At 45.9% G+C, this 144,179-nt stretch overlaps 1 protein-coding gene across 3 annotated transcripts; it reads right to left on the minus strand.

Annotated features, from left to right (window-relative positions):
- Nucleotides 1–7,908: 7,908 nt before the first annotated feature.
- LOC119394369 (keratin-associated protein 19-2) lies at nt 7,909–106,974 on the minus strand. Of its 3 annotated transcripts, none has more exons than XR_005184125.2 (3): nt 106,869–106,974; nt 8,958–9,395; nt 7,909–8,049 (listed from the first exon to the last, which is right to left on the minus strand). XR_005184125.2 is itself a non-coding variant. In XM_037661674.2 (3 exons), the coding sequence occupies exons 1-2, from the start codon at nt 10,345–10,347 to the stop codon at nt 8,979–8,981; spliced, it is 432 nt and encodes a 143-aa protein (XP_037517602.1). In that variant the 5' UTR covers nt 10,348–10,559; the 3' UTR covers nt 7,909–8,049; nt 8,958–8,978. The 3 variants fall into 3 exon arrangements, 2 of the variants coding, with proteins under 2 accessions (XP_037517602.1, XP_049271333.1); XM_037661674.2 differs by lacking the exon at nt 106,869–106,974 and adding an exon at nt 10,333–10,559; XM_049415376.1 differs by lacking the exons at nt 7,909–8,049; nt 106,869–106,974 and adding an exon at nt 10,333–10,592 and having other exon boundaries at nt 8,957–9,395.
- Nucleotides 106,975–144,179: the final 37,205 nt, after the last annotated feature.

Raw genomic sequence — 144,179 nt, forward strand, 5'->3', positions numbered from 1 at the left:
TTCACAGTGCGGTATGCCGACTTGCTTTGCGCCGGGCTGCAAGAGCGGCTACCGCAACGACGACACCGCTTCACGACACTTCTTCGGACCTGCAAAAGACCCTACGCCATTCAAGCTTTGCATCGCAAAGATAGAAAGCTTACTGCGAAATGCAAGGTCTGTGACGTTCATTTTGAGAGTGACGACATTGTAAAGCACTATCGTCGTGTCGTTGCGGAACAAGAAGTTTTGATCCCACGTGGAAAGTGGGAACTCGTGCCAGGTGCCGTGCCACGCTTGTTCCCAGCACTTCCACCCCACATTTGAAAGGCAAAATGTTCGGGGTTTAGGCGCAAATCCCCTCCAAAACGCACGGCGTCCCGCGAAAGCCCAGTGCCCAATTTGGAGGAGCCGCCAGAAATAGAACAGCAAAATGAAAGGCAGGCGATTACCTATATACGCTACCGAGACTGAGAGTTGCATCACACTATAACATTCGATCAGTTGTCAGCTGTCGCTATGCCTTCAAGGCAGTGGATTTTCGAGAGATTTTATGACGAGGTACTGAACAAGATGTGCGGAATATTTTACGCTCGCTGGCTCGGGAACGGGCTGCTCAGCGCAAAAATATGACACGGTACACATAGAAAAGACGAGGACCAGCGCTGGTCCTCGTCTTTTCTATGTGTACCGTGTCAAATTTCTTGCGCAGAGCAGTTTAATAATGGAATACCAACTAGCCCAATCCCACGCTTTGCTTTGGGAACGGAGACTTACTTGTGCAAAAAATAATTGTAGTTGACGAGCAGTTTAACGGCGCAGTGAACGGCTACAGCACGAAACGCAAACGGCTGTCGTACAGTGTAAGAAGCGCTGCGGGCATGGAACATCTGCTCGGTGAAGTTGAAAAACTGAAGTTGAATACTGACGACTCTTCTAGCGACAGAGTAGGCGCGAATAACTGCTCGGTGCTCACATCACGGCCGATCTGTTCGAATTGTTTAAGGCACCGTAGCAGGATGCGACGTAGAAAGATGAGACACCGAAAATACAACTGTCCGCTGAAAAAATTGCTCAGAGACGACATCTATTCGATGTAATCGCACACTGAGATTTCATTTACCGAGTTCTCGTAAAATTTTCCGATTTTGGGTCAGTATCCGTTTAACCGTCGCGAAAACGTGTCTTGTAAACATTGCACAGCATTGGTGATGTTTTTCGAGAAAGTTTTTTTCAATAAATTGTAGAAACATGAATACTGTTTTTTCTAGAACGTTTTTGTATCTCGAGTAAGTACGCTTCTTTGTGCACTATAAAGGCTTTTACAAAAGTGTTGGGTTGTTCTTGGTCTGGATAAGACGGCAGCGGCTAAAATTGTAGTGGTAGTTATAAAAATTACTCTGAAAACCGTCATTCGCTTAGAAACTCCTATGCTTGGAAGTTAAGCGCAATGTAGACAGCTCAAATATCGCCACAGCGTCGTGACGTCGACGAAGGCAGCAGTCAGCAGGTCCGAGATGAAACTCTTTATTTGGCCGAACTTGTGGCCGGGAAACTGAAAGTCAAACTACAGCAATATACTGATAGCGGCGAACAGAGCGTCGACCGTCGATCAACTGACAAGCGGTCAAGCGCGTCGGCTTTTATACAAGCGCTATCGAACTTTCCAGCGATATCGCTGGTGGCGGCGGTATCTCTCGACAAAGCTGGAACATTCGCGTGCGGCGCGCAGTCTTAACAAAACGATCTACTACAACAGCGAAGCTTCTCGAACACTGCTTCGCGGACAGCGTCGAGCGTTGATAACCGTCCTTGCTGGTCAAACCCGAATACATCAAAATAAAACAAGAAGTGGGCGTGGCAATATAGACCGAACATCGATTCTTAGCCAATCAATGAACAACACACGCGGGCCAATGCATACAGACGCCCTTATGCATATCCACCTAAGTATCCACCTAACTAGTACAATAAGAAAGTTGCCGCGCAGTTGCCGCGAGCAACTGCGCGGCGGACCGCAGCGTTATGCCGTGGCAGCAGACGACGCGCCGATAGTGGCGCAAGACGGAACTGCAGCGCCGCTAGTTCTCGCGACCGCCGTTCGGACCACCCTCCTCCGCTGGCGGAGATACGGAGCTTTGAAACTGAGTTTGTTCTAGTAACGTTGCTTCCGTGTGTCTCGTGTTGTTTGTATACGCTTGCGCACGATCTGCTTGTCATAAATACAGTAAGTCCCGCTTCACAAAACAGTCTTGTTTTAATGAACACCTTCGACGGTACACCAATAATTCAACTTTTTTCGGCGTTAACATACTTGGCTAGAGCACGCGTTTTTAGTTTTACACAGCACTTATAGCACTTATCAATGCAACAAGCAATATAAAGAAGCATGAAGGTTAATTTTTACAACATTTTAGCAAACGTGATACCACTGGACAGTGCATGCGTGAAAGTACGATAACATATAATCGCTGGAGTTTGACGTGTCGAAACCACCGTATGATTATGAGGCACGCCGTAGTGTGGGACTACGGATTAATTTCGATCAACTGGGGTTCTTTAACGTGCACCCGAACATAAGCACATGGGTGTTCTTTGCCTTTCGCCCCCATTGAAATGTGGCCGCCGTGGCTGCATTTTAACGTTAACCTGCATCATAATTGCACATATCTGAAAAATAAGTCAATGACTTCTGTCAATTAAGCCAAAATTCTCAATCCCATGCGTTTTGGAATACGCATGCCATCACTGAGAATTAGGACCGACTTATGCACGCGTGCAGTATGTATCTCTCGTTCTCAGGATTTTGCTTTGGCGTGCGAAACTCAACACAAAATGCGCTTCTAATGACAGCTGTGCACAGTGGGTAATCGCTAACACTCTCACTCACCTTTGTGAAAAGAGTATTCCAAATCTAACGCAAGACAAACCACCGCCACAACAACTACACAGTTGTCGCACAATGACCACAATTTCACACGCCAGGCGAATACCGTGACGTAACAGTAGCAGAGCAGCATGTAGGTACAGCGTACTGAAATATTACAGAACACGTAGTGTGGGTAGCGTTCTTTTCCATAATTCGCGCGGTGTAGCGCCAGTTTCTCTACTCAAGTAATCGAGCTGCCGCGACGCCAAGAGCCACTGACATCGCTCTCGAAAGACCACCGTCCGGTGCGAGGCCATCTTGTCTTGTTTCTTCGCACGACCCGCGTTGTAACGTACGTATACACAAATGAGACGGCCGTACCGCATCAGAAGCATTGTCACTGAAGGGCTAGCAGTTGAAAGAATCCATGGCCCATCGTCATACTTGTGGTCAACGCATGAACAGAATGTGAACAGATGTTAACGCCAAACCACTCAACGAAGTCGACGCGACGAAGGCGACGGAATCTGAACTATGTTGCCGATGTTGCGCCCTCACACAGTAACTATTGAAAATAAAGAAATAAGAAGAGAAATTTCATCTGTGGCCGCTGTCGGAAGATGGCGCTACTTCAAAATGTCGCCGGAATGGTATGAACGGTTCACAATATGGTCGTTTTCGCACTAACTAATCAACTCACTGTAATTATATTGTTCATTATCATGCGGCTTTAGATTAACTGGTGCGCTTGGCTAAGCCATAGCTAACATTTAATAATGTCGCCGTATATTGTGACGCAGCCATGAAATCGTAAAGAGTTGAAGAAAAATGACGCATCTTTGTGCCACTATGGTCCACGGTAATTCAGTGACTATATAAGGGCCAGCGCTTCTTAGAGGGGTATGTGTAAACGTCTGTACGTATGCGTCTGTAGTGAATTGTTTGTGTTGTAGGTTTTATACATGCGAATGAATTGTGTATGTATTGAATTGAATGTGCGTACTGTGTCTGCCTAGTGAACATGTGCGTATCAACTTTCCGGTGTCCTTGAGTAATCCATGAATGGGCCCACCTCCCCGAAATCCCGTGTGCAGTATCGACGTACGCCGCCTCAGTCAGAAACTTTTTTTTAGTATTGTTTAATCCCTCTAGATGGCGCCAGCTACCACCTACTTCGCGGCCGAGGCGCTCTCATAGCTCCACCTACTTATATGAAGTTGAACATCTATCTATCGAAACTATGCTCTGCTGCGCCGGGATTGTTTTGATGCGACAGAATGTACATTTTGGAGGCACAAACGCGTGGATAACGTCGCTACACCGTGTGACGCTTCGACAAATAAAGACAGCAAGCGTAACGTACAGTCTCCGGGTGAGAGCCCCTTTGCAGTATCCGTCTCTTTTAAAGTGAACGCCGTCTCGCTGGCCGAGCGAAACGTACGAGTTCGGTCGTTCCGTTTCGCGAGGTTTTCATCACTACAGGTTTGTCTGCTTGATTTTATTGTCATAGCGTTCGATATTAAGCTCAGCGGGACCGTTTTTTGTGACTGCCAGTGCCACATACTCTTTATCAGTCGAGAATCGATGCGCTCGCTAGGCCTAAATCTATTGCTCGCTTCACTGGCTTGGGGTCAGCCATCTTGATTTTGACGGTTTCTCCATTGAAAAGGGAGGAACGGTTTCTCCATTTGAAGACGAACATTGGGGACATCGCCGTTTCTCCCTTAAAGGAGAGAGGGTCACTCCATTTTTTTTAAGAGTGTTGGTTTTGATATCGAGAGAGAAAAATAATGAAGAGATAAGGGTAATGTTAGAGGGCGGTAGATTTAGTAAAGGTGTCTATTTACTGCAAATCGTCTAGAGGGATATCATTAAAATTCTCGTCCTCATCTTTGAGCGACGTCCACAGGGTGCCTCTATAGTACAAGATCTGAAACCTTATAAATCGTATTAGGAGTCATATATGTACATATAATAACGAAATGCGCCTCATTGCCATATATGACGCTGCATAAGTGATTGGGAATATCTGAATTGCCATGCACCTTCATATATCTTCTCATATGCGTCAGGTTTGACATGTTCAGATATGGCCGCATATGCGAAACAGATGTGGATAAGACGGGGCGCTTATTCAAAATTTACGCAAGGAATCGACGTATAAGAGCGTCTCGCAGGTTATGATGTTTATTTCTACTTCTGCGCGTTTACCGAAACTTCCACTGCCCTCGCTATGACAGCGTCTGCCATAGCTTGTTATCGTCGGGACAACACTGACCGTATGAACAGCGGCATCTGCCGACAAGGGCAGCGATTCGTATGGTGCTCTCACATAATTGAAGTTCTGCAAATAGGTGCTCAGATCAAATCTGTGGCAACGAACTCAAGGGGCAGGCTGGAAGTGGTTGGAGCCACATTTTACGCAGATGGCAGCCTCTTTGGTTCAACCGTGTGTGGTCGGCTGGTTTGATTATGTGGAAAACTCAGCAAACTTAGGTCATTGTGGTTCATTACAGCCGATTCTTTATTTGGTGCGCAACCACTTCTATTTTATGCGTTTTTCTTTCTGCACAAATAGAGGAGGGCACGCGCATCTCGCCTTTATATAGTGTTACCGAAAGAGCGAGAGATACAAAAGGGAAAGGCAAGGAGGTTAACCGGAACAGAAACATCTGGTTTGCTACCCTACACTAGGGGGAAGAAAGATGGAAAGGAGAACGCAGAGAAGAAGTAGGCGTGCACGTAAACACACACACACACAAACACACACGCACGCACGCACGCACACAAACACGCGCGCACGCACACTGGGTCGAACTTTCGACAAAAACGTATTGTTGAAGCTACAGCGCTGTGTCTGTCTTCCTGCCTCGCTTGACCTTCGTTAGATTGCCACCCCCTTCCTTCCCATGCGATGAATAACCAAGCCCTACTAGATGCGCTGCGCAACTTCGAAAGTTCTGTCAGGCGCTGTTTTAAATATTTAACTCATGATATATTTACGGTATGTAAAGTTTCCCCGGTTTCGTTGTGTTGCCTTGCGAAACAATTAGCTGTGTTGTCAAATGGAGTGTAAGGAATCCGGATTCTTAGCCCCATAACTGTGGTTAACTTCGAATTTCGATCACGCTTTAAATTACAGTGAAACCTCGGTGATACGATCACAGCTCATACGAATTTCGGGTTGATACGAATTTTTCGTTGGTCCCGGCCAAGGCCCATTGGCCTGCAACGTAATGGAGTACGGTTGTTGCGAACCGATTTTCACCCAGCGACGTTTGATACGAACGTGCGCTACCGCCCAGGTACGAAGAGGTGCTGTCCGCGCTATCGCGGAAGACGCGCCAAGCACGTGCGAGTGCGGGAACGCAAGCATGGGCATGCGCGCCGCACGTCCAAATCTTCAGAATCACGGTTTAAGAAAAACACTTCTCTTACGGTCAGAATAAACTTTCCGAGACGCGTCACGGCCTCCGAGATTGTGTGCGCGAACCTTTGAGGCTCTTAAGTGCCTTCGTGTGCCTTCGCGTTTAGATTACAGAGGACATTAGCGCCATGCTTTTTCTTTTCTAACGCGTCGACGCGGGCTGCTGTCGCTGTACTGCGTTTACACGTGCCTGCCTCGTGCATGAGACATCCTATGAAAGGTGGACGAGGACCAAAAAAAGGCGAGGACGGACTTAGCGAAGGAATCAGGCCTCACAACATCAACATGCAAGACGTTGAGGTCGTACTTGTGCGGGCACGACCGTAAATCTTCCAAAAAACATCCCCAACACCTCCGCGATCACAAAATCATACACAGGACCGTGGTTCTGTGATTTTGGGGCCTTGATCCATCGCGTCAAAGTGATTCTTAGGTTACTTTCGCTGCATAGCTCCGGTGTCATGCAAAAAAAAGCATACTAAAATTTTGAAGGGGCTCCTGCTGTCGCGGGTCACAACGTACCTTGTTCATTAAATAAATACGCGCGTACGGGCCGTATATTTACGAGTGCTGGTACGATTGCCGACATCTAGAAACTTAGCTGACAATCATTCAGGCTTCTTCCTGACGTTGATGCAGCCCAGAAAAACAATACATGAAAATGTACGCCATTTTGGCATGCTAATTTTCTATGCTTTCTGGTGATACGAAATTCGGATGATACGAATATTTTTGGTGGTCCCGTGAGATTCGTATCACCAAGGTTTCACTGTAGTACACATTTATTCATTACAATTAGGCATGTTTCAGGAAACACCGCGAAAAAAGCGATGAAACTGAAATACCACGAAAACAAATTTTGAAGCACAAAATAGTGCGCTTCCTCAGAGCGCTCATATTACTAAATGGCATCCTTGCTAGCTCTTTCACACATACTTGCAACGTACCTCCTTCAAAGCGTAAATATATTGTTGAGGAAGTGTCGCCCGAGGAAAAGCGTAGATATCTTTCGTGCGCCACGAAAGAGAGGTGCAATGATTCACTTCCGTTGCCGTCAGAGTCCGGCACGCTATCAATGCATAGAGTGACTTGAGCGCGTTTTACTGAATCGGCCGTAAACCATGGACAAGTCGTTATCGTCGCATTCGTAGATAATCTAAAATTTAGCGAAGACGACACAACGCACAAGCAACATGTTAGGTTTTTTCCCGTTTCTTTTACAGACGTTCCGAGTATAGCTTCAAAAAGAGTAAACTTTCATGCCATGAAAAACTGGCGAAGTATTTCACTTGTTTCAGCGCCACGGACATGTCACACGCAATATTTTCTTTTTTTACGGTACGTTTAAGGTCAACACAACATTGAATGATTTAGCCGTTAACTCTTTTAGAGATTGTTATGCAGCTTCTTCTCCTCGCCGGTAGAAATTCAAACAAGACATAAGTTTAGGGAAGGACGGAAGCCTCATGTGATGAGATTTCACCAAACAAGTGACGTGGGCTCCACGGACCTTCCCTTCTTCCGACGATTTCATATCCTTACCTAAATCATCATGCATGCTCCTCCAAATGAAAAATTGACCCAAGAAAAATCTTATTTGAAAAATAAATAATATGTTTAATACACTGTGCTGTTTCTACACAGAAAGCAGTGCATGTTGGAGTGGTGTGAGCGTCACGTTCTCGTTGAATGGGCTTCGATGTTGGTGACTTGAAATAATTTCGCCAGGCTCCGTCCTCGGATTAAACTTTGATTTGGCAGTTCCGCTTGTAGCCTGTAAGAAGAGACAATAATTGCATGTCATTGATCGACAAAAATATCTGCCGTACAATGTATCCGGCTAAGTGTTATAGCCTCGGCACTTAAGTTTGATGCAAAGACGTGAATTCCTTCGTCTTTTCATGCTTTGTACGTTCATAAAGAAAAAAAAGTACTACGGCAGTGTATGTGAACGCATTTAAATGCATATTTGCACGGAAATTGTCTGCAGTGATCCCGAGCCAAGACAGATCCAATTAAATGTCCTGTTTCACTATCATTATAATAGCACTGAGTCGCTTTGTGCCCCTTTTCTTATTTCCTAATGTCGGGCTACCTTAGTGAAAATTATATTAAGCAGCAGAAATAAGGAGTGACTGATACTGCCTTTTAATTTAGTAACACCTTAATTTTAGAAAATGGCAGTGAGTGGCATTACTATCGTACTATATACGGATAATAAAATTTAGGCATGTGCGAGAACATCTGAAAAAAGTAAGGGGAAAGAAGCGGTTGTCCTACACAATTTCAATCTCTTTTACATTGTTCAGGAGAATATTTCCGCACATTTAGTAGCCTCTGGATGAAGGCGTCTCAAATGACTTTACTCAACTACATTCGCAAGGAATTCACCTGAAGCAATACTTAAACTGAAACACAATTCTGGCCAACCTCTTTAAAGAAATAACATCACCCGGGAGATGCGTGCTGAATTCGTCTGTTTGGTAGATTACGGAAACGCCACGAATATACTTTATGAACAAATGGAAGAGGGATTAATTATAAAGGGCTACGATTGCTGTCGACGTCTCCCAGATTTCTTTTTTTTTCCGCATTTTTCTCGGCGTTGCAATATCGATGAGAGGGGGCATTAAAAATTCGTCTGTAACGCAGTCTGCTTCATCAGCAACGACCCCAACTTACTGGTGTGACGTTCCTCTTCTTTCAGCCTAAGAATCCACCGTGCCCTCCGTATTGGTTGTAGAAGCCGCCAGCACCACGGTTGAAGCCATTGTTAAAACCTCCATAGCCAGCGCCGTAGCGGTTGTAGGTGGTTTGGTCGAATCCGTGGTTGGTGCGGTAGCCATCGCGGTTCCTGAAGCCCTGCACGTTGTTGAAGGCGTTTGCACTGCCGAATCCTCCGCTACCCTGGTTGAAGCCAGACACGCCGCGGTTGAATCCATAGCCATTGCCACCTGCTACGTGGCCAAATCCGGTGCCGAAACCAATACGACTATCGACGCCCTCCTTCTTCTCCTCCGTAGTGGCGGGTGTCGGTTCTGCTTCCGGCTTCTTTTCGGTGACCGGCTTGTCTTCAGCATGTGCCAGAGCGGCAACAGCCGCAAGGACGGCTAGCACAAACTAGTTTGCAGGGAAGAAACAGAGAATATTTGTAAAGAACATAGATCGCGTGATCATTGGCATAACATTCCAGAAATAGCTAACGAAGGTCACTTGTAGTTTGTTTCAAATGGGCTACAGACATAAGACAGATCTTAAGTGCGTTGGCAGTATATGTTGAATGCTGGTAGGATGGAAGGAGTGAGGCTGGCGGGCTAACAAAATGAAATCATTTCAGCTGTCCCCGACGACTTTTAAGTTCCGAATGTTTACCGGATGGCGCTTTTATTAAACGCCGCACTGTGCATTAGTCACAATATAAAAGCTTAGTCGTGTCGCAAAGCCAAGTTCTTCGCTAACCATTATCATGCAGTGCTCCTAAATCACCAGGATGCACAACAACATCTCGCCAGTTCTATGTAGAAACTGAGAAGCATGAAGAAATTGCAAACATGGTTGCATCTATGCGCATTGATGTTCACTAGAAAATTCATTTCTTCTCTGTTTTTTTCTTCGTAGTATGGTCAAGTGTGCTTTTCGATTTCTTACAATTTTACCACTTTGACCAGTTACCATTCGGAAATTTCGGTTATAAAATGTGTCTTTTCTGTCAAAATCTGCCCTTATGAACACCCCAATAGAACCGGCATCTAAGACGCTACTTCAGTTGGCACAAATGGAACAAATTTCACGTAAAACAGCTACACCAGCACCAATTTTCACGTATTGTCGAGCCACGTGTACGCGCAACTCAGGCAAAGCCCCCGATAAGCAGTACTTCACAAAACAGAATTTCTTCAAAAAACCATAAAGCGATAGACAAAAGGCTTTGGGGAACAGAAAGCTCGTGAATCTGGACATAAGCGTACGCGATTCTCTTCGCTTTCTGCAAATTTGCATAGCGTCACTCGGGCGAATGAACTGCTCGTATAAAAGGTCGGGGCCGGGCGTAACTCACCAGCTTGCGAGACATCTTTTCAGGAGGGAACAGTACACGACTGGTTCTCTTTGGGCGCTTTGACCAAGGTTGACTCTCCGCAATACTCAGGGGCAACTTTTATAGCCCCCCAAACGTTGACCCATTCGCTGGGTCTTTCCCACATGAGAGCCAGTGACGACGTTTTATTTGTGTACGTTTCGATCAGCTTCCCTTTCATCCGGTCAACACCCTCGCCCTCATCTCCGGCCGGTCCACCTGCCTTGGCCGCCGTGGTGGTTCTGCCGCGGGACTCGGTGATTCTCTTGCGCCGGCCTGAGGACACATCCACCGGAACGCAGTGAAGGGTTGCGAGATGGCAGGGGAAGGGCAGAGCGCAGGCCCTGCTTAGCTTGAGGCCCGGCTGCGGCGCTCCTTGCCAGGAACGTGCCAAAGGAAGCGCAGGCAAGACAAAGCGCGTAGCCCGACCTCGTCTCCACCGGCAGCGGAGAAAACCGGTGACGATCATGACCGGACATGGGCGAGTGGTAACAGAGAACGTGCAGGGGGAGGGCGACCGACCGAGAGGAGGCGTAGTCGATGCTGCGGGGAGTGTTGCTCGCGCGTGTGTGTGTGCTTGCATTTTTTGTTCTTTGCTATCGAATTCCTCGTCCGGTTCGGCTTGCCGGCAACACGCGTGCGCGACGTTGTTGCCTCTGTTTTCGCTTGGTCGATGGTGCGTGGCCGTAGCTCGATGAGGTAGCGCGCTGATCGAAGGGGAGAGAATGAAAAATAAAACAATAGAGAACATTGATAAGGGATGTATACAGAGAAAGACGCGTGGGTCTCTGGGAATAAGTAGAATGGGCGTGGAGTAGAAGTTGCGTCTATACCGACTGCCTCTAAGCGTGCACCCTTTCTAAGAAAAATGTCGAGGCCGGGAATTTACGTACAAGAGTCTGTGAAAAATGGAGCTTCGAAGAGAGCAGCATTGTGAGCATGAGAGACGGAGATGTGAGTGATCTTCAAACACGTGTGGTCTTTCAACCGAATAACCGAGAACTCAGGAACGCTTCTGCTATGCGTGTTAGGCCAATTACAGACCGCAGACCGAAGTTCCAGCAGTTTGAAACGAATAACAAACGTAAGCGTTGCCGCCTGAGCCACTTGTGCTAACTCGTGCTGGAGTCTCGGACTTTCCTCGAAGCGTGCTTCATCTTTATTCCATCTTCGGCTGACTTCTCGATGCGTAATGTGTAGATGCTTGTGCGTAAAACACTTCGGTAATTAAATATCATTGACCACTAAATGCTTGAGTTGGCACATTGGGCGCACAAATTATGATATAATTTTTCATGAAATGATATTTCCGCTCACATAATGGCAACGTGCATTATCGCTTTCGCCTATGCCTGATCCAATGCAGAGATAAATGATGAACCCGAGATAAAAACTAATGTCACCAGAAAGAGCAGCAGACGGTCGCAACAGTATTAGTTCTACGTGCGCGTAAAGCATCATGTCTCAGACCTATATATAATTGTATGGGTTTGTGTAAGTAGGACCTGTTTACTTGAGGCGGAAATTGCATATTGATTATATATATATATATATATATATATATATATATATATATATATATATATATATATATATATATATATATATACGTGTGTGTGTGTGTTTGTGTGTTTGTGTGTGTGTATACGTATTAAGCAAGGCAAGTTTCGCAAAAGCATATTTTCTCTGTGCTCGTTATGATTAAGCGATATCCAAGGTTTTTGTCTTTCTTGGTTATTGTTCGATGTGTGACGCGTGATTTAACAAAAATGCCTACCGTCATGATCCATAAATGAATGGGGCTATTTGCTCACATATGCAAGCATCATAGATAAATATGCATATACAGTCTGTGTAAAATGTTCAGAAATCTTTTTTTTTTTCAGGAAAGCTGTCCCGATCAAAAAAGTGTATATTCCCTATTTGCTAGTGTAGTCGGACCACCCGTTTATCTTATGATGAGGAGGAACGTGTGGATAAAAAAAATGAAAAAATAATAGCCTCCTTGTTGCTTGAACACTTTTATTGTAGTACTGACACTTTGGGAGGAGGAGGAAAAGAAAAAAAAAACGCAAGGACAGGGAGGTTAACCAGTTCTCAGACTGGCTGGCTACCCTGTGCTGGGGAAAGGGGAAGGCGGAGTGAAAGATGATAGAAAAGAGATGTTACAAAAAAAGAAGAAAAGAAGAACAATAATACGACAAACGACACTGCTTAAAGTCTGTCTCTGAGACTATAGTTGTGCGCAAAAAGCGCAACAACGCTCTCAAAGCTTGCCGTGCCGAGGACGGTTTCGGCCAGTGCCCTAAGAGCTTTTCCTCCGACAATGGGCGATTGTCTAGTCTGTCTAACACTTTTGCCAGTTCTTTTCTCGGTGCACTGAAGCGAGAACACTCACAGGGAAGATCGGCGATTGTCTCCTCACAGCTACAGTTATCACATGTCGGGCTGCTGGTCATTCCAATTCGAAATGAGTGGGCCTTCGTGAAGGCCACCCCGAGCCACAGGCGGCACAGGAGCGTCTTCTCAGCTCTAGTTATTCCCGACGGAAGACGGAGCTGTAGATTCGGGTCCAAGTTGTGAAGACGGGCGTTGGTAAATTCCGTCGAGTTCTACTCTGCCAGTGTCAGTTCACGTGCATGGGAACGAAGCCTTGTTGCGGCGTCCGTTCTTGACAGCGGTATAGCTGCACAATGGAGAGCATCATGGGCTATGTGAATGTCCGCCCCTGTGCTCTTTTCTCATTTGTTGTGGTAATCCACAAAAACTGAGAAAAGGAAAGAGGAGTGACCGACGCCACAAATCCAGGTAGAACCAATGAATCCTTAAAAAAATTATTTAGAAAAAAAAATCACGAGAAAAAAAGTCAAGCTTGGCGTGGGCGTGCCCGACGTACTGCTTTTCTTTCTTTTTCTTTCTTTCTTTCTTTCTTTCTTTTTCTTTCTTTTTTCTTTCTTTCCTACTTTCTTTCTTTATAAATCCCTGCAACACTGTTTTCGGGCAGAATTGGCGCATATTCTTTCCAGCGTTCGCCAGCCTTTAGAACGGCCCAAAGAAAGAACCATCACGCGATCATAAAAACGCGGTTTAGGAATTCAATTTTCTCCAAGTCGCAATTTCCCTAAAATGTGCAATTCCTGATGTCGACCTTTACGCGTTGTCCAGCTGTTCGCTTTTAGTCCGTGAACACGAAATATTGCAATGAAGCGCCCACAGCAAGTGTACTACATCCCAATAGTTTTTTTTTTTTTTTGCATCTTCGGTAGAACGCGTTCGTATGCTTCAGTTCAGTTCACATTGGGCAAGCATGGGCGCGTGGCCTAGCGTTCAAGGCTTTGGGACGTCGGGGACTCGGGTTTGAAGGTCAGCTACGGAAAGAAAATTTATTTTGTTTTATTTATTGGTGCGCGCTCCAACTGTGGGTGAGGAGGGTATTTTTGGAACACCACCAGCTACACAGGTCAGTCAATACAAGTTCGCTTGAAAAACCTCTCTGCCTTGAGGAATGGCACAACATGCTCAACTTTTTTGCAAGAACCTCGTCAAATGATGTCGTGTGCCTTTAAAATAAATATAATCAGTTAGCCTTATAACATTGCATTGTTACTGAATACGTTGAGCATGACACATAACACGAAACTGGCGGCCTCGGGTGGATGTGTTCCTAGTTGAAAATGGGACACGATGTATTCTGTCACTAATTGTAACTCTCTGTTATATCCCACAATTATTTAAAACCGCAACAACGAGCTAACAATGCCGATGGAAAAGCTTGAAGCGCGCGGAATAGAAGTCAGAAACTGTGATATACACCTCGCATATCAGCCAGCACTCACCATGGAAATCCCAGGAAGAACTTTCTGGTTCTTTTGAACCACTTTCATTGGAACTGTATTTTGGAATTACACACACACACACACACACACACACACACACACACGCACACACACAAACACACACACACACACACACACACACACACACACACACACACACACACACACACACACACACACACACACACACACACACACACACACAAAGACAATATAGTCTGGATATAGTATAGCCTGTGACTTCATTTCCGAATGCAGGCAAAAAGAAAAAAATAATTTAAAAACATCGTTTGTTACATGTAACATTTCAGCTGAGTCAGAAAAAAAGTGAAAGAAAAACAGCCACATTATAATTGTCATTCAAGTGTTTCTTCGATCCAAGCTCTATTTTTCTCATGGGAGGGGGTGATACAAGTAAGATTGTCATGATTACACTGAGAATTTATTTTTATATATACCTCCTTACTATCTTTATGAAAGTTTTATCAGCATGTACTCAGTGAAAACTTATACAACATACTGTATTCCTCTGTTGCATGTAAACTGGCCGAGGGCTTTATTAAAATAACACAGCTTGCATTAAATCGCGCAAGGCTGGGTCACAGCGGAGCTAGTGGGCACCTAGCTGGTCCTGGCTTGGCTAGGCTTTTACCCTCTCACCTCTCCCAGCCCTTGATTTACTGTACTATACATGGCTATGCTTGCTCTCTTTTTTTTTTCTTTTTTTGTGTTTGTTTGTTTCTCTATCTGCCTATTTCTTTCTTTCTCTTTTTATCTTTTCCTCTCTTTCTTCCCTGTCTTTCTCTCTATTTTTCTTTCTCTCTTTCTGTACTCGTTGTCCCCTCCTCCTTTCTCTCCGCCTCATCCTCACATCTGTGCTCTTCCCCCTAACTTCCCTTTCTCACCCCCTTACTATATTATGCTATACTATACTATACTATACTATACTATACTATACTATACTATACTATACTTTACTATACTATACTGTACAAAGCTATGCTATTCTCTGCTAGTGTGCCTGGATAGCCGAGTTGTTACGACGTTCGCCTTCGGATCGTGGGCAGGGGGGTTCGAATCTTGCCTCACCAAGAAATCTTTTTTTTCGCCATGAATTCCTCTCTTTCGCTTTCTTTCTGTCTCTTTCTATATATCTCTCTGTACTCGTTCTCTCGCCCATCACGTTAGTGCATCGCGCGCAGGAGAAATCAGCGCACTTGTTCTGGGAGCGAACAGGAAGAGCACGAAGATCAAGACGATTAGGAGAGAGCACGTGCTGGTTCATGATGATGATAATTTTCTATCTCACACGGCAAACCTCGAGCATAGTAGCTCTGCTGTAAAAGGCGAGTGACAACCAGTTCTTATGGTTCACAATTTTGTTTTAGCGGCCCCTAAAACTTGCCGTTCACAGTGTGCAATCACACGCGGTAACGCAGCAAAAGCCATGCAACATTTAACGTAATATTGCATCTGCTGCGAAGGTTAGGTTGGTTGGTTCGTTTATGGGGTTTTGCGCTCCAAAGCGACTCGGGATATGAAAAACACCGTGGTGGAGGGCTATGGACAATTTCGACTCCCTAGGGTTGTTTAACGTGCACTCATATCGCACAATACACGGGCCTCGAGAATTTCGCCTCCATCGCGTCCGGGATCGAACCCGTGCCGTTCGGGTAAGCAGCCACGCGACGTAGTACCACCGCGCTAAACGAAGGTTAAGTCTATCGCATCAAACTTATTGTAAACAATGATAAGTGAGTGAAGTAGCAATCAAATGCCATCGTTTGTAGGAAGCAGACGTCAACTGCCCGGCCTAGCGGCAAGAAACTGCGGCGTCACATTACACCACAATTGGTGGATCGGATTTAGTGTGTCTCACTGATACCACAAGACTCGGGGTCCTCAATCGGAAACTCGAGCGCACTGAAACGCACTGATGTGCGGCTCCACGCGATGAGGGACGTCGCGGCTCACAAAGCACTGTTCTGCATTTTCACTCATTGTCGCGCAGGTTTGTAAGCGTTTACTTTTGCATTGTCGCATAATACGTTTACAGTGATGCGCGAACGTCTACATAATCTAAATAATGCAATTTTAAACAGTATGGAAACGGCAGCATGAAATCACAGCTGACTGCATGTAGAGCATATTCAAAATGCTTCATTATTGTTACCGAAAGCCATGGTGGGAGCCGACAGATGGAAACACAATGTGCGGATAGGTTGAACGAGCAGGATAAATTGCCTCGGACAGGCTGGCCGACGTTTCGATAGGAGCACCGATCTTCGTCAAAGACGCATCGTCATCCACGACCTTTTAGTTTTAAGCAGGTTAACCTTAAGCTGCTTAAAACTAGCAGGCCAAGGACGACAAGGCGCCTTTGACAAAGATAGGTCCTCCCATCGAAACGTCGGCCAGCCTGTCCGAGGCACTTTCTCCTGCTTGTTCAACCTATCCGCGCATTATTGTTACCAAGTCCTGTGCACAAGTGGTCGTCGCATATCGTTCTCTTGCCACTTTTCGTGTCAGTTTAAAATTTTAATTCCTACCTAAAATTTTAACATCGATCCCACTCAAGTCCATCACTATAATTCACAGTCTTTTCACCTTTGCAAGCAATTTGTCACACGCCCTACGTTGTTTCGTTCTCTGTTTGTTGCAGTGTGCCTACGTATTTTAGAAGCGCTACACCAGCCGCTAGTCCTCAGATGTTTTATAATATTTTAGCGATGTTTCCTCAGTGACGTGGCGGTGACTAAGAGGTTGTTAAATTGTGCTGCCGAGGCTGACGTCGCGGGTTAGATTCTTGGCGGCGGCGGCCGCATTTTCTTAAGGAAGAATTTTAAGAAAGCGCTCGGGGATGGAATGCATACTCTGGGTGCACGTTAAAGTACAGAAAGTGCTGAGACTTTATCTAGAGGGTGTGTCCAGGTAAGATCGAACACGAGGTCCCAATCACCATTCCCGATTTTGATGAAATTTACTGTAGATCTAGGCATTACATCCGGAACAATGGTTTCGAAGTTAGTTTCGCAAAAAAAAAGATTTGTTCGCCTGAAAAAAATATATAAATTCTGGCCGCAAAAAACACTTTTGCGCCAATTTTGCGATTTCTGAATTTTGAGCATGCCAGCAGAGTTTTCGTTGCATATTATAACGTTTGTTGGCACTTAACAGCCTTTAACTTTCACAGTGATGCACTCCGTCTCTCGTTCGTCCTCTCAGTGTAGTTTGGTGCGCAAGCGGAGCTCATCCGCAGTCGAAGCGGCACTCATGTAATGTGAGCGCCCGCAGCATCGAGCGGCCGCTGCTGCGGGTTTGTCAAGCGGCTGATCGCAAGACAAAGCTTGCCGAACCATGACACCTGACTGCGCATTTGTTGGTATGGAGCTGCTGATTTGTAATTATGCCACGTACAAGTATTTTTAACAACTTATATCCGAGTTTCAGCACATAACGAACGCCGAGGCCGCTACGCTGATTTGGTCACATTTGACGCCTTATAACTTGTTAGCAACGAAAATAATGAAACGTTTTTTTTTATGCAGAATAGTAGATGACGTACTTGACTTCAATCAGAGCGATTTAAAAAAAAATAAAAATGGGCTTTTTGAGAAAACTTTTTTGAATATTCGGCGTTTTTGGTAAATAACTTACGTTTCAGCCAAATTATCGAGCAAAAGGGAGCTCGATAAAACCACGAAAATTATTTTGAAAGAGAGCGAAGGTAACAAAGGTAATATGTACCGATTTTTATTATCCTCACTTTTACTTGTTTGTAGCAATAAATTCCTGAACTACATTATTTTGTGCGATTTGTCAAATTTGTGATTTTTTTCTTCAAAAGTTCTTGGACAAGCAAGAGAAATAATAGACTCATAAGATTGTATTTCACTTGTTCTTTAAGGGCAATAAATATTGTTGCTAGGAAGTGCACCGTTTTTTCCTTAGGCGTGCTCAAAATTCAGAAATCGCGAAATTGGCGGGAAAGTATTTTTTTTTTCGGCCAGAATTTGTATACTTTTTTCAGGCGAACAAAATTTTTTTTCGCGAGACTAACTTCGAAACCATTGTTCTGGATGTAATGCCTAGACCTACAGTGCATTTCATCAAAATCGGGAATGGTGATCGGGACCTCGTGTTCGATCTTATCTGGACACACCCTAAAGCACTTTACTAAGACGTCCCTCATACTGTAACATAAACCGCATCGCAGTTTACGTACGGTAAACCCCACGATTTATTTGAAGAATTAAGACAATAGGACGCGAATGAGACACCCGGGCAACGCAAGATGCGCACAACTTTATTGCGGATTTTGCATCCTCACGGAAGTGCGCACGTTCTCTCTTAACCACGTAGATTAAGTGGCAGCTCTGGACGGCTGCCACACGTCGCTGAAGTTACAAAGGCAGTGGTTAGGGCTCTTTCCAACCCTGTCTTGTCCTTCGACCGTTTCCTTGGCATTACTTCGATTAAACGGATGTGGTGTCACAAACACTGACGTTCCTATAGGAGGAAGTGCCGGTCTCGGGTGTACGAGGCAGGGAGAAACTTCCTCTATCGACGACGCTAAATAATTTACGGCCACCCTAAAGGGCGTCACGGTGCCTGGATTCTGCACGCCCGAGAGTTAGTTGAAAGTCGCGTCAACAACTTCAAATATTCACGCAAGCGAGTGAATGAGTTGTAATTTGTATAGCCGTGCTATTATTTATTTATCGTTTTTTTGTTTTATGCTTAGAAGGAGACCCGTTGATATATATAAACTAAGAATTTATTCAGGCGCCTCCAGCCAAGCGTAGCGAAGCCCTTTTAGTACCACGTTTTTGTCTTAATCTACCTAATATTGTGTTTAATCAAATCAAATAGATTGCCTGAATATCAATGTATATACCAACAGTTTCGTTCTCCATCTAAAGCAGTGGTCTCAAGTTCACATGAGCTAGCGGGCCGCAGTCACAAAATTTAGTATACCGCAGAGGCCGGGATAGTGATGATAATATAACATCTAATTGTTGGGGTTTAACGTCCCAAAACCACGATTATGATTCTGAGGGACGCCGCAGTGGAGAGCTCCGGAAATTTTGAAAACCTGGGGTTCTTTAACGTGCACTTAAATCTAAGCACACGGGCCTCAAGCATTTTCGTCTCCATCGAAAATACGGCCCCCGCGGCCGGGATTTCATCCCACGACCTTCGGTTCAGCAGTCGAGCACAATAACCACTAGACCACCATGGCGGGTAACAGTGAAGATAGGAGCGGACGGAGGGGGGAGGGGGGCATTTAACACAGTAGCAGTTAACGTCGCCATTTGAAATGAGGTGTCTTCCCATGTCTCATATATGGGTTGTTTCTGAGTGGATTTGACGTCATGATTCGATAAACACATTGATACTATCACCAGAATTACTGAAATGACGCAGATTCTGAAATATAAAGCTTTCGATCCACGGTCATATTTGAACACATGTAGACCGCATGGGGTACCTCACAAATAGAATGCTTGAGACCAGCCACGTTTCTGTACATCATGAACATACTTATTAAGAGGAAAAAAATTGGGGGACGCTTAAGCTTCGCCTTTAAGAGTTGAACGCGATAGCAATATCCTGCCCCTAGTGCGCACTTCGAACACTACGAGTGTTTAACAGAATACGCGCAATAAGGTGTGTGCCTTATGTAATGGGTAGCATGCTTTAAACCAGGAGCAATTATGTGCGAGAACCCTTTTCGAAGCTGCGATGCACCCACTACGTGGTCTTAAGGGAATACGCGCAGTAATGTGTGTGCCTTTTGTAATGGGTGGCTGTCTTTAAACCACCAAGTCGTTATGATATTGACGTGGTGTGACGCCCGATGGCAATGTGCGCTTGTACCACGCAATATTACTGCCATATTACATCTCGTACTGTGACACCTGTAAACAGGACGCGTATTTTTGGTAAACATCAAAGTTACTTTCAGTACAGCTCCAAGCAGAGGCGTGGCTGTGTGGTAGAACACCTGCTTGCCACGCAGACGGCCTGGGTTCGATTCTCACTGGGACCCAACATTTTTATTATTTATTTTATTTGCAGCTTTTTCGGTTTTTCGGTCACGGACAAGATGATGATTTGTCGCTCACAACCAACGGTGCCGGCGCCGACACCGACGGCGGTATTTCTGCGATACGAGCTCTTTAACGCTATCGCGTTAAAATATGGTACGAAAACGGCCATGTGCGGTCCGGGCCGCTAGCGAAAGGTCCGCGGGCCAAATGTTTGAGACCCTTGATCTTGAGTGCACTCTACCTGATCTAAAGGATTTGCAATGGTACATGAGAAAGTAGGTTATGTCGATTTTGTTTATTTAGGGTCATGCTATATTTCTAAGTTACTATACATTGTGCACCGCAAAATGAGAGCGCCATTTTCGGCAAATATTCTGTTATTCATAACCAGTTGTGAACATTTAGGCCTACTACGAAGACGCTGCTAATTTGTACAGGGCGACGAAGCCCAACTAGTATAACTCACAGAGCGAGAAGGATGAAAATGCCGGGTGATTAGTCATGGGTGCATTCGTTTGGCTATCCTGCATTTGGAGAAGGCGGAAGAAAACCGACTTGAACCGCCGAAGAGCGCCACTTCAAGTCCTTGGCGTCCGCCTATGAGTAGCGCGAGCATTAACGCCTCATCGTCGCTCCATGAGGTGACACGCATGAAGCAAATGTTCGCTCGAAACGTAATCCCGTTCGCTTCAGCCTCGTCTGACGGTGAGGAGAAAACAATCGCCTCACTGCAGGCCGCCTTCAGAGGCGCTTACATTTTTGAATACTAAAATACCAACTGCATTGCTTAATAAGCCCTACATGCTTGGCCAGAACAAAGCTAAATAAACAAGCCTTTAAGAACCGCATTTCTATAAAGGATATTTCGGGTGAGAACTCAATTTTTCCTCGGTCGTTCAATTATAGCATTTATATTCTTATCATATATTTTATTAACTGTCTGTTTTGATAGATTTCGACGGGACTTAAGCTTTGTTTCTTTCTTTTCTGGCAAGTAATGCTGCCAAACTGTATGCTTTTTCGCATTTATTATTTTCTGTACCCCTTACCTACCCCCCCCGCCCAACCCGCACCCCCACCCCGTTGTGTTTTTTGTAGCTCTCCGGAATATATTTCAGTTTGCTTGTTCTTTTTCCAATAACTAAGCGTGTTAGGCATATTTCGGCAGTTGTTTCAGAGATCTCCAGCAGCACTGCAACGCTGAAGTTAAGAACAGCTGAGCTTTCCTGCCGACAGAGATAAGCCGGCTCCAGCGATCACACACAAACAGCATATATCACTTTTATATCTGTTTGTTCTCACAACATAGCTTTAATCGCCTTCGTAGCACGTCCGATGCGCTCTCAATCGGCAGGTATATGTAAGGCCACAAAGAGAAAGGCAATAATTACCGTACAAGCAGGTATATGTAAGGCCAGACCATCTTACATATACCTGCTTGTACGGTAAGTATTCCCTTTCTCTTTCTCGATCTTTTTACATTTGCTTCTTATTTGTGTTATTCCTTGTTTCTCTAGTTTCAGAAAACCCGATATTTCGATCGAAGCATGGTTGAGAGTGCTGAAATATTGTAGCGCGTGAGCACAGTAACGTGGTTTTATCGCGGTATTTCTTTAAACGCCCGACAAATCACCACGCAGAATGTACGTTGCCACAAAAACTTGGATCGGTCGTTTTGGGATGCCCTTTACAACGTAATAAAACGCACTTGGCCGTAAGGTGAATATTATAAATTTTGCATAATTAAAAAATTAGTCACTTAACTACTTAAGAGCAATATAAGAACACCCATACAAGCGCCACATCACGGCAAACCATACTTCGTTGGCTTTATTCACTTTTTTTTAAATGCTTGGTTGTTGTTACGTAACGTGAGGCACCCTGTATAGTATAGTAGGTATGGTAAAAGTAAAAGTAAAAGTAATGAAAAGTGGGAGAGTTGGTAGGCCTTCATTGTGGGATGATTTCAGCGCGCACAGAACAAAGACGAAAGGAAGTAGACAAGCAAGCGCTGACTCACAACTTAGTTTTATTGATGAGACGGAAGCGCGCGCGCGCGCGCGCGCACGCACGCACGCACGCACGCACGCACGCACACACACACACACACACACACACACACGCACACGCACACGCGCACACACACACACACACACACACACACACACACACACACACACACACACACACACACACAGTATAGCTTCACAGCGTGTGTGCAGTATAACACAAAGGCACAGACAGTCAGGCCAAAATGCGTGCAGAAAAATATAATCTACAACACTAAGTAAAACATGATCACGACGTACTCAGAAAGACGAATTCTTTGCCTTTTAGTACTGTCGAAGGTTCGCTTACACAATTATTTGCGCATCTCTTGATGTGAAAGGCTTCAGTGATTTCGTGTCTCAGTTTATTTCTGTGACTGAACAACGTTACAGTGTCAAACTACGCAGGATGGCATTGGCAGTTTTTGAAATCGTCATCTAAGTGTTGTCAGCACACCCTATATGTGTAAGTATAGTGACTGACTAAACTACATCTAGGGTTGTATGTATTAAAACCACAATATCATTATCAGTGAAGGAAAGATGACTTTTTAAGGGCTCGTTTTTCTTTGTTAACGCAGTATTAATGAGAACTAACATACGATAATGCCAAGGAAAGTATAGGGGATATTATTTGTAGTAATTAGGATATAAATGTGAAGGAAGTAAAGTGGACGAATAGATAACTTGCCTCCGTCAGGGACCGAACCTGCGATCTTCGAATAACGCGTCCGATGCTCTACCACTGAGCTACGCCGGCGGTCATCCTCCCGTCCCAGGTGCGTAGTAGCAGGAACTCAGTATTGGTTTGACCATCTAGGGCTTTTATTGCGATAGCAATTATATGGACAGTCACGGCTGATTTTTGCCGTCGCCGGCCGCCGTCATTCACCGTATATGTATATGTGTATATATATATATATATATATATAAGAGCCACAAAGAAAAATAAGTCAGAAAAAACTTTCCGACGCGCGGAATCGAACGGGCGACCTCTCGCTTTCCAGCGAGCGGCGTTAGACGGTTACGCCACGAACAGTACCGTCTTCCAGCCTGCTAACGGCGAGCTATTTATATATACCATTTCCTTCAGCATGCATTCTTCTTCGCCACATAGATGGCGCGATGTGCGCGCTTTAAAGATGATCGCCCAGCTCGTGCGAACGCCGTTGGTCTTCACCCTACAGGGCGGGCCGCCTTCGTGTGCTTATCTCGAGGAAAGAAGGGGGCGGCCGGGGGGGGGGGAGGGGGGGTAGCGGGCGGTTGTATTGGTTGTATGTCTTGTGCTTTCCCCGCGATGTCCGCGCTGAAGCCACAGAGCGTACGAAGGTCACTTCGCAGCGGCCGCGTTTAGCGCGCTGTTCAAACAGAAATAAGTAACAACTGTGACAGTTCGCGCTCGTCCTGTGTGTACCTGTTCGTTCGTTTCGTGCGTCCTGCTTTATGTTTGAGCAGTGCGCTTCAGGTGCCGAGCTGTGACGCACGATAGTTCGCGCTCGTCCTGTGTGCGTTCTTTTCGTGCGTCCTTTGGGCTCGAGCGACGCGCTGGCAATTTCGAGCTGCTTTACGTTCTTCGCGTTACATTCCAATTTATTGCTATCGCATTCATTGCTTCGCTGTTGGGGCGAAACTGTGACTTTTTTAACGTGCATTTCAATCGACATGAGTGTTTTGCATTTTGCACCCGTTGAAATGCGGTTGATGTGGCCGAGAATCAAACCCATGTCCAAGTGCTCACACCTGCGACAATGTGCACCGCCTTAATAACTAAATTAGGAAGCTCCAAGAGATGTCTTCCTAACAGCTTGAGACGACCTTAGCACGAAGTACATTTCCTTTAGTTTTCAAGATTGATATCTCTAAGGTTGTGCTAGTTCTTGCACATCATGAATGTAAGAACAGCACAACAGACAAGGACTGTCGAAGATAACACACACAGCGCTGACTCTCAAAAACCACACCCTTCATAAGGTCTACCCTTCATAAGTTCTTGCACATTGGCTCTGCAGACATTACTTCAGTACCACTAAAATCAGCTCCTATTTGTCGATGCCGAGGTGTGCCCCGATGGGATTAACTATCAAAGTGAAGTGCTAACTTCAATTAACTGTTTCAATATTTCAATTTGTGCAAAATACGCACTCCTTGTATTCTACCGGAACCTGCCAAATCGCTGTATATAACATAAACAAAATGCATTTATTCTACCCGAACTTGAATATAAGGCACCAAGCATCATGCGTACCCTGTCAAGGAAACGAACAAACATTTGTAGAAGTGAGACCTTGGACGTGTTCGCCAACTTCCTATACGCACCATATATTTCGCTTGACGTTTTTTGTGTTATTATAACAACTCTGAACCTCAATGCTCATTCTTAAATTTACCATTCCGTCTTTCTGTCGTCCGTGGCTTGATGCACTTTTTAATTTCAAGGCAGGACTAACGATGACAGTTTTGGCTTCGGTTCGGTTCAACACATATTCTAGAATTTTATATAAATTGTTGAGCCACCATGAAAGCGTCGGCGTCTATGGCCGACTGCGTCCCCGGAAATGGGGTAGACAGCGCGCGATTGACAATGTGCGAAGAATTCCCTCAGTAATAAACAAACCTGTCGGAGCCGACGGCTGTTGTGACGCTTAGCGAATTCCTGTGAAACTAAAATTGTCCCCTAAAGTGATCCCCCCAAAACATCACCCAATGTCGCTGTATCCGTCGTAGAGATTTCAAGCTCCGATCCCCCCCCCCCCTCCCCCACCTTAACATTTTCTCCGATCCTCTCCGAACTCGACAACGGGGAGCCTTGCTCCTCTCCTCCAGGCCGCATACATTATCAGCCGTAATTAGCTGCTGCATTTCGTTCTAGACGCGAAGAATCATGCTGGCATTTATTTTGCACAAAATTGCAAATTTTGGCTACAACAATGACAGATTTGTTTTATTTCGTGAGCCTCACTATCAAAGCACAGTCACGGCGGGACTCGACCGCCCCCTGGCCCGGCCAATTGGAAACCTGCGCCTTTATAATGCCCTTGTTCTTTTGGCTAACCATCTGTTTCAGAACAGAAGCGAAGGCGCAATGTGGAAATATGTGGAGGTTCAGAATAGGTAGCGCCGCTCATCGCCGTTTCCACTTACTTCACGGTTCCAGCGATCAAGCATAGATGGCGCAAGGGTCACAGCACTCACCACTGTCTTGAGACAGGAAGAAAAAAAAAGGAAATTCTCCTTAGTCTCCCAGCCCCATCGAAAACATCTTGTTTAATTTAGAGCGCACTTAATATTTCGGTACGCTCTTTGCTCTCATTATTTCACAGCAAGCGGGCTAATACATCTGAGCGGCTAATCAGCTCTGTCTGTGAACGGCTGCTCGGCAATTGTGCGAGCTCGCTCTATGCCTCAAAGATGGATGCAGACAGCCTTGTTGGAAATAAATGAACTAAACTAAGCCTTTACCCTCTCTTCTGCCCATCAAATGCCTAGGCTTGTAGTTAGGGACGGGCTTGTAATAGCAAACGTATCTTTATAGTTAAGCCAACGCATAAATTAGTGCTTGGCTGTGCCGCAGATATGGTGGCGAAGTAAGCATTAGAACAAATGCAGTACGGGGATGTGCCTAACATTGTGCTTATCAATTTAAACCAATGCAACTTTCTCCGTCAGAAGCATAGGCGTGCGCAGGGTTCCCCATCAGGGGGTCGAAGGTTCATCGTAGCACCCCTCCGCCCTACTAAGTCAATGTATGGGGCAGATTTTGCCCCCCCCTCTTATGTGACTAGGGGAGGGGGGCGGCAGCCCTCCCCCCACCCCCGTGCGCATGCCTATGGTTAGAAGCCTTGTTGACCTCAGCCTTTCATTGTGAATTCACTACGTTGAACTAAACAGGTGAAATTCATTTATCATGTAGATTTTCACAAGTGTTTACCGACGGTAATGCGTTATCAGGATAACGAATAAATTTGACTATACATATAGCTTGGATTGTGTGGCTTTGATGTGCGCTTAACTACATATGCTAAAGTGATTAGAGTTGAGTGCTTCCGCTCTAACTGACTGTCCTGTAACAAATGTGCAATGTGTTCGATGTATAAGCCGGTAATAATAGATCACTGAATCAGTCATTCACTTAACGTAACCAGGAACAACACTAAGGTATTAGTACTGGCGCACGCATTGAACCCGCTCGATGGTATGACTGCTGCATGTATGTCACTCCAGATTACCAATGCAGATTTGAGCTGGGAAAGAAATTATGTACAATTTCCTGAAAGGTATTGGACCATTGGATTTTCTCAACAACAGCAGCAATGAAATAATAATAATAATAATAATAATAATAATAATAATAATAATAATAATAATAATAATAATAATAATAATAATAATAATATTAATAATAATAATAATAATTTAAAAGATAAAGTAACATAATACACTTGGTTTTCTTAACGTGTCAAAAACAGCTCGAATGGCCTAGTTTCGCCAAGTAACCCCGTTGTACTTGTGTGCGAGAAGACACCAGAAAACTTTAGCATTATCACTGCTAACTATTATGTCGCATTGCCACCAAACTACATCACATTCCGCTATATATCGCCTGCGGCGACCTCAAGTGTGGTTAACAAATAAACGTTTCACAGAAAACGCTCGGATGGCCTCAGGTGCGTTTCTAAAGGTCACGTTGCGACATTCAGAGGAGGGGCAAGACGGCCACCGACATATGAACACCGAAGCTGCAGTCAAACCTTCACGTTAGTTGCGAACCTTCAGTGGTGGTTCAACGAAAAAGAAGAGTTTATAGCTGTTCTCTGGCGTTTTCATTTTCTTATTGAGACACCGCATACATGGTCCACTTTTGGAGACTTCGGAGTTTACTTACCGTATTGCGTCGCGTATGAACGGGCGTACCACAGGTCTGCGAAATCATTCATCCATTGATCATTAATTTTATTTGTAACAATAAAAAATGTTGCGGGAGGCCAGGGAAAAAAAAGACGATCAAACAGCTTGAGGGTGTCCTGGCCTCCCTACAGGCGTGTCAGCACAAATGTTGGTTACAAAAAGAAAAACAAAAGAAAAAAGCACATACAATATATTCACGCAGACTCGCGAGGCTGAATGAGCTCGCCTGAGTAGAAGTCCAGGCGAGCAGTAATCAGAAAAAAATTCTGGCAGATCCTACGCATTGCGCCCACCTATTAGATGCGAAGCAGCCAGCGAGTAGCTGCCTTTTCCGCATATTTTGTCTTTGAACCAAGCCTCGCGAGATGGTTCAATCAATCAATCAATCAATCAATCAATCAATCAATCAATCAATCAATCAATCAATCAATCAATCAATCAATCAATCAATCAATCGATCGATCGATCACGCAAGCAAGCAATCAATTTTTATTCTTTAGCAATACAAGGTACAAGATAAGAATATACAGAAGGAGGTCCCGTAGTGTAAACTCAATTTGGACCTCCTGTGAACTATAAAAATAAATATTTGATTCGCAACGGCAGTAGCAAAGTTAGTAAGATTACAAAATTATGAATAATGAGATACGGATACAACTAAATGACGACGTGTCATCAACAACATTTGTTTCATTGGTAATGAATTATAAGTACACATAACATTAAAGTAGAAAGGGAGAAAAAAAAAGGCAACAGTTTGAAAAGAAAATAAGAGGTCGAGTGAGCAAAACAGGTCGACGTCTTTGTGTAAACTGAGTGGTTAGCCAGAACTCCTTCAATGACACAAGAGGCTTATAGGCCAGAATGTGATGTCACCGGTGACAAAGAATACTTCGGTAATCTCGTCATATTTGCTACGTGTGTGTGTGTGTGTGTGTGTGTGTGTGTGTGTGTGTGTGTGTGTGTGTGTGTGTGTGTGTGTGTGTGTGTGTGTGTGTGTGTGTGTGTGTGTGTGTGTGTGTGTGTGTGTGTGTGTGTGTGTGTGTGTGTGTGTGTGTGTGAGAGAAAGGTTAAGTGAAAGGCAGGGAGGTTAACCAGAAGTTTTTTGCTTTGCTACCATGCACTGGGGAAGGGGAAGGGGAGATAGAAAGGTAAGGAAGGAAAAAAGAGTAAAAAAGAAAAAAACACACACACACAGACTCAAGCACGGGGGCATCATAGTGGTTTAGCGAGTTCGGTTGAGCGGAGAAACTTCAGCAGCGCCTTCGTCGCTTTCTGGTTGGAAGCTAGAACGCTCCGGCACTCCGAAATTGATTGTTCAGAAAGCGGCTGGTCATCGAGGCGTGCTAGCGTTGCTGAGAGCGGTTGTCTTTGGGAGCTATAGTGAGGACAATGACACAGAACATGCGTGCTGGACATCTTAACCATGTGACACGTGTGTGCTGGACATGTACAGAATGCTTGGGTGGTGATTGAGCATGTGCTAGTTCATGATGATAATTTTCTACCTATACTACGCACAACACTCGGTCCTACTACTCGCTACATGGGTCTACAAAAAATTAACAAAGGTGGACACGGGCGCCAAACACCGATTAAGATTTCTGTACAGACGTAATTAATATTAAACACCGGGGCCGCACGTTGCAGCGTCCCTTGTTAGCCATCTATAAGGAACGCTTTGGCCGTGATGAGCGCATGCCGGTTCACGATGATCATAATTTTCCATCTACGACACACGGCGAACCTTGACCATAACAGCTCTGCTGTAAAAACCCGGTGCACTTCTTCGTTTCCTGTGTTTTCGAACGAACAGCGGAACGCGTGCAGTGTATGCGTGCACGTGTAAGTTAGGATACGTGAGTTACAAACTGTGCAGAAACGTCCTTGGAAAGACTCGTACAGAGTGTACGCATAAGAGACACACGGAATATAAATCAGTTTGGTAACTCAAGTATACCTAAAAAAAAAGCTTCGCGCTACCAAGAACCGTCTGGCAGCTTATGTCTTCTGATACTGATTAAAATGACATTAGACATTTGTTGACCTGTTCTCGCGTAAGCCTACTGGATTGAAAGGGCGCCACTCAGTTTCATTAGATATCGCCTTGCTTCACAGTATGGTACATGCTCACTAACTTTTTTGTAATCTCAGAACTTAAAATGACGAACGCTGCGACGCGCTCGTGCAACCACAAAGGCTAGTGTCATAATTCTCGTGCTATTGCTACGCTTTCCCGCCCACCCGCACTCAGCATGACTCACTCACACTTACTTAAACAATACAGAGAGATTATGTAACATCACTGATGCTCTTTGCTAGAAGACTCCTGGCGAAACGAGCGCAGCTGACACGCTGACGTGAGGTCACTCACCCATTTTAAATGATCCTCGAATAAACTGGCAAGATGAACGTGATTTTACGCAACTATCCGCGTAAACCAATTTCCGTATTGGAATCGATATCAGTTTATATTTGTAAGGAAATCGCTAAGAATTCCAATAATTGTATACTCAGATGAAAGAGCTAGAAACTGAATTGGAAACTCTTACTCATGACGAGAAAGAAACAAACATCAAGGGCAACGCATGAGATCTGCCTCTATAATATGCTATTAAATGACTTGACATAAACGATAAAAATGAGCGGTTGAACCCACTATTCAAGTACAAGGCTGTAAAAAAATTATTAGTAGGCGAAACTACAATAACACAATGTACAAAGTGAAGTAAAAAAAAAAGATGGCTGGCTCTTCCGTAATCGAGAGTAGATGTAAGTACGGAAGGAAGGAAGGAAAGAGAGAAGACAGGGAGGTTAACCAGACACATGCCCTGTTGACTACCCTACGCTGGGGGAATGGGGAAGGGGAGGGGAAAGATGAGAGAGAGAGAGAGGAGGGAAACGAAACAAGGAAAAAATTCGGCAGATCCCACGCACTGTGGGAATCGATGTAATCCGAAGCAGCCAGCAAAGAGCTCCATACATCGCCTTGTTTGTCTCTCAGCCAAATGAAATCATTCGTGCCATGGCATCTAGTCCACCATATATCGCATGTTTGCCATACACGCATGCATGCACAATCTAGTGTACACCATGCCAATGAAAGGCGTATTCTGGTATATAAATGCATGACCTGTCGTTTATGTTCATCACGCACTCGTGTCATGCCATACCAATTTTGGTATATATCACGTTAACAAAACGGCCGGAAGCGCACCATGACAGTGGCATGTAAATCATACCGTACATGACATGCATAACATGATTCGCATGTTAAGACCTCTCATTTATGTTCGTCATACAGTCACATTGCGCAATACAAGTTTTGGTGTATATCAAGCTATCGAAACGGCCGCGAATGCACCATGAGCGTGGCATGTAAGTCATGACATACATGGCATGCATGTCATAGTTTTCATGTTACCACCTGTTATTCATGTTCTTCATACAGTCACATCACGCAATACCAATTTTGGTGCAGATCAATCTAGCGAAACGGCCACGAGTGCGCCATGAGCATGGCATGTAAATCATGACGTACATTTCATGGATGTCATGATTATCATGTTACCACCTTTCATTTCGGTTCGCCATGCAGTGGCGTCGCGCAATACCAATTTTGGCGTACACCAAGCTAGCGAAACGGCCGGGAATGCACAATGAGCGCGGCATGTAAATCATGACATTCATAACCTGCATGTCATGATTTCCATGTTACCACCTCTCATTTACGTTCGTCATGCAGTCGCGTCACGCAATACCAATATTGGTGTGTCAAGCAAGCGAAACGGCACGAGTGCGTCATGAGCATGACATGTAAATCATGTCGTGCATGTCATGCATGTCATGATTTTCATGTTACCACGTCTCATTTACCGTCGTCGTACAGTCGCCTCGCGCAATAGCAATTTTGGTGTACATCGAGCTAGCGAAGCGGCCCCGAATGCATCATGAGCGTGGCAATTAAATCATGACATACATGATATGCATGTCATGGTTTTCATCTTACCAACTGTCATCCATGTTCTTGATACAGTCACATCGCGCAATACCAATTTTGGTGTATATCAATCTACTGAAACTGCCGCTAGCGCATCATGAGCGTGGCATGTAAATCAGGTCTACATGACATGCATGTCATGATTTTTATGTTACCACGTCTCACTTACGTTCGTCATACAGTCGTGTCGCGTAACACCAATTTTGGTGTATATCACGCAAGCGAAACGGACGCGAATGCACCATGAGCGTGGCATGTAAATCATGACATACATGTCATGGATGTCATGGTTTTCGTGCTACCACCTGTTATTCATGTTCTCCATGAAGTCACATCGCACAATACCAATTTTGGTGTATATCAATCTAGCGAAACGGCCGCGGGTGCGCCATGAGCGTGGCATGTAAATCATGTCATACATGACATGCATATCATGATTTTCATGTTACCACGTGTCAGTTATGTTCGCCATACACAAATGTCTCGTCATACCAGTTTTCGTATGTATCCCTTCATTTAAACGGCCGTGAGCGCCCCGAGACCATGTCATGTAAATCATGCTGCACATGACATGTGCGTCATGATTTGCATGTTAGGACCTGTCATTATGTTCGTCATGAACTCTTGTCACGCCGTACCAATTTTGGTATATATGAAATTAACGGAACGGCCGCAGGAGCCCAAAGGCCGTGGAATGTAAATCATGATGTTCATGACATGCGTGTCATGATTTTCATGATATGACCTGTCATTTATGTTCATGATAAGGCCATGTTATGACACACCAATTTTGGTATACATCCGATTAACGGAACGGCCAGCGAGCCCAAAGGCCGTGGAATGTAAATCATGCTGTTCATGACATGCGTGTCATGATTTTCATGATATGACATGTCATTTGTGTTCGTGATAAGGCCATGTTATGTCACACCAATTTTGGTATACATCCGATTAACGGAACGGCCAGGGAGCCCAAAGGCCGTGGAATGTAAATCATGCTGTTCATGACATGCGTGTCATGTTTTTCATGATATGACCTGTCATTTATGTTGGTAATAAGGCCATGTTATGACACACCAATTTTGGTACGCATCCGATTAACGAAACGGCCAGGAGAATACAAAGTCGTAGGCGGCTAGCTAGCTAGATAGCTAGATAGATAGATAGATAGATAGATAGATAGATAGATAGATAGATAGATAGATAGATAGATAGATAGATAGATAGATAGATAGATAGATAGATCCGCTCAAAGTCGCAGAAGTTCGCTAAGAAATGCCTCGCATTTAATAACCAATAAATGCTCTGACGAGTATGTGGAGTCAAAGGCGTTCACACAGACCCGCAGTCCTCGAAAAGCACAAAAGAGCTCTAACTGCCTTGCGAGACGACGAGCGATGTGGACGGTGCTCCAGCAACATCTGCACGGAGAGCGGCCCATCCTCAAATCGTCGCAAAGCGTCAGGAAGTGTTCGTCTCTAAGAGGCAAATCGAGGGCAGTGGCATAGCAAACGATCGACGTCTTCTTCGGTGCCGCAGACCTCGCATGCCGCATTGGCCGTCACTCCAATTAATATTGTGTATATGCCTTCGTGAAGGCAACCCCCTACCAAAGTCGACAAAGAAGTGAAGCTTCACATCGACGAAGTCCAGATGTATGTGGGAATTCCAGCTTAGAGTTTATTTGGTGGAGTCTCGTATGTCTTATGCAGGGCATGTTCCACTCCTCCAGACAGACTCCGTGCCAGGTGACGAAGCGGCCTTGCAGCGGCTGTCCTTGAAAGAGGAATCGGAACGGTGTGATTTTCTTAATGGGACGTGCGAGCCATGTTGCCTGCGGAATCATTGCCACTGATCCCACGATGACCCGCTATACACTAAAAATGAACCTCGTGGCCTTTTTCTTTGGCGTGGTGATGAAGCTTGACAATTTCGTACCTGAGCTGTGCGAGGCATCCGCGTCGGAGAACTGACTGCATGAGGTGTAAGGTCGATTTCGAGTCGGAAAGCACAGCCCATTTTCTTCTGAGAGATGAAAGCATGGAATGGCTATCGGCAAAGCAGGTTGGTTGGAGATTGTACTAGCCATAACCTTAATATGCGGTCACGAGGCGACGTATAGGGCTTAAATGTTACTGAGCCGGAATCAACATCTTTGAACTGTTGAAATAAAATGGTGAGGCTATCTTTAAAATAATCGGCGACGCTCAAAATAACATTTGCTTGTCATAGCACATTTGCGCTAATGTTACTTGACCAACCTATTATTAGGCAAATCACTCGATCGTCAATTGCTTTCGGTGGCTTTAACGGACTGTGATTTACATATGACATAAATCAATGTTCTGGTCAATATGAGAAGAAGAAAAAAAGTTTATAAAGCGATATGACAACGAAAAAGCTGAAACATGAGCTAGCTTTAGAAACAACGCGATTTACATGTGCCATTTTATTCTTTTAAGCTATCTATAAAACATCATTGAAACTGATGATGGCGGTCGAATTGCTCACCTACGGAGGTGCAATGGTTCGACTGATGGTAATGATCGATGAGAATGGAGCCACTGTGCTGTGACGATGCACGCGCGAAGTAAAGACGACCGATTCGGTTTTGCTGCAGCTAATCTGCTGCTTATTTTCTCCGTGCAATAATTTTCACAAGGTCATTGTTCCACTTTTTTGCTAGAATCGTTACAGACTTTTTATAGGTAATAACAGTTGCTTAGTTAGCGTACAGAATACATGCAGGCCAGTAGAGCCAACTAGGTCGATAAATATTATCAATTAGTTAAATTTGAGGGTCTAATATGGATCTTTGTGGTACAACCATATTTTCTTTTGCTTCTTTGAGCCGCACAGAGAAGTGCTAATGACATTGTTTTATATTTTTATAAGTAACTTCGGATTAATACTGCGGGGACCGGTTATTACAACGGCTTCGAGTTCGCCGGAAAAAAATAAACGAGAAAAACTGTGGTTTAAGTTCTATATGCCTTGTGCAAGGTTTGATCATCGCTAGATCTGAGGGGTGTATCTTATCACGTCAACCTGATCGAATAGGCTAATAAGTACACCTGCTACTCAAATATTCGCGGAGGTTCCCAATGCGTGGAAAACTGGTTGGTCCCCTGATTTCGCTTCTCTAGCCTGTCAATTCAGCTTAAACGTTGGATCGCATGATGCGATTGCACTTTGCAGCTGCGTCAAGAAACCATTAAAGTTAATGGTTATATATCATGAATAAAGTGGTTGCCGCGAACGCTACGACTTCTAATTAGATTCTATGACAGGATTCAAGAGGAGCTGTTATTCGACAAAATGCTTTGTCTACTTGCTGACGCATTTGTAAATGGGAAAAAACAGCGCGAAAGGAAACGTATAGCACGAACAAAGGAACACACAGGGTCGACGAGCGCTGGCCCTGCGTGTTGCGCTATACGCATCCTTTCGCTCTGTTTTTCCCATTTACAAATGCGTGACCAACTAGCCCAAGGAACCGCACTTCTGACGTATGTATCTACGCAGTGGACACGAATGTGGAAGAGGTGATAGTAACGAGAAAGCGGCAAGAACGTACAATTCTGGGTTGATGAATGCGGCGCATTTGTATGCGTTACTTTCGCAGCATTGCGCAAACGCTTTGCCCAATAGTGGCATGCTTGTGCGTTAGTGGGAGTTGTGGGTGATTTTTCGTTGCTGTAGTTTGGACACTTGCTTTCAATAACAAAGTTTGTCGCACAGGTAGGATGGCAGTAGCAGTACGTTCATAAAATACACGAGGTTCTCCTCGGTTTAGCTCTGTTATTTTTCTTTATTAAGTATTGTAGCGATCCGTTCCCGGCCAAGGTAGCCGCACTTCGATGAGGGTGAAATGCAAGAACGCTCGAGTACTTAAATTTGGATGGTCTTTAGCGACAAGCCTTAATGGGCAAAATTAATTAGGAGTCTGGTGTCGGCATGTCTCAGAATCGCATTGTGGTTTTGGCACGTAAAACCTCAAAGTTTAACTTTTATTTCGCAATAAAAGCACCGCGGGGAAAAAAAAATCGGTATACTGGCGTAAGTTTATTGTTTTATAGGGGAAAAAAATCATCGCCTATTTTTTTTCTAATTTGTTTTTCCAAGACGCCACGCCTCCAAGCATGTGATGGGGTTCACTTGCAGTCCTATGTATTTCCGTGGCAATATGCTCGTGCATAAATGTACTGTGCAACGCGGACGAGATTCTCCTAAAGCCACACGGTGCGTAGAAAGTGTATATCTTGCCAGTTATTCTGGTGAAGTGAAATGGGCGCATCGAACGCCATTGCGCTGAAATTGACATAACTACTCGTTGGCCATTCAGTGATGCAAACGTTTTGTGCCCAATACCTTGAAATCACACGGTCAACCTGTGAGATATTCGTAAATAGAGTGAGATAAGCGGTTTTGACCGTTCCAACAGAGCCTAAGCATGTCCTCGTGTGACAGTAACGCTAGGCTGGAGCAATGGAATTTAAAAAGAAATCATTCTATTCTGTATATATATGTGCCGTCTGCTTTGGCTGATTTTAGAGTGCCTCCTTCCAGTCATCGTCAAGGAGGAGTCGGTGTCATGAAGCCCGTGAAATAGCTTGCACAAAAACGAACGCCGAATATTTAATGGCCCTGATGTTTAGTGCAGAAAGCAAAAGGAAGGACTCAATAACACTTTCAATATATGCAGAGAGAATCAATGCGTTAGCAAGCTTCACCAACAATACGGAAAAGAAATCGTGAACGTTGGTCGTAAAAACGGCAATGCCTCGACCGCCGTTTATAAAAGGCCGTGGCAATCCGCCCACGCATGCGAAATTGAGCGCGGTCCTTATTCCAGTTCTTGCTAACTTCTCACGCGATCTTCGTTCAGAAAAGTGTGCGTAACTGTAGTTATATACACTCTGGTCTGAACAAAGATCGCTCAGTAATGTTAGGGCTCTGCGAGCGGCAAGCTTTTTCTTCATTTGGTACATGTTTGTGAGAAAATAAAACAACTGCCCACGTCATAATCCAATCGCTCCTGGCTGATTGATATAGTGGGCTACTTTTGAACTGCCGCCGCGGTGGCACAATCGTTACAGTGCCCGGCTGCTGACCCGAAAGACGTGGGTTCGATCCCGGCCGCGTTGGTCGCATTTCAATGAAGGCGAAATGCTAGAGGCCGGTGTACGTAGATTTAGGGGCATGTTAAAGAACTCCAGGCGGTCTAAATTTCCGGAGCCCTCCCCTGCGGCGTGTCTCATGATCATATCACGAATTTGTCACATAAAACCCCAGACATTATAGTATATATGCATCACTTTCATTCGTGAACGACTTCTCTCGTTATTGGACCTCCCGCTCGGACTACTATACCAAGTGCATTTTACATCACCGGATTGAATAGGCGTGCCGTCGCAATGGCGCCTGCACACGTTCACTTCAACAAGCACCTAGCGGGCACTTTAAAGGTGCGCAATATCGATCATTCATTCTATTTGCGAACTTCAGAGACGTAAGAGTGCGCGCCGCTGTGTCCGCGATCGGAGTTCAAAGGACTGTCACTACCAAAAAACCATTCGAATGGCACTGACACCGCCTGACAGCGTAGATTTGAAACATTGCGAAGCACTGCATGAAAGCAAAAGCACGTTCATGACTGATTCTCGCAGAGAATCAATTTGAAATAACGTAGTTTAGCGCCGCGTGTTACGCCATGTGCCTCTCTGCGTTTCACCCGTCGTTCGTTGCGTTCAGCCTGCGAACGAGTGAGCTGCCATCGTCCTCTGGCTTTGAATTATTGGTTCGGAGCGTCAAAGCGGGCGTTTTAGAATATATTTAGGAAATAATGGCTTCTCCAATGTGGAAGGCTCAACCAGACACGATTTTCTGGAAGGAACAGCGACACTCGATAATTCAACGAGTGGTCGGAAGATACTCTGTGCACCGCAGCAAAAACGACATTTCTGGTCCGAGCAACGAAAAGCGTCTGGTCGCTATACGACACGAAAAGGACATTTGACGGCGTGCCACGCGTACACCACAGGTAAACGACTATGAGTGGCTCCAGCCATCACATATGGCCTTGCGCACAAAGTGAAAAGTACCCGTGGTCTCATCAGCTGAAAGCAGGAGTGAGTTGCGGAAGGTGACTTCAGTAAGCATTTATTACTACTTCGCGGGACTTTTTACTGCTCGGCGTCCCTTGCCTGGCCCTCTAAACGCGAGCCTCCACTTTCGGTGAAGTACTCGGCCTAAAGAAAAAGTGAGGTAACTTTGCCTTTCTTCCCTCACATTTATTTAATAAATGAAAAAAAGCTCAGCACAGCTAGCTATCGCTGGCGCACGCCTTTTGGCTAGCATAACTGTTGCTGAACCGTGCTTTTTGGGTGTGTTTCGTGCACGTAGTAAACTGTTATGCTGTTTTTCATAGGCGTGCGCACGAGTTGGGCAAAAGGGGCGACCGCCTTCCCCTAATCACCTAAGGTGTATGTGGGGGGGGGGGGGGGGCATAGTCTGCCCCATACTGAGTCGGGCCTGTCCCATCATTGTTTAAGTAGCAAGGTTATGGCCACGCTGGTTTTTGACGCTAATAACCGCCGAGGAGCCCCTGATGTTGCATTCCAAAAACTGTTTACTTCCCATTTTACTCTCGGAAAGCGAAGGACCAAAAGCAGGCCATTGAGAGAAGCACGTCACTGCTTCATTTTGATTTCATTTCAAAAACAAAGAAACAGGTGATTTACTGCCAGTCTCTCCGTACGTGACTGTAGGATACGGAAGCGGGGGGGGGGGGGGTGACACACTTTTCGAAGATACCATGATCCTGCAGCCGAGAAGTATCTTTTTCGCATCTTTATGCGTACCCACTGTATAAACTAAACCTTCCGTTCCTTGAGTGTGCGATAGGTGACACTTTTGAGTCAAGTTTGGAACTGTATCGTTGCGCACTCCCATGTATACGTAACTTTTTTATTGTATTTCAAGAACAGGCCATATGCCTAGGCTGTCAAACAAACAAAGCGTGTAGGAAATCAAACCTAGAAAGGAAGTCACCTAACATATCTGCTGTGCTGGCCTCTGGCCTTCTTCATAACTGCTGGGGCGGCTAACCGCTACCAGCCCTTAGCTTGTGACTCGAAACATCATGCGGTGAAAAGCCTTTAGGATAATATATTTAGGCATTGTCAGCAATCAAAATTCGCAAATTATCACAGAACAGAATGAGGCAAAGTGAGGCGTGCCTCGAGGTAACTTTTGTCACAGCCTACACCAGAAGCGTAATGATATAATTTGCGCACACTTCTATGCACTAATTGGAACAGTTATCGAGTTTTGCAATGACGACGTATACTAGAATATCAATCCAATGGATAATAAAGCTAAGGAAAACGGTTTCCTCGATTGGTTCCGCTTCTTTCGTATATACTGGCAGACATTAGTGGATAACTTTTACGGGGACGTTGCATTTCATGTCAAATACTACTCGAGCGAAAAACAACGCGTTAGTCAAACTAAGCGAGGAGGATTGTAATTAAGGGTAAAAGGTGTGTGGCGTTTTTTTTCAAAAAGTGCCAAATGCAGAAACCGAAACTGGGCAAAATTTCACGCTAGCGTAAAGCGAGCCAAAGTACCTTTCACTTCTAAAACAGTGTAAATCAAAATGTGGCAATTCCTGATTGTAACGTGATCTCAAAACGACATTTTCTGATCAAAAATGAGCCAAACCTGCATCTGTTTCAATCAAACTATGCCACATTCATTAAACCAGCGCTGCGTCAACAATCGGGACCAAAAAAACTAACATGCTATCATCCAGTCTGTCTCATTTGTGTCCTAGTTGCTTTGCTATCGTGTGTACGTCATCAGCATACATCAAAAATTTTAGGTCGGGAATGCTTGATAGCTTCCACGCCATCGGTAGTAGTGCAACGTTGAACAATATTGGCGCAAGCACAGACCCCTGTGGCACTCCACGCTGTGTGTTGAAGCGGCCGAAGCTGTTACCTAAGATGCGGACGGTAAAGGAGCGCTCTTGAAGAAAGGAATTGATGAATGCTCGCACATGACCAGGCAAGTGAATCCATTGAAGAACCTCAAGGATTGCTTCGTGGCTTACGTTATCATAGGCTCGATGTATGTCCATTGCAATCAAAGTTCGTACACGGTGTGAGCGGCCACCTATAAGCATCGGAAAGGAGAGGTACTCTAGGCCATCCTCGGTTCCAAGTTGTGGCCGAAATCCGATCTGGGCGGGATGGTACCACTTGAAGAGTTCCAGCTACCATGTAAGGCGCGTAGCCACCATTCGCTCAAGGAGTTTACATAAAGTTGTAGTAAGCGCAATTGGTCGCAGGTTTCCGAGAATGCCAGGGGGTTTGCCTTGTTTCGGGATGGCTACAACAACCGCATATTTCCATGACTCAGGGACTTCTCCCGATACCCAGACACCATTAAGAGTATCTAGAAGCCACAAAAGTGCCGGCCCTTCCATGTTTTTGTATACTTCATATGGTATCCCATCAACGCCTGGAGCTGTCCGAGGTTTAGCCTTGTCGATCGACGCCAACAGCTCGGCCATAGTAAACGCTGACTCCATACCTTCGAGATGTTCGGCGCTTGGGACTGCTCCCGCCTGTGTCGGAATGAAGAACGGGCGTGTGAAGGCGGCTGGCGCACTGTCGAAGTTCGGATACAGGGATCTTGCAACCTCTGCTGCAAAGAGAGCAGGATCTTTCCCAGACGCCAGACACGCACTGGATACTGAATCGGGTACTCGTGCACCTCGTTCCATCGCCCGAAAGGTACGCCAGATCGAATAGGTCGTAGAAGAAGGGCCAAGCGACGCACACCATTGCATCCAGTTGCTTCTAGAAAGACGCTTTTCATGTCTGCGAGACACTGCAGTCAGTCGGTTCAGGTTGTACCGATCCACAAAAGAATCTGGGGAGCGGGAAAGAGCGTTCTCTGCACGACGACGCTCTGCCCACAAGCGTAGCAGTTGTAGATCAGGTGTGGGGCGGCGCTCGTCGACCCAAGAAATCACGGTAGCGTTGGAAACTATAGTTCGAATGGCATCTAATGGATCCTCGCTAGCGGCCGCCGCAGTTGCTGATATCCACTCATTTAGCTTACAGCGGAATAAATCCCAATTCGTGACATGACATTTACGGCGCAAACCTTGTGTTCTATCCGTGTGCAGTCCTACGTATATGGGGTAATGGTCACTACCCCAACAATCTGGTTCTTGTTTCCACCTGACTGATGCATGGCCAAGCCACCAAGTGAGGTCTGGAGAGTAAGCAGGAACACCCGCATGGTCGCGGCGTCGCGTTGGTGCGTCTGGTGAGTTCAGCAGCTCGAATTGTGCGTCCACGAATGCTTCCATCACCATTTGACCCCTTTGACTCGTAGTGGGGTAACCCCAGGCCATATGCAGCGCATTGAAGTCCCCTGCCACTAATATTGGTCGACCAGAGTACGCCTGCCGCAGATGTCGCAACCACCCGAGATTAATGTGCGAGTTCTGTCCACTGTATGGACGCACATAACAGGACACCAGGATCACGTCAGTGCAATGGAGTCGAACCAACACGGCAACCACTTCCTGCCACCGATTGCACCATTGTGTCAGGGGGATGGGTGACTGTGCAAATTTCGTCGTGACATACACAGCCACTTTTCCAGGGGTACAATCGGGAGCGCCGCAGCGCTTGTCTACAATAGAGGGGTCAGCATACGCGTTAAAACCATAGAGGCGCGGCAGTGAATTGGTCTCCTGTAGAAGCAATGCCCACACAGACAGTTTGTTCATGCGCATGCGCTGATGAAGCTCGCCAACCTTTGTTTTCATGCCGCGGCAATTCCATTGTAGAACGCCAGGGAGAGACCGGTTGTTCACCTGGGAAGTCATTTTGGAAGATTAGCTGCTAACACCGCCGTTATGTTTTGTAGTTGTTTGGCTACAAACTGCAGTAGTTCCGTTGCGGACAAGGCACCATGGGAGACAGGCACAGGCTGAGACTGGTGACACTGAAGACGCTCCTGCTCACACGCTTGTGTGCTAGGGTGGTGTTCGGATGATCGAGTGGTGCGCTGACGTATTGCTGCACGACGCTGCGTCAGACGACGAACTTCTTCTTGCAGCAATGCCAAGCGTTGATCCAGCTCCGTCAAGGTGGGATCCGAGTCCATTTCCTCGTTAGAAGATGGCGTGGCCACATCTCGTTTATTTTTGGGACGTCTCAGTTTTAATGTCTCGCAGTATGTGAAGTGATTAGGAGGCGTAAGAAAAGTTTCTGCTTGAGTGTCATGCTCGTCCTCTTCTTCTTCAAGTAGAGCAAAACGATTGGTTTTGAGCTCTGCATTAGTAGCGCCTGGGTTTTCTGTCTTGGAGTTTTTGCGGTGTGCCTTGCGCTTAGCTTTCGTGGCTTGTTGCTTTGTGGGGCAAGCCTTGTCTGTTATTTCATGGTCATTTGATTTAGACAAGCCACACTTATATGCAGGAGCATCGCCCGCTGCCATGTTGGAGTCAACTCCATACGGACACGAAGAGCGCATATGTCCAGTACGGAAGCAACTGTAGCAATGAACCACTGATGACCGGTAGGGACGAAATTGCAGTAAGCATCCATAGTAAATAATACGCTCGGGGGGAGTTGGAGGACCCCTCAGAGTGACGAGACACGTTCGACCTTTGTCCATGTAACGAGCACTAACCACTTGATGCGAGGCACAAGTTATGCTCTTCACCAACTCCTCTGGGCTTTCACCCATATCCACGCCGGTGACAACATAGCAGCGAAGGTCGGTGCCCGACGTCAGATAGGCTTGTACGGGTACTGTTGTTTCTTCAGAAGTGGCCACAGCCTGCAGCGTACGTAGGCGATCCACATCCTGGAGGGAACGCACCCAGACCGATACAGTGTTCGTGGATTTGTGGATGGCAAACCCTTGAAAGTTACTTGTCTTGAGACAGGAATTCAATGCCTGTTGAAGTGCACGGTTTGAGAACGATGCAACATCGAAGCAAGCTTGGGGCTTAACGGCCACTTTGTAAACAGGCCCCGAAGCACGGAACGCGGAGAACTCATCGTTAGGAGCAACACAACTCCGTTTAGACGCCGGAGGAGCCACCGACGCAGCAGATGCGGGAAACGAAGCGTCTATTCCGCGTTTTCCAGAGCCAGAGGCACTCGGTTCTTTATGCGTCGGTGTACAAGTGTCCATATCGGCAGTCGTTCCCTGAACACAGCCCTGCGTTTCGGTCACCACTGAAGCTGCCTCACAGTTCAATGACATTGCTGTCGCACACAAGTGACGACCGACTGCTGGACGTGAGACGAACGCACCTTGTTGAGCTCGGGTCTGTCCGCCGCTGCTGCCGGAGGTTAGGCCTAAGTCCCACCTCGGTGTCTTCGTTGACCCGGGGCTACCCCCAGGGCATTCTGATGGCTTGCTGACCACTCGAAGAGGTGCCAGGAGTTGCCTTGATGCCACACAATGCGCAGGGACACGATAGCAAGAGTATAATCACAGAACGGTTCCGAAAACCACAGCGTGAAACGCTGGCTACCAGTCGCCAACCTCATTATTTTCAGTCGCCCGGTCTCACACACACGCACGTACACACACTCGAATACCTATAGTAAAGGTAAAGGTTTCCGCCCTCTTCATCAGCACTTTTATGACAACAGTGCACCCACTACGTGTGTGTAAGAGAATGCGCGCACTAATGTGTATGCCCTTTGTAATGGGTGGCATGCGCTTAAACCAGCAGCAATTACGCACGTGATACTGTTTCGAAGTTGCGATGCACCCACTACGTGTTCGTAAGGGAATACGCGCAGTAATGTGTGTGCGTTTTGTAATGGGTGGCCGGCTTTAAACCAACTCGTTATGCAGTTCACATGGTGTGCCGCCCGATGGCAATATACGCTTGTACTCCGTTTTACTGAGATATTACATCTCGTACTGTGACACCTGTACACAGGACGCGTATGTTTCTGAAGCATTAAAGTTAATTTCAGTGCAGTTCCAAGCAATGGAGTGGTTGTGTGGTAGAACAACTGCTTGCCACGCAGACAGCCTCGGTTTGATTCTTACTCGAACCTAAAGTTTTTTTATTATTTATTTAATACAAGGGGATAATTTTTCGCTCACAACTAACGCCACCGACGCCGACACCGGTATTTCTGCGGAACGAGCTCTTTAACGGTATCGCGTTAAAATACATGTGAAATGAAGATATTGGGCACCGATCTATCCCCTTGAAGAAGAAGTTATCCGAAATGGCACGGCATAAAACGAGCTCAGAAGGAGAAGAAGAGCTGGAGCAATTTTCAAGGCCTTCAATAGATGCCAGAAACATGAAAACGTTGCCGACAGTCCAGAATAGTGCGCCTTTTGTCAGGAAGGACCCCTCGACTTCAAGTCTAGTCGTCGCCATTACGCACATGCGACGGAGGACGGCACCGACAGAAGCACAAGGATGATGTTAATTTTATCGGAAAATATTGCTATACCATACACTCGAATCGTTTTAGACTTCTTTTACGAGCTAATTCAAGCCGAAATGAAATGTTCCGATCTATAAGGGCCAAATACAAATTTTACTCCTGAATACCGACGCTAGTTGGCTATATAGATTTTAGCCGCAATATAGATTTGAGGTATTTAGGGAACAGGAACACACTGGCAAAAAATTGTTGCAGCAGGCCCGACCGTATTGTCAGTAGCGAACAAGTGCGTTTTTCTCAGTTTCAGTTAAAGTGCACTTCGCTCTTTCTGGGAAAAAAAAAACACACCTCATGTCATTGAACCAAGTTGGGTTAATGGCGTGTAGCAGTGAAGGATTTTCAAATTTTACGCGAACAGCAGCGAATGAGAGAGAAAGACAATGGCACTGAAAAACAAAGAGAAACAAGTACATCATGGCCTATGATGAGGAGTTCCACTTTTAGCATTCTTACTTGCCATCATCTTACATCCATCACGAGAGAAAGAGACAGATCATACACGTTATGAAGAGCCTTACTCGTTGTGCTGTTTTCACGCTGAGCCGTTCTGTACAGCGTAAACAAACAGGGCGGCAGAATTCTTTCTCCCTTCTATGCTCGCAATTTATGACACCGTTTTACTCATTAAAAGAAGGCAGACTACAAGAGCTGGGCGCCACTCGCTATGCATGCATGCACGCCTGCTTGTACATTGATTACTCTCCGTGCGGAATAAACGCGATAGCACGCAATATGCCGGGCAAAGAGAAAAGTGATGGTTGCTGCGGCTCAGCAGACGAACAAAGTTTCGCAAATGATGCCTTCTCGCGCATCTCTGTTAAGCAAGGATCATCAATTAGCTGAGCCACAGGGGAGCGTGCTGGGGACATTGTCACGCACAAGCGCTGGTGGTGTAAGTTCTTTCCCCCGGGTAATGGAGAGCCCATATCATAAAACGGCAAGGATAAATGACATTGATGTCTTCCTCACGGGCACTGTGTAGAGTCTCAGAAGAAGAATTCCGGGCAGCGATGACTGGTGACGGGATAGTCACATTTGTGAAATTTACAAGTGAGGCACTCGGCTCCCTCTACGAGGCGACATCGGCGTCCTTAAAGTTAACAGCCGTAAAGATTCTTTAAAGGACGGACAGAAACTGTAAAAGGGCCGTGCATTCTGAAGGGTATCTCGGTGGATAATGCGTTAGCGACACACGAATTGAAAGAAAATTAAAAAAAAAGCAGCTGCCATTAGTGAGTCTTTGTCTTTTCAGTTTGACGCATTCTTTCGAGGAGCGCATGGTAAAACACGCTTCACGGGACATGCTCCTCGTCAGTTACTTTACGGCGACAGCAGCTAATAGCGCGATGAGACTTTTCTTTTGCCTATGCTATATTTTACGGTGTTTACCATCGTTATCCGTTCACCTCCTCAGCCTCAGCTTCATCCCCCTCCCCCCACCTAGGAGTGAGAAAGGAAATACAACTTCTGCACATCAGGGAATAAAGCACCTGCCCTTTCGTCAATATAGTATCGCGGATCGCACGCATTAATCAGGCATTCTGCGTGGTGATCAAGCATTCTACCATTAAGTCATGCCAGTTGTTAAAACTGCTTCAGAAAAAAAGTTCGGCAGATCTGATGTACCGTGGGAATCGATGTTATGCGAAGGATGCGGCGGGAAGGTGGCTGTGGCGTAATTTTTTACATTGAGCGAAACGTTACGAAATGACGCTACATATATATGCAAATGGTATACGCACACACATATGTTGAAGAATGGCACATGTGTTATATAACCAGTTGTTTACCGTTGCGTGACATGCAGGGGCGTAGCCAGAAATTTTTTTCGGGGGGGGGGGGGGCTTCAACCATACATTATGTATGTTCGTGCGTGCGTTTGTATGTGTGCGTGTATATATACACAAGCAAAACTGAAAAATTTCGGGGGGGGGGTTTGAACCCCCCCAACCCCCCCCTTGGCTACGCCCCTGGTGACATGCCAACAGCAACATGGTTATTAGCAACACCAGACGCGGTAAGCTGACAAGTAGTGCTTATACTTGTCCGTTATTGTGGAAAACGCACGCACGTTTCACGAGCACGTGTGCATGTGTGGAAGGGCTTCTTGAGAGCTCTCAGGTAGGTGGCAGCGAGCGGAATGTCTTTGTTATTGTAAGTGATGTGTGCAAAGCAGACCTCGCCGATTCCGCTGCTTGTCGGTGTGTGTTCTGTGTCTTGCGGCCGGCGAAGTGGCATGCGGCCTACGTTGAAGCTGCGCGTCGCCGCGTTCTTATGTGTGCCCATGCCTCCATACCTGCAATGAAGCCGCTTGCTGTGGACGATACTGTGGGCTCATCGCTCGAAGTTTCAGAAAGTGCTCATATGCCAGTTTCTGTGATCAGAGCGTCTTTTTCGAGGTCGTGTACGTGCGCGTGCAGAGGCTGTACGTTGAGAGTGGCGGGCGTCAGGTTGTGGTTGTAGCATCGAGTGAAAGTGTTAGCCCGGTCAAAGACAATGTCTGAAAGCCTGTTTGCTAGCCAGGTCGTCCACAGACTGTCTGCCGATAGAACCGGCGACATGTCGGAACCTGAAGTCACCCTTTGCGTTGGTTAGGTATAAGCCGTCGAGGATCGTAGCACTGGAAAGTGCTCCGTAGAGACCAACTTCAGTGGTTGGCGCTTATCGTATCAGCAGACTACCTTGGCGTATGTGGCCCTTTGTGATTTATATATAGTTATGGCGTTTGCTTAGCAAGGGGAAACTGTGTCCCCTTGCACGAGATATTTTTCTGCGTATATCGTGGTTGTCGTGGTTCGCATTATCACGGGCACCCATTTCAATTCTATTGAGGGGTGTGCGGCAGTGATGTGCTTCGTCCTGGCTGGGACGACAATGCCTAACGTGGACGTTGGAAATTCAAGCCACAGTCGCACGAGGTTCGTCGCGCTCGTCGCGCTCGATGTACCACAAGGTGCCCATGCTTCCAATAACCAGGCCATCGCTTACGTCGATGTTGGCCGTGATCATGCACGGCTTGCCGATGCTCAGGCAAATTGAGGCCGGCAGGCCACCCATGTCGCTTGCGTTCATCTTGGTCACCTTGTGAGGGCATCCCTGTGTACCTGCTCGTTCTTATAGCCAGTTATGTTATCGCATGCGGGATGACATAACACGTTTTGCGCAGCGTCGAAGCAACGTGCGTTATAGCGGTCAACGTCCACACTGCTGTAGTGTAGCCGTATGCCGTCAGGGCACTTAGCGGCGGCTTCTTGGCGTGTCACAAAGCGGCCCTCAATCAATCTGAGGTCATACTCGGTCAGCATGAGGCCATCGCCCAGCCTCATAAGAAATGAAGAGAACACTGCGTCATTCTGGCGGACAACGTGGACGAGGGGATGGCAGTCGAGCGTCTTCCAGGGTAGTTCTGCCTTCAGCTCCCTCACTTGCCTTGCTTTTAAATGAGTATGTTCGCGGTTACTGTGTTGATTGAGACTGTGATTCACCCTTGGCACATACCCGCATAACATGAACTGTGTTATGCGCCACACGTGACTGAGAGAAAGGGTTTCATGACGTGCGCGACAGGCGTTTTGCGTTATTCATGTCGTGACCAGTGGATCGTGTTCTTCATACACTAGTTCCCTGCTATGCCAATTTTGGCATATTACAAGTTATGGAGACGACCAGCAGAGCGCCCAGACGAAGGCGGGGCCGCCGGCCACCCGGCCCGAGTTATGACGGCAGTCTGTAGATAGACAGACAGACAGACAGACAGACAGACAGACAGACAGACAGACAGACAGACAGACAGACAGACAGACAGACAGACAGACAGACAGATAGATAGATAGATAGATAGATAGATAGATAGATAGATAGATAGATAGATAGATAGATAGATAGATAGATAGATAGATAGATAGATAGATAGATAGATAGATAGATACGGCCAAAGTGCCTGAGGTTCGCTAAGAAATGCTTCGTATTTAAAAGAACCCAAAGAGGCGTCATGTTGGGCGTTGGGTCACGCTATCGCTAATGTAATATTGCGTGTCAAAAGCGCAGAGTTGCACCAGACGTCACACTACGTGAATTGTGAGACGAGCGGAAGGCTTAAAGTTACAAAAGGCTCAGCCATCGTTCCCCATCATTATCAGCCGCAGCATCAACAAAATGTACAAGTACGTAAGCGCGCATATTAAAGCGATAGCGTTAAAGAGCTCGCTTAGCGGAAGTTCCGGTGTCGGTGTCGGCATCATTGGTTGTGAGCGAAAAATAAGCGTTTCCCGTGAGCGAAAACTGGCGATAGATGCAAATAAAGAAAAATTTTAAAAAGCTTCGGTTCAAGAGGTAATCGAACCCGAAACTTTTGTGTGGCAAGTATATATATATCTGTTCTACCACAGAGCCACGCCCGCGCTCTAAACTGCTACGGAACGAAACACTTTATGAATGTTAGGTAGCGCGATGAATGTCATTGGCACGTGTAATATTTCGTGGCAAAAGTGTAGAATCACACCAGGCGTCAAAACATGTGATTTGCGCGCTAGCGGTTGGTTTAAAGGCCGGTCAATTAAACAGCATAGAGGCATAATTAACTATCATTATCAACAACGGCATCAACAACGTGTGCAGCTGTGCAGGTGCGCGTGTTGCGTTACGGACCCGTACAGCGGGTACACCTCGCCCACTCGCAAAAGGAAGAATTATGTCGTAGTGGGCACTTCGCAACTGTTTGCGCCGCAGGAATTCTAGGATAGTTTGAAAGGGTCGATTTACAGGCGCACAGAGGTTCCTTTCCTTGCGGCACCCGGTTTAGGTGTCCACCGAGAAGCGAGGCCAGGCTGCCGATTGAGAAGGCGATGCGAACAGGGTCCGATTACGCTGTCGCGTTCTACTCTTGAAGGCGAAGCTCAAGCGTCCTCCAAGTTTTTGCCTTACAGAAACGTAGTGAATACCTCGATTCTTTGGAAAATGATGAATTCTGCCGTAGTGGGTACTTCGAAAATATACTTGATAAATGAAGCAAGTTGAAGCCATGCGCAATCTTTAAACTCGTGAGGCCACGCGCTCCCATGTTGCAAGTCGTAATAAGCGTGACTGTACAAAGAAGGAAAATAATAATTGTTGGGGTTTTACGTCCCAAAACCACGATATGATTATAAGAGAGGTCGTATAGTGGAGGGCTCCGAAAATATCGACTACCTGGGGTTCTTTAACGGGCACCTAAACCTAAGCACAGGGCCTCTAGCACTTTGACTCCATCGAAATGCTGTAGCTGCGATCGGGATTCGATCCCGCGACTTTCGAGTCAGCAGTCGAGCACTATAACCGCTAGACCACCACGGCAGGTACAGGAGGAAGATGGTGCTGAGCATGTGCATTCAAAATACGGGGTTTTCCTTGACATTACACCACACAAGGTGGCGCCTCGGGCTACTCTCGTGGTAAATAAGTTCGTGACCAAGTGAGTAGCATATGTTCTATACAGGTGGTTCGATAAATATAACCAAGGATTGTAATAAAGTGGTTCACCACAGCTGGGTGAAACCAACAACATATGGTTTGCCGCCATGTGGCGATGCATAGAGCACCTTTATATTACGCCTATTTAGGTAATTGAATTAGATGGATTACGCAAATTTGTGTACGTTCACATTAAAGGGATGGTGCCAGAAAATTGGTCGTATGCGCGTTCTTTGTTGCAAACGCTTCTTATTGCACCAGGAAGCATGATAGACGCTCAAAGATTCATCTATTCTCGCTAAATAATTTTATATCGCCTTATCTATACGACCGACTTTCGGTTTCGGTTTCTGGGGGTTGGACAGTGACGTCACTGTATAGGAAGCTTGAACACGTGGGCGCAGAAAGCTGTGACGCACCAGTGATGCATCGTCTGCTCTCGCACACACACGTGAGCAACCGTCCGGATGCCTTCAAAACTCGCTAAAATTCTGTAATAGAGATTATTAGTCTGTATGCAGTTCCAGTATACGCAGATGTCTTTGCGGAGTACTGCGTTACCGCGACGGTATCGACATCTTGTTACGCTTCGTGCAACCACAATTAAAGGCCCGTTTCTTTGTTTTCACTGTGGCGAAACCGTGGCGAAAAAAAAAAGTTTAAAAAGGCAACGCATTCGGAACTGCGTCGCTGCCGCGAATATACACCAAAAGAGAAGTTGAATACATTAGATTTCTGCAGCAACAATTCCGTGCTTGCCTGGTTCATCTTAGCGTCGCCAGGGGGCCTCACCTATCCGGTCTGACGTTTACATCTACGGCAGCCCGGTATGCTGAAGCAAAAAAATGTGCGAACAAACTAAAATTCTCTAAAGCCGCCTTCGCGGGTTCGCGTGACGGTGTGAAGCACTTTGTAAAATGCGAGAAAATTTGGCTACTTCGGCAACAAACTCAGAAAAAAAATGGCGAAGCTTGCACTAAGCCGCGCAAGGCTTGAAACAACGAAACTGGACGATTCTGAAGTCCCATATGGTTGCGTCTAGGTTGTCGCTAGGCTTTAGCTAGGTTAGTGACGACACGGATGTCCAAACTCTAGAACCGAGCGTCCGCTCTTTCTCTTTATTTGTCCCTTGTCCTTTCTATTTTTTTCTCTTTCTCTCTCTTTCTACATCTTTCTCCGTCTTTATATCTTTTTATGTCGCTATTCCCATCATTTCTCTCAATTTTTCTCTCCCTCTTTCTATAGCTTTCGACCAATGGTCGGGAGTTGGTCGTCCGGTCGTGAGCTGCGCAAACCAGCCTCCCATCGCTCCTGTCTCTCAGCTTCCGCAAAGGGGGCGTTTGGCTTGTTTGGATAATGACGGTATACGTGATTAAAGTCGGCTCGTGGACTCCAGCAGAGACGACAATGGAGTAAGGCGTCACCCTGATAAATTTGGGAATTGATGAAGTGGGGAATCAAGGTGCCCTTTTGGAGTCAGCGCTAAACGATTTTCTCAGCCTGGGACAGCGATTTACGGGCTGGTGGGTAGATCATGCGGGAATTGCGGTAAAATAATTCCATGATAGGTCAGTAGGCATTCCCGCGCGCTGTGAAAGGAAGGCAGACCGTCCACTTCCCGGTTGTCGAGTGCTCGGGCTTGCTCATGCGCGGCTGTATTCTCGGGATGTCCAGAAGCGTTGGAACCCACGAAATAGTGATTAAGGCCGAGACAGACGGTACGATTTTCCATTCGATGCGACGTCCGACATGGCGGTGGGGAAACCAGAATGGTGACCTTTCATAACATCGGACAGCCACCATTCCCTCCCCCCACCGCCGTGTCGGCCGTCGCATCGCATGGAAAATCTTACCGTCTGTCTCGCGCTTTATTCGTTTAGTGGCCGGACGACGGGTCTCCAACCACAGAAAAGGACTGGGACACACTCCTCATAAGTCCCCACGAGGACGACCAACTTCGGGCCGTCCAGAGGGCTCACGACCTGGCCGTCGAGTTTCAACTCCCGGTCCCGTCGTGGGCGCGGCCCGCAGACGAGGCCCCGTAGGGGGCCGTCGCCTCCTCAGGACCAAATAAAGTTATTTAGATAGATTGATAGAGGAGTATGTATTCTCAGGCTCAGAAGCGTGACACAGAAGCCGAGGGCCAACAAGGGATGACGCTTAACGCTGGAACTGTGCTCTAAGAGCTGTACTCTAAATACATGTTCCTTCTTCCATGGCTTGGACCATGGCAAAGCGAGTGGCCGAGACTCTATTGGCGTCACAGTGCGTCAGCACCTTCCACGGCGGCATGCGGAAAAGACGGAACGCCATCTTTGATAAACGAACGCCGCGTGTACACTTCGGAGCGCTGCAATACGATAGCCAACGAGCGCAGAGGTTTTTATTTCATATTTTGCGAGTTTTCAACCAAGGAGGAAATAATCACCGCGCACCACGTACGTTGCCACAAAAAAAAAAAAAAAAAACGATCGGTGGTTTCTGAATCTCCTCTACAATTAAACCAAACGCACTTGGCCTTGAAGTCACTATTAAAAATCTTGCACAATTGATCTGAGTAAATTAACTAATTAAGCAGGATGTAAAAGTACTCCAAGCAGAGCCACATGATGGCGAACCACCTGTCGTGGTCACATTAAAATGCTTTTAAGCGCTTTTTATAAAATATGAAATGCTTGGTTCAAGTTATCCAAAACACCATGCATATGTCTTTTTGCATATAGGTTGCCCATTGCGCCCGATGTCAAGGCGGTCAGACTGTCATCAGCGATACAAAGTCGCAGATGCAAATGGCACGTGCTCTCGTGTTTCGCTATATTATACTCTTTGAGACTCGCTAACTGCCGTGCGTCCGAGTCATTTACCGCTGGTGAGACGAAACAAGAGCGTTTATCCGCAACATGAATATATGAGAAAATAAAAACAGTGAATATTGTCACGTGGTCGTGACGTTGCCGAAGGCAGTAGTCGGCGTGTTCTGGACGAAACTCTTCATTTGGGCGAACTTGTGCACGGAAAATCAAAACTCAAAATGCAAGCGATACACGCTGCGCACTGATAGCGGCGAGAACATTCGTCGGACGTCGAGTAAACTGTCCAGTGGTAAAGCGTGTCGGCATTTATACGTGTACCCACGAATATCCCAGCGTTCAAGAAGTTCAAAGTTCAAGAATAAACTCTAATGTTTGCGTTGTGCGCGTATTCTCATCGGAAGGTTCTAAAATAATCTGGAAGGTTCCCAGTAATTCGGGCGCGGTTTCCGCAAGGCAGTACTTACACGTATAATGGGCCGGTGACATAAAAATATAGAAAGGAGCGCGTGTGGCAATATTGTGGCTCATTCTGTGAAAAAATAAAAAATGGTAAAAATCAACATTGTTCTTTTTTAACAGGAAAGTGTTGTATGCCGGGGTCCACAAAGATTTCACTGACATCATTTCCGTTACGGATGTGACGTCGGTAAAATGAACACGAACAAATGACAACAAAAAGCCAGAAGAAATAGTTGTGTTGATTTGGATGACCTGGGAGTTGAACTCACGAACTTTCGGCCCGCGACAATAGGCGCCCAGCACTCTAGCCACTGCGCTACCGACGCTCATGCATGAAGCTTCACAACCGCGCCTTATATCTCTAACACATTTTCCCTTTCACGGTGACCAAGGTTTACTGGTAGACGGTGTCGCCGTCTGGGATCGGTGAAGTGAAGTACTGCATCATGAAACAAAGAGCGCCGCGAGGGAGCGCTTCTGTACTTTCAAGTTTCGGTGCAGAGAGAGACATGCCAGCGGGAAACAGAACGCCTTCCCGCGTTCATGGCCCACGGCACGAACTCTGTGTGTCGCGTTTTTGAAGCGCGGTGTGGTATACGCAAAAGCACAGGTGTAGGTTACCCTATTACTTGGGAGCGCACACCTTCGCTTTTCTTTCCTAAAATGACGACGCTTTGAGTGAGTGCATATCGAGTACTAGTGTTATGTACTTGTTGATGCGATCGTTGCGCGGGTTTCAGCATATGCTGTGTCCAGGTATATGTTGACTACTTCAGCTACCACGAGGGTTAAATCATGATCTTTGGCATTAGTCGCCGGGATGGGGATGTGCCACTATGCGTCAACCTTGGTGCTATAGCTGCCAAACACCAATAGACCTTGCGCAAGCTCTCATTCATACATTAATGTACAATAAACAATCAACTATACTCCTACAAAGACACGGTTCACTTTTGTGTTATACTGATTCCTATGACGGAGGGATCAACCATGTTTTTGTTGTTTTTCTTCCAACCGAGTTTTTGAAATGACTGAACTAAACCCGTCGAAGCTGCGCTTTCATTCATTCTCCTTTCCAAGAAACGAAGACTGATGTCAATTCGTATCCAGAATAATTGGTTCAGTCACTAGCGTACGAAGAAATATTTTTCGAGGGTTGGGAGAGGGGTTTCAACAATCCTTCATGTATGTTGGTGCATGCGTTTATATGTGTGCGTCTCATACGCACATGCAAAACTGAAAAAATTAAAGATTTCAGAGGGGGGGGGGGTGTTGAAGGCCACCTCCCCCCCCCCCCCTGGATACGCCAGTGGTTCAGTTACATATGTGCACAAGCCTAGGCCCCCATCGTTATACAGCCACTTACACTACGCATCTGGCAGTTGTAGGCTCTCATGACTAGGATTTACGCACTGAAAGAACTAATTGGGAAAATGGTTCCAGAAGTTGCAAGCAACTTCTATTCCCACCTTTTCATTGTCTCTCAAAGAGACGGCAGTATATGTAAATAATAAATAAAATGCAAGTAAAATAATAAATTTTTGGTGGTTTTACGTGTCAAAACCATGATATGATTATGACGAACGCCGTACTGGAGGGCTCCGGAAGTTTCGACCACCTGAGGTTCTTTAATCTAAGTACACGCGCCTCCAGCATTTAACCTCCACCAAAATGCGATTACCCTGACCGGGTTCGAATCCGTTACTTTTGAGTCAGCATCCGAACGCCGTGACCACTATATAGACCACGGCGGCGGTCGCGCAATGAAATAACAAATGCTTTCCTGAATACCATCACGCATACACCCATTCAGGCACACAATTGTTTCATTAGAACGAATAACATTCTTCAAGCTTTCGGCTAATCGTATACGTTGACAACTGTCCTGGATTGTTTCTACGCGTTTTTAAAAATCGTGTTTCCCCTCTCCCATTTTTCAGAGTACCTCGCCAGAGGTGTGTGTGTGTGTGGGGGGGGGGGTAGGGGGGGGGGGGGGTGCGCGTGTGTGTGACGGTATCAGTGAAGCTAGGAGATATTTGCTGTCTGATTTAAGCTCAGTGGTACGGTTTCTGCGGCGTTCAAAAACTATATAACTAGCCTAGCCCACTATTATACGGAAAACATGTCTTAGTAACAATCGTCTTGTCATTATTTAAGCGCACTCATTTCATCAATTATACTTGAACTCTTGATTCCTATAGCAAAAACGAACAAAACAAAAAAACACGTAGAATGATAGCACATTTGAATAAATTGAGCTCCAGTTCCACTAACATTTAAAAATTTCCGAACAGCGAGCCTACTGACATCCGTGCTTTCGGTGCTTTATTCTAAGTAAAAAAAATGGCAACCTAAAAGACGTAATGGATGAATTTCTATAAATTACCTTGCATGTTGTGCTTCCGAGGAACACAGCTAGGTTATTTCCCCGCAACGGCTCCGAAATCTTCGGTGTAACAAAGAAAGGCGCTCATTTTTCTAGTCAATGCCAATTCTTTCGAAAAATAAAGGCTGATTGCGAACTAAAAGAATGGCTGAAACTTTCTTCTTTAGATTGGATAGTTGCCTGAAAGGTCTGATTTTTGCTGAATCTTCAAAACAGAGTTAAGGAGCACTGACATCAAATTTACGCATGCCAATATTTTTTAATCCTGGAGCAGTTACCGACCCCTTGGTTGCGATTCGCGACTCAAAATGCAATGGAGGGACGAATATCTATCTGGTATATTGATTAATATGACCAGTATTGAGCTCGATTCAAAACGGTTGGGACGTTCGCCAATTTGAAGTGCTGGCAGCGCGGCCACCTCCTGACCGCGGCGCAGCTGATCGCGTTAACCAGAAAGAAATTACATCATGTTCAGCTGACATTTCGTCTGCTAGTTTTCACTAGCATCGCATCACTAGCAGGCAACATTCTGTGGTTGGGAATCACCGGATTCGCGACTTCGCGATTCATTTCAGTTTCGACACTTTGCAAAGCAGTGATTCAAAAATGCACGTCGTTCCAAGCAGCGATGAGAAACTGAATGATAATGCACGCTTGGACAATGCTTAGCTGTATTGCTTCAGGTAATTTTAGCGTGTACGGCATTCCGGTATACGCAAAGGGGCTTACGGAATATCGGGCTCCCGTACGAAGATATCGACATGTTCTGACCCTTTGGACAACCAAATTGATAGATACGTACATTTCTTTGTTTTGGCCAAATGTCCGTGATGAAAAAGAGTTCTAACAAGGCAACGCAATCGAAATCACGCCGCGGCCGCGAATGTACACCAGCAGTGAAGTACAATACTCTAGGTTTCTACAATAAAAATTCTGTGATTGACAGGTTCTTTGCACCGCCAGATGGCCGCCACCTATCCATCCTCTCACGTTTACGGCTGCAGTAATCTTGTATTACGCCAGCACAAAGAAGTCTAGGGACGAACTAAAATTCTCTACTAATGCTATCTGCGTGTTCCTTCTTGGCGATTATATTTATCTGCACACTTTGATAGCTTGTGGTCGTGTTAGCCTGTACCGTGCATGCAATGAAACGATGCAGTCTTTCTGTTTTTTCTGCGCTTCGAAGAACACGACTGCAGCGCGCAACGGTTCCCCGACACGCTGACTGACGAGCACGTGACAGACCATTCGAAGCGGTGCCATCAAGATCGGGCATGAGGCATGACGAGTGAGGAGAGCCACTTGGAGTGAGAGCGTTTCCAGGCGTCGGCGCCTATCAGCGCCTGCAGTCGGAGCCACGATAAGGACACTCAGATCATCGACGTCATCGTTACTATCACATCGTCACTGAGGATGGTATGGGCCAAACCGAACACGTCACAGTAATATCGATGTCGCAAAGTACTGAACTTTCGTACACTGTTCACCCTCGAAATAAAATAACTTCCAGGCGACGGACGCCATTCAAACTTGGCCAAGAAAACCTAGGCATACCGAGCAACCGAATAAAGGGCACATCTCGATTTTTAAATTTTATGCCAGAGCCCCGTTAAGTTTATGTTATGTAAAGAGAGTGAGAGAGAGAACAAAAATTTCGGCAGCATGTTAGACTCTGTAACCCTGGAAGACGAAAGGCCGCTGCACACTTGGTAATGCTTTAAATTACACAATCGGAGAGCAGATTTCTCGCAAGGCATAGCGAACCGCAGTTTTAGAGCCACGCATTAAATTACCTTGACGGCCGCAGTCGATCGCATTGTTCCTCGCCACCTGAAGCCCACTGCACCTCACGTGGTGTTTCCCGAACTCCGGGAACGCCGCACCCATGACCAAGCGTGATGTCACACGGTGACGTCATCACATGACGTCATCAGTGACGTAGATCAGGTTGGTTTTCGTACAACTTCTTTCGCCTGCCGTGTTTCGCTCGAAGGGCCGCTCAACGAGACACTTAAGGCTTTCGCCCTAATAAATGTCCCAGAGGTAGACCAAAACTGCCCCACTTAACTATACGCAAGATAGCGCTCTATTCTAGATCTCCATAGCGGGTGCTAGCTGGCGTGATGGGTAAACTGGTTCTTCGAAATGGTTTCTTAAGCACTATCCTAATTACATCTAACTAGGAATATGCTTCATTCTCTCAGCCCTGAATTTTCTGAATGCTTCCAATTTACTATAGAGAACACGCACAAGGACTACAGAAAAAGAGACAGGACAACCGCTAGACTTCAAGTGATTTTTAATTGGCATGACGGACAACGTATATAGAATGCCATTGCGCACACGCAGGTGTGACGTCACAGACAAAGTTTTTTTCAAAAGAAATTTCACCGCCGCCTATCTGTACCGCCCACACACACACACACACACACACACAAGTTATCTTTTCGTCCACTTCACTTTCTTCACATTTATATTCTAAATACTACAGATAACACCCCCTATACTTTCCTTGGCGTTATTGTCTGTTAGTTCTCATTAATATTGTGTCTAACAAAGAAAACGAGCCCTTAAGAGTAATCTTCTTTCCTTCACACACACACAAACACACACACACACACACACACACACACGTGGCTTTTGCTTGCACAAATAGTCCAGTTATTTTTGCGACAATGCAACGGATAGAATACTGACGCATGCCTCACCCGCCCTGTGAATTTCCAGAGCCTGTATTATCTCTTTTTTTGTCATTTCGAGTGCAGATTTCTTTTTTTATGATCGTACGGGTCCAATAACATCCCAAGGAAATATAAACCTTATATTGTCTCGATATTGCACGTCATGGATAAAGGTTGTCAAATGAGATGTACGGGTACTTTATTTGCATAGTTCAAAGAAACAGTGAGGAAGCAGGAAGTGTCTTAGTTCGACGTGTGAAACATTTTGAGGCAGTTCCTCAGAACTTAAAAGCAGAAGTGGAACCTTGCACTTCTTACACAACACTCAAACTTTTCCTGTACGGTATTCTATCTAGCATTGAAGCTCGCTTGAACGTTGTTCTTCATCAGTTTAACTGAGCACTTTTGCACCTCTGTGCTCCACCTTCAATCACATCTCCCTTGCATTTTGTTTATGACTTCATGAGTGTGGGAAACTTTGCAACACTTTCTTTACTTAGAAAGCCAGACGAATACCGTGTAGTGCTTACATATCACACGAGTTCTGCAGTGCTCCATCTTCCGTCGCAGCTGTCTCGAATTTCTTCTTCGTCAATTCTGACCAAGCTTGCCTCGCAAACCATCGAGTATTGGTTGGTTTGATCCACGAGTAAGGAAAGGCACTTTTCGAAACAAAATTTCTGAAATATTGATAGGGTGATCGCACTTCCTCTTCCAATGCGGACACTTCGTAGGCGTTGCCTTGAAATGTCGCGTCTGGTTGCTGAAATTGTTTTGCTTTTTAATCCACCGTACGTGCAGGGTTATCGAAGCTCTCCTTTCATATTGCCGCGTGCGTTTCTTTCATATATTTATGCAACCGGTCCGTTATACGTATAACCACTGCCTTGCGCAAACCGCGCCCGAGTGTCTGGGAAGCTTCCAGATTATTTTAGAATATTTTGATAAGCTTCAGCGTGCAACGAGAACAGCAGAGTTTATTCAGGAACTAACGCGGCCGCCAACGATAACGATGGAATCTTCGATGCCACAGGTAGAAAATACCGACGCGCTTGTAAGTGCTGATCAGATTAAATCGACGGTCGACGACGGTTCTCGCCGCTATTAGTGCATCAGCATGTATTTAGTTAGAAATCGCAGTGAAAGACAGAACTTATTGCAGCAACTAGCTTGTATTTGTAAAGCGCTATAAAATCAAGGTGTAAGCACTTCAATGAAACTTATCAAGGCGCAACATTATTTGGTGAGTACTCTAGCGATTTTGGTGGCAAAATAGTGTCTATAACGAAAAGTCATGACACCTTTCCTGCAGGAATGCATACTACACCGTAGAGAATAAGTAGGGTGTGGGTAGGCCAACTTGAATTTGGGAGTGGGTCAATCTAATTTTGGGGGTGCTATGGGGTGCGCAACATATGGGTTTGCTTGCGGGAGAAAACCTCATTAGTCGGGCAGCTAGCACGGACGAGAGTCTCAGTGAGCGCGGTCTGCTAATCACCGAACATCGCAGCGCCACGCCAAGCAGAAATCTTCCTCGCGAAGTGTTGGCTATAGCCAACACTTCGCGTATGTCACATATGCACACGTGACAACACATGCTGCGAACAGTGAGCGCGAGAGCGGTTCATGTTCGAGCGCGGCGGTATACTGCACGTGCGTGCACTCCGCATGCATGCGCCGCGGTTTGACATGGCCAATGGCTGCCGCGAAGGCAGCGCCGCTTCTCACCATGCAACTTCTTTTACTGCTTTGACCTCGTAAGCAGCACAAAATAGAGCGCGGATAGATAACAATATACATATTCTAATTTTCGGGACAATTATGGCGCGCATGACAGCATCAGACTACGTGACTACGTACAGCAAACCCTTATGAAAAAATTTAATGAGTATTAATAAACAGACTAATGTCTTTAGACATCAGAATCATTACACTGTCTAATGCCAGTCTAATGCGCTTTCTAATGCACACCTAATGCGAGTCTAATAGTAATTGGCCACCGTTAGTCTATAGAGTCATGACGTTAGAGTTTCTGATGACCATTGTCTAGCGTTAGTCTATGGAGTACTGACGTGTGAGTTTCTAACGGCCGTTGTCTAGAGAAACGCAACTGAACATATGCATTAGGTTGACATTAAACACCATATAGCAGACTTAGGCCTTATGCCAGCAACAGCATGTTTGCTGCACACAGGTCAATAAATATTTTTGTGGTTAATAATACGAAAGTGTGCATGCTTTAGAGGATTGTCACATAAATGCCAGCAGACCATTTCGAGCAATGACTAGATCACCATTGTTCTTTACACATAGTCTTTCGAAGCCAATCAATAATCTCGCATGTCTATGATACACGCATTTGTAAACGAGCGCTAAATTGTCAAGCTATTTAGTTTCAATAGGACAATAAATGGGGCTAGTTAGTTAAATTTTGTATTTCCTATGAAAGCGCTCTTTTACAATGACAAACAAACGAAATAAGACCAGACGAAAGATTTCAGGAGAAAGCGCTTTTCTATTTAATTTTTGGCTCAGCAATGACGATAGGGTCTCTTGTGCTGCACTGTCGTGGTGGTACAGTTGCTGTATTTGAAACCTGCAAGTGAAAGTGTTAATATTAGTTTGGCACTGAAGCATACAGCTTAGGGCAGCATGTGAACAGATCTTGCAATTTATGATTGATGCCTTTTTTTCCAAAACAGTGGTATAATTGTTACCATTTTAACTGAATAATCCATCTGTTTCAATGTCCAACTACATAGCCTTGGCTTCATGCTGCTTTGATCGAAAACATAAAAAAACAAACCACTATACATCACTTCAGAGGGCTGTGGTTTCATAGATTGGCCAGCTATTATAGACAGACCAATTAGCTCTGTTAGCTTCTTTGATGTAACATTTCATAATAACGTCCTTTCGCTACTCAAATGGTACTCCATGCATGACTGCTGCATGCATCAGTGAGCCTATTCCACCTCCTTTGTTTTAAACAAAACTATCACAGAACAATTTGTAGCTCATGCTCAGCTTGTGCAAGGTGAATCTGAGCAATAGGCAAGTGGAATGTGGAGCTGAGTCTTGGTGATACAGCTAGAGAAATGCTCAATTCTAATGAAAAGAATCATGAAATGGTGGGTTCTGTAAGAACCTACATATATTTTACCGATATGCATGCTGTAACAAGTTATGGGTCATTTCTACAAATATTTTGAAAACAAGGCATTAGAGAAAGCAAGCCAAAGCATTTTTGTATTATTACCCCTGGTGACTTTCGATATTATTCGATAGCTAAAGGTACATTCATTATGTACCTTGAAGAGGCGACAAAAGTTCTATGAATGTTAGCTAGCAAATATTGCATAGTTATGAAATTGATCACTTGTCTTTTAGAAAAACAGCAGAATCCACATTGGAGTGCGTCGGTACTTGTTGAACATCTTGACAGGATATCACAGCTACTAAAGGAAAGAGCACATAGCAGCGCTAAACTCACAACTAACTTTTTTTTAGAAATGACGCAGACGCTTAAAATATCATCTGAACCCAAGTGTTCGCACAGAGATAACATCATCTACAGTGCATGTGCAAACAGCTAAATGGAGTAATCAAACGAACACCCAGGAGGAAAGAGGATCACAAGCTAAGACACCGACACAGAAAGAAGAGAGGAGCATTGTCCGTGTATTAGCTCGCGCTCCTGTTCCCTCCTGAGTATGTACCAAAATGCCCAGGTACAAGTATTGCTAAAATGTACACCCTTCCACAATAGTATGAATTCATTCGACAATTAATGTTCCCTGTCAAACTAGGCTATTCAAGGCACCATTACACAGTGCATTACACTTCTCTTTCTGTGGTAGGCCTCAACCTGTGTCGTGAACTGTGCAATATGCACAGATTCCTGGTATCTTTATAGATTGTGGTGTGATAATGTTCCAAACAATGTGATGAAACATATGAGTATCCGATGCCTTCTAATCAAGGCTATCTCCAATTCAGATTATCAAACTCTCAGGCTTCTCGATCATCTGACAACAATGCTTTGTTAGAAGGAAATGGGTACTCCCATGTTGCACGACATTGCTTAAAACATGGTTGCACCACAACCTATAAAAACACCATAAACCTGTACATAGCAGTAAGGTCAGAACAGGGACTATTAAGGCCCACAACATAGAAAAATAGAGCAATAGAATACGCTGTGAAAGTGTGCCCTACAGCTTTGCATGAAAGTCAATTTTCAATGTTGCATCACTTCATAACATAGCGGTAGAATATATGTTTCATTGCCTCCTTTTGCTGTTTGTCAGTGCCTGTAGACGACGTCATCTATGCAAGAACGTGTGGTTACACATAATATTGAAACGTTAATGTTTATCGCAGTGACATGTGAAGGCAGGACGAGGAGGAACACACAAAGGTGCTAACTTTCAAGTAATTTATTTGGACTCAGATCATACATATTTATAATTTTAAGGAAAGAAAAATTCAGGCATGTGCAGGCACAGCTGCGCCCAGGAAAAATAGTTCTTTCTTTGTTAAATATAGTGACGGCACACTAACACAATCTTGGCAAAGATAATGAATAATTGCTGATTCAATAATCAATCCAATGTACAGTATAGTATTATCACTGTGTGGCTAACCGGCAACTGCTGCCTCTTTTTACATTGTTGCAGTGTTCCCTGAGCCTTCTTTTGAGACAATGGCCCATTTTCCCTAGATAATGCTTACCCCATAATAGGGGTATCTGATAAATGATGCCTTCTTTGCAAAGCATGTAACGTGTCCTGCGATTCGTATTCCAGCCAAGCCTCCTTTGAGCAACTGGGTTGATGCTTTTGCATAGTTTAGTATGCTTATTTAAAGCCGGGATCACAACGCTGATGTTTGTCTCAGCACCAACCGTGTTTATGCTGTCGGATATCCTGTGCAGATGTGGCATAGCGGAAACATATTTCGGCGATCAAGATTCGGCGTTGTTTTGGCCTGGCAACTGTAAGGTGGTTTTCTGAGTGGGCTTCTGCAACCGGTACAGCAAGGGGAGCAGGATATCCTGCTTGCATCCACAAGCAGGATATAATTAAGTCTCGTCCACAAGAAATGGGAACAGGATTTTTTAAAGGCGTTATCGAGGCAGCGTCAGACAATGCACCTTTTTACCATTATTGAGTGGGGGGAACTAAAAGGTAAGAATGGCTTGTTTCCCTTCAGTTCGTATGACTAGCGCATGCAGTTTTTATGCATATTAAATCGTACATTCAAGAACCTGATAGTACAATACCCGCCCGATGCTCGAGAGTAAGCACCATTGGGTGTAAGTAATCACGTGCAAGTGTTACGATGTTAGTGGCTTCAGATTCGACAGAACCTTTGTGGTAATCTATAAAGAGGTAGTCATCCTCATATCTTAAAACCCCTGTGCTTGTATATTGCACTAAAAAATCCTGTTCCCATTTCTTTTGGATGAGCCTTCAGTTCAAGAACTCACCGGATGCCAGCAGGATATCCTGCCCCTCTTTCAGTACCGGTTGCAGAAGCCCTACTCAGAAAATCACCTTGCATTTGCCAGGCAAAAAAAAAAAGACTAATCTTGATGGACGACGAATTTTTGCCACTAAGCCATATTTGCACGGGATATCCGACAACATAAAAACGGTTGGTGCTTGGGTAAACATCAGCATTGTGCTCATGGCCTCAAATCATGATTCTAAGCTAAGCAAAAGCAGCAACCCAGATACTCACAAGGACGCCTGGCTGCATTAAGAATCACAGGACACATTACGTGCCCTGCAAAGAAGGCGCCGTTTACCAGATACCCCTATCATGTGGTAAGCGTTATGTAGGGCAAATGAGGTAGTGTCTCAAAAAAAAAAAAAAGAAAAGAAAAGCTCAGGGAACGCTGAAACAACGTAAAGAAAGGCAGCGATGACTGGTCAGCTGCACATTGCAGCACATGTGGTTGCTTTACACTTTGATAAGAGTTTCATTGTGCATAGGCACATTGACAAACTACTACATTGATCATTGAATCAGCAACTATTATTAATGTTAGCTGAGATTGTGTTAGTGTGCCATCACTATCTTTAACAAAGAAAGAACTATTTTTCTTTGATGCAGCTGTACCTGTCCATGCCTGAGTTTTTGTTTTCTTTTTGTTAATGCATAAGTGTGATCCACGTGCAAATAAGTAATTGTTGAAATTTAGCACCTGTGCATGTTTCTCCTTCTTGTGCCATCTTCACAGGTCTCTATGCTAAACCTAAGGATATGTCTTACCATGAAGGCCAGATGTCAACCCTTGATAACATTTTTTTTTAAGTTTTCTCACTCTGCTCCAAACTACATGGCAAAAAAAAAATTACTAGAAATCCACTGATTTCTTGAATAATGCAATACTTGTATTTTTATGGTTAGCAAACAGAGTTCCATAATTATGACACTGTCTTCTTTTTCATTTCTGTGATGTACACACAAAACTGACAAAATTTTAGGATTTTTCAAGATGCTACCTGCAACCAATGGGGAGCATGAAAACCTATATCAGCGCTACAAAACTTCTCGCATTGTCTATTGTGGCTTCAGATTTCATTTCTTTCTCAATGTTATTTTGCAATGGCCCTCGAAACTTCTGAATGTAAAAGCTAGCATCGCAACAATACACATAAAAACATCATTATAAGTAAGATTTCCCCGCACAGTTTCATGGCAATCCAAACAAAACAGATGTTCGGTAGAAGATGGAGGACGCTTGAAGAGACAAAACGTCCTCAAAGAGGTTATGTCGCTGCAGCCAACGTTTCAACAAGTAGACTTGCCTTCATCAAGACAGCAATGTCAAGAAGCACCAGTTGCTCCCTTTATGAAGACAATTTCAAGTGTCAAAACGTTGGCTCTGGCGTCAATCCATGTTCAAGGATTACAAACTAAATAATACAAACTATTTCATGTTCCATGTTCAACGGATACAAACTAAATAATATGCACTGCACTAAAGTGCAGGAGATAGGTTTCCCACACCTAAGCTAAGGGCCAGTATATGCTATATCTCGAGATGTGCTACGTGCCAAAACTGTCCCATTGTAGTGATGAAAAGAGATTCCTACCACTCAATATGGCTTGTCTGGGCTTGCAGGAAGACCGCTCCTATCTTGCACTGCAATATGTCCTCTGTGTCGGTGCCGTGAACAGCTGTCATCGCTGATACATACATGACAGATACCACAAAAGATTATTTTCACACAAAACAAACCCTACCACACACAGATAGCGAGTACCAAACATGTCTTCAGGCAAGTGTATATCGATACATTAAAAAAGTTGATCCTTGAATGAAGGGATCAGGGCACAATCAGAAGAGGTATTAGTGGACTAGCCACTTCTTGCAACTATCGAAAGAGTGGCACTGCATGTCTAACATTCACACATGTACGTAATAAGCACGACCCAGAACATGCATATGGGTGATCCACATGACAAAAACATTTGCAAAGACTGCGTGGTACATGAGCACATGGTGCAAGGTGGGAACGAGCCATACATATGTATTGCGTCAATTTAGGAAACACATTTTTGGTACTCTAAAGCGAATTCACATTTAGCTTGTCTTGTTCACTTTAGCTATCTGATTTTTTTTAGTTATGTAAGCCCTTCACAAAACCAATAACATTCTGCAACTTGCTGAGAACTTCTGGAAACATATGAATATATAAGAATTTAGATCTCTTTCTTTTAATTCTTGACTTTACAAAGCTAAATAAATACTAAATCACTGAATACTACACCTTGGTTATGAGTGCTCATACAAGTAAGAGGGCAATATCGGTACCATGCTGATATAAAAAAGAAAGCGTGAAAATACAACGACTTAAACCAACCCACAATCAAGCAACATTCTCACTACATGAGCACAGTCTAAATTATTCGTGATAGAGAAGCTGGTGTGCTTCAAGCAGCAAAGAAAAAATATATAATGGCAGAAAAGAAGTTCACGCACTTTTCTCAAACACAAATACTGCACCAAAGAGTGGCATGAGTTAGCTTAACTTAATCGAATTGACATATTTTTCTACTAACATTATTTCATATAAACATGTGCTTCTTCAAATTAAGCACGCAGTTGTTGGAGTGTACACTTAGTACCAGTACATAACGTAATTCACTCAAATACATTTACTTCAAGTGAGCTCCCTTAAAACATTTATGATGCAGCTACGTTGAAATCCTAACCACGGAGCAATTACATGGATTTCCGACAAAAGGACTCGGGAACGCAACCACAAAAACATATCCATCATCGCGTGTGCGTGACAGGGCTGTGTGTATTTCTATCTACGTGCGCAGTGTTGTGACACTTTTGCGCATTATTACCGAGTTTGGTCAACTCCTCTCGTATCACCACCGTGAAAACGCTAAGGGACGACCCGTATGTTTAAAGGCAGACACTTCTTCACGGCGACAGGGGATTGTAGAAATACTCTCAAGCGATGATCTCGTACAGTAAACATCCAAGGAATAACAGCGCAATGACACGAGGCTTGCATGATCGAAGGATAGGATTGCGTAGCCGCAACGCGCATCCTTCAACCATGTAATCAACGCAATCGGCGACCGGCTTTTACGGTGATGTAAATGCAACTGCGCTCAAAGCACCAAACATACCTGTCTATCGGGTCTCTCCTTCTCATCCTCGCTGTGCCAACACGCCGCCCGGGCACAACAGCACAGGTTCCTGCACAACAGCATCACGAAATGAATAACCAAGTTACTTGTTCAGCGACTTTCTTCAACTTACCGAAGTTTGGCACTGGCTTTGCATTCTTCACAGTCGCTCGTCAAAAGGCTCACGCTTCCGCTCCTGTACAACCGCGGTCGCCGCTTGTCACAACACTGGGAAGTGTTTTGTCTTTGGAGGTACTCTCGATATTGAATCACGCGATTAACGTGGGTAATCGATAAACGAAGCAAGAAAGCACTTTTGAGCGCGGAGACAAAGCTGCGCGTCCGATGAGGCTGTTCTGGGTGGCGATGAACGACGATGCATCATCCCCCACTTGATCAATGCGGGAGGACGTTCCGAAACGCGCAAAATATCCAGTCGACGAATGTGAAGTACGATAAGCACACAATAAACGCACACAATATCTATCAACACGGTAATATGTCACTGTAGAGCACATGTGCTCGCGGGAAGCACCTGTAGTACAACGAGGCCTGTTGCAACTGCTGACTAACAGGCTCGACTAAAAAGAAAAGATAGGTGGCAGCAGTGTCGTGTTATCATACAGGATGTTTTTGTATTGCAAATTAAATGTATTTATGGCTTTGCACACAAGTTTAGGTGCGTCTGCACTATTTGATCACTCATTGTAATTAGTTTTCAAACTATACTTTTTGTTCTTGGCATATTAGATAAAATTTTGCTAACTCCCGAGGCGACGGTTATCACTGAGTCCCTGCAAAATACACGTAGAGTGGCTGGATTCTAGCCACCCTTGTACAGATCTCAAAGGCAATGCTTTTGCGTACTACAAGCGCCGAACATAGATTTGTTTCAGGGTTGGAGGCGTGTGTAGATAGGTATGAATAGCATGCATTCCTGCACAATAAAAGAGAAAGGATGTATCTGACCAGGTGCCCATTCCTCTACTTTCTCTGCGTAACAGCAAGCAGAAGCGTTAGCTGCGGGATGAAAGGCATGGGCGCCCCCCCCCACCCCCTGTACCCCGCTCGCCGGAACTCGCCGACGGGGAATGAATGGGGTGGGGGGTGGGGGAGGCTACGTTGGTAGCCACTGCTCCCAGGCGTATTTTTGTTGAAAACGTGTGCTTCCCTCAGTGTCCGCAGTTCTATTACAGTGCACTGTAGTTCTATTGTTCCAACCCCCCATCCTCCGGGCAAATGGAAAACCGACACTTCTGTGTAACTGTTCGGGGCATCGCTTCACCGCACGCGAGCGACACTATGAAAATTAGTTAATTAGTAAACGCTTCAATATATCCGGCGGATAAAACTTCAATATATATATATATATATATATTGAAGTTTTATCCGCCTAAGGTGGTCGAAATTAATCCGGAATGCCCCAATAGAGCGTGCCTCCACATCGTGCTTTTGGCACGGAATATCCCAGCATAATTATTATTATTATTATTATTATTATTATTATTATTATTATTATTATTATTATTATTATTATTATTATTATTATTATTAGTGCTTAAGGTGCTCAATGCTTATTAGTGCTCAATGTTATATCTCCTACTGAAACATGATTGAAATATTTATTGCAATACAAACTGTTTGGCGTTTGAGATTTCTCGAAGACAAAACGTGAATGTTGAGATCTGTAAGAAATTGAATTAGATTTAGGTGCATGTTAAGGAATCCCAAGTGGTCGAAATTTTCGGAGCCTTCCACTACGGCGTGCCTCATAATCGTATCGCAGGGGCATGATGACGATGATGAAAGAACTTTATTGTTTGTCCGGCAGATTAACGGCCCGGGCTCAGGTCTCCCATGTCGCATAGGCAGAAATTGTTTTTTTTTGGGGGGGGGGGGGGGGGGGTGCACCTCGTTGATCTGAAGTGGGGGCCGGGCAGGCAGATGTGGTCGAATGTCATTTTGGGCTCTGTATGCCATGACAAAAACAATTTCGAGGGGTGGGGAGGGGGAGGGTGGTGGGGCACGGGCCCGATGTGCCACCCCCTGGCTACGCCACTGTCGTATCGTGGTTTTGGACGTAAAATCCTCGCAATTGTTACGATTAGTATTAGGATATAGAATTTTTAGTGGTGATAAACGCTTAATATATATTTCTTAGCTGTAATGTGCTTTGGCATTAGGATACGCAATGGAAAATCTGCTTACTTCTGTCATCAGAAATGCTGGTGCATATTGTCATTTGAGTGTCTAATGCACACGTGATGCTAAAGGACATTAGGCTTTGCAGGTCTAATGTCAATCTAATGACACATTAGGTGTGCATTAGTTGCACATTAGACTCGCAAAATTCATTTTCATAAGGGAAGTGATCGCCTCCATAATCCAGCTTTGAGGCTTTTCCGCTAGGCTGAGCGACATGCCAGATTCTTGTAAACACGATTTCAAGACGTAAATGCTACTCCCAACCTGAAAAGGATGCTGGAATCTATCACTATATTTCGCAGTCTTTTAACACGAAACATTTTATGCCGGGGTCCACCACGGCTCCACTGACGTATTTCCGTCATGGATACGACGTAAAATATACACTAAGATGGCAAAGAAAAAAAGCTAGAATAAAGAGTTCCGTCGCCAGTAGTCGAACCTACGACCCCACGCTCCACAGCGCGCGGCGCGAACCGACTCGGCCACAGACGGCCCATTCTTCGACATACTAGCGGCGAGCTATTTATATACGCCATTTACCGTTGGTGGCACTCAGAGATCGGTGGCACTTCAGCGTGTTTTCGCTATCACTAGCGAGATGGCGCGAAGAGCTTGAAGGGCGCGCTTTAAAGGTCGTCGTCGCCCCACACGTTGCGATGCGCGCGCGCCTTCACAGGTTGTGGCCGCTCGTGCACGCGCGCTCATCTCGTGATTGGGGGGGGGGGGGCGATGGGGTTTGTACGTCTTGTGCTCTCACCGCAAATTTGTTTGCGTTGGTGTTACAGAGAGCACGAAGGTCACTTCGCTCACTGCAGCGGCCGCTTTTGCGAAAGCAGCACGCTCCTCCCACACAAATATGTTACAACTATGACAGTTCGCGCTCATCCTGCGTATACCTGTGCGTTAGTTTCGTGCATCTTTCTTTGTGTTTGAGCAGAGCGCTTTGACTGTCGAGCTCTGACAGTTGTTAGTTCGCGCTCATCTTGTGTATGTTCTTTCCGTGCGTCCTTCCTGCTCGAGCAGCGCGTTGCGAGTTTCGAGCTGCTTGCCGTTCTTCGCGTGACGTTATAATTTGTTGCTATAGCATTCATTCCTTCACCCTTGTGCCGAAACAATGCACAACGAACGCTCAGCTACGTCTGTGAAGACACGTTTTACTTTCGTGTTATACCGATTCCTATGACAGAGGGATCAGCAATGTTTTTTTCTTTGCCTGAGTTTTCATTGCATAAGCCCTTTACGTCCACGAAATTTCTGTTATTGTGCTACTGAAACATTACGCAACTTGCTGCTTCGAAAATTTTAACAGAACCATGATCACACGTGTTATAAAACTACATTGGTATTGACACAGATGAGAAAAAAAAACAGAAACAGCAAACCTGAAATAGCACGCCAGTCGCAACTCGACGGGTGCCATTTGCAACCGCTGTGCCTTGATGGTGTCAAAACGGCACATGAGTAAAAGCAGGCGTTACGAAAAGTCCGCGCTCAAGACCACAACAATTTGAACATTAGTTCACTCAGGCAAGAATAAAAAACAAATACAAAAATCGGAACGCATGGATAAGAAAAAATATTGAGTTACAGTAATTGAAAGTGAGAGTTCACCTAGCCCGTTGTGGGCCCCATTTTTGCTACACTGTCTCCATTTTACACCGAAAACTGTTATGAGATCATTTCAGCGGCCGTTTTTGACGCCGTAGTTGTCCGCCGCCGGAGTCCGTAACCGCTATCGCTCGAAATAGGAAAAAAAGTGAAATAAGAAAAAAATTCCAGGATGGAACGAGGTTAGAACCTGGCCACTCTGCGTGGGCGCCCAGTATTCAACCTCTGAGCCATGCCGCGGTGCTTGAAACTGCTTTGCAAGAAGGTCCTATACAGGCTTCATGTCGGGAAGGAACCACATTAACATATGCAATATAGCGTGGTACAGGGGCGTAGCCAGAAATTTTTTTAGGGAGGGTTCAACCATACTCTATGTATGTTCGTGCGTGCGTTTGTGTGTGCGCGTGTATATATACGCAAGCAAAACTGAAAAATTTCGGGGGGGGGGGGGGTTGGAACCCCCCACCCCCCCTGGCTACGCCCCTGGCGTGGTAGTAGAGTAAAATAAGCACCAAGCGTCGCACAACGCGAATTCTGTAACCAGGCGTCACACAATGCAAACTGCACAACGAGTAGGTTGTTGAATGCTTCCAACCTACTCCAAAGGGCTCCGCCATAATTCTTCATCGTCATCAGGCACAGCATCAACAAAGTGCGCATAATGCCTTACATGCGTTTAGCAGGTACTACGGCGCTCCGTAGAATGACGAAAAATGGACAGTGCCTGTTTCCGTACTTCTCAAACATTACAATGATTTATAGCGCAGTGGGTTCCTCGCAAGTGCACTTGTATTGGTTGCGAAGGAAGCCCATAAGCGCATGATCCATTTCCTCGGGGTCTCAGTAAAGTTCTTCGCCCCCCCCCCCTCTCTCTCTCTCCCACGTCAACGTATGTTATACAGCATGGCGGGAGAGGGAAATAGCAACCGCGCATCACACAATGCAAATTGCATAACTGGTGGGCCGTTTAAAGCTTCCAACCCATTACAAAGGGCTGAGCCATAATTCTTCATCGTCATCAGTCGTCGCGTCAACAAAGTGCACATAATGCCTTACAGACGTGTAGCTGGTGCCTCGCTTCTCCGCAGAATGACGAATAATAGCTTAGTAGGTGCTTCCCAACTTCACAAAGATTGTGATTTATGGCGTAGTGGGTACCTTGCTAGTGTGCTTGTATTAGTAGCCCCAAGAGAGCTTACAACGGGCTCTAGAAACGCCGTTCTTCCAGCTTTCGCTGTGACTCTGCCGCGGTTTCAGCGCAGGGCTGGCATCTTTTTTCGTTGCGGAAACCGCCGCAGGCGCGAGCTGAGTTCTGCGCTCGCTGTCTTTCACCCTCCCCTATGTCAATCGCTTGCTCGGTTAGGCATTAGGACGGCACGAAATCCACGAACGGCTGCATAAAGCCTGCGCTGCATGGGCTACACCCAATGTTACTCTCATTTACCACTGTGCAAGTGCTTTAAGAGAACTGTAGCACAAGTAATACCATTCGATGTTTTCGGTGAAATAAATGTCAGTACCACAATAACTAAGCTACAAAGCCACATTCATGCAATAATGCCATACCGGCGCAAAGTGGAACTCAGACAAAACCGAAGCTGCGTTATTGACTAGCGCGTGCTGCGTCGAGCATAAGGGTAGAAAAAAAAAACAAAATGTAGAAATGACGCCCCTGCAGAAAAAAATAAAAAGATGCCGACAAAGGCAGAAGCCAGGAAAGTGAAATCGCAATCGCTGAATTTGCAAAGCATCCATCCAAGCATCCGAGCGCCAATCAAGCAACCAATCTTTCGTTAAGTCCGAGCGCTTCACGGATTACGCAGCGATGGAGCCCTAAGACTGTCTGACGCATAGAATCCCAATACTCCGCGCCTGCCCCGCACCGACGTGCAGCACATAAATACAGTTCCGAAATGTCTTCACGACTCCATCTCCCGGTGAGCATCGACTGCGTTCTTCGAGAGCATCTCTCGGGATTTCTGTCTGCGCCTGCAGAGGCGCCTCCACTAATCTCGTCAATCACAAAGTGGCCGGAGCTGTAACGGCCGCTTCGATCGTCAATTGCCGCAGGAGCCATGGGAAAACTGCACTTACCTCGCCCACAGCCAGCTGCTTCCTCTTAGCGACTGCCAGCTGCGGTTGCGCGGAAAACACTCTGTCGCCTCATTTTTGTTGCTTTCTGCCTTCTTTCTTCCAGTTGCTCCAATAAATCCATCGTCTATGAGATTGGCGTCCGTTTGCGGCCATCTATAGCGGTACCTCGTACAAGACCTCAAGAGCAAGTAAACGGCGATTCCGGAGAAAGTCGCATGTGCTGTTCTTGCTGCACGACAGCTTTAATAAAACTCTCGGAAAGTTTTGACGATGATAAAAATGCATTCTTGCGAGGTGGCTCGACCGCAGAAATTGGCCACCGACATGATAGCTCAAGCTTTTCCTCTTTCCCGCTCTGTCCGTCTGAGATCTGACGTTTTAATTTACAGCACAGAATTCCCGGAGGTATAATTCTTCCGGTGCCCTTCACTGTATGGCAGCGCTAGACAGCTACGTTTTAGTCCATCGTTGAAAATCGTGGGATGTAAAACAAAATATTGTTTGTTCGTTAATATTTTATTACATATTTTTGTGTTCTAAAGTACTTGTCGTGGTTTGAAGGTAAACAAAAACTCAACAACGTTTGGTTACGTAAAATGTGCACCGACAACAGATTTCCAGCTATCTAGAGAGATAAACACAACCGGTGCCCTTTATTATATGCAAATTGAAGGGGCCCTGCAACACTTTTTCCAGTAGCCATGGAATGGCATCACCAAAGGAGTTTATTGCCTCACGAATCGACCGCCGCATAAATTTTTCAAATCCGTCCAGTACGAGCGGAGTTACAAGGATTTGTCGCCCGCTGTAATTGCTTTCTCTCTTCTCTCGCCCCGACGAAAGTGCTGGAAGCTAAGCAGGCAGTGATGGCAGGGGGGAAGGAGGTATGTACGTCACACACGCCTCGTGACCTTGAGAACTTGTTTTTTTGTTCTTCGAACGCGCGGCGTACTTTCAGTGCGAACGCGCGCGCGGGGGGGCAAGTGGCTGTCTCTCGCGGCGGCCGCACTACCGAGAGCGCCATGTTCAGATCAGCCAATGGCGTGGAACTTGAGTCAGTGACGCAGTGATTCTGAGTAAATAGCATCGTTTGTCGAGAGAAGAGGAAGCGATTTTTAGCTGACTGAGAATTTATTGTAAATCCCAGGCCGCGTGCTGCGCCATAATGTTTAGCTCTCGTGTTCTTGAATGCCGCGACTACCGATCGGCAGCGTTTTTAGACCACGCTGAAAAAGTGTTGCAGGGCCCCTTTAAGAACAAAAGCAACCAAGATTATTAAAGCCGGTTTACATAAAAGTACGTCATAGAACGCAGTACTGGGGTTCTTCATTTCATTGAGCCTATGGTCCTTAACAAGGACGCAAAATGCCGGCAGACACAAAATTTAACAATAAAAATTGAGTGGATCCCAAGCGTATGTTACAATCGGTCTAAAGCGATGCGTTTAGTGATTTTTATGCAAAAAAGTAACAAAATTTTGCAAACAGAACAATAATTACAGATATCTATGTGTAAATGTATTGAAACGACGCAAATTTAACAAAATGACGCACATATTTCGATGCATTACAGCATCCGTGCAACGTTAAAAACACATCAATGTATTAGACACACAGCGCTCATCTGTGACTTTTGTCCTGCTTTGGTGCAGTCCAAAGACTCAGAAGACAGTTTTTTTTAACGTTGCGTATTGTAATTATTGTCAGTGTTCTTAACTGCGGAATAGAAATCAGCAAGCACCATTTTAGATTAATGCACGGGCGTAGTAGCATAACTGGTTTGAAACGAAAGTGCGCGTGGAATTATTTTTTTTTTAGTGTTATTGTACTTGGCGTACTTCTTGAAGTTGCAAAACGTTGAGCAGTGGCGAGTGCGTCGAGAAATACGAGACGTAACGAGAGACATTCAACCATTCTTTACATGGGCAGTGATCTGAGCGAAGGGTGACAGCTAAGAAGACGCACGCCATGGAGACCTTCCACGAAGGCAGGTGACCAACGGTTTGCCGGTTTTCGATTGTCGACGTTGGAACCTCCCGTGAAAACCAACAATGTCGTCTAGTTCTGGCTGTTCTCGTAACCAGGAATCACAGCCCTGGTGCGCACTGAATGAAACGCAGTGTGAGGAAGTCTTTAATTTCCTTTCGCCTTGCTGCCAGACTGGTGTAAAGAGAGGCCACTGCGATGTCGGCGTCCCTCCACTTGACTCGCGCAATGGACGCGTTGTTCACACCATCAGTGAGGATTAGGTCTGTGCACCGGGCCGATCAGGGGGTACGGATCAGGGATGAGATAGGGCGGTCAGTGTGTCGCGTTTCATTAATTTCGCCCCCAACGTTGTTTTATTGCCAAAGCTATCATATGGACACTCTCGGCGGCTTTTTTCCGTCACCATCGCCCTCATGTTCCGTATTAAGCCCAAATCGATAACATCGCCCCGCGCGTCGTAGCTTCTAAGTGCGAGTAAAATCTCGCGAGCGCTGCCAACGAACGCGGCTGAAGCAGAGATTAACAAGCCGGCCATCTCCGGCACACGAAGGGCGCATGCGATAACGTCGTCCGCGTGCGAGGGCTGCCATCGATGGCTCTTCAAGCAGAAAGGAAACGCCCCTCCCTTCCCCCAACCCCGTCTTTCGTCGCTTGCGGCCTGAATGTCCAACGAGACGGAATGTACAACGAGACAATGTCTAATAGTGGACATTCAGTCTCGTTGGACATTCCGTCTCGGTTGGACATTCAGTCTCGTTGGACATACAGTCTCGTTGGACATTCCGTCTCGGTTGGACATTCCGTCTCGTTGGACATTCAGTCTCGGTTGGACATTCCGTCTCGTTGTACATTCCGTCCCGGTCACAAATATCACTTTTCCGTTTGGCAGTGGCTAGCGTTACGTTTAGACGTAACGATAGGAGCCGTTGCAGTTACGTCTGGATGCTCCAGTGACACTGGCACACCACGGACGCTGGCACGGACGGGCGCCTGCCCCGAAGGGGCAGGCGCGCGGGCTAAACAGCGCGTGGCGGCGACAGCGGCCAGTAGCGCGCGACGAAGACCCTGCCAACCGGCCATTGAGCGTTAGCGAAATGGCCGCGCTCGCGAAGCGAGGGCGAAGCCACGATTAGGTTTCCGCGCCCGAAGGGCGCAGAGGGCCTTCACTGAGCAACAGGCAAATAATGTACTCTATCTTAACCCAATGAATGAGTTGTCTGAGAAATTTTAAACTTGGGCGCGTTTATCTAATCTAAATTGGACATTCCGTCCCGTTGGACATTCAGTCTCGTTGGACATTCCGTGTCGGTTGGACGTTCCGTCTCGGTTGGACATTCCGTCTCGATTGGACATTCAGCCTCGTTGGACATTCAGTCTTGTTGGACATTCCGTCTCGTTGGACATTCAGTCTCGCCGGTCACGTGACCCATTGGACATTCAGTCTCGTTGGACATTCCGTCTCGTTGGACATTCAGGCAATGAATCGTCTTTCGTCAGGGGAAGCATCTTGAAGGGGTGCCGGTGGGGTGTCGCATTGGTCGCGTCGCTCGGACAGCTGCTACGAACATGGATCAGAAGGTTGTGGTCACATGCGCTATCTCGACAGACGTCAGTTGGCGGCTCCTACCCTTGTAGTGCTGTGCTCACCGCGCATACTTCGCGTCGAGACGCCAGACATCACGAAACCGTTTCGCTACCTGAAGCGACCCTTACGCCAGCGTTTTGTAAAGTTAGGCGAGATCAGATCCTAAAGGAGCAAGCTGCTAGCCATACTGCGTATAACATTCAGATTTTTTTGTTATATCGCATTCCTTACTTCGCCTTTGCGGGGAACTTTTTTTTTTTTTTTTTGCTCTCCCCTCACAACCTGTGCCGCATAGCAGTTGTTTGAGGAGAGAGGAGAGACGCTTGTTTCTGGAACCCGTGTGGGGCAGCGCTGTTGTAGGGAAGTGAAAGCGCAGTGAAAGAAGAGAACCCCTACTCTTTACTCCTCACTACCGGCGCCGCCGATTGGCCAAACCCAGCGGCGCGCGCGTCCCAGGTTGTACGATACAAGAAGCCACCAAAACATGACCCAATTTTAGCGGTGTAAGCACGATTCACGGTGGCTACCCTCTGCTGCAGCGAAATAAGCGCCTTATACGGGCCCCGCGAACTGCGTTTACCTCAATAGCCTTTATGTCAAGGGACATGCGCTCCGTGTTACAGTCTCCCTTATACCAAGGAAGTTAAACGGAATTTTTCTCGAAGGACGTTCGGTGATCTCCATTAGTGGCGGAATGAAATATCTTGTCCTCAGCAACATAGCCGTATAAACCGCGGGGGGGAGGGGGGGGCAATCGGAACGCGAGCCCCCCCCCCCCTCCCACTTTCGACAGTGGTCATTGTCGGCTGCAGACTGGGAAACTAACAAACTAACAAGTGAGGCAAAGTTTTACTTGAATGCAGCAATCACGTAATTTTCTACTAAAATTTGTCCTACGATTATGCTGTGTCGGCTGTCCTCCGTGACTCGAAACCACGCACTATAGGCTCTCGGCGGTGTGGGCTGCCTATGCAACGCTTTTGCGCATTGCGCTCGAGCATTGCAGAGGAGGGTATCGCTCAGCACAGCTCTATAACGTCAAAGCAAAATGTCACGATTTTATTTTGTTCTGCCTAGCCTAAAATTCACGTAATCGGCGAAGCAAATGCCGGTGGAAACCAGTAAACGTTTTAAAGTCCGATCAAACGCTCTTCCTATTTCAGGAAATTTAGTTTCTTTCTTTGAAAACGAATAGCATCGCCGCTGCTCCTTATCTAAGCTGCTGTGAGTTGATGAGTGTGCAGAAAGGTCGAATATTTTAGTTAAGAAGATGGCTTTTTTAAGGGCCCGCTTTTTTCTTTGTTAAACAGACACAACATTGATGAGAACTAACAGACAATAATGCCAAGGAAAGTATAGGAGATGTTATTTGTAATAATTGGGGTAGAAATGTGAAGAAAGTAAAGTGGACGAAAAGATAACTTGGCGCCGGCAGGTACCGAACCTGCGACCTTCGAATGACGCGTCCGATGCTCTACCACGTAGCTACGGCGGCGGTCATCCATCTTCTTTCCTTCATTCATAGCGAGGGTCTCGTTCTGGCAGACTTGATGCCTTCAGGCAGGATGCGAGGGATTATTGGTCAGCTGCCAGCTCGTAAAAAGATGACGCGCTGCGTGACGCCAAAAAGACAGAAAAAGAGTGTTCCACACTCGCCACCATGGCTGCGATCGGCGCTGACTAAAACTCCTAGGTTTCAATGCACAAATATACCCCATAAAGTGGACGGGGGGATGACCGCCACCGTAGCTCAGTGGCAGAGCATCAGACGCGTTATTCGAAGATCACAGGTTTGGTCCCTTCCAGCTGCAAGTTATCTTTTCGTCCACTTTACTTTCTTCACATATCCCAATTATTACAAATAACATCTCCTATACTTTCCTTGGCATTATTGCCTGTTTGTTCACATAATTATTGTGTGTAACAAAGAAAAAAACGGGCCTTTAAAAAAGTCATCTTCTTTCCTTCATTCATAGCGGGGGTATCGTTCTAGCAGACTTGATGCCTTCAGGTAGGATGCGAGGGATTATTGGTCAGCTGCCAGCTCGTAAAAAGATGACGTGCTGCGTGACGCCAAAAAGGCAGAAAAAGAGTGTTCCACACTCGCCACCATGGCTGCGATCGGCGCTGACTAAAACTCCTAGGTTTAAATGCACATATATACCCCATAAAGTGGACGGGGGGATGACCGCCACCGTAGCTCAGTGGCAGAGCATCAGACGCGTTATTGGAAGGTCGCAGGTTCGGTCCCTGCCGGCGGCAAGTTATCTTTTCGTCCACTTTGCTTTCTTCACATTTATATCCCAATTATTACAAATAACATCTCCTATACTTTCCTTGGCATTGTCTGTTAGTTCTCATGAGTATTTTAGTTGTGCCAGGCCAGGAGAGCTAAAAAAGGTTCCCGCTTTAGTCTCCGATTAACCTGCTTCACCTTGATGATCATATGGTAGCCTGCAGCGATCGCGGTGGCTTGTAACAAAGCGATAAATAAGGCAGTGGACTCGAGCACATTGAGAAGCCCAGCATTCAAGTTTGCCCCGTTACTTGATCTACCTCACCAGGGAGATGATCAGCGTCCACGTTTTTCTGGACCAAGAAGAATGTCCACCTGCTAATTATTACGTCTGTTCCTAATAATGTTTCTTTCTCTCTCTACCTCTTTCTTGGCAAGCATGAGTTCACAAAGAGTTCTAAACGCGCAAAAACGGCTCAATATCGTTATACTAAAACTGAAAGTATCTATTATACGCATATGGATCCATCTAGCCAGCTGCTATAAGTAGCCGCTGCCAATATGACTGGACGGCAGCCTTCTTGAATTACGTTTAGAATGAGACATTGTCTGACTATTCCAAAATAGTTTATTTATTGTTCAGCATAGTAATCCGCAGTTTATTGTGGACACTTCATTTTAACGCCGCGAGTTTTCGCAGACTTGTCACGTCGCGTAGCAAGAAGGTGATTTTATGGCACACCAAACATTTTTGACGAATAGCGAAGAACCAGTGGCAAACAAGATGCCGCATTGAAAATAGTTTATTGATTTTATGTTTCGACGTAGCCGCGCGTAAGTGGACATCACGTGGTGGATCACTTACGCGTCCTTTGTTGCGTCGTGTTACGAGCAGGTGCTGTGAACATGACCAAGAAAATTGCGACTAATCATTAACAGCTAACGACCTATACGGAAGGAAACAATGCGGAAAAGTTTAACGTTATAATCGCCCACATTTTTTCAAAGAAAATTTGTGCTTACAAAGTTTACGTGGGCGTATTTACTTAAAGGCGCTGGAGGGGAGGAGTAAAGGGCCACCTCACCTCGTTTCCCTCCACCCCCCGCCCAAGCTGGGAAAAGTAGGAGGGCAAGGAACGACACCTAGTATAGGTATAAATTCGTAGTCAATTGATAATCGTATATACACAACCAAATACATACGAAATGTTTACATTCATTTACACTTGATAGTTATATTAATTGCATGTCTAGTTTGTGTTGACTATAGGGTACATTTAAGGTGATAGCAAGCAGTAGTAGCATATGAAATTTTCAGGGCGCACGCATTTCATAGTTCGTAGAAGCAGGATGGTGCAGTGCTTATAGGCAGGTGCTATGTACGCCGTTGGTTTAGTCAGATAGAAGTGCAATCAGAATGCTGCTTGGGCATTAGCCCAAGTTTTATATTTAAATGTAAAATAAAGAATCGAGGCTGTCCACTGTGGCATGCCCGTATGTATAGATCTATATTCTGTGCCGTATAGCCTACAGACAGACAGACAGACAGACAGACAGACAGACAGACAGACAGACAGACAGACAGACAGACAGACAGACAGACAGACAGACAGACAGACAGACAGACAGACAGACAGACAACGAACATTATTGGATCCTGAGGAGTTACGACCCCCTAACGGGAGGCCGTTGTAACCGCTGGCCGCGCCCACGTAGAGGACAGAACGCCGTGACGCTCCGCCCTTTCCTGGGCCCTCTGGATAGCCTGGGCTTGCTTTCGGAGTGCCGTGCTTCTGATGGCCTCCTTCCATTCAGCTTCGCTGGAGAGAAGGGTTTTAGGCAACGCGGTACATCGCCAGAGCATGTGAGCCATGGAGCAAAAGGTTTCACTGCAGTCGGGGCAACCAGGGTCAATATCCGAGTACATCTTACTGAGAATGCCCCGCGACGGGAAAGACCCCGTCTGCAACATTCTCAAAGTAGCCGACTTCGGGTGAGCTGCTGCTGAGCTTCGGGTGAGGAAGAGGATAGACTCTCCTGCCAAGTTGGTAATGCTTAGTGACCTCATGAAATGTCAGAAGTGGATCATTCTGCTGAGTCCCTTCCTCCCTTCCGGAGCCTCCAGAGCGTCGCAGCGCGTGAGTTCTGGCGCACGATCGCGGGCCAGCTCGTTGAGGTTTGGGAAGCCCTCGAGAACGTTCTTCCCCATGTTTGCAGGGAACCAAGTGATAAAATGAGAGCCGGGACAAGCCCTCTTCTCTAGAATGGAGGCCGCCTCTCGATAGCCTAGAATAATAAATAATTTATTTGGCAGAACTTGCAGTAAGTTTTGAGGATAAATGAATGATTTTTCTAATATGAGTTGCTTCCACGAAACAACAAGCAACACTGCACAACAGCTATTGTACCTTGTTTTTTTTTATGCGTGTATAAAACATGGCAGAAAAACATGGGCAAGCAAATGAGCCCCGTCTTTCTGTATCATAATACTACGTCCTTCTAGATATTACAAGAATAAAAGTGTGCTGCGCACTCATGGCATATCTCATAAGAAAATACTTGGCAACTTCTTAATTTTGTATTTTTGTGTTTTTTTTTAGAAAAGTCTGCAGTAAGAGAAGTCAAGTTAGCATTTTGCATAGATGCAGAAAGCTTAAAGGATTTCTTTACTTGATGTCTTTTTCAGGAAGAATGATCACGTTTGGCAAAGCAGCAACAGTTCTAGACCACCTGTTTGTCTACAAGACGGCCTCTTCTGCGAACACTCCTGTGCCTTACAGTATTATCTATTGATGATCTTGTAGATCTCTCAGCGTTTAGTATTGTCAGCACTTGGGCTGCTGCACTGTGTTATGCATGGTGCTGTCTCCAAACTTTGCAATAACAGTGTGCATTTGAAAATTTTGCACGGCTTGAAAAGATGCTGAATGTAAACTCATTTAATTTACTGAGCATGATTCTTGACTGCATTACAGCCGTTATTTATAGCCTGTTCAAGTTTTATTCAACCTCATGGCATGTCCAGTCCTTGGCTGTAATGTGCCAAGCCACCATCAGTATTAATAGGCAATTTTTAGAGGCGAAGCTCCTTAAGGCGTCACCCGTTCGTCCCTCGTCGTGCTCGTAGTAGTGAGTAACAAGTCTTACCCTTTGACCTCCAAGGTGGTGCCGGTGGGAGATTTCTCCTGTGCGTTGTTGAACAATAAAAAATTCGCAGCGTGCGCGTTAACTAAAAGCCGAATTCTTCTGTCTGTAGAAGTGTAAGTGTTAGCTAAAAGCCGACTTCTTCTGTCTCTCATTCCCATTAGCAGCCATTGTTTACCTCCAAGGTAGTGCCTGGTGAGATTTCTCCTGTGCGTGATTAAACAATAAAAATTTTGTTCAAAACGCCGTTATGAAATAAACCAACGAAAGACGCCAGATGTTTTGTAAAAACAAAACGAAAGAACGCCAGATGTTTCTAAAGCAAAACGAAAAAGACGCCAGCTGCTTAACGAAAGACGCAAGGTGTTTTCTAAAGCAATGGTTTTCTAAACAATGAAAATTCACAGCGTACATGTAAAATTAAAGTGAGCTGCAAGTCGTCATAACTCATCGAACCTTTAGTATAAACGCGCCCGATCTCACGTCGGTGATGATGTACTGGGCAGAATTCACGGAAGATTCACGGTTTACCGATGAACCTCCGCAGCTTCGCCCACTCATCATCATTCACTCCGTGGATATGCTGTGATTTTTTTATTCAAAGCATGTTATTGCCTAACTCCGAGGTAACTTTCCTGTCATGGTATACAGACTCATTTTCAATGTGGTACTTTTGCATGAGCCATAAATTTTGCTACAGAAGATGAGGAGGAGCTACTTTTCCGGTCGCATTTTATGGCCCTAGCTGGCATGTAAATATTGTAACCATAGGTCTACTGCTTATGCATAATAGTACGGGTGAATGCGGTTGTGAAATAGTGCCATGTTCTCAAGCCTTACTTTATAAATTTACATTATTTCTTAAAAATATGTCAATAAAGGCAAATATGTTTACAAACCTTGGCAGGTGGATCAATCGTCAAGACCACAGGTCCTTATACAAAAAAGTGAACTGCACAATCATGTGTAACATATTTTCATGCCTGGGGGCAAACTAATGCAACATAAAGAAAAATGGTGCACCAACATGCCTACTGCACAGTCACATATTTCTCAAAAGTGTTGCAAGCCTTTATTGACTTGTTGAGTTGCCGTCCTTTGTATGCAGACACCAAGTTCTCTGTGCATGCCATCTCTTTGGATTCTACTTGCATACTCGCAAACCGAAGTGTATGTGTCGTGATTTGTGATGAATTGGAAAATGTTTCGAAAAATGTTTGGAAAATTAGGTTGAAGCGCGCTAAAAAAAAACGTGGACAGTAGAAGTGGACAGGACAGCGCTTACTCTTGTCCACTTCTATTGCCCACGTTTTTTGCTGTGTTCCTGTGTTGGCTGTGGCTCGGTGTAGCGCCTTCTAACTCATTTACCTAACGGATTGGCATGGCAGATTCATCAAGGTGCGATAACCGCATATGTGCAGAGACTATCGATCATCTCTTGTGCCCCTGTCCCCAATTTCAACAGCATCGCTGGACTCTCCAGTGTGCCAGTGTGCCTTAGGAGACTTGATGATCGGCCTTTTACCGAAGGAAAGACCTTGGGAGTCTGTCTTCACTGCACATCAGCCCAGAATACCACACGAGCCCTCCTGCAGCACTTCAAGGCAACAGAAATGAGTGACCGCCTGTGATACGCTCCTGTGTGTGTGTGTGTGTGTGTGTGTGTGTGTGTGTGTGTGTGTGTGTGTGTGTGTGTGTGTGTGTGTGTGTGTGTGTGTGTGTGTGTGTGTGTGTGTGTGTGTGTGTGTGTGTGTGTGTGTGTGTGTGTGTGTGTGTGTGTGTGTGTGTGTGTGTGTGTGTGTGTGTGTGTGTGTGTGTGTGTGTGTGTGTGTGTGTGTGTGTGTGTGTGTGTGTGTGTGTAATTGCGTGCCTGCGTGAGTAGGGTTGCAAACTGACGCTTGTATTCGTCAGGGCCCTGACGGAAACTAGTCCCCTTGTGGAGTCGGCTTTAACGACATTACTTTGCGACAATTTATCTTCACTTCATCCTTGTGTTTCATTCAGTAGAGCTAATTGAGACGACGCTTGGATATTGCAAAATGGCTGTGCCAGATCTTAAGTTTTGTCATATTGCATTGCTAGTTGTTTGACAACAATTTTGCTAATGATAAATCATGCAACAAAAAGTTGTGTTCTTAAAGGTTGGATACTGTATAGCTGCATTTTAACTACCGCGATATTTTGTGTTCTTTTTCCGCTTCTGTATAATGTTATCTAGTCGCATGCTCTATCTCATCTTGTGGTTTTTACGTTTCTATGCTGTACAGGAATCGTTGCTGTTATACATAATAAATTACGATATGACCACTTTTGTCTCTGAACCTACTGAGCTCTCTCTGTAATAGTGATTACAGAATAAAGTAACTGTAATTACTATAACAGAGAGGGCTTCCGATAAACATGCACTAATTGCAAGCACAAAAACAAAATAGCAAAAAGAAAAGAGATCCTGCATGACGTCTTAATAACGTCTAGAAAGCCTCTTTTCAAAGACAGTGCAACGGGATATTTTACGTATCGAGCAATCCGTTTTATAGAATGGGATTATTTGCGATGTTTTTAAAATGTTTTCTAGACGGTCTTAAAAAGCAGATTCTAGCCGGACATTAGAGATGTACGACGTTTTCTAGGCGTTTAGCTTCTACTCCGTGACGTCTTCTAGACGTTTTTATTATCTCATATAAACGTTTATAAAACATCAATTATCCGTTTTGTGCTACCTGGGTCATCACTATGGGTCCCGTAGCAAGGCTGCAGCAACAATGAATTCAATTTCTAGGCTCGATCTTTCATATATGAAAGGCTCGTAACGGCACTTCCCACGTTGCAAGCTGCCGTCACCGCGGCAGCTTGCACAAGAGTAGTCTTTTCCGGGAAACATATGCGGGGAAAATGATTCGCATTGTTAGCACGAGCGCGTTATCACAAATGATGTGGTTTCGATGCTTGCTTCGTACTTTTTCTTTTTAATATGATTGATGTTCTGTATGCAATATGCGTGATACCAAGGAATGCATACACTTTTCGTTTCAATCAGTGAAGGTTTTCTTGTTTTCTCGTGAGGACGACGCCGCGCAAAAAAATTCAGACCACCTACAGACTAATAGCTTCGCTGCAAAAATAGTTGCAAACGCGAGCCTGTGTTTATATTCTAAACTTTCGATACTATATCGCTATGTTTTTCGGGAAACATTTGGTTTGATCGAAATTACACGACGATTGCTCTAATACAGGAAAAACAACCTTTATTCGAGCAAGATGACAATTTGGCATATTATTTCGAGATTGTGGCGCCATGGAAATATTTAATATTAATATCTGTAACATAGTGCCAGTAATGAGTGTTGCACATTTTGTTGCAGTCTCCTGCGTTGTAACATGCTCTCAGTCGTGAATAAAATGCAGCCTTCCTGAAGTGTGTAAGTGTGCAGAGTGTTTAACATATATTTGTGCGTGTGCGTGCGCACGATGTGTAGACTCCTCCAATTCCATGGTTAGTTATGATGAATGCAGTAGTTCTCCGGAGAGATTTCGACCTCCTGGTGTTCTTTAATGTGAGCCCAGATCTTCAGCAGGGTTTCCGCCTAGAATCTTTGTCGGGCTAGTCCACACATCGACAGTCGATCTAACCACCCGGAGGCGACGAGGTCGGACTTGCGGCAATAAGTGGCTTGGTTGCGGTGCCTCAATGTGCTTTGCGGGAAAATCATGGGGTGCGTCGTATGAGCGATGCTTCAACTTTGTACTGTACTGTTCCTGTTCCTTGGATTACATTTGTGCATACTGTTCGGACTAGATCCGTACTGTTCCTCGTATGTAGCTGTGCTACAGCTTACCTGTCCCGGCAGGAATTGAAGAAGAAATGTAGATGTCCTACTGTCGATTCAAGCTCAAGCTCTCAGAAAATGCTTTGGCCTTTCGAGATGTGCATCCAGCAGCAACTGCGGTCATCGCGCGTCATCACCCAATGACAACATAAATTCGCGTCGATGCTTCCGGAACGCACGTCAGACATTTCGCCCAGATATCACCACACCACCTCGCCTCATTTCCGGCTTCTAGACCACACTCTTCGTTCAGAGGCATTATTAGTGGTCATCATGCATCTGTACCGTGGAACTTCACGCCAGCATCAACAAGCATCATTACCGCTGTGGTGTGCACATTCCCTCGAAGCTCTCCTAACCAATATTCCATGGTATAGAAAAGAAACCCCAATTTTCATATTTAGCCCTACAGAAAACCACACTAATATTCCTGCATGGGAAACAGAGTTGATGCCTTCACCGATGGTTCAATTTCTCTCCAAGCTCAGCATAAGCAGTGGCTTTTCCCGCAAGGTCCGTCACCGCCAAATTCGAGAAATCACGTTCGAGATCATCGACCGTTGCAAAACTCGCTGAAGTTCATAATTAAAGAACCATCACCGATGGTTCATCTTCTCCCAGTCCAGAACAAAAGGTCTCCAGTGTCTCATCTCGCCCTTTCATTGAGGACCTATTGAACAATTACTCTCTGACATAGCTTCTCCATGACGACGTAATTGATTGCATACATAACATATCGTATCAGTGGATGTCGGGCCTTTGCGTTGGTAACGAACGCATGAGAGAGGATGTCCGAACTACCCTTCATGTGTTCATTGTATCAGTCCAGAACCGATACAGCTACAAGGCTTCGTTCTCTAGCAAGTAAATTTACACTTGTACATGACGCAATTCACCAACGCTCGTCTCCATAGCTTGGATCCGAATCTAAAGCTCTGTCTTCCGCCAGAATTATATCTCGAGCTGAGAAAGCGCTTCTCTGACACCTGTGGCTTGGCGTGGCCTTCGCGAATGCCTACCCTTTTCCAATCGAAATGTCCAGCAACCCTACATGCAATATTTGTAGCTGCGAGAAGACAATTCCCCATCTTCATTATACAGACTTGACAATTGCCCGTTGTCAGAAGAAAGGAATCCTGGGACACTGACCGATGCCTTTCTCAGCGCAATAGGCATTGAGCACGTTGTCGCGGTTCTGAGAGACCATTTTGTTCTTATTCCTTTTCGTAACGTCTCCTATATACTGTATTTTATTCCCCTTACTCCATTTCTCCAGCGCATGCAGGTATGGCCGCTCTAAGAACTGGCGCTAACGTTTCTGCCTTTCCACCTAGTCATTTCTTCCGTTCTTGTCTTCCTTTCCACAACACAAATGCACAGAAGTGGGTATTGTCAAATTGTGAGCGTATCTATCTCAGCGCATACCCCGTCCCCCGAACCCACCAAAAAAGGGTAATTGCGACTAACTTACTGACGACTTGCTAAGTGCTTATTTCATATTACCGCGACCCACATTATCGGTGTTTTCTTTTTTCCCAGATACAAGATCCTGTTTAGCGGTTGCAGGTGGGCTTGTCGCACGTGTTTTTTGCGCATGTATTTAACTAGCCTGTAAGGAAAAGACCCATTTTATAGCTTTAGGGCTTCACAAATAGTTAAATATATACTGCATGAATGGTGTCGATGGGGCCGAAAAAAGCAAGAAATAGTCGTAAAGTAATGAATGTAAAAGAAATCAGGAATTGTAAACTGAAAGCAAAAGGCGGATAAGCACGCGTTGAAATTTCGTAGGCAACAACTGTAATTCGAGAGCGTGTGCCCCACAATACGGGGGAGCAACAAACAAACTTGACTAAAACGCGTGCATCTGAAGCAGCCGTTGAGGTTGGGCACGTATACGTTAGCGCCTCCACCACGTATTCGCAAAAGTTCGGTTTAGCTACTCTGTGTGGGGGGAGGGATGGGGGGGGGGGGGGGTCGTAAAGGCAAGAAGCCTCCACGTGCCAAGGCCATCAACGTGGAAGAGTGGAAACGCGAAACTTGACGATGCCGCACACGTCCGTCGAACAAACGAGAAGGCCGACGCTCGCGAAGAATAACTTGCGCACCCACGCGTGTCGAATAGCACCCGAAAACTACTACAAAAGCAGTCGACGGGAAGGATACAATGGGAGGCTTGGAAAAGTGCGGAATCAAAAAATGAACTATAATGAAAAGAATTTATTTTTTTATTTATTTGGTTTGCATACATACAAGCACAAGGACACAGAGAAAAGAGGGAGAGAGCAAGCTGGCAATTGCCACCAGAAGGGGCACAACGCGAAGTTGCAACAGCCAATTTATAACAACACAAATCCACTGAACATATAAGTACACATAAATGCGTAGGAATAATGTTGTGTACGGCGTCCTTATTACGGTGGCTGGTTTACACGGCTTTTTTTTCTTTTTTTCTCTCTTTTCACCGTTAAAACTGATCTTGCTTAACTGGATTTATGGCCATTCGATACATACATTCGCGTTGAACCCCTTCATTTCTGTAAGGTCCACATTTTCAACGGGTCTCGTTGGGTGGTTATATACTGGTGTTCTGCTAAATGTGCGGAGTAGTTACTGGGATATTGTGGCATAAGGCGTGCGTCTTAACCTGTTGCAAATGTTTGCTCGGCATTTTTCACCTTGGCAACCAACTCGGGAAATAAATAACTAGGCATGCGAAACTTTACGTTATCACGTAGATTTTTTTCCTTCTGATTTCTTTCTGGCCGTGTTTGTAAATCTTCATCGTCTTGTTTTTGTTTGAGTTACTCGCATACAATTTACCGTGTCTCACCTTTCTTTCCATGGCTCCTGGTTGTCCATGTACAATACCCACGGATTTAAACAGGACAACTTAGAGCTAAGTAACGCGCATTCTTTCGTTCCCACCGTCTTCAGTGCGGGTCATATCGGCGTAATTTAGACTCGAACGCGTAGATAAGAAGCAACATTATCTTTAGAGACCAGATTCGCCGCGACATGACGTGGTTATCTCGAGTAATTGCGCGCACCAATGGTTATACTAAAAAATCTGATGTCGTGTTGGAATCCGTGGGTACTGTAAACTTTCAATATCTTGCACTTTGTTGCGAAATTTCTTGATATTTTCATCTCCACGCGTCTATTCCTTTGGAATGCAGATATTTGTTCACTTTAGCCACCAATTTTCTGTTCATGGATTTGCGTAGCCGAATCTTAACACAAAAATAATTTTGCTTTGCCCTTCTCGAGAGAGAGATAGAGAAGCAAGGAAAGGCAAGGTGGTTAACGAGCCGCAAGTCCGGTTTGCTATACTGCACTGGGGAAAGGAATAAAGGAACCAAAAGAGATACAGAAGAAAAGAGAGGGTTGGGCAGAGTCACAGCCACACTTGGGGAGCACATCCAGACTACAGGCGGTCGCACAGATCTGTTGACTTTAGATATTTCAGTAGCGCTTTCGTTGCCTTCCGCACCCTCGTCGCACACGTCCACGGTCCTAGGATCTTGTTTACAGAAAATGGTCTCGAGTCCAGTTGGTCTAAAAGCATACGGAGCGGGCTTCTCTGGGTGTTATGGCGAGCGCAGCTGCATAGGACGTGCTCAGTTGTCTCTTCCGTTCCGCAGGAGTCGCATGTCCGCCATACCGATGCGAAACGAGTACGCCTTCGTGAATGCAACACCAATACATAGGTGGCATAACAGCGTCACATCGTAGGGGGAAATTCGCGATGATAGCTGTAGCTTCAGCGAAGGATCAAGTTTATGTAGCTGGCCCCTTTGGAAGCTAGGAGACGACGAAAAATTGCGTGTAATATTCTGGGCCAGCAAATAAATTTGTCTTACCGCACCTACGTAAGGGGATCGAAACTACTCTAGTTGCTTCGTGGGTTGAGCGCAGTGGCGTAGCCAGGGGGTGGCACACCGGGCCAGTGCCCCCCCCCACCCCTAAATTTTTTTCCGCCATGGGACAGAGAGCGCAAATTTACACTCGACCACACTTACCTGCCCGGACCCCACGTCGGATCAAGGGCACGGAACACTTCTATCCATTACGACGCCCAGGAAACGATGCGCCCATGCATATTTCACAGTCTGTTCTAGGCTCGAAACAAACACAACCCACACCAGCTTGCGCTTCTTCACTTGTCGTTTAATCGTGGGTCCCCAGTGCCCATGGGCACATTGATCTTTGGTAATTCTCCAACACCACGAGATCCCTAATTTTATGCACCAAATAGCAATTGTGAACTTTTCCTATGACTCCTGTTCGTTTAATTACGCAATATTTGGAAGGTGCGGCATAAACAACCTTCATTTGGGAGCAGCAAACGTGCCGGTCAAAAAGCTCCAATAATAGAAATAGGCAACCTGTAGCTTGTTATCATTTTACACACACTGCATCATACCCAGGAATTCGGGACATCGCTTTTAGTTCACCTTTTTTCACACCACGTGGCGTACGGACCTTCAACGTTCAAAATTCGCGCGATGACGCTTGCCGTAGTCGCGCGAATCGAGAAAACCACAATACATAAAAAAAGAAGCACGACGACGATATTCGCTACAAGCAGCGAGCGCGAACCTAAATCGACGACTGATAACCGCAGCGCATGCAACGAGCGGCCGGTTGGGCTGCTCGACCGTGAATCAGCAGTTCTGTTGCAATGAAAGGAGGCTTACATGTCGCTTGGCTGCGCTTGATAACGACGAACTCGCGAAAGAGCGTGCTGCCCTTCTTCGCATCCCCTGCCTCTTCAATATATTTCGTCCGATTATATTGTTGTTGGCTCCCACGGGTTTCTTAAAAGTTCTAAAGCAAGAACGTCCTTTAGCGCTGCTGTTTTTGTAGTGTGAAAAAAGCTAAATTCCAGAATACAATACAAGCTTGTGAGGTGGTGATGACGATCGCGGGTTTCAAAATGTGCAGGCAGACGCTTGCCGTCCCTAATTTCAGTTGGCCTCACTTTATGAATTTAATATTTTGCGCTTTTACAAGACGTCTTGCCGTGTTATATTCGCTGCCCACAGACATTTTTCTTTAAAGCTCAATTACCAGCAGAGGTAAAGCAGCAATACCTTTGCAAGCACAATATTGTTCAATGATCTTTTTAAAAAGAATCATTTTAATAGTCACCTTAGTTTCAACAGCGCCCCTAACAAGCTCTCGCGGCTATGCGTCCGTGTGTCTGAGAAAAACAATAAGGCCGCTTGTGACATACAGCATGTAAAACCGTATTGCCCATGCGTAGTTGGGGTGGTTTACGAAATACCCCTCAGCTGTGGTAGGACATACATCGGCCACACTGGTCGATGTTTAAATATCCGATTAATGGAACATGAAGCCTCCCTTAACAATGTATCTGGTTTACACTTGCCTTCGCACTGCAAGTCCTGCGCATGCGCGCCCCGGTTTTTCGAAACCACGGTGTTTGGGAAAATTCGAAACCAGGTGGCCAGAGAATTGTTGGAGGCTTTTTGCATAAATGAGAAGAGTGCCCAATGTGTTAGTGTGCCTTCCTTGAATTTACATCGCAACGAATTGCACTTTTTAGACAAGTCTTGATAACTCAAAGTAGGTTGTCATTCTGTTACCGTGATTGTCAATGCGACTCGCCCATGCGCGTGAAGCTACCTGGAATGCAATGTTCTTTCCAATAAAACAGTTTTTAGTTTGGCACCACTCCTGTCATTTCTTGTCCTCGTTCCTTTGTGCCTCCAAATTTTTGTCAGACCATGCACCAACTAGCCCAAGAACACGTTTTAGTGGATAACTAAAGACGCCGGAAAGCACCGACTTCATTATGCTCATGACATGCTACCCAGGCCGCGTTTTCCTCTCCGCTAAGTGTTGGTGAAAGAGGGCTGAAACAGATTAGACTGATATAAGGTATCGTGAAACCCGCCTTCTTGTTTGACTGCCTATGCTGATCTGCAACCCTTCAGGGTGGCCTAGTGAATAAGGTGCTCGACTGCTGACCCGCTGGTCGCGGGATCGAATACCGGCCGCGGCGGCCATATTTTCAATGGAGACGAAAACGCAAGAGGCCCGTGTACTTAGATTTAGGTGTATGTTAAAGAACCCCAGGTGGTCGAAATTTCCGGAGCCCTCCACTACGGCGTCTCTCAGAATCATATCGGGGTTTTGGGACGCAAAACCCCAACAATTATTATTATTATATTATGCTGGTCTGTAGAATTGCAGGAGGTCGCGGCTTGAAACCCGGTTCTTGCGGCCAGTTTTATTCTGGACAAAATAGCTTGTTTCTATTTTTACATGGTAAAGTTCGTTAAAAAGTCTCTCGTCAGGGCCCATTTAATATTTTTACTACGAGTTGAAATCTTTTGCTTATGTGCGCAAGTGACGTGGAAGGTGCTCGAAAAGCCGTTTTATGTTTATTCTCTGTGTCGTGCCTTTGTTTACCGATAGACAACGTAGCACCTCACGAGGCGATGTTTCTCAAATAGTTACACTGAAAGTTGTTAAAGGCAAGCTGAGCAACCTTCCACGAATATCTTTATTTTTTTTTTAGTCAATTAGTTCACTGTTGAGCGTGAAAAAGCGCGCCGAGAGGGGACAGAAAACGAAAAGAAGCACACATACACACATCGCTAGTGTGTGTGCAACACTTACAATAGCGGGGTGTACCCACTATTATAACAGTTGCAAGGCATTGAACTGCCCTGTTACCGTGCTGCCAGAAGGTAAATATTGCTGTCAACGCAGACCTTGTCCGCCTCGGTGGAGCAGTAAATATGGTGCTCGGCTGCTAACCGGAAGGTCGCGAGTTCGATCCTGGCCGCGGCGGTCGCATTTCGATGAATGCAAAATGCTAGGGGCCCGTGTACTGTGCGATGTTAGTGCGTGCATGTTAAAGAACACCGGATGGTCAAGTATTCCGGAGCACTCCACTACGGCGTCTCTCATAATCATATCGTGGTTTTGGGACGTTAAATCCCGGATATTACTAACGCAGGCCTTACCTATACCACGGCGATGGTCTGCAAGTCTGCAAGCGGAGTTCTTTCCCTGCATTTCATTACGTACCGTAGGCAATGTACTACATGCTCTGTTTTTCTTACGTGATGAGCCCACTTTTTTTCTGTGTTGGTTCGTGGCGCTTCTAGAGTGGCCGCATTGAGCTTCTCGCAATGGGAGCTTAACTGAAGCCACGTGCTGCAGTCGATGACGCTGAAATCAGTGTGTTGCAGTGCGCGACTCACATCTCGCAGAAAGTGTGACCCCCCTCTTAAAGGCATGGCCTACTTTTTGATTATTTTCATACTTAGTAGACACGATATTCGCCTGCTAAGTGACGGACCGAATTTGTCAGAAATCTTACGTGATGAAATTCTTCGGTTTCCTCGCATCACTCATTGCCATCGTCTCAATCGTACAGTAATGCCAATAAACACTAGAGGGTGCTAAGTAATATCATTAATTAAGAGTGCAGTGTTGTATGGCTTGTGATTTTCAAAGCTCCTAGTGACCCGGTGAGCTTGGAAGCGTGGGCTCGTGCCATACCAAGGAAAGATCGAAAGCGCACGCCTCGTGACTACGTTTGCGAGAAGTACTTCTCGTAGACTAAGGCCGATCATTCGTATAAAAAAAAAACGCACTGGGCCCCTTATGCATTAGACTAAGACGACTCGAAGGTGAAAGTTTTCTTCTTGTCGTCATTCGATGTGTCTGTTCTGCCCCACCCTCGTGCAAAAGCTTTCCGCACCTAACGTGGTTTTGCACTGCCTCCGTGATTGGCCAACCGATCACAGAGGCAGTGCAATGCGACAATGTCATGTGATGAAGTCACGTTATGTGACGTCATCATGCCGTCATAATTACGTGATTTTGGGAATGTGTGACGTCATAATAACGTCCCATCGTGATGCCATCACGAGATTAATTTTTGTTGACGCCGCCAACGCCGTGGAAGCAATTGGCTGATAAAGTGTGGCGCTGCTGAGTAGCGAGGTCGCGTGTTCTATTCCCTGCCACGGCGGTCGTATTCTGGCGGGGACGAAATGCAAGAACACATGCTTACTTAGGTCTGTTAGATGCACTTTCTAGACCCCCGGGTGTTTAAAGCTATCACAGAATCTCCCACTGCGGCTTGGCGATAATGACAATGGGGTTATGGCACGTAAAGACCCTTAAATTAATATTGTTTACGTAGGCCGCTTGGGGGCAACAAAAATAAAGCATGAAAAACAACCTCTTACACACGCGTCATCATTAATGCGGGAGTGTCACGCACAGAGTTCTGCCTAAATTAATATTCTGCATGCTCCATCACAAGCATCTGCCTATCAATAATTCGGAAGTATCCATGTGAATGCGCACATGGATACTTCGGAATACGCATGCTCTTGCCGTAGGATAAACACCTCCCCGAAGGGAATCGTGAAGAAATGCGAATGCATTTCTTGCGCCGAGAGTACACGGCGTAGTAATTATAATGGCGTAAAGCTGGACACATCGACGCGCTCAAGTGTATCCCTTTTGGGCGCCTCTTTCAACGAACGCTTCCTACGTGCGTTCGTAATCACCTCCGGGATGTTGCCCCCGCCTTTAATGCAGCACAAACGCGTTTAGAACGCGCTGTTTTCAGGCTGTGCCAAGGCAGCACAAACGCTACAAACGCGTTTCAAACGCCCTCCATTGAGGCGGTGGCGCAGGGAGGAGAGAGAGCGAACGGCGAGAGGAGCGGCGAAGCACTGCACCTACCCTCTCCTACACTCTCTCCACACACGCGGGAGCTCCCGCGATGCGAGCGCGCTCCTCCTCTCCACTCAGTCTCCGCTACTCCGCCCGCACCCCCTGCTCCGGTTGCTAGGGGCGAGGATAAGCGCGCGCGCCCGCAGCTGTTGCTATGGGAGGGGTGTGAGAGCGGAGAGGCGCGCGGACAACGCCGGACGCCTCACATAGCCCGACTAAGAAATGCATTCGCATTTAAAAAATCGAGATATAAAGGGAGAAGGCTATGATATTCCTCTAGTCTTGCTTGCTTTATTCGCTAGGCCATCTTCTGGGGCTGCTGTCGCATCCGAAAATCTACAGCGCAGTGTGTCCGTATTTTGGCGGTGTCTGTATTCTGGCGGTGTACAAGTAAAGAAATGGCTCCTCCTAGTCTCTGTATATATATTTTTTTGCAGTGAGATTGCAAGTGGTGATATCCACAACCCGACTAGACGCTTATACGAGTGCGGTTTAAACCGATGCACCGTGGAGGAAAACAATAAAACAGGTTGAATATAAATGCTTCAAGCTTTCATTTGTGGTAATTCAATTTACATAAACCAACACTCTACCAGTTTCACGCCTTAGTAATACTACTACTACTACTACTACTACTACTACTACTACTACTACTACTACTACTAATAATAATAATAATAATAATAATAATAATAATATAATAATAATATACAAATTCGGCAGATCCCACGCATTTGGGAATCGGTTTCATGCGAAGCAGTGAGCGAGTAGTTCCAAGCTGCATTTTTTTTTTGCTTTGAGCCAAGCGTTACAAGTTGGATGGACGTGTTTTTGTAAGTGTAGTAGTCGTGTGCACACCGTGGGGCTTACTAGGCACGTTGACAACACTGACGTTTGAAGGATATACTTATGGTCTGACGTAACGACGTACACCAGTATTATCGAAAAGTGCACTTTACGGTGCGATGATGTGAATATCATACGTAACTTTCGTTAATATATTCCTCCGCAGTCGAGCAATGATTCAATATAGCTTGCTGAATCATAGGAATACAAATGTAATGTTTATTAGACTGCTCTAAAAGCGGAGCCAACACTGGAACCACAGACGTTAATCTGATAGGATACCTGTATCGTAGGAGTACAGATCGTAGGAGTATCATGTAGTGTTTATTGCTTTCTTGTAAAATTAGATAGCAAGCACAACAACCACAATTGACGTTGCACCGCTATTACGCCTGCGTAGGCTGTTTTTCCAAAGCAGTTTATAGATTTGGCGGGGCTCAGTGGTAGAATACCTGATTCGCACGCAGAATGCTTGGGTTCGATTCCTGCTGGGGTCCTAATTTTCATTCTTTCCATCCGTCGAGTCAGCGCTCCCAATGTTCGTTTTTCTTAACGCTCTAGAATTTAGGTTACCAATGTCAGTTCGCCGTTCCTGGGTAGACACAAACTGCCAATCACCTGTGGCACATACCCGTACACTGCTGCCCGTGGTAAACGGGTATGTGCCACACGTGTCTAGTGGAAAGGGTTTGACGACGTACGCGACAGGATTTTTACGTTATTCATGTCATGACCCTACAATCATATTCGTCAAATCCTCTTACCCTCCCATGCCAATTTTGGGCTACACCAAGTTAAGGAGGCGATCATGAGAGCACCCAGACGTAGGCGGCTAGATAGATAGATAGATAGATGGATAGATACGTAGATAGAAACGCTCAAAGTGCCAAAGGTTCGCTAAGAAATGCTTCGCATTTAATAATAATAATAATAATAATAATAATAATAATAATAATAATTGTTATTATTGTTATTAGTAGTAGTAGTACTAGTGGCGTTTAATGTCCCAAAACAACGATATGATTATGTGGGATGCCGTATTGGAGTGCTGCAGAATTATTGACCACTTAGGGTTCTTTAACGTGCAACTAAATCTAAGATTTCTTCCAGTATTTTTATATACGGTTCGTTGACGCCCTGATTCCGTTGTGCCTGAATGACTGCTGCCATCTCGACCGAATCAAATACCTTCTCGTAATCTCTGACGGCTATATATCGGGGTTGGTTATATTCCGCGATTTTGTCTATCACTTGATCGTGTGAATGTGTTTATTGTCGAGTAGCCTGTACGGAATCTTGCTATATTTTTAAATCGCTTGTAAACAATGGACAGTAAGCAGATCGGCATGTAATATTTCAAGCCCTTGACGTCGTCTTTGATGTGAATTAAGGTGATTTTAATATTATTCCAAGATTCTCGTACCTTCGTCGTCAAGAGACACTTTCTATACATGGTGGCCAGTTTTTCTAAATCAATATGTCCCCCGTCTTTCAACAGATCTGATGTTACCTGATCCTAACCAGCGGCAATTGCCTCTAAGGATTTCTTTACTTCCCATGTCATTACTGGTGGGTTGTCCGATTCCTCTGGCCTACTAATATACTTCTTACGTTATCGTCCTCGTTCTCCTGGCAACTGTACAGATATTTGTAAAGCTCCTCAGCTATTTTAACATTCCTATCCATATTGACAGTGACTTTGCCTTCCTCATCCCTTAGTGCATACGTCCGGTTTTTGCTTGTGCGCAGTTTCCTCTTGACCCCTTTGAGGCTTCGTCCGTTCTAGAGATGACCGATAAAAGGATGGGACGAAGTCAGTCACGTGCGAGTCACGTTTGAGACCCCAGCCCAGCAGCAAAAATTAAATAAAACGATACAACGTGGCTTCCTAGATGAAGTCCAGGAGCGGTCTATACAATTCGCGCATCCACTTGGAATCAACGTCCATCGGCACTGTCGACGAGCGCAAGGTGAGGTTGTGATATTACAGAGTACTCGAGAGACTGGTTAGACCGCGTGCGCGTCGCTCGCACCGCATATACATGTATATAACAAACGATAAGATTCTAGCGCCCTTCGTTGATACTAACTGCAGTTGTTGCATTTTAGAAACGCTGGTTGTACTTTCACGTGTTTGCTCGCAGGTGAATGCATGCCGCAGATATGTGTAGTCGTGCGCAAGATGAGTCTCTAACACTGAAATTATCGTTAAAATACGCCATAACGACTAAACGCAGTGAGCAAGCGCAAAAGTGTTCATGACACAAAATGCTGAGGCAGGAAAATTCTATGGCATTTCAATAGGATACATTCGCATTAGTACCTTCCAAGTATTCATATACTAAACATGAATTCGGTGTTCCGTTCACATATAGACAAACGAACGTCGTGACGGCATCGGCACGCGATAACGCACATATCAATTAACTGCTACGTCCGATATACATACGCTCGGCAATACCTACACTGACTGTGTTATTCCTTTCACATTTCATGCGTAGTTATACAGGCAGATGCGTTTGGATAATTGTAGTCTTTTACGATGTAAGAATATTCAACAAGCCACGACGTGTACGTTCCTTTCGTTTCGTGCTCCCACGGCACCAACGAGCCGCGGGCGACCGAACGGCCGGCCTCGCTCGATGTACAAACTTTTCCCATAGTGCGCCATGCTCCCGCGGGGCTTTCTGGGATTGCTTGAAAAGGTTCATTAGCAAGAATCTCGCAATGCATTCACCCTCTCTCTTTAGACTATCATCTGATGCTTTGCAATCATATGCCTCAATTTATTTTTATCATATATCTGCACTTAAGTATTAATTTCTTAAACTATCAGTAGATTTAATAACTCCTTTAAATTGCAGAAGGGTGTCTTGAAGGGTCAGTTGGTACATGTTACTGCGTTTCAAACAGCGAAAAAACGGGGCGAAGGCTTAGGAACAAACAACAGAAGCGCTGTTCTTTTGTTCGTTAGCCTTCGTGCCGCTTTCGCGCGGTTTTGAGTGCAGTAAACTGGCCCTTGAAGACACCCTTCTGCAATTGTTTCTCTTACACCAGGCTCTTCTTCACCCAGTGTTTTGCATAACTCATCAATGTGCGAGCGCTTGTGTTGGTGTTTTTCCTAAGCCTTCGTCCAATTTTCGCGCCGTGTTCAACGCAGTACTCCTTTAAATCGTCATCTCTCGTAAAAGTTTCTCTTGACACTTGTCGGTGATAGATGGTATCTATAGTAAACGAATAATTATAATTGATTACGAATTAATGATATTTATGACTGCTAATAATCATTGATGTTCTACTACTTCCCACCATTGTACTGTAACTGCATAGATTGAGATATATAGCTGCATAGATTAGATATTATCTATCTATTTTACTGATGTCCTACACTGACAGCTTTCACCCCTAAATTGAACATATTTTGAATTCATTGTCACCATTCATTAGTAATGCACTGTGTACCAAGGTGCGAATGTAGATCAACATTAGTAAGATACTCTTACCGTGAATTCTGCTTAGCTGACCTAATTTTAAAAATTTGCGCAGCTTGCACTGAGTCGCGTAAACCTGGGCTAGAGCAGAGCTGGTCGGCACTTGGCTGGTCTTGGCTTGACTGGACACACGTGCATTCACACGCCGATGCACGAAGTGTTCACGGGGTCACATTGGTAATCCGAGTATAGACTAGGCGTTGATCGGGTCGATTGGGTATCGCTCGGCAGTCACAACACCAAAGAGTTAATTAGCTAATCAGATTAATTGGAATAACCTTAGCGTAATAGGTCTATTTGCCACACTTGGAACTTGGTCTAGCTTAACTTGCATCCCTAGTCAAGCTAGAATTAATTATGTAATTAATCAGCTAACTACGCTAATCGAGCTTAATAGTATAATCTACCATACTCGAGGCTTCCTCTCCGAGCGAGCTTCACAGCCAAGTCAGTCTAGACCCAATGAGTTAATTAACGTAATTACTACTAATTAGGCCCATTCATAATAATATATCTATATCTAATATCTATATATATCTTCTCCTATATATATATATAATATAATATATATATATATATTTAATATTATAATATATTATATATATATATATATATATATATATATATATTATGATGAACGATACCGATATATCGGTGCCGAGCGATACCGATATCGGTATCTCTCGGCATCTCTTGCCGAGCTCGGATGACTACGCAGACTAGAATCTCAACTCGGCTTAATTAGGGCTAATTAGCCTACTGGCTGTATTATGCTTGGCTAATTAGTTTCATCGTGCTCAACAAAACTTAATTACAATTGGCTATGATTAACATGGCTTAACTAGGCAGAGCTATGCTTAGTGCGCCGGCATAATGATGATTGTGTTTGTCTACCTCGCGAGTAGTACAAAGCGTGGACATAACCCTGCTGTAAAAAAATATTAATATTAATTACGCTGCAGAGCCCCTAAATGCCAATTAGCAAACATTCCAAATGTATTCTCCTCTTCCTATATGCTTTCATTTGATGCATTACTATGTTGTCGACCTATTAATTTATTGACCATATACCCACTTGGCAACTGCCTACAACGATCACTAATAACTATAATCGTCATCTTTGGCATATCTTTTATTTGATAGCTTTAATTGCTAGGTTCCATAGATTTTCCCCAAATTATCCCTGATTACTAATTATCGATAACTATCACTAAAGATAATTGCATGTTGTTACTATCTATCTCGGATGGTAATTTCATACGTTGAATACCCATATTTAGCATGTACATATCCTTCTATACTGAAAGACTTCTATTATAACCTTAAAATTGGTGAATTCATTACAAGTGATTACTTATGTGGTCAGGGTGCAAATGTGCATAATGTTGCTGAGTAAATCTCACTCAGTGTGAATTCTTGGGGGTCATTGTCAACTCTGTTGATTTTCCATAGTAATTAAGCTGAAAGACCCCTAATCACTAATTAGCAACCTAAGATTCTTATATCTTTGATCCCCTTCGTCTCCACTTCCATGTGATACATTACAACGCAATCCTCCGATTAGTTGATTCGTATTACCCCTTTTCTATTTACCTCAAAGTGTAAGTATTAATAATGACAGAGTACAATTACCCTATCTCTTACACCTTTGGTTACTAATTAGCTATAACAGTATCTACTGCTAGTTACTTGCATGCGACAGCCATGTAATATTAATGGCATGCATTGCAATACTATATCTAATATATATATAATATACATGTCCTTCTATACTAACCGCCTTCACCAATAAGCTTTAATTTTTTAAATTTAATTTAATTTAATTTTTAATTTATTTTTTAGTAAATTCATTAGTACCCTTGATTACTTACACCCAGTGGAGCAAAATTCGTATTCGTATCAATATATCTTGTCAATTCTTACCTACTTTGAATTACGAGGAGCTATTCTCATTTTTGACCATCTGCTCTAATTAACGTAAGACTTCTCATTGCTAATTAACAACTTAAGACCTCCACAGTATTCATACCCTCCATATCTTTAGCAGCTTCAAGAAAAACAAGCTTATATAAAAACACTGACATTTTCACCTGTTTTAAGGCAACCGTAAACACTATGAAGCGTATGCACCCCTATAAGGTGGTTTCGCTGCAATGCACCTCAGACAAAAGTTCCCGTCGAACCTCAGAAACTTCGCCGACATCCACTAAACTTCACAGGTACGAATATTGACTCATCGAGATTGGGTCCCTTCAGTGATTTAAGCAGGTGAGGGCGCATTGTTTTTATATAAATTTTTAAATTATCTCCTATGGAGTTTCACATAGCACATAAAAGTGGCTCTCGAACCCAGGAAGTTAATGGGAATAAAGCAAAACTTCTCGCACTGTGGCATAATGACTCCCATATTGTATGGACGAAGTGATTTAAGCGTATATTGAAGCGTTACACTACAATAAATGTTTAAAGGTCGGTTCCCATTGAGTGACGCTGCCACTCAGCAGCCAACGCAACAGATGGCGCTAGTTGTCGATGTCCCGAATTCCTGGACATGTTCAGGCTTTTAGACTTACATCGAAAAACGCCATTACGGCAAATGAGGATCATTGCTTATTGAGGAGTAGAACATCGCTTACCAAGCCAGGCGCCCTTTTCACCGAAATATGAAAAACAAATAGCAGTTGCGTTCTCGTGTCGTTTTTGGAAGAAAAAGCTTCCAAGAAGTGAATTAACTGGAACAACCTTACAACTTATTTTATCCCGCGGATATGTTAAAGCTGAAAGTATATAGTTGAATGAAAGAAGGGAAATTTTAAAGGGCCCCTCATCAACCCGCGTTCAAAGACGAGGGGGTGGTTTCCTCTTCGCCTTCGCTACCCTTCATACAGGCGATATCTCCTCATCGCCGCTTATTTTCTTAAATCACATGTACCACGGCAGCACCAAGCGATGCCCCTATGAAGATTTCGCGCTTGTCGGCTACATGCTGCTATCTCCGTTTGCGCAGTCGCAAACACAGAAAATGAAGTGAAATCAGTTGATCGCGCACGATAGTCATGCGAGGCAAGGAAGAACGGACGGGCGGCTGCATGGCAGAGCAGTGCAGGGGACAATTCACATCTGATATTTCGCACATACGGACCACTCGAGAGTATGTACTATATAGAACGTCACGGGAATCACTGTTCTACGTCACGAAGTGCGCCAGGAAGACGAGAAACGCCAGGAGAGAATACTGCGCTCGTTTTCTGTATTTTGAAAGGCTGGTGAGGGGCCCTTTAAGGGCTTGTTTTTCTTTGCTAGACGAAACGTTAATTACAACTAACAGACAAGAAAGCCAAGGAAAGTATAGCGGATGTTATTTACAGTAATTGTGACGTATATCTGAAGATAGTCAGGTGGACGAAAAGATAACATGCCGCCGGCAGGGGCCGTATATACATAGTTGCGACTTCAGAGCTTCGCCTGCCTCGGTTAGGCAATAGCGAAGTTTGTCGTGCACTATTTCTTTAAAACAATAATTGCTGGGGTATTACAAATTTGCTCAAACACACAGTGTGCCTCTGGGCAAATTCTTGAACTGGCAATCTGCTTGATTATGTGACATGCGTATCTTCTATTTCTGCAGCTTCAGAGATAGAATCATGTAACACTGCGTAAACCAGGGGTCTCAAACACGTGGCCCGCGGCCCGCAGCTTCACAAGGAATAAAATGTTTGTGACTTTGTAAATGGTACTCGCATTGTTTACTCACCTACTGCGATTAATAACGCTGTGTTCGGGTAAGCTGCAGAGAAGGGACTGGTATCAAGCATTTTTCTATCGGGAGGCCCATGGGATTACCATGTGTTGAAACATGACCGTGAAACAAAATTCCTACATTTGAGAATTGGCGTCCAGATTTGAGTCGTTCTGGAGATCAGTATCGATATGTTTTTCGAAGGCTGACGCTCCTGTGAGAATTCAGGAGAAAGAAACTTCAATTCAATTCAATCCAGATCCCTTTCTTAAATGATCCATGCATGATATGTTGGAAACGCGTTCTTTCAAATGGCAGTGTAGGTGACTTTGTGTTCAGCTTCGTCCCCCTCTCCGCCCCATTTCAACCTTCTTCACTGTCCCGGCAGTTGCGGGTGTAAATTTCATGACTGCGGCTCGCTAACTGAGGTGAATTTGAGACCCGCTCCCGTAAACATGCCTTCCTCAGACGTTCTACTGAGGAAATTTTATTGATTCACTAGAATCTAAATTATTCTTATGGGTTATCTACATGTTGCATTTGACTTCGCTTGATGTCCTTCCAAATGAGGATATTACTATAGCGCGACTAACTCTTACACTGCCGTGGCAACACTTGTTATTTATACCTCATCCATATGCTTGTGCACGGCTTCAAGATGTGTTTGCTGCCCGCCCCGAAAGCCAGCCACCTTGAGATACAAAGATCAATACCCCATGGTCGCATAGCGACTACACCGTCGCGCTGTTAAAGGGGTCACGAATCACTTTTCCGAGTAATGATCTAATGACCTTAGTATCGGAGTTTTCTGCCTCCCGAATCGATTGCAGCAAAAATTTCTCGAATCCGTCAAGAATGAGCGGAGTTACGGTGTTTGGGCGCACGCTCTCAGCGCTTTCTCCCTTTTCTCGTGCCGACGAGCGCACTGGAAGCTACACGGGAGGGATGGCACGGGGGAAAGAAGTTACGTCAGCGCGCGTCATGAAACGCGATCGCTCTCCCGCTGTGATTCGCGTGCGCGAGCGCGGCTACCGTGTACTGAGGAGTGCGGCGCCGGCAAGTGGCGGCACCCCATGGCAAGAAGCGCATCTGATCCGAACGCCGCTGTCGATTTACGTCGGCTATCGGCCAATGAGTATGCTATGTCTTTTGCGACGCGGCGATGCAGATCGCGACGTCAATCGACAGACGCCCCGCCCACCGACGAGAGTGAGAACCGGCCTCTGTTTGAAAAGAGGGCGCCTGAGAAAACGGCAACTTCGCGTTCCGCTTGTAGCCTTTACGCGGCGCGCACGACTGCAATATTTGGCTGAGCAGTTCATAGCCGTGTCAGCTTTCCGCAGGATGTGTTTTTTCAACAAGCCCAAGGGATGCTTCATGACCCCTTTAAGCACGAGGGCGTGTGTGCCCGGTGGCCACATTTCGATGGGGGTGCAATGCAAAAACGCCTGTCTGGTTAGATTTAGGTGCACGTTTATGAACCATAGCTGGCGGGGGGGGGGGGTCAGTAATCAAAATTTCATTACTTTACAGAGCACTTAATCAGTACGAGAAGTTAAACCAAAAATCAACAGCCTGCCCCCATAGGAAACAAGACAAGGAAGATTCCACGAAGACAAGACTGAAGAGCTACCACTTTCAAGATTCAGCACCGAAGATTAAACTCTGACACATGTTAGCAGCAAGAAAGCAATGTAAACGTGAACAGTAGTTTGTTTTTTTTTTGTCCGCTATTCTGGATTGGGGTCCCGTTCTCCTTCCCCTTCAAAATTTAACTTGGCTCTGCCCTGATCATTTTTCTTTTCTCATTGGCATTGCCTGCTATATTATTATGGTGCGGGCCGAGGTTTTATCCTTTTTTTTTCATACCTCACAATAAAGAAAAGCTGGTCGAAATTAATATGGAAATTAATCGTCGGAAGCATCAAAGTGCGAACAGCTCCGTCCGTTATGTATCTCAATTTTCCCACGCTGCAAAACTCATACCACACACAAACACACACACACACACACACACACACACACACACACACACACACACACAAACATATATATATATATATATATATATATATATATATATATATATATATATATATATATATATATATATATATATATATATATATATATATATGTAAACTGTGTGTATGTGTGAATGCAGTTGAACCTCGATCTCACGATGTGATGGTGGTGCTTGAACTGTTTCGTTAAGTCGGGAAATTCGTAAATATGAGAAAGGGAAAGAGATTTTTCAGCTGTTCAAAATCTAAAATTGTGACGTAGCGACAACCAAAAGCAACCAGCCCATTGTTCTTGCCACCGATTTACTCCTGCGCATGTGAAAAGTCAGCGAGGGCGGCCCTGACAAGGAGCCTCCCATGTGGCCCGGACATATAAAGGGCACCATGTCCGGGCGATGCAAGCCAGAAAGACGGTTGCGTGAAGCAATGGCGGGTGAACGATATGCAGAGGCGCGAAGAACAAATGAAGTGATTGTGCGAGCAGGACGAGCCAGAAAGCTGCAAGGATACAACTGGTGCCATGAAATCACGAAACCAACCACCGCCGCCGATAGCACCATCCGGCACGTAAGAGCGTTTCCTTAGGCCGTCGTTTTGTTGAGTTACGCCGCGGTGAACGCTAGTAGAGTTATCTGCTAGCCTTACTTCTAATAGCATTCCAATTTGTCGCTATCGCATTCAATACCTCGCCCTTTCAGCACAACTGTGACTCTTTAACAGCTTGCCAGCACTATCTAGTACACACTGCATCTACACACTGCAGTACACGCATATACAAAGCTCTGGCACATCAGCAATGGAATTCAATTATTTATGCGTTGCCAAGGAAAGCATACAAAAACTTGCCCTAGTTATAGTTTTTGTGATATCTGTAGAAACAGCGGAACTGCGGTTCTCCTGTGTTTCCCTTGTGATTTTCTGTGATGTTTTGTGATTTTGTGTGGGTGCCTGTGGTTAAGTAATTTGTAGGAGGTAGAGAGGAATGGGAAAAAAACGTGTGACGGCCCTTGCCACACCCACCCCTGCTACAGTCACTTTAGGCCCTATTCACGCTCAAACCGCCCTTCGCCGTTTCTGTGCGGCTACCGATTCTTCCCCAACCGATGCAGTTATGCAATGTACGGGCGTATCTGGGAACCGGAGCATGACATGCGACGCGGACACTCATCTGACGTCAGGCCCAGCCCCTGAACAGCTCCGCTGCTATTACTATATTTCGTTGTCTGATGACTATAAGAAGTCACGCGATCTCTTATGCTTTCGACTAAGACGACTCAAAGGTGAAAGTCTTCTTTTTCTTCTTTTTTCTCCTCGCAGTTGACTGTATTGATGCCCCCCCTCCCCTCCCCCCCCCCCCCGAATCATTTCTGCATCTCACGCGGTTTCGCAGTTCTTCCGCGATCGGCCCATCTATGACCAATCGACAATGTCATGTGATGACGTCATGATACCATTTACCATTTATCATGATACCATATGCCATTTTCACAACAGTGCGTCATCGATAGTGCGCGCAAAATCAATGGATAAGGGGTTTCTTGCGAATGACGCAAGTTAGATACGTATTCACTACATTTATAAGGTATCCATAAAAACAGCACCATCGCACCACTAAATTGACTCAGTTTTTGTGATCATTGATACGCACATTGTAAGGAAAAAAATTGGGGGACCCTTAAGCTTCGCCTTTAAGAGTTGAACGCGATAGCGAAATCCGGCCCCTAGTGCGCACTTCAACCACTAAGTGCATACTTATTAATGTGTATTGTTACACACACACACGCACGCACGCGCGCGAATTTTACAGGCTTTCGATCTAAAGCAAGAGTCGCATGGCCTCCAAGATATACGCCGCGTGCCGGCCCTCTCGGATGCCATGAAAAGTCGAGACATATTTCTCACAATGCCTCACAGATGGCAGCACATTATCTAGCGTTTGCTGCGTTGGCTTGATATGTTTTCCTCTAGATGGACATAGTTGTCCATTTTTAGAGCTGTTTGAAAGTTCGTGTGTGTTTTTAGCGGCGATGGCTGCACTATCCCGGCGTTTTTCGACGTAGTTTGATGGCCTCGCGAATGCGCCTACCGTATGGGCTCGTTTTCGTAGTGAGACCTGCCGAACAAAATGCGTCGAGACTCCTTTCACTACATGACATTTATGTAGTGTTTTTGTCCGAAGCAGCTGCAAGCAACATCGTGGCTTTGTGGTAAGACACCTGCTTGCCACGCGAACGGCCCGGGTTCGATCCTCATTGGGACCAAAGATTTTATCGTTTATTTTATTTGCTACTTTCTCGATTTTTCGCTCACGGATGATTTTTCGCTCACAACCAACGGTGCCGACGCCGACAGCGGAATTTCTGCGACACGAGCTCTCTAACGCTACCGCGTTAAAATGGCCCCTGAGTTGAAGACTGGTGTACATCGTGTCCTCAGAGATATGTTTAGGTAAACCTTGTGATACAGAAACAATGTGCTTAAGTTGGTACCGGTGGTCGTTCAGGAGCAAGCAAAGAGCACCAGGGACAGCATACAGTAAACTTGCGTACTAGAATCGCATCTTCACCAAACCAAAACAATTTCTTACCATAATAGCGAACACAGCCTAAGCGATCTCCATCCCCAACACCCGGTGATACATCATTTATAAGAGTCACGAGCTCAGACGCCCACGTATCGTTTCGTAAAGTTTGCCCGCGTATCGAGCGATGCGGAAGTCAAATTTTACGGTTGACTTGAAAGAAGCATGGCTTGCTTAACCTCCCCCCCCCCCCCCCGAAAGCAGTCCAAAATTTCAGCGAAAGGAGAAAGCAGTGAAATTGTTTATAGTTTTCTGGCGTTCTACAATCACCAGGCTTAAAATGTTAAAAGTACTAAAAATGTAACGACAGTTTTTCAGTGTTCCGGGAATAATTTCTTCTGGAAAGATAAACGTACAATATCTGCAAGGGTCTAGGAAAACAAACACGCCAATGCGCTTGCGACGAACCATCGCCATGAAGACGGAATTAATTGTTTCTATGTAAAGGATGTCGAAAATAGAGGATAAGCATGCAAAAAAAAGACGTTTGGCACAATTTATACCAAAGGAGCGAGATAAAATGTCTAATCGCTTGGTTTGCTTCTTATAGGCGAAGGACATTGAAAGCAGATAGTCAAATGATGGAAACGTGCGTTTGCTTACCTCTTTTTGGCTACTTAAACTCCTTCATTTGAGCTCCTTTACTTGATTTGTCTGCCAGTTACGACAGCGATGCGGAAAGCATTCCTGCACGACAGAGCCTGCATTGGGACATCATGTAAGAATGGCAAAAATCTGATTTGTACACTCTAAGAAAAAAAGAGTCAAAAGAGGGTCACGGCCGCGTGACTCTCTTCGGGTGTCCATTTGACCCCTTTTGGAAGGTACAGGCAGAGAAAGAGAGTTCGCAATTCGACTGGAGTCACGGGACTCTCCTGAAGCGCGTTTCGATTGGCGGCGCCGCCGTATACGCCATACATATCGCGCGCTTGCCCTTTGGCGCCGTTGTGGCGCGCTGGCTCGACGACGGAGGCGAGGCCGGCGAGGCAACGAGCCACAACGGCGCCGGGGTGGCGTGCCGCTTCTGTTTTCCTTTCGGTCTCCCCGTCTATTGGAATGGGTTGTGTGTCTGTTCATGCGCGTCTTCGGTGGTGTTGGTGTTGACGCCGGCTCCGTGCACGAAGTGACGCGGTGACGCTTGGAGGACGGAATATTCCTGGAGCTGCGGACAGGAACAACGGGCGCCAGTTAACGGTGAGTGTACTGCTTTCGTAGGTACTAATTATACAGCTTTAGCTCGGCGTCTGCAGCAGCTCTGCGGAAGTTATCTGCCAGCCATTTCCAACAGCAGCCTGTGTCCGCAGGGCTGTTGGGGATGCCCAACTAAAGCTGTCAGTTAACGAGTTGCCACCGCTATGCGCGTTGCTGTGCAAGCTCCCTTAGTGAGCGATGCAAACAATTATCAAGGGTCATTTTTTGCTGATCGCACGTTGTGTCTGCGCTACTGAAGGTGCAAGATGTCGTTTTGAGATGCACTTTAGTCTACTTCATAACATTTCCATCGACCTTGAGTGTGTAGCGTGCTTCGGCGCGTGGGAACGTGAAAAAAAAAAATGCCTGTGTACAGAACGCTCAGACGAACTATATATAATGGTTTTTGTTGGCTTAAGGACGGTAGTTTGAGGTGCAGATATAGTACGGTGCTTCCAGAACGTACGCGGTAGTCATTCAAGTTGGACACGCTTCACCGATAAAGTGAAAAAGCTCTAGACTTTCGACGGCGCGCGTTGGTGCGGCCGCGGCCGTGCACTCTTCCCTCGTTTCTGTTTGCTGTTTTCGTGATTTGCATACACTGCGATGACGTTGGGCGTTATTACAGAATCGAGTGAGTGTGCGTGATTGTGGGAGCTATGTGCGGTAATTCTAGCATATGACATGTCTGATCTCGACGTCAAAAAACTTGATTCCTGACCATGCCTGTTTTGCATTTGTTGTTTTGTTGTTAGCCTTTATTATGTCTGTGGGAACCACTTATTGTGTAGGTTTTGCAAACCTTTACTGCAATTTCATTTTCTCATCATAATATCACGTTCTTATTTTCAGATACCGTTTTTCATGGTGCTCACGCTGAACAGGAGCGACAACCTAGCAAGCCACAAGTCTGATGTCTCCAGCCGTCACCACTTCTTGATTTATTCTTAATCATAATAAATATGGAAACATGATGCCAATTTCTGCTGTTTATTTAGCACACTGTGCACATCACAGTCACACATTTTAGTTGGCTATACTCATACAAGCATGTAAATGAGGAATACCTTAACTTCTTAATTGGAAATCACTGACCTTCTTTTCGCGTTTTCTATATAACTTTGCTAGAAAATATGTGTTGTTTTGACGAGTTTTATTAAAATAATGCTAAAATTGAAATATTCTTTTTTTGTAGTCGCTGGGCAGAACGGCAAGTATTATTGCACTTGCTTAAAATGAATACTCCACTATTTTCAACAGTAGTCGCGCAAAAGTAGAGCAAGGGCCAAAGGAGTAGCTTAAAATACTTGTGGAGTCGCTTGACGCTTCGGTGTGGCTCACTTGACCCGCGTAGAAGTGTTACCGGCAAGAGTCGTCTGACTCCCTATAAATGGTAACGTGATCCTTCGGATGAGACTCTTTCCACTCTTCCTAGAGGGTCAGGGGACTCCTAGAGCGAGCCGACCCTGACCCACCAAGAGAGTCACCATGACTATTTAAAGAGAGTCCTATACGTGGCAAGTCAGAACTCTCCGAAAAGAGTCACGCATACTCTTTTTTTTTTCTTAGAGTGTAGGGGTGTGCGAATATTCGAACCTTCTAATATTTTTCGAATAGCCGTCTGCTATTCGATTCGCACCGGAATGTTACTACTCGAATTTCGGGAAAATCACTATAATGGTTTCATTCGCTTAAAATCCAATCACAGAGCTTTTTTTTAATTGAAAGAAAAAATAAATGAAGGAGTAGTTGTCCTCATTGCTTGTTGATGGCTACCCCTTTCCACTTGGTTGTTATGATAAACAAATAAATAAAAATAATATATCACAGCGCTTCTGAATGATGTGCGTAAATCTAATTGCATCTGCGCGTAATGTCGCAAGATCTTTTAAAATTATGGCATGCCGCTATGTTGACGATCAGAAGAAAAAGTATGGCTGATCCATCTGTCATAGGATTCGGTATAACACGAAAGTGAAACGTGTCGTAACAGAAGTAGTTGATCGCTTTAGTGCACTGGCATAGCAGAGCTTGTATAATGTCTATGTTTGGCAGATGTAGCACCGCTTGATGTGGACGCACTCACGCTGACGCCTAGTGGCACATCTTCGTACCGACGACTAACGCCCATGATCATGATTTAACCCTTGCGGTAGCTGAGGTTCTTAACATATACGTGGACACCGCATATGGTGAATACCGCCGAAATATGGCATCAACAAGGACATTATAAACACTGATACTCGGTATACACTCCTCCAAAGCGTCGTGAAACGCGAAGAAAAACGCTACGCGCGTTGTTTCTTCTCTCTATAGCCTGGCAGTTAATTCTCACAGGGCGAGCGAAGAACGCGGTGCGACAGCCAGGCGAGCGTCTGAGAGCGATTCTTCGATATGGATGGACGCTATGAGCGAGGCTCGGGCTGAAGCCACCACCTCGCGGTGTGTTAAACGAAATTACACTTCTACTGGAAACGCGCCGAATGGGACGGTCGCAGCAACGGCGCGATTTTTCGTTTTGTTTTTCGGGCCTGGTGGCACGCATGTCACCATCTCGTTATAAAGGGGACGCTTATAGCATCCATCCATCCATCCATCCATCCAACCCTCCATCCATCCATCCACCCATCCATCCATCCATCCATCCATCCATACAAGAGCACTGGGAGAGGAAAGTGTGAAATATAAAGGGCGTGTTCATGTAGCCACCGCTATGTGTTTGGCGGTAGCTCAGTGGGCTAAACGCCCGCCAGCCATCGTCGCGGACCGAGAGGCCGTGGGTTCGACTCCTGCCAACGGAATATAGTTTTTTTCTTTGCCATTGATGGCGTTCATTTTGCTGACGTATTTCCGTGACGGAAATACGTCATGAAAATCTTGGTGGACCCCGGCATAAAACACTTTCGTGTTAAAAAAAAGAGGCAAGCACAATGCACACTCACAACGAAATTTATTCTGCTGGCAGTTCCTTTCCCTCAGTGATCCAGTTTTGCTGGCTCTAAGGTCACTTCTGGATACGCCTCGATCGCGTGCCGTTTCAAGGGCCGTTACCTTTCAAGCTCTGCCCACACGGAGCCGCTCGAGAACGCCTGCAAGCTTGTCATGGAGATCCCGATATTTTCTTATTTTCGACCCGTAGAAACCTATCCTGGTCGACATGCAACTGAAGATTTCCTTCCTTTGTTTCACCAGTCACGGACACAGGTTTCGGGCACGCAGAATAGACGCGACGCAGCTGTCCTTAGCGTGCGAAATAACTTTCCTTTTATACGAGTTTTCATAATGAAAGAGGCGCTTCACCATTTCCACTTCGCTGGGAAGAAATTTGGCGCAGACAGATCGTAGTCGTACACTCTAAGGCAAAATTACCCGAAAGAGGACTAACGGAGCCCAATAGGCGCGCGCGATGAACGGATAGACTGCGATGGAGCAACCGCAGAGGGACGCGTACCGTGTGTACACCAGTTAGTCTGCCAAGGGATCAAGCGCGCGGGAGATGCAGGCCGTGGGCAGAGATACGTTCCGTGTGCAAACCATTGTCAAGGGAAATAACCGTCCTCCTCGCTCCTGGGTCAATCTTCCATCTTGTGTTCATGATGGCGTGTTGGCGGTTGTGTCGCGCTCGGAGAGTTCGACGGTCTAGGAACTACGCCGTGGCGCCTTAGATATACGCGTATGCGTGGATATTTCCGGCGTAATGACGGCCCTGCGTCGCGGCCAGCTGGGAATGGCGGCCGAGAAGACAGTAGGCCCTATCGGATCCATGATTTCAATCTGACTCTGGACACAAATCAGCGCTGGATCTTTCACAAGTAAGTGATCACTCTTTATTCTGCCGTACGTATCGCGTGCGCGAAAGTGATCGCGATTGTCGCTAACGGATTCTATCGTGTTGTATATCGCGATCACGAAATGTACCGCGAGGGCCGGCTTGGGCGTCACCTCGCCCGTGTTTTGTGATCTCCTGGATGTTGGCCGCCATTGTCGTCGGCCGCCCTGACGCTCACTTGGCTCGTTCACCGAGGATTCGCCGGGGCGATGAGTTGCGAACTCGCGCTTTTGGGCAGAGGCCTCGGTGCTGTACTGCGACTCGTCCAAAACGCGTTGCGGTCGCCGGCAACGAGCTCGATTGTACATCGCGCGCTTAAAATGCACCGGCATGAGTTGGCGGGTGCTTTAGCTAGCCGACTTTAGGTGCGCTTCGGAACTTTGTGGAAATTGGTCGCCATTACCGTCGGCTTCCGCGACGCTCGCTCTCAAGCAGCTCGCCGCCGTTCGTGGTGGCGGCCCCGCTTTGGCTCGCTGTACTGCCGCTCTCTCGAGGAACTTTGTGGAACTTGGACGCCGTTACCATCGGCTTCCCACGGTCGCTCGCTCGCTAGCAGCTCGGCGCCTTTCCTGGCGGCGGCTTTTTAATGCATTCTGCTTCGTACCGGCCACCAATGGTCTGGGTCGCAAGGGAGGTGGTGAAGAAGGGTGTTGAAGGGTCGCTTCGATGCAGACGAATTCGTTTTCTTTGATGAACTTCGGCGCCGACGGCGCCGCTTTCTGACGGTTGCGGTAGCCTCGCGATGCGATGAATGGTCCACCGCCATTTGTTTGAATAAAATTATTTTTTTTCTTTATTGGACACTCTTTAGGGGAAGCTTGGTGGGATCCATTGAAATTCGACCTTTTGAAAACATTTGCTCGAAAATTTTCCGCAGAAGGAGTTTCAGCGCAGCGAGGACATACTGGCTTCTTTTCGCATACGCTTTTCACGTGGCCCAGTTTCATGCATTTGTGACATTGTAGTGGCTCCGGCACAAAAGGTCTTACAGGAAATCGAGAGGGGCCCACTTTACCTTTCGAAGGTAGAAAATCGCAAATAAAAGAATAAATTATAATAAATTTAGTCCGCCATGCATACAGTTTCTGTAAAATATATGGAGTTCTTGCCCGATACAGAGTAATTTTTGAACATTCTCGCGAATAAGCCAGCACGAACAGTAAACGTTGAAGCAGTTTTTACTTAAAGCCGCAGATCGAAATTGATTAGTAGAGCTTACGTAATACCAGTTCAGCTTCAGATAGCCAAATTTGGTTAAGACGAACAGCCCAGCTTCATTTTGTCGCGGATCTCTTTTTGCCAACTTCCCATGAAAATACGCTCTGCGCATCAGAATTAGGAACTCGCGCGTAGCATCAGCCTAGATGGCGGACAGTGTGAGCAGCGTTCTAGTTAGACGTTTGCCAACAATACATGTATCTTCGCCACTTTGTATCTGCGGGCGCTCCGTGCGTTGCGTTGGGGTTCCTTGATGTTCACCAGCCATCTAGATGAGGGGAGGACGCGTGCGCGCCTCTGCTGATACGACAGAACAGCTTGGAAATAGTTTGCAAATAATATTAAAATCTGCAAATAATATTAAAAATGGCTACATAATGCGCCAAAACAGAAGTTAAAAGTATACAGAAAGTAGCCATGGCGGGGTCGGAAAGTAGCCAATTTGGTGCAATGCCGCCACCAACGGCAACCCATGCGTCTGCCTCTCTCTTTACACCCCCTTATCTCTTCCCCTTTATTTTTCTTTTACTTGCTTGAGTCAGCGTACGCTGCGAACACGCTCGCTAGTGGAAGGAGCTTTTTGCTCTGTTGACTGTCACATTCATCTTTCCGCTGAACGCGGGTCCTCGTACGCTGCCCACGGTAATGCAACCTCGCCGTAAGATGCGAAAGCAGAAAGGGCAATAATTTAAAAAGATATGTCAACGCACACTGATAGCGTTCAAAAAAGCCAGAACGACAATACTAAATCGGCGCGATAGAGTTACGCGCACAACGGATTACAAACTGCAGTGTGCAGTAAAAGAACATTTACTCGGGCCACTTTCTTATTGTACACTTGAAACCTGCGATCAATCTTTTTGTTTATGCTGCAGTGTGCCGCTCACGCGCACGTCCATGTTTTTCTTCTTAAAACTATGAAACACACCATTGCGAAGGATGTAAGGATGCCTGTTGCTAATGAAATGAGGAAAGCAGCACAGCGTTGCACAGGTCGCGCAGAAACAGCCTGGTTTGGATATCTGACGCATGATTATAATCGCAGTGGGAAATACAGTGGACATGTATTGCAGTGCAAGGGTATTTCAGAAGTTTGATAGTCACATCTCTTTGGCAACGAACCCTTTTCTTGAACGCCTACCTCAGACCGGAAGCGCACTTCACTACTGAACAACAGCTCGGCTTTGCGAAGCGGTGCGCCTCTTGAAGCTGCCGTCCGGACGAGTTTTTAAGCGCGCGGACCTCCGATATTGCGTTCTCTTCGACTTGTGGCAGCACAATGAGGTCCGCTGACCATTCGGCTTTGGATGTCGAAAGAAACGGCTGCATTTTCTTGGTCCGAAAGCTTCGCCAACGACTGCTGCTCAGCTTATCCGTGGCCTCTCCTTATGGAGCCGCTAGCAGACGATTCCGCGACTGCGCCCAGCGAAAAATGGCGGATGCGCCAAGTGTTGCCGGAGCTCCAAACATTATGATTATGCCCTATTGGTGGAGCATCGGGCGCGTTCTCCGAAGGTTGCAGGTTCGGTCCTTGCTGGCAGCAAGTTGTCTTTTAGTCCTCACTCATTTCTTCCCATTTATATCATGATTACTACAATACAAATAAAAGACTGCAGATAACGTCCGCTGTACCTTCCTTGGCTTGATCGTTTGTTGGTTTTTATTCATGTTAGTAACTGACTTAATACAGGGTGTTTCAAGAAATGTGTCCAACCTTCTCAAAAAACCAGGAAAATGCGATATTTGCTCGGGGCTTTCAGAATTGCTTTTTCTGTAGCGACAGGAATCTTAAGGTAGTTAAGGACATCACTTAGGACAGTAATTAAGAAAGTTACATTAATTTACTTTTTAATTAGTGGAGTTAGGAGATTGTGTCGAATGGGAGAATTGACGTTCTTCATGCGAGGAACCCATCCGAGCTTTGAGATTTCGAAAAAGAGTCCTCTAGTAATTGTTGTGGCGTAATGAAATTCAGCGAAATGCAACGCATATCCACCTTTTGTGGACACATCACAGCCAGCGCCCCTGGCGGCCCCGGCGCGAAGCTAGCGCGTTTTCAATGGAACTGGCGAGTTTTTCCCGAATAATTAAGTGTAGAGGGTGAATGTTGAAAAACGCAGACCACAGAGCGCTTCTGGGAACCTAAACGCACGAGCGGACTGCAGCGATCATGTTGCAGTAAGCTTCAATTTTGTTTCCAGAGCAGTTAAAGGTTGTACAATGGGAGTCTATGGAAACGGCGAAAAATGTGGCCCGTTTTTCAAGACAAAAACGGTCACTGTGGTAAACCTAAGCAAGTTATATTAATGGTCAGGAAATCACACGTAGTCCTGACACTCAGCTTTCGTTTGAAGCCATTCTCAACTTTTCGCAATTGGCGTAACATTGTTCCCTAACGCGTTTTTTGAAACGCGGTCCTTCAAATGCTTGTGGTATATTGATAAACCCTTGCTTATCACCGGCGGCACGGCGTCGTCCGTGGCCGAGTGAGGTAATCGTTCGCTTTCGGAGCGCGACATCACCGCGTCGTCATAGTTTCGATTCCTGGCGTCAGATCAGCTGCATTTTTTTTTTTCAGCCCGTGACTTAGTTTCACACCATCCCTCAAGATGTCGCCGATGTCGCCGCAGAAACAAAAGAGCTTTTGTTTCGGTTTCGGTTTTTTTACTGCAATCTTGAGCTGCCGTTTTTCTTTCTTTTTATTTTATGACTTTTTTAGTGTATGTTTAAAAACTCCACGCGTATCAGATCGTTCAGATCTACATTTGTAATTCTTACTTTATCCTTTTATAAACGTCCTAAGGAACAGAACGAACGCTCAAGTTATGGTGAACGAAGCTCTTTGGAACTTTCGTACGCGTATTGTGGTGGAAACTTATTTCTCCGTTCTCATGATTTCGTTATGATATTCTGAGGTACCTACAATTCAGCAAGGTAAAGGAAACGAAGTAAGCTTAGGAAAGCGAGGCGTAGTAATGAAATGACAATGTTAGACGTTCTTGCAGTTGCTTTTTACTTTAGGGCTAAGGCAAGTGTCTGTCGTAATCTTAACGAAAGAAGGGCAATTGTTCGAGGGATTCTTTTCCGTGTTAGACACAACTAATGAAACGAACAGATCATTACGCCAAGCAAGGAATAGGGAACATTATTTAATTTCTTTTTTTTCAAAGAAATCAAAATCGCTATCTGGATAGGCATCAGCGGACGGCTCGTATACCCTACATGCTGCGCTCTCAACGCAAAGAGACTGCGAAATCCCCTTTCCTACCTGGAGTGGCTGTGTTCTTTTCAAGCAACATTTTGCAGAGTTACGCGAGGCTACATCTAGGAGAGTTAGCGTCCAGCCTTACTTCATTTGTTGCTATCGCACTCTTTGCATCGCCCTTGCGGTGAAACTGGGATTTTTATTCACCTCTTGTCATATCTATCGTCCTACGTCAAGAGAAAAAGACCAGCATGCCTTCTCCTTTAAAATGACAAAGCACTGTGCGCTGCATCGGATAGGCCCGTGTGGATCAAATTTTTGTGGAAGTCCAGGGACTGGTGCTGCCATTTACAAAACGAAAATCCTGTGATTCAGCCGCTTTTCTCACGCACTCGCAGCCGACCTCAACGTACCGCAGTCATTTTAAAGATCTATAAATAAAAATGTGCGCAGCTTGTACTAGTTGCGTAGGGCTGGAACCGTCAACGGAGCTAGTGTTCGATCTAGCTTCTAAGGTTTTGCTAGTAATACCAAGCTTTTGCTAGAGGTGCAACGTTTTTGCTAGTAGTACTAGGATATCGTTAGGCTTGGATGTTCTATTCTTTTCAGGTTTCGGTCGGTTCCCCACACTACGCACTTGTTGCGTGGTTCTGAAGGAGAAATCTCGCGTCACTAGTAGTTACGTGATGGGATTTTAGTCACATGAGAGAGAAAGTACAATTTTATTAGAGTCCAGTGCAGACGCTGAGGTTGCCCCACGCCACCCGGTTGTTCCGAAGTTTTTGGCGGAAACATGTCACATCAATAGTTACGTGGCGTTGCGGGATTTTAGTCGCGTGACTAATTACGTGATCTTACTTGATTTTCAGTCACGTGACTAGTTGTTACGTGATTATAGTCACGTAAGGAGATGTAGTGCGATGTTACGTGATTTTAGTCATGCGGCAATTGCAGGCCTGGTGTACAAAAAATTGTAGTCACAGGAAACAACAACGCATCATCGATATCACATATGTTTCACGATCACGAGAAATCAACCTTCGTTGCTCGAAAGAGCAAGCGAACCTGCACTCATGCACTTTTTATCACGTTTCAAAATTTCTTGGTCTTCTACGATATTTCTGGAATTTTTTGCAAGCTTCACTTGCTCTATTCTTTTTTCTTTTCTGCTGAAAAGCGTATCTATATGGCTGTAAGCTTGAAAATATAGCCAGTTGTAAGTTCAGCGCTGTGTGTGTGTTCCAATATCATACTCGTTTCTTACGGTGTGAAACATCGAATTATGCTCTTCAGTGCATTTTTACAGCGCAAACAGAAAGCAGCCGTTTTCACTTTGCATTCCGTTCCTGCTCTTTGGAATGTAGGGACACTTGCAAGAAGCTTTGCAAGGAGCGTTTGACCGTAAGATCTTGATAATAGCTATCGTATCACGTGCCAGCCGCCGCGCGCTGTGGCTGAATGGGTTGATCCATGCTGGCTGTTCGCGCGTAATCGCTGGGGCGCGGGTTCGAATCACAATGCGGTTTTTTCTTGCTCACTTTTCTGTCTCTCTCAGAATTGCTTAAGTTTGCCGCGGTGGTACAGCGGTTACGGCGCTCGGCTATTGACCCAAAGGGCACAGGTTTGAGGGGGGCTCCACCATTTTCGAACGAGGCGAAAATGCTAGAGGCTCGTGTACTTGGTTTTAGATGCACGTTACGAACTTGAACTGGTCGAAATTTCCGCAGCCCTCCTCTACGGCACGACTCATAAAGATATTATGGTTCTGGCACGTAAACTCCAGCAATTATTATTACAAGTGCAATGCTACTGAATATTTAGTTGCTTGTTTTCTCGCTGGACCATTTCACCCAAGATATTTGCTGCAGTTTAGGTTTTGCTTCTGTAAATGGAGCAAGTAAACTTCTCATGTTTTGTTATATATTACCACGCAACCCATTACTTAATAACTATAAAAAGGAACCCAGATTTTAGTTAACCTCAGCCTTAAGAAGGCAATACGCAACGAAACCAAGGCAAGCATGTGGGCAGCCATTTACAATATAATGAAGCGTTTTGAAGAAGTACTCTACTATTAGTGACAGACGCAGAAACGTAACCAGCGATTGTAGAACCAACGCAAAGCTTGTATTGTCGAATCGTCGCCTTTTTTTCTAAGGGAGCAGCGTTCTCTGCTTCTGGAAGTAGTGCCGCTCTTTTGCATTACATTTACTACCCCTCCGAAAAAGAGCCACCCTGGCTAATTACGGACAGCTGCACAGTGACAGCGAAGCTTTATCATGTCCATATGCAGAATCTCATGCCTAGTTATTTGATTACAATAAGTCTCAAGCGACTTGACAACGTATATCAAGTACGAGGTTTGCTAGAGCACAGCGTACGGGCGGTGGTACTTCGGAAGAAGCTTCATAGACCGACCGGGGCCACCTAGGAGTCCAGAGCCCAGGCCCGTAGCTAGGGGGTATGCCCCAGGGGCCCGCCTCCCCTCCCAAATGTTTGACGGAGGGGGTGTTTTACTGACAAGAATAATGAGAATAGGTATTTTTCTCAGACAGTCAACGCCTTCAGCAAGCCCTCCTCACTGTGTCCCAATAATGGGTCATCAAGCTATACGAACAGATCAAGCTCGCCTTGCTTTTGATCAACTGAAAAAAAATGAGCGCGTAATTAGCACGTTGCTGAAGGTAGCGCAGTCACATGCCATTTGAACATGCCTACATACGCCTCATTGACATTTTGACAATTAGGTGAGTACTTGTGGAGTTACAAATATAATTATTGCTAATTAATCAAACCTCATTAACTATTCCAGTGGGCTCGGAATAATGTGCAGTATATAGGTTTGCTTCGCGTAACGCCATTCCTCTTTTTTTTAAATCGTACTGCGCGATAGCTGGGACACCCTGTGTGTATATATACATTATATATATATATATATATATATATATATATATATATACTTACGACGACACTGCTCCTGATATCACCATGGTCTTTTGTGCCTCTGTGCTCATTAAACAGCCCCTTTAAAAGTGTCGTGTGCGCGTAACAATATATATATATATATATATATATTGGTCATTTCATGCCAAGTGTCCCAGAGGTGGCGCTCGCACATCGCAATAGCATACACATACTGAAAGAAATAATGCACTTTGTATACACTTGTTTGTCTGGGTATACGTGTTGTGCAGACGTCCCTCTAGCACATTGTGCCAACGACGCCATAGGCTGCTCTCGGGCGTCCATACTTCCCATTGGGCCCGCAAGCAAGCTCACATTGTAACGCGAATTCATTACTCGTTGCCCTGACATCAACGGGACATGACTTCCGGCCACTCACGGGCCGCTCACATATATCTCGCATCTTGCCGCTGCCTGTGACGAGTGTCAACTGGAAGGACGACCACGTGCTTTGCGGCGAAGCGCCAACAAAAAGAAATGCAGGACGCGTTCCGAGGGCTAAATTCAAAGATAATTTTCTTCCTTAAAACAAAAAAATTATTTGATTAGACTTTCTTCATTACTTAACAATGTAGTCTACTATCAAACGCCGCATGACGAGGATTTTTACTTGGAACGAATCAGTATGAAAAATACGGTCAAACATGCCACGAATCGCATATGTTTTCTAATTTCAGAATTGTTTTCGGGAAGATTTGAAGCTTATTTTACCCCTAAACATTTTCGTACTAACGTACACTTTCCTGAAAATTTTACAATTTTAAGATTCGTTAGGGAGAGTTCCAGATAGCTCAAGAAAAAATCACGAACTTTGAGGATTTTCGTAGTTTGTGAAGATACGTAGCTGGTAGTGAAACACAAAAATTTCGGAATTATTAGGTCAACTAAACAGAACCTCCGGGATAGCGCAAGCGTGGTTTCGAAGCTCAACACACAAAAATAGATGTTATACACATTTTTCTGTTAGGCACAGTTTAACAAATACAAGCAAATTTCGAGGGGGCGCCATGATCGTCAAAATATTTTTCGAGCAAAAATGTTTTGCAATACTCTATGTGGCACAGGAAATAGGCACAAATTGTATCAGCAAAATGCGCGATGTGCGAGCGCCACGTCTGGGACAATTGGCATGGAATGACCCATTTATATATATATATATATATATATATATATATATATATATATATATATATATATATATATATATATATATATATATATATATATATATATATATATATATATATATATAAGCTTCTTGACTTGACTGCATCGACAAGCTCTCCTACACAAACAGCTGCAAGGAGAGACCGTTTCAATTTGCGTTTAACCTCCATGCCTTTCAGTGCTTGTTGTTCATCCGAAAGGACATGGTGCTGTTTGTTTGAATTCCAGCTTCTCAAAAACTCAGCATTTCCCGTCTTCCTATATGCCAGAGGTATTTGAAAGTTAGATCGAGCGCCTAACACATTTCTTCAACCAAATTTTCCTGTTTTATTGCAAGCAATAACTACGCTTTTGCACCGTTTTGAATGAACGATTTTCCGCATATAGGACGTGAAGGTAGGATAGCTGTTGTCTTACGGTCAGTTAGTTGTCAGGCTAGGGCATCTTTTTTTTTCTACGGCATCGGAAGGTGTTTCGACCCAAGCAAGGCTTGTCGAACTTGCTGTCCATCTATAGTAGCACTCTGGCAGAGAAAAGGTTTTCAATGGCAGGTGTCCGTTGCCCAATGTGAGCATCGATCATTGCGTGTAGGAGCATCCTTGCAGTTATTGTACCGAATTTAAGCATTTTTCACCATCTTCCTCTTTTTTGTTCCATCCTTCAATACCATTCCATTATGATTATTTGATAAATAAACAGTGAAATTGGATAATTTGCGCAAGGAAAACTGGTGTACAATTTTCAATATTTCATTTTCCTGCTTAAGCTGGTTTCTGCGATGATGGCGTAGCATTCAAATAAACTTCCCCATGGAATCAGAGTCATACCACCAGCTCTGCTCCAGATTACGATAGACGCATGTATAATTGCATTCCGGAGCATCTCAAAAAGTTACCTAGTGCCGTTCGAATGCGGTGTCTGGAAACCCGAATGTCAAACACAGGTGTTCATATATATATTGCAACGGGTATGAGCCGATTAGTGGTCGTATCCCTAAGAGCGCGTTGGTCGGGCGTCGTGTCACCGGGAAAGGAATGTCGGTGCTGTCGCTGCTGATCGACTCGACGGTCTGCAACACCGGACATGGCCGACAGCGAGGACACAGCCGATGCAGGTTCATGAGATCGGTTATGGGCGCTGTAATCGCAACCTAGCTGTTTAACGTTCACCGATTTGTTGTGGCGTTCGGGTTCTTTGCGGACAATTTGCTGTACAGTTGCCGTAAGGTCAAAGTGGAAACTGTAGCTGTCTTCGACGCTTGCAACCATGGCCACGTTAGCTAACCAACCGACCTTTGGCGTGATACGGCGTAATCTCAAATGTGCGGCAATGTTTGATGACGTTAGCGGCCAAAGCGAGACTGCCCTTGCCGATGAAGTAGTTGTACACATCCTCGGCAACACCTCTCAGAAGGTGCCCAACTTTGTCCTCTTCGGACATTTGATAATTCGCCGTCTTGCATAACTTGAGGATCACCTCTATGTACGTATAGTGCAGGTCTTACCTGGCATTTGAGTACGCTGAAGAAATATCTGCCCGCTTTCTTTTCGTGGTCGAATCTCCGAAGCACTCTGATTTCAGAAGCGAAGAGATCTCAGGTCATTAGTGATTCTTCGCGGTTATCGAACCACAACAGCGCAGTGTCTGTGAGGAAGAGAGCGACATACTCTAGCTGAGCTGTGGGATTGCAGCTGTTGCATTTGCTCACACGCTTGTAGTGCGTCAGCCATTCCTCCACGTTCTCGCCGGGTTTTCTTGAGAAATGCCATGGCTACATCTGACGCATCCAGTCGCCGGCTGTCCGTGACGGACGAGTCGAAGATGACTGTGGGTCGCTGTTGCAGGACATCGGGATCTCCGGTAGTGTGGGAGGCAGTCGAACGAGGCGTCGGCTTCGGCGTAGACCTAGCGGTACTTGCTCCGTCGTCTTGGTCGCACTACCCAAGCACTCCCACCAGACAACTGTTACGGTTAAGGTTTAAGTATGGTTATTTACAGGGGAGTATGGTTATTTACATTGATGGTCGGGTAATGATGGCGTCGGTTGACTGCACCAATTCACGTCTGCGTCCTCTCCTTTTTGCCCGGCTTATACCCGTTGGAAGATTATATATATATATATATATATATATATATATATATATATATATATATATATATATATATATATATATATATATATATATATATATATATATATTGTGTGTGTGTGTGTTCATAGTGAAGTTCGAAAGGCGTACACTTTTCTACGTGCACTGCGAAGTTATTTCGTTTCCGCCGGCCTTGTCCAAAGCTTGGATCCAAGATGCTACGCGACAGATATGACCGCGCGGTGATTGTGTTAAGAAGGGTCCCCAGAATTTTACTACTTCTTGCGCAAGTATTTTTTCGGCGAGTGGCGAGAAAGACCCGGACAGGCGCAAACATCAACTGAACTTGTTAGCAAGGATACATATAAATAATTTGTGTGCGTGTCTAGAGATAATACCTTGCGGGTAGCACTCACTAAAAAAAAAGAAAAGATGCCTTTACTATCGTTTCAGCCGTGACACCACCTTCATCAGAGCCTTGTGAAGCCCGTGCCACAGCGGAAACGTTATTGAGTGCATTTTTTCCCGCTTCTAATGTGTGCCACCTAGAAGTTCATTCAATGCAGAAAGCGCCGCGCGCATGCGCAGTTGCTCGACGTGCGTTCACTAGTAGTCGCGAAGGCAACGCCGCCTCTCAACTTCAACTCCTTTTACTCTTTTATAAGCACAGAATAAAGCGAGAATGCCTAATAACGTGCGGATTAATAATAAACGCATTTTTTTCTTTAGTAAATAGCAGCGCACTGCCTACAGCATTCTGCACATCTCATTCGTGCACTATGAAGGCTTGCCTGTCAGGGAATCTTAAGGGAATCTCCTGGAAAGAAAGGCCTAATATTTCCTTTGGAACGCCTGCACATCTTCATGGCAACAGAAGGAGCTCCGCTCACAGCTTAATCAATTTTCATATGCTGAGTGAACGAAAGAAGGGGGAATTAAAGGGTTTGCTTTTCTCTGCTGTATCTTGCGACCCGTTGTTGAGCAAGTCAAATGCATTTTATATTCTACATCACGAGTGATACAGAATAAAGAAGTGGTTTTCAGAGATTGTAGGAATAGTTACTATATTATGTCGCATTAACAATCATTGCTGTCAGCGCAAAAACGCCAAAATTCGCTTTTCTGCAACTCTTTGTGCTGATCAAAGTGGACGATTGGACCAGTAGATGATTCATGATTGACTTTGTGCTTGATGAAGTGCAAAGTTGAAACAGACTGCGCCTACAGAACATGAAAGGAGTGCTTCAGGAGAGCTGCCAGCCCATTAGAGTAACCTGGTGGTGTAGCTGCGCCAACAGGATTCAAGACAATCACCTACAGCATATGAGACAGTCGACTGTGGGAAAAAAAGAAAGAGAAAGAAAGAAAAAGAAGAAATGCAATAGGATATATAGGTGCCTTTTTTGGGTGGGATAGACGGCAGATCTAGAGGTTATTACACAACACGTCGGTCATATGTGTTCTACTACACGTACATTCCTAACAAAAAAGCTTACCAAGTTCGCATTTTCCTGAGTACAATATCATCATTCAACGACTGTGTCATTTTTGCACACCCGATTTCACGGCGCCAAGCTGGCCGTGGCAGCCACACTTCGATAAGAACTAATTGAAAACAAATAAAAACTATCTTTAACTTGGTTTTTTTACTCTCATTCCTAGCGTCCTCAAACTTATCCAGTTCTAATTTGAGGTCTCGCAAGGAGCAAACGAGCAACACCTCAATGGTACACCAAAGGAAATTCGCTTATTGTGCGACCACAACATCCTGTTCGTACACAAACATAATGGTTCCCGCTAGCTCAAAAAGAAAGTCGGAAAGCAACATGGGCCCGTATTCCCAAAAGGCGACAATCGCAAAAGTATCGCCTTTGGTGCGCGCTGATTGGCTATTGAGCAAACCGGAAAAGTTAGGGCGCCATCTGGTAATTCCGCCGACGTCAATTTTGCGTCATGGTGCTCGACGGTGCTCTCGACATATTTGCAATAAGCGAAGGCACCGTTAACCGTCGGTTCGTGGTGAAGTCTAGCATTTCAGTGACGTAGCCGGTAGCTTCTAGTATTCAATCCTCGGTGGATATACGCAGCATTTTTTTACGCTGAAGCTTTCATCGAGCATTACCTTGGGGTGTTATCAGCACTCGTTCTTTGCCAGCGCGTGTTTTTTCGTGGTTCGAACGTCCCAGGAGCATGAACCGTGCGTTGCTCGCGTGGCTTATCGCGAGCCGGCAACATGTTGAGATCTTGAGACGATGTCGCTGCGGCGGCACGCTACAGCTGAACTCTCCGAGTACGCCGTGTTAAACTCTCAACGAAAATACGTTTCACGCAAAGTTGCATTCTTTAAATATTATACTGTGCATTAAATAATCGAACAAAAAAACGTTGAAAGCACTTTCAACACGTCTTACACTTCAAGTAGCCACAGCCAAGCCGGCCAAACCTGGCCACTGCGTAGAAGCAGCGGCACACGCTCGAAAACGCCGTACTCGGGTTGCTCTGCGCTCGTACAGTGCGCTCACTCCCGTGTTGTGAGACATTCGCACTACCAACGGCCAGTTGCAACAATGACGTCACAGGCAAGTCTTTTTTTTACTTATTGAACGCATCAAATTCTACGTCACCAAACGCGATACTATCGCCTTTTGCGATCGTTTGAGAATACGGGCCATGCTGCTCCAATATCCCGCCGGTACTACCAGCGCAAGAAACTAAACAAACAAACAAATAAAAACACGATTCTCTTGATGCATCGCGGGCGCGTCTATAACGGCCAGACATTCGGCATGGCACGTCTAGAAAAACTGCCAATTCATTGGCAGTCGTCGCCGTCGAGATAACGCCGACACACAGCGCTCTTTTCTGAGTGGTGAAGCGACAGTGTCGGCGCGTGTGTACCGTTTCTTTTGATTCTCTTTTATTTAGTGCCCCGTCACTGCATACGTCTTGGCGGGACTTTTGAATTCTTTAAGGTCGATACGCCACGTGGTGTCGTTCACGCGAACTAGGCCGCTGGTGTCCAGAAAAGCTGCATACGCGGCTTTCAACAGCGAAAGCCATCGAATTCGGTTGTCTTTGTCTCTCTATTTCTCCCTTGCTTCCCATGGTATGCTTCTTTCTTTAATTCTCCCTCTTTCTGTCTTTCTTCCATTTCTTCCTCTCTCTCTCTGTCTTTCTTTCTATGCTATACTTTACTCTCTACCCTCCTCGTTTCCTTCCTCTTCACCCCTACATCGCTTTCCCGCCACGTTGTTATACTCTACTAGGCTACGCTACGCTCTGCTAGAGTACATGGATAGCCGAGTAGTTAGGACGCTCGCCTTCGGATCGTAGGTACGCGGGTTGGAATCCCGCCTCGCCGAGAAATTTTTTCGCCGAGAATTTCCCTCACACACTCTCTCTCTCTCTTTTTTTTTGTTTCTTTCTCTGTCTTTCTCTCTCTCTGTACTTGTTGTCTCACCCATTAGAGTTGTTCCATCCCACGCCGGAGAACTCGGCGTGCGTGTTTTGGGCGCAAAGCAGAAGATGAAGAAGAGAACTGATAGGAAGGAGAGGACGAAGACAGCGCACTCCGATTCATGATGATGATAGTTTCTGTTCGCACTAGCTGGCGCTACGAAAAGCTTTAAGAGCTCCACTCCTAAAAACACTTCGCCTTATGCAACGTATTGTTGTGGTCTCTTTTGTGCAGAAAACGAGAAAGCTATCCCGGTCTCGCTTCCCTTAATAACGCCCTGTGATACTGCGCGAAAAGCTATTCATAAAATTCTGAGTACACAAAAAAAAATATATGCTGAAAGCGTGTTAAAAGCATAAATTCCACTAATGTTGTCCACGACTTCCGTGGTACACTACGCGCAACCAGGAGCAAATGAGCAAACTGCAGTGGCGAGTGATGAGAAAATGTGCGAGGCGAAGAAACACAAAGGAACGAGGCGCGAAGTAATGTCGTTATGGTTAGTTTCATTCAGAGTGCTTAAAATGATGGCTGCGAGTGTTGGTAAAGCTTTAGTTATATAGTTGCAGCTCTTGTTTTGGCACGCGGTTGCACCTGTTATACGAAGTTCAATGTGCAACAAAACTTTTGTGAGGGCCGCCGAGCATTGCCGCACGCGACGCCGATACTTGAGGCCGTATTAGCTACATCGCTTTAAACAGCTGTCGTAGTGAGAAGAGCTAACTGATGGCAAGAACGAACAATTTCAAGATGACCGTGAAGACCATAGTATGCTTACATCCGCGTGTGCACAAAAGAAATGGCGTAGAACGCGAAAATACTGATGGCGTAAAACGCGAACATCCCACAATGGTGTTGTGTCACGAGCTGCACCCTGCAAGTTTACCGGCATGCATTTAGGCCAAGTTCGAGGTATATGACTTAAACTGCTAGTTGTATGTTTATAAATCAATTTTTAAAAATTTGGGCAGGTCTTTCTTATCTGTCTGACAAACGTAACACTACTCAATGGTGCGGAATTAGAAGTACCCACATACAAACAACGTTGGACCTCGCGACAATGTTGCTTATATATTCTATAAAGATCACAACCACACGAATGTTACCTCTGTTCAAAGGTGCTATTATGAATTTTACTTTTAAACTTAGAATGTGCGCTTCTAAATGTACTTCCGTGATTTTACAGCTAAAGCTGTTATGAGATCACAACAAGGGCCGTTCTTGGCGCCGCAGTTGTCCGCCGCCGCCGCCGCCGCCGCCGCCGGCGTCCGTAAACTCTATCGCGCGAAATAAGACAAAAAAAACGAAATGAGAAAAAATATCCAGGACAGAACGACGTTCGAACCTTGGCGCTCTGCGTGGGAGCCCAGTATTCTACCTCAGAGCCATGCCGGTGCTTGAAAATGCTTTGCAAAGAGACCTTATACTGGCTTCATGTCAGGCAGGAACCACATTAACATATGTAGTGTAGTTCGGTAGAAGAGTAAAATGTCAACCAGGCATCACAGAATGCGAATTGCGCAACGAATGGGATGTTGAATGCTTGCAACCCATTGCAAAGGGATCTGCCAAATTTCTTCATCGTCATCAGCCACAGCATCAACAAAGCGCACATAATGCCTTACAGGTGTTTAGTGAGTACCACGATTCTCCGCAGAATGACGAAGAATTGCACAGTGGCTGCTTCCCTACTTCACAAAAATTATGATGATTTATAGCGTAGTGGGTTCCTCGCAAGTGCACTTCTATTGGTTGCCAAGGAAGCTCATAAGGCTCCCATGATCCATTTGCTCAGGGTCTCAATAAAGTTAATTCCCTCTCTCTCTCCTTCTGAGGTTAACGTACGTTATAAAACGTGGTGGGAGAGTTAAATAGCCACCGGGCGTCATATAATGCGTCACATAATGCGGAGTGGGTCGTTCAAAGCTTCCAATCCATTACAAAGGGTACAGCCATAATTATTCATCGTCATCAACCACCGCATCAACAAAGTGCACATAATGTCTTACAGATCGTACCTCGCTTCTCCTCAGAATGACGAATAATGTCGTGGTGGGTGCTTCCCAACTTCACAAAAATTAATAATTTGTGGCGTAGTGGGTACGTTGCTAATGTACTTGCATTAGTAGCCCCGAGAAAGTGTATGACGGGCTCTAGAAATGCCGCTCTTCTAGCTTTCGCTGTGAGTGCTGCGCTTTCCGCGCAGGCCTGGCTTTATTTTGTGTTATTACGAATGCCTCAAACCCAGACGCATGGAAGCTGTTCCTTAGTCAACGAAAAGTGCGGGTGAGCAGGACCTTTAAAATAAACTCGCTCCCTCTTTATATACCTCGCAGTAAAAAAGCATAAAGATATCCTCAGATAAGGTTAATAAGTGCCCGACGAAAATAATAGTTTCAGAATTTGGCACCTCGATTTTCAGTGCGGGCTCACATGTGTGATTTATAAGGTACGTAATGCTCGGCTGTGTAACGTTTGCGATTGAAGTTATACCTTGATTATCACTCTTACATCGCACAGTGCACGTTAATTCCATTCATTATTAGTTCAAAAAGAAAACTCTCCCCTTTGAACATTGGGACATGTAGCTTGTCTCGGGTCCGCTCGCCGCCGCAAGAGCATATTGAGGAAGTTTTACTCGGATTGGTCCTTCAAGTAGACAACCGGGCCTAATTTATTCTTTCCGATCTATAGCTCTCTAAGTGAGCCTTCGCTGTCGCAAAGAAAGCAAATAGAGTCAATGCGACGACAGCTGCCTATACAGGTGGACATCTCAGTGCCTTTGCGCAAACACAACATTCTCCGAAGTGAAGATGCGGCTTCCAAAGGTGCAGCACACAGCGTGGCTGCGCCTTAGGGCACCGCGAATCAGCGTAGACAGCCGCTAGATAGACGCGTGCCAAGTCGAAGCGGCTCCAGCAGCGGTCCCATCCGTCCGATCAATAGGAACGACAGAGCGCGTGCGAGCGACGACATGCATAATGTAGCGCGTGAGCGGCGCTTATATGCGGACACACGTTGTACTACGCAAGAAGCGGGCAAGTACTATACGATATGTACGCTCCAGCTGCGCTAGAGATAAACAAAGCACAAGAGGGCGGCTGCGGCACGCGCCGGACAGCGGAAAACCAACCGGCACTAAATTTCGAGCCGCGCACCAAGAAACGTACTACAGATGCCCGAGCCACGCTCTCTTCTGCCGGCAATAAGAAACACGGCAAAGGAACCGGAAGTTTATGGCAATCCCGACGAGTGGCTGCTGCATATATGCAGTTGCGTTGGTTGCGTCCTTCTGTCGTCATCCAGTGCACCAACAGTCGTAGCAAATGCAGCGTGAGGCCCACGAGCGGAAACCGTCGATTCACCTTGACCTCTCTAGCCTGATTCGCCCGGCTTGTTGTTTTGCGTCACCGATGCCAGCTGCGTTCGAATGCGCAAGACTCCGCCAGACCGATAATGGCGGTATAAAGTAATGAAGCCACCAATAATTCGTGTTATTACCACCGAGGCAATGAAATCAGCAAGTAGAGATCACCGTAGTACATGGCCTGCTCACGAAGCTATATACCTGCGTCGTGAATAAGGCAGCGCACATTAAGTTAGGCAATGAAGCATAAGGTCAATATCCCGATAGCCGCACATGTGTCATTGGACATACATCAAGCGTGCGCACGAACGCCCGGGGAATATCAAGTCAATAGGATGCTCTCGTAACAGTAATAACCTAAATAACCTTCATGCCATAACTCGAACCTTGAAATGCTTGAAATATCTCTTCGGTGTGTGGAAACATTCACAATAGCGAATCCAGGTTAAAGCGATGCGTTGGTTTCTTAGCATAATGAATACGCTGTGGTCCATTTATTTATACGTAGTATCGCAGAATTCTATGATGCTGCGTGAACTCTAGCTGGTAGCAAAGTACCTATGCGCGCTGTGGTATGTGATGTCCGATTCACATGTATCTCTATTCTTGACGCATTACTTCGATAGAGGTGGCGTTGTGACGCTCACCAGTAACGTTAATAGTTCAGGTGGACCTCCAGGGAGAAGACGGGGACATCTTGTCAACAGACAATGCACTGCGGCGCGTAATACTGAAGCCGTTAGTCACAAATCCGGAAATGTAATCCGCGTAGTGCAGGTTCGAACAGATCCATTAAGAGAGAAACCGGAAAGCACAAAATTTATTCTATAGAATTAATTTTTTACGCCTGTAATTGACAGGTGGTTCAGCGGAGAATTCTGGGTCTGGTATGTATATTACTAGCGAACAATAAAGACAACTTTCAAATAGTCCTCCTACGTTTTTGCCGCAAAAATCAGGATTTTTAATTTTAAAGAGCTGCAGAACAATGACGCGGCGTCGCGAGAAGAGCAAATTGTACCCATAGTCAGGCAATACTACCAAAAGCCATATTGTCACGGGGTTGTGACGTTGACGAAGGAAGCAGTCGGCGTGTCAAGATGAAACTCTTTATTTGGCAGAACTTGTGGTCGTGAAACGGAAAGTCAAACTACAAGCGATACACACTGTGCACGGATGTATCGGCGAACAGAGCGTCGGCCGCCGATAATCTGACAAGCCGTAAACAGTGTCGGCTTTTATACGTGTGCTGTCGAAGATTCCAGCGTTATCGCTGGTGGCCGCGTAATCTCTCGAAGAAAGTAGACCATTCGCTTCCTGCGCGAATGGAATGATGTAAAACAACCGTGTAGCTTCTGAAATATCGCGGCGCGGTCTGCGCGGAGCGTGGCAAGCAGTCTTTGCGGTTGAAGCCCGAATACATCAAAATAACACGCGTGGCAATGCCCCCCTCTGAAAAAGCATCGCCCCAATGCTTAAAACAGAACATGAAAGTGAAAACATGCGTGCAACACAAAAGTAATAAAGCAAGCGAAAATTGGAGTCTACAGGTTCCTTAGCGGGCATAAAAAGGCATCTGGCGCACCACGTGCACGACCTCGGGGCGTGCCCGGCGTCGCTGGGAGTTCGTCATACCGTCGGGGATAACCTCGTAGTCGAGTTCGCCGAGACGTCGAAGTACCCTGTACGGTCGGAAGTACCGTCAAAGAAGCTTCGCTCTAAGTCCACGTCGGCGTATTGGCGTCCAGACCCACACACGATCGTCAGGCTGGTATTCTACGTGGCGTTGTCGAAGGTTTTAACGACGGCTGTCGGTCTTTTGCTGGCTCTGGATGCGTAGACGGGCGAGTTGCCGGGCTTCTTCGGCGCGCTCAAAGTAGATGATGACATCGAAGTTTTCTTCGTCGGTGACGTTGGGTAACGTGGCGTCGAGCGCCGTTGCCGGGCAGCTTCCGTTGACCAGCTCGTACGGTGTAGTTTGCGTCGTTTCCTGCATGGCCGTGTTCTATGTGAAGGTCACGTACGGAAGGATGGCATCCCACGTATTGTCTTCGACGTCGGCGACATTGCCAGCATATCGGCGATGGTCTTGTTTAGCCGCTCGGTGAGGCCATTGGTCTGTAGGTGGTACGCTGTCGTCTGACGGTGGCTTGTATGGCTGTATCTCAATATTGCCTGATTTAGGTCAGCAGTAAACGCCGTACCTCTCTCTCTCTCTGTCGGTGATGAGCACCTCCGGGGCGCCATGACGCGGGACGATGTTTTCAAATAAGAACTTGGCCACCGCGGACGAACTGCCTTTGGGCAGGGCCTTTGTCTCGGCGTGGCGGTGTGAGGTAGTCGGTAGCCACGACAATCCATTTGTTCCCAAAGTCGAGGTCGGAAACAGCCCCAGTAAGTCCATCCCAATTTGCTGGAACAGCCGGCGAGGTGGCTCGATGGGCTGTACAAGTCCGGCTGGCCTAGTCGGCGGTGTCTTCCGTCGCTGACGATCTCGGCAAGTCTTTACGTAACGAGCGACGTCGGCGGCAAGGCACGGCCAGTAGTATTTTTCCTGTATTCTTGCGAACGTGCGGGAAACACCCAAGCGTCCTGCCGTCGGGTCGTCGTGCAACCCCTGGAGGACTTCTGGTCGCAATGATGAAGGCACGACGAGAAGGTACTTGGCTCGAAGTGCCGAGAAGTTCTTCTTTTGGAGAACGCCGTTTCCCAAGAAAAGCGTCAAAAGGGACAACGGCGGTGCTACCGTCGAGGTATTCTATAAGGCCCCTTAGTTCCGGGTCGGCTCGTTGTCGTTCAACGAAGTCGTCGAAACTTATGGTTCCCAAGAAGCAGTCCGCATCCTGGTCATCCCGCGGCGATGCGTCGACGGAGGCACCAGAGAGGCAGTCGGCGTCGGAGTGTTTCAAGTCTCAGGCTCCACCGTGCGAGGCGACCCTACGGGTCTTTCAAGTTAGCTAGCCAACATCAGGCGTGGTGGTCGTTCACAATTTTGAAGGGCCTGCCGTAGGGGCAGGGACGAAACTTATTGGTAGCCCAGATGATGGCAAGGTGCCCCTTTCTGTTGTGGAATAGTTAGCTTCCACCTTGGATAGCGACCGGCTAGCATAACTGGCGACCCCTTCTCCTTTTGAAGAATGGCGCCGAGTCGTACAGTGCTTGCGTCGGTGTGTACTTCTGTTTCGGCGTATTCGTCGAAATGAGCAAGTAAGGAGGCGCCTGCAGGCGTCGTTTTTGTGCTTGACATGCTTCCTCCTGCGGTGTTTCCCACTTGAACTCGACGTCAGTCCTTGTAAGGTTAGTAAGTGGCTCGGCGATGCGGGCAAAGTTTTTGACGAACCGCCGGTAATAGGCCCACAGGCCGAAAATTAACGCACGGCCTTCTTGTCGGCGAATGGCGGGAATGTAGCGATGACGGCTGTGTTCTGCTGGTCGGGGCGTACTCCGGACTTGCCTATCACGTGGTCCAAGAACAAGAGCTCCTCATATGTAAAGCGGAGCTTTTCTGGCTTCAGTGTGAGTCCGGATCTCTTGATTACATGAAGTATAGCTTCAAGGTGCCGGAGGTGTTCGTCGAAGTTTGAGGCAACCACGACGACGTCGTCTAACTACACGAGGCAAGTCTGCCAGTTCAAGCCAGCCAGTACTGTATCCATAACACGTTGGAAAGTCGCAGGTGCCGAGCGAAGACCAAAGGGCATGACCTTGAACTCGAACAGGCCGTCTTGTGTTATGAAGGCAGTCTCTTCTTAGTCTCTTCTCGGTCTCTCTCGTCAACATTGATCTACCAGTAGCCGGTCTTGAGGTCCATCGACGAAAAGTACTTCGCGTTCTTTAAACGATTCAGCGTGTCGTCTATCCGGGGAAGAGGATACACGTCCTTCTTCGTGACTTTGTTCAGGCGACGATAATCGACGCTAAAACGTAGAGTACCACCCTTTTTCTTCACTAGCACCAAAGGAGACGCCCACGTTCTCTTGGACGGCTGGATGATGTCGCTAGCATTTCGTCGACTTGCTTCTTTGCGGATTTGCGTTCTCGTGTTGAAACTCGATACGTGTTTTGACGGATCAGTCAGGCACTTGCTTCTGTTATAATGCGATGTTTACCGACTGGAGTCCGTCAGATCCTTGACGACGACGAGGAGCAGACGCTGAAATGCAGGAGCAGGAATTGGAGCTGGTCTTGCTTGTGCTTCGCAAGGCTCGGATTGACGTCGAAACCTCGCTGCGGACCTTGATCCGTCGAAGCAGGTTCGGTAGCATCGAAGGGGGCGAAAGCATTGCTGGCGTCCATGAATTCGTTCATATAGGCGACCGTCGTACCAATGTTGAGGTGCCTGTCATCATCATCATCATCATCATCAGCCTGTCTACGCCCACTGCAGGGCAAAGGCCTCTCCCATGTTCCACCAATCAACCCGGTCCTGTGCTTTCTGCTGCCACGTTATGCCTGCAAACTTCTTAATCTCATCTACCCACCTAATTTTCTGTCTCCCCCTCACGCGTTTGCCATCTCTTGGAATCCAGTCAGTTACCCTTAATGACCACCGGTCATCCTGCCGACGTGCTACGTGCCCGGCCAATATCCATTTCTTCTTCGTGATTTCAACTATGATGTCCTTAACCCCCGTTTGTTCCCTTACCCACTCTGCTCTCTTCCTGTCTCTTAAGGTTACACCTATCATTTTCCTTTCCATCGCTCGCTGCGTCGTCCTCAATTTAAGTTGAACTCTCTTTGTAAGTCTCCAGGTTTCTGCTCCGTAGGTAAGTACCGGTAAGATGCAGCTGTTATATACAGCGGGTATGCGGTGCCTGTATGCGTGGCTGAACTTCGTCAGCATTATCCTCGCTATGCCATCCAGCAACTCGGCTATGCCTCTTGCGAGGCTGATCTGACTGCTCAGAAGCAGGCGCTGGTCGCCCTAGATCACACCTTCTAAGTCTGTCGGTTCTTCGGTGCCGACGGAAATGATGACGCTGGAGAGAGGCGGAGCCGTGACCTGCTCTTCAATCCCATTGAAGGCATGGTGACCAATTTTCGTATCCGGCGGGATGGCATTGTCCGCGGACGGCGTTATCGATTGGGATCTTAGGTCAATAACTGCACCGTGCCGATTTAGGAAATCTATGCCTAGAATGACGTCCCTCAAACAATGCTGCAGGACCACAAAGCTCGCCGGATAAGTCTGGCCATCAATCGTGATTCTTGCCATGCAGATTCCAGTTGGTTTTATTAGGTGACCTCCAGCTGTCCGGATTTCGGGTCCTTCCCAAGGTGTCTTTACTTTTTGCAGCTTGGCGGCGAACGGGCCACTGACGACGGAGTAGTCTGCTCCGGTGTCGACTAGTGCGGTGTCGCTGTGGCCATCAATAGGCACGTCAAGGTCGGTGGTTCGTCGTCTTGCGTTGCGATTAGATCGGGGCGTCGGATCACGGCTGCGTCGACTTGCTGCGATGCTGCAAAGTTGTGCCGTCTGGTCTTGTTTCAGCGGAGAAGTGCTCTCATGAAAGCTCTATCTGCTAGGCGGCGAGCTGATGCCCAATGATTCCCCAAGTCGTCGTCGGTGGCGGCGGTGGCGGAGGAACTTCGGTATTTCGTCGTACGGCAACCGCACCTCCATGGGTTGCTGCCCTTAGTGTTCCGGATGCGAGCTAAGCGACCGGCCCCCGGTTGGGCCAGGGTACTGGCGGCGCTGCGGTGAGACATAGCGGCCTGGCGACGGCGAACGGGAAGGTTGTCGAGATCTCCACTGCACTCCTGCGAGGTAGTCGGCGATGTCATGCGGCCGTTCACCTGGCTGCTGACGCGGCGCGTTTACAGCGAAGCCACGCAGTCCCATCCCACGGCATTGGCAGCGGCGGTACATGTGGCCAGCTTCTCCGCAGTGGTAGCATAGTGGGCGGTGGTCAGAGGCGCGCCAAACGTCGGTCTTCCTCAGCGTGTATCGCTGGCCGGCTGCCTGGCGGTATGACGTCGGTGGTGGCAGCGGTGGTGTCGGGGCAGAACTGCGGCGGAGTGGCGTCTTGACGAGTACGCGGAGGGGGAGCGTTGCGTCGGGCTGCAGCAGCCTAGCTCACGGCTGGCGGTTGCGGCTGTGTTGACTCGGGGATGCCCAGAGACTGCTGGATTTCCTCTCGGACGATGTCTGCAATCGAGGCTACTTGAGGCTGGCAGGACGAGAACATTCGACGAAGTTCTTTGCGCACTACGGCCCTTATGGTCTCGTGCAGATCATCGGAGCCGACGGCTTGAACCGCTGCGTTGTCTTGGATCAAGCGGCGGTTGTATTTCCGGGTGCGCATTTCCACCGTGTTCTCGATTGTTGTCGCGTCGGAGACAAATTCTTGGACTGTCTTGGGTGGGTTCCACATCAGTCTTGCGAAGAACTCTTGCTTTACTCCTCGCATGAGGAAACGGACCTCCTTCTGCTCGGTCATGTCAGGGTCGGTGTGGGGGAAGGGTCGGGTCGTTATTCTGACGCAAACACTACGTGCTAAAAAGTCCAAATTTATTTGTGGCACTCTAAAACTCAAGGTGGGCGTCTACAACCCCATGTTTTTTTTGGAGCCTTATTTATTTATGTGGGAAAAATGACACGCTGTTTGCGTTAGACACGACACTACTGCCATAACTGCTGGGCAACTCGCCAAATCATGCTACTCAAAAAAATGTTGCATCTTATTCTTTACGCGTTGTGGTTACTCTGCTTTGCAGCTGCAGGTTGCTGCAATAACGTCTCTTTCTTTCCTCGCTATTTCAAGTTCATGTGGGTCCTTCGTCTCAGCCGACGTTTTCAGAACAAGTCCGGCGAACGTTACTGTATTTTGTTCCTTTTCTTTGGCGTTGCATGCAGCGTTCCTTGGCCTCGTATAACCACTCCACCTTCAACCAGCAACCTCGAAGTGGTGAAGCTTTATGCATGAATTTTTTTTATTTCAGAGAGTGGCAAGTTCACTGGAATGCAAAGAGAACAATAATTAAAGAGCGTATTAAAAATGTATCGCATTAGCTCACGCTTTGTGTGAGCACCAAACGAAACGAATGACCTGAAATAAGAAACAGAAGCAGTGGCAATTGCTCGCTGAGAAGACCGATCAATATGCAGTGCGCGCCAACTTGTCAAATGACACTGAAACGTACTGGAATTTAAACCGAAAAAAAATTGAATCGTTGTATAGCATATCACAAGCTGCCATAGGCGCGCCGAAGTCATCCCTTACGCCTTACAAAAATCCATTTAGACAGTCTCTAGACTGTCTAAATCCATTTTTAGAGTGTCTATAGACTGTCTAAATGTATTTTTGTAATAGATAGTGGTAATGAAACCGTTTTTGAACTGCTCTGATAGCGTCCACGCAACAACAGCTGTTTGTGTACTCACAAATTCTCGCATTTTGCGGCCTAAAGTTCACAGCACGGTGCCAAAACGCGCTCGTAGCGAAAGCGAAACCATCAGTACGAACACATGCAGACGCTGCAACATGCAGAAGCACCGTCGGTCGCCGCGAACCCATGCGATCGCTGGTTTGAGGCTTCTATCTGTTATGCTCCATTTGGTTATACAGGCAGTCTATACTCTAACAACGTATTTCACACAGTCTGCACTCAGCGAAAGACTACCTTTAACGCAAAAAGCCCGTTCAGGGGTCTCCATCGCGGTGACCGTATGAAGCGGGCGCTCCGTTTTCTACATAGAGACGCGACAGCAAACTACCTTGTGTCTTCTATTCGTCGAAAATTATTATTTTGACAGTAAAGAACCTATTTCGTTTCGAAAGTACTTACAGAAATGTCCCGGACGGCTTCCGCGTGGTGTTTTTGTAGAGCGCCGACAGCAAAAGCTAGGGGGAGCGCACCGGCGGTATCCTGCCTAGCACGCAATCGAGGCGCGTCCGATAGAGGGCGACTCCGTAACTCCTCGCCCCCAATAGTGCATAGCCTGGCTGCGGCCGATCGCATCCAGAGAGTCATGGGGCGTCCTAAAAAAGTGCGTAATTCCGAGAAGGAAGCCGCGGATCTCGAAGCTAAACGTATCGATCGACGGGGTGTACGAGCGGCGACGGGCCCGTGCTTCACTGGGCCAAGCTTTGCGCGGCTTTGTGTAAACTGCCCGCATATTTTTTTTTTACAAACTGGGGTTATTTAAACCGCAGGTAAAGCTCGCAGATCTTTTACATTTCGCTTCCATCAAAATGCGCCCACCATGGCGAAAACGCATTGCTTTTACTGTCTTTAGGAACAAAGGAACATGTTTAAACATTAGTAAAACTTGTATATGAGCCTCTCACGAGGGATGCTTTCGGTGTGTGTACAGCTGCAGAGCATGCTGCTGTTTTCTTGTTGTTTTTTTTTCATTTTCGAATCCCTGGAACACCTTAAGTGACGAAAAGCCCAGGATCATAGTTTTACTTGGGTATATTCATATGAACCCAACAGACAGTGATGCTGAGGAAAGCATAAGTTGTCTGTACTTTTAATTGAACTGTTCTTTTCATAAGATAATGAAAGACAAAAATGGACGAAAAATAACTTGCATTTGGTGGGAAGGGAACCCTCAACTTCCGCATTACGCGTACGTGACACTACATGCTACAGCGGCGGTTGCTCTTTATTTCGTTTCCTCGACTGCACGTGTGCAAGATCACACGCGTACAGCTCTCCTCGCGACCATGGCGGCGTTTTGAAACTCAAACACAGCTTGATCAGGTGCAAATGGAAGCCCCACAGGTAGATTATTCCAGTTACGAAATAGGAGTATATTTTCTCTAAAAGCTGACTCGTTCTTTGGCAGTCAGAGAATGTTTTTGCAGTTTGCAGAACCACCGTGACATTTTCTGCATTCGGCGAAAAACAAAAAAAGAAATCCTTCCTATTTTTGAAATAGTGACGAGACCCTTGTAGTTAACTCCATTGCACAAACCCAAAATGTCATTTCTCTTCATGCGGAACCTAATTACCTTCCGAAAAGCATATTCGAGGACGAAATGCGGCAGCCGACATAACTATCGAACACGACATTTTTACTGCATTAATACTTTTTTTTTTACATTTGCAGGAATGCCATCTAAACCGCGAGTGTAAGCCTTAAAAGACACGGGGTATTTCGAGATGCATTCGGATGCTACTTGAAGTAGAAATATATTGCAGGTGGAGAAGAAGCCTATCATCACTCGGTGTAGTCTACTTACTTATTCTGTGGTGTGATAGAAGAGAATCACTGCATCGTGCCGTTCTTTTTTCTTTTTTTTTGCAATACGTTAGTTTGTCTGCCAGCTCTCCGTTTGAGTCTTCGATAACTAAGCTATCGTCTGCATATTGATGAATATTCGCTTGTGCATGACTAATTCGAGTTCTTTACATACATATTGAACGTTGGCAACAAAATAAATCACGACCCTCTGGCATACCTAGATTACGTGCCCACTGATACTAAATATATTATAAGCATATGCTATCGGAAACTTTTCCTTTTTCCCTTAATTGTCAGTTCATCAATTTGAGCACATTTAATACCTATAAATGCATGACACAGAGCGGTAAGGAGCATAAAGCAATGTGGCTACGTTATGAAACATAAAAAGGAAGCGTTCTGACAGTAAGGTAACATATTTTTTAGACTTCCACACTAAAGTCCACCTGTATTGTCTGTACGTCTTGACGCTTCGAGTAACAGCTGCAAACAGTAAACAGGCGGATAACTAAAGCAATCGTTCTGATTGCTAGAGTAACTTCATTCTAAAGCCTGTTGCACATGCGAGCGACTGAGCGGCGGGGCCCGCGGCGATAGAGCGGTACCAGGACTCTCGGACGCGGCTTCGTTTCACATGCACCGCTTTTGCGCTGTGCGCGCCTAGCTCTGCGATGCACAGTGATGGTTGTGGAAAGCGCCCATTACCCGCGGGTTTCCTTTCTCTAAGGTTGTTTGCTTTGGTGCGCTTGGATTGCGAGTTTCACCAGCCTTCTACTTCGCTGCTCGATTTTCACGCGCCTAAACCTTGAATGATGAAAATGTGCAGTGTATCAGAGTGCAATTAAACAACTGCAGTAGTCACGTTTATTTCTGTTCCAGCCTTCTTTTTTTACCACGCAAGTCTTGTTGCAAGTTCATGCACTTGGCCATGAAAAAGCAAAAGAAAGAATTAGCTTTTGTGGTTTTAAGCTTTCACAAGGCTTTCGGCGGCGTTTGCTCTCGAATGCCGCAAGGCGTTGGTGCGCTGTCTGGGCCGGCAACCATGTACAAGTGGCCCAGTCGACGATAATGCTGGTTTGTGAAGGACCTCGTCTCTCTTTTCGCCTATGGGCTTTGAATATATATAGGCGATGGCATTTGTCGCCTTCGGGGCACGTGACCATTTAAAAAAAGAAAAAAGCAAACTATTCGAACGTGCTGGGCCAGAGTAGTAAACAAAAAAAAAAAAAAAACAGAAACATGTACTGCGAACTACAAGTGCGGAGTGCCGTAGGGTCCCCCTGTCCGGACCTATGTTGGGGCCACGATTTGATAAAAATGCAAAAGAACAAAATGATACGTGCAAACAATTTGTCTGTTTTGATAGAAGCGCCGTAGAGAACAACAAAAGGAAAAGAACGGCGCTTCTACACTGCCAGCTCGCTCGTTGCAGCGAATGTCGTCTGCTAGGAAAGCGAGTTCCTCCTGGCGCACGCGCCCGCTCCTCGACTCCTCCCCTGCGGTCACGTGCTCCCCACGTCACTGCTGTCCCATTGGTTGACCTTGGGCAGACGCTCTGCCGCGAGCGAATTTTTCGAACTCTGCCGATCTCCATCGCTGCGACCAGCGGTCGCTCTAAAACCTGTTTTGGGGCTCCCGCGACGGCAGCCGCTCCACTCTTGGAGCAAAATCGCTGTCATGTGAAACAGGCCTTAGGCCGCAATGCGTTAGGTAACTGCGCTACTTGTGCAACGTTAGCAAGTCCGTCGTCTGGTTTCGCGACTTTCTTGGCCACCATGAGACAACTTGTTCCGTTTTACAATTAGTGACTTTTTTAACGGCAAAAGCCTTAGAGACCTCATCAAACGAGAAAATTGACTGTCGGCGTCCAGCGGCGTCGGCGTCAACACGAGTGATGCAAGAAAAAAAACATGGCTGATCCCTCTGTCATAGGAATCGATATAACACGAAAGTAAAACGTGTCTCCACAGAGGTAGTGCTTATTTTGTAGTGATATAGGAGACCTTGTACAATGTCTATTGGTGTATGGCAGCTATAGCACCGTTTTACGTGCATGCACCCACGTTGACGCCTAGTGGCATATCTCCATTGCGACTAATCCCCATGATCATGATTTAACCGTTGTGGTAGCTGAAGCTCCTAACATATACCTGGACACAGCGTATCGTGAATCCCGCGCAAAGATGACATCAGCAAGCACATAATAAACGCTGGTACTCTATATGCACTTCTCCAAAGCGTCGCCAATTAAGGAAGGGAAGGGGTTCAACCATACTTTATGTTCGTGGGTGTGTTTGTATGCGTGCGCGTATATATACGCATGCACAATTGAAAAGTTTCGGGGGGGGGGGGGGTTGAATCCCCGCCGAAACCCCCCCAACCACCCCCCTGGCTACGTGTGTGGCCTAGCGACACCACGTGTTTATTGAAAATAAATTAGTGAATGGAAAGTTAAGAAATTTCCTTCGATAACACATTTGCTATTCAAAAGCTATTCGGTTTAATCGCAGTGAGCTGAAAGGCGTGAGCATAAACTCCAGAAAATTTGCAAGCATAGCCGGAACCAGGCCCCGCTTTAGTTCTCAGAAACATAGGTTTCGCATGCTCTTTGGAACCCTTGACTATTTGTAGGCTTACAGTATGAAGGAAAACGCAGAATATCAGGAGTTTTGTCAGTTGTTTTTTTAAGTTCACTACTCAAGTAAATGTCTTCAGCACTCTGCTGGTAAATTCACTGTATTCCACACCGAAGCAAACACTCGACAAGTGCAACGCGTTGGGTTATACGCTCGTTCCGCTCTGTGAGCCGCTATTATACTCTTGTAAAGAAAAGAACGCCTGCATTATGTAAAATTCGTTTAGAGTCTTGAAGTCCCCTTTTTGTAACTTGGGCGCCGAATTAGCGGCCTCATTCTCTTAGTATAGCAACACGTTAAAAAAAATGTAGGCGACACTTGCCTGAATGGTCGGTCGACACAGCGGAAAAGGGAACGGACCGTAATTTGGTGCTCTGTCAGCTCATCGTTCACGAATGAATATGGCCAAGTGGATGCCAAGGCGCAGCGAAAAAAGTTATATAGAATACAAAACTCAACGCAATCACGAACCATGCTTAGCGCTTTGCTGTTCAGTCTCTCGCGTTATTCATGTTCCAATTCTGGCGCTTTTCTTTCTATTTTTTTTTGTCGCACCATGCATTTGTAAAACTTATATAGCTCGGTTTTCAGGCTAAGTGAAGGTCCTTGAGTATCTCGGGACTAAAAGAGCGCGATTTTTTTTTTTTGCATCTGTTATGAGCAACACGAAAATTTTCTCGAGACACCTTGTACATTACGATCACACAAATGGAAAAAGCCTCTTATTGTACATTGTATTTCAGTGGCGCAGTCTGTGCTACGCGCACTAACTCGATTGCGAAGCAATCCTATACCAAGTGGCTCGCGTCCTTCGTCTCTAGCGAAAACTGGGTTCCTTACATCCGTCATTATCATTATCATCCTCAGCCTTCTTTTAAGTCGACTGCAGGACCAAAATCTCACCTAGTGGTCTCCAATTTACCCTGTTTTGCGCGAGATGGTTCAATTTTATGCCTGCATATTTCTGAACTTAAGAACCCCACCTAACGTTGTGCCGTCCTCACCTTCGTTTCCCATCTGCTGCAATCCGTTCCGTTGTGCTGCTCTGTGGTAATCTACCCAGTCCAACACGGTGTGCCCAGATCCATTTTTAAATACGAATGCATTTCTTAGTGGGGCTATGTCAGGCGTCGGTGTCCGCGCGCCGGCAGGTGTTATCTCTCCGCTCTCACTCCATCTCCCATAGCAACAGCTGCGGGCGCGCGCGCTTATCCTCGCCCCTAGCAACCGGAGCAGGTGGTGCGGGCGGAGTAGCGGAGAGTGAGTGGAGAGGAGGAGCGCGCTCTGGCGTGTGAGGGCGCTCGCATCGCGGGAGCTCGGCGGAGCTCCCGCGTGTGTGGAGAGAGTGTCGGAGAGGGTAGGTGCAGTGCTTCGCCGCTCCTTCTCTCGCTGTTCGCTCTCTCTCCTCCCTGCGCCCCACTCTCCCGTCCGCTGGAGTGAAGCGCGCGCCTCACTCTCGACCGTTCACTGGCTGGGCGCCTCTCAAGGTGATGGCAGAAGTCGTTGAAGGCGAATGTCTGACGGCGTCATTAATTTACGCTATTAAAATTGCTATGCCGTGTACTCTCGACGCAAGAAATACATTCGCATTTCCTCACGATTCCCTTCGGGGAGGTGGGGGCATTTTTTTTCTGTTACTCTCCACTATAATGCCTGATATACCTGCTTCACCTCTTATTAACCCTGCTGTCTTCCAGACTATTATGCCTATCATTTTGATTTCCATCGCACACTGCGCATACCATAACTTCTCCACTTCCTTATTGTACTCCAAGTTTCTGCTTCATATGTTAGTACAGGCTTAAAGTTATGACTGTACACTTTCCGCTTTAGGGAAAGTCGAAAGTTTGCGGTCATAAGTTCGGAATGCCTGCCCTATGCGCTTCAGCCCATCTATTTTCCGCGATGTATCTTTATTGTGATAGCAATTATATGGACACTCCTAGCGCGTTTTTACCGTCGACGCCGCCGGGACGTTCCGTGTGAAGTCCAAATAGATAACATCGCCCCGCGCGTCGTATATTCTATGTGCGAGTGCAAGCGTGCGAGGGCTGCCGATGATCGGAGCTCAAGTGTAGAGGAAACGTACCCGCCGGTCTCCGTCGCGCGAAAGGCCCAAGGTGGTGGTGGTGGTGGTCGTGTGTGTGTGGGGGGGGGGGGGGGGGGGCGGGGGGGTGATTGGCTTCTACGGCTGAAAATGCGAATGTGGCGCACGCCCCATGTTGACTCAAATCAGAGGCGGCTTGTACCTATATATTTGTGCGTGTTGTGTTGTAACCACTCAGTTCAGGTTGAAGCGATAGACAGTACGAAAGTTGCTTCGCTCGCAGCAGCGGCAGCGTTTCGTTACGCCAGTATTTCGTTGAGTTACGCGAGGTCGGACGCTGAAGGAGTTAGCTGCTAGCCTTACTTCGTAATACATTCCAATATGTTGCTATCGAATGCTGCGGCGAAACGGTGATTGTTTGCTTTTCTCCCGAAGGAGTAAAGTAGCTGCGGAGTCCTTGTAGATTTCGGCCAAGGTATTCACATATGATATGTTTTTGGTACCCCTTGACGACACAGCGCCTACACAACTTCTGGTATGCCTACTACGTCGAATGTCTTTTTGTAGCTGATGAGAGCCATGTAAAGGGGTGTGTTGTGATCAGAACGTTCTACTACTAATAACCTGACTGATCACGTGTCTGTGATCCATCGGGAACCCAGCTTGATCCTTTAGGCGTTTAAGGTCAATTGTTTGTCTCACTCCATTAGAAATTACCTTCGTAAAAATTTTGTATAACACTGAACGTACGCTGATCTGTCTACATTCTTTCAAATCTTTTACGTCTCCCTCCTGGCGTGATAATAAAATGATGGCATTTGCCCAACCCACTGGCAAAGTTGAAGGCAAAGTAAAGTTGATTGGGGAAAGAGCGTGGAAAGCTGCTTAAATACAATATCCCCACCATGCCTGATCAAATGAACTGTTATACCATCTCCTCCTGCGGATTTTCCGAGGGGCATGCCTTGTGGGGCCCTAAGAACATCACCAACAGCTGCGCATGAAACTTGGCTATCCTGTTCGACTGCGACTTCACTCAAGGTTGGACGACTGTTCTGCGAAGTGTGAAGATCAGAATACAAGCCTTCTTTGACCTTCATTGTGTCATTGAAAATACCGCGGTTACTTTTCACGGCACGCATTTTGGTCCTTCTGTCCAGAGTCCGTCCTATATAGAGCCCTAGCCCCATTTCCAACTTCTACAGTATACGTACAAAGCCGCATTCTGCTCGACCTGAACTAGAAATCCGCCGTTAGTCAAAATGACTTATATCTCCTTTTAGCTTGTCACATTCATTAAACGCTCTTCGGAAGCAACTATTTCTTGACTTTGTTTCCTTTTCTGTTTGTTAGTTTTTGCTCTCATAGCCTAGTGATCACTTACATTTTTTGGTACCACACAGGGAAGCATGCTTCCTTACGCTACGAAGGTCAGTAAGCTTTCAAGAGCACGTTTTCCAAGCATTTTTTTTAATTGTTTTCCCGTGATACGCCTCGTTTCGAGACTAGAAACTCGAGACTAGAAAAAGGTCGCTACATAAATCCTGTCC

This window comes from Rhipicephalus sanguineus, chromosome 1, assembly GCF_013339695.2.
Source record: "Rhipicephalus sanguineus isolate Rsan-2018 chromosome 1, BIME_Rsan_1.4, whole genome shotgun sequence".
NCBI lineage: Eukaryota > Metazoa > Arthropoda > Arachnida > Ixodida > Ixodidae > Rhipicephalus > Rhipicephalus sanguineus.